General features: G+C 41.6%; 3 protein-coding genes across 5 annotated transcripts; 2 read left to right on the top strand and 1 right to left on the bottom strand.

The window, feature by feature from the left end:
• The first annotated feature begins 4,192 nt into the window (after positions 1–4,192).
• rtel1 (regulator of telomere elongation helicase 1) lies at positions 4,193–61,689 on the top strand. Of its 3 annotated transcripts, XM_023990951.2 has the most exons (33): positions 4,193–4,538; positions 4,910–5,108; positions 5,376–5,469; positions 5,567–5,648; positions 6,034–6,094; positions 6,403–6,478; positions 7,182–7,266; positions 10,254–10,319; positions 13,418–13,571; positions 13,792–13,830; positions 14,506–14,578; positions 16,927–17,024; positions 17,338–17,393; positions 17,761–17,832; positions 17,949–18,030; positions 23,244–23,376; positions 23,601–23,714; positions 25,342–25,382; positions 26,122–26,207; positions 27,917–27,994; positions 28,159–28,236; positions 32,783–32,929; positions 33,163–33,278; positions 35,131–35,254; positions 41,748–41,928; positions 45,880–46,043; positions 49,006–49,101; positions 53,426–53,639; positions 58,781–58,918; positions 59,862–60,020; positions 60,598–60,819; positions 60,985–61,104; positions 61,443–61,689. In XM_023990951.2, the coding sequence occupies exons 1-33, from the start codon at positions 4,437–4,439 to the stop codon at positions 61,505–61,507; spliced, it is 3,615 nt and encodes a 1,204-aa protein (XP_023846719.1). In that variant the 5' UTR covers positions 4,193–4,436; the 3' UTR covers positions 61,508–61,689. The 3 variants fall into 3 exon arrangements, with proteins under 3 accessions (XP_023846719.1, XP_070300522.1, XP_070300521.1); XM_070444421.1 differs by lacking the exon at positions 60,598–60,819; XM_070444420.1 differs by lacking the exons at positions 27,917–27,994; positions 28,159–28,236.
• A 497-nt stretch (positions 61,690–62,186) lies between these two features.
• On the top strand, positions 62,187–64,388 carry LOC111966075 (tumor necrosis factor receptor superfamily member 6B-like). The gene is made up of 4 exons (XM_023990505.2): positions 62,187–62,509; positions 62,707–63,106; positions 63,250–63,432; positions 63,647–64,388. The coding sequence occupies exons 1-4, from the start codon at positions 62,501–62,503 to the stop codon at positions 63,910–63,912; spliced, it is 858 nt and encodes a 285-aa protein (XP_023846273.1). The 5' UTR covers positions 62,187–62,500; the 3' UTR covers positions 63,913–64,388.
• A 43,904-nt stretch (positions 64,389–108,292) lies between these two features.
• chrna4b (cholinergic receptor, nicotinic, alpha 4b) lies at positions 108,293–118,004 on the bottom strand. Its single transcript, XM_023990504.2, is given in 6 exon segments — positions 108,293–108,439; positions 111,013–112,519; positions 113,984–114,093; positions 114,416–114,460; positions 117,859–117,983; positions 117,986–118,004. Coding segments are annotated over 6 exon segments (1,932 nt in total). The 3' UTR covers positions 108,293–108,313.
• Positions 118,005–122,551: the final 4,547 nt, after the last annotated feature.

Below are 122,551 nucleotides of genomic sequence, written 5' to 3'. Positions count from 1 at the left end.
TATCGATCCCGTTAGCGGGATTGCAGCCATAATAATTAACATCTGCTAACCATGTGCATGTGACAAATAACATTTGATTTGATTTGACTTTGTTGTCCTTATGCCATTTTTCCACAACTTTGGAAGTATGCTTGGGGTCATTGTCCATTTGGAAGACCCATTTGCGACCAAGCTTTAACTTCCTGACTGATGTCTTGAGATGTTGCTTCAATATATCCACATAATTTTCCTACCTCATGATGCCATCTATTTTGTGAAGTGCACCAGTCCCTTTTGCAGCAAAGCACCCCCACAACATGGTGCTGCCTCCCCCATGCTTCACGGTTGGGATGGTGTTCTTCGGCTTGCAAGCATCCCCCTTTTTCCTCCAAACATAACGATGGTCATCACGGCCAAATTGTTCTATTTTTGTTTCATCAAACCGGAGGACATTTCTCCAAAAAGTACTATGTCTGTCCTCATGTGTTGCAAACCCCAGTCTGGCTTTTTTATGGCGGTTTTGGGGCAGTGGCTTCTTCCTTGCTGAGCGGCCTTTCAGGTTATGTCGATATAGGACTCGTTTTGCTGTGGATATAGATACTTTTGTACCTGTTTCCTCCAGCATCTTCACAAGGTTCTTTGCGTTTGTTCTGGGATTGATTTGCACTTTTTGCACCAAAGTACGTTCATTTCTAAGGGACAGAACGCGTCTCCTTCCTGAGTGGTATGACGGCTGCGTGGTCCCATGGTGTTTATACTTGCGTACTATTGTTTGTACAGATGAACGTGGTACCTTCATGCGTTTGGAAATTGCTCCCAAGGATGAGCCAGACTGGTGGAGGTCTACAATTTCTTTTCTGAGGTCTTGGCTGATTTCTTTTGATTTTCCCATGATGTCAAGCAACGAGGCACTGAGTTTGAAGGAAGGCCATGAAATACATCAACAGGTACACCTCCAATTGACTAAAATTATGTGTCACGACTTCCACCAAAGGTGGTTCCTCTCCCTGTCCGGGCGGTGCTCGGCGGTCGGCGTAGCCGGCCTACTAGCCATCACCGATCCATTTTTCCTTTTCCGTTTGTTTTGTCTTTGGTTCTTTCACACCTGGTTTCATTTGCTTTATTTCTGTGTGTATAATTACCCCTGTTGCCTGCTTAGGTTTGTGAGGGATAATTTGTGTCATGTTGCTCCTTGAGGTTGTGCCTCAGTTATTTTCACGTATATACCAATTGTGTATAAGTTTAAGGAGCGTTGTTTTTCCTCCTTCCGTCAGTAACTGTGTTCCCTTTTGTCGTGGGCGTTTATTTGGTATTGTACCTGACCCTATTGTTGTGGACTTGCCTATTAAAAGACGCTACTTGGACATCTCTGCTCTCCTGCGCTTGACTCCTTCACCTACCTCTAAATACAAAATCGCAACATTATGTCAATTAGCACATCAGAAGCTTCTAAAGCCATTACATCATTTTCTGGAATGTTCCAAGCTGTTTAAAGGCACAGTTAGTGTATGTAAAATTCTGACCCACTGGAATTGTGATACAGTGAATTATAAGTGAAATAATCTGTATGTAAACAATTGTTGGACAAATTACCTGTGTCATGTGCAAAGTAGATGTCCTAACCGACTTGCCAAAACTATAGTTTGTTAACAAGAAATTTGTGGAGTGGTTGAAAAACAAGTTTTAATGACTCCAACCTAAGTGTATGTAAACTTCTGACTTCAACTGTATCTACAGTGCCTTCGGAAAGTATTCAGACCCCTTGACATTTTATTATGTGACAGCCTTATTCTAAAATGTTTTAATTGTTTTTTTCTCTTCAATCTACACACAATACCCCATAATGACAAAGCAAAAACAGGTTTTTAGAACTTTTTGTAAACTTATTACAAATAATAAACTGAAATATCACAAGTATTCAGACCCTTTACGCATCACATTGTTGAAGCACCTTTGGCAGCGATTACAGCATTGAGTCTTCTTGGGTATGCCCCTACAAGCTTGGCACACCTTTATTTTGTGAGTTTCTCCAATTCTTCTTTGAAGATTCTCAACATGATGCTTGGTATCCAAGCGGGCTGTCGTGATTGGTGGAGCGCTGCATAGATGGTTGTCCTTTTGGAAGGTTCTATCATCTCCACAGAGGAACCTTAGAGTTCTGTCAGAGTGACAATCAGGTTCTTGGTCAGCTCCATCACCAAGGCCCTTCCCCCCTGATTTTTCTTTTGGCCAGGCGTCAAGCTCTAGGAAGAGTCTTGGTGGTTCCAAACATCTTCCATTTAAGAATGATGTAGGTCACTGTGTTCTTGGGGACCTTCAATGCTGCAGACATTTTTTGGTAGGTCCCCTCCCCCAGATCTGTGCCTTTGGAATTTTTGTTTTAGAATCCGTCTCTCACAGTTGAAGTGTACCTATGATAAAAATTACAGACCTCTACATGTTTTGTAAGTAGGAAAACCTGCAAAATTGGCAGTGTATCAAATACTTGTTCTCCCCACTGTATATAGGAAAACTGTACATGTAAGGAGTCCTTAGCAATACATTGTTTCAGCTTACTGGTTCAGGTTTAGCTCTGGTCCAGGGCACTTGTGAGCATTCCTCCACTTGTAGTAGGGGATTGTGCGCCAGTCGTAGTGGCGGAATGTGCACTAACGTGGAAGAACTTTCACCAACGACTGGACCAGAGCTAGGTCAGTTTGGGCTCTTCTAGCTTGTTGCACCTTGGAGCTCCAAGATGTGCTTCGTCATTTTGGGATAAAAACACACACAACAGTGTTGAAGCAAGAATGTCTGGAGCAAGAATTGTTGATATGAGTTTTGTTGTTGTGGTCAATTAAATCTTGAACTGGCCTCTCCTTCTTGATACTGGCAGCAGAGCATGGCAAAGCTTCCTGTCTGTGAAAGAAAATATCCATGTTTTTATATTGCATTTATATTGGAAAAAAGCTATATCCACCAATTTTTCACATTTGTGTTTTTTCCTCAGAAATTATTGCTTATATGTACCTTCACATGTGTGTAAAATCTTACTGTTCTGAAATGTTCTATTAATAGGTTTTAGAAGTGTATTAAAATGGGTTTTGTTGCAAAAACGCTATTTATCAATTGTTTAGCTGGAATGGAATATTCAAGTCCTGTATTTTTGACTGTGATATGTGGTTGAACTGTAAGTCGCTCTGGATAAGAGCATCTGATTAAAATGTCAAATGTTTATATTTTACTTACAGATCTATATTGCTGTATTGATAATTCAATTATACCGTTCTTTATAAAAAATGTAGACTAGTTACTTTTCACAGTTCACTATGTAAAACTTAGCAGTACTACTTGTTTCTCTCAGTGAGGCGAATATATAGCGTTTGCAACAAAACATGATAATTTGTCTCTCTGAAATGAAATCACCAAGTGATAGATAAAAAAACAAATACATGTATGCCATTGAACAACCCAATGACTGTATATATGAACCCCATGTCAGATTTCATATTGAGGTGAACATCCAAGTGTCTTGTTTTCATTAAATAAGCATATTATTTTTCTTATTATCTACTTCTGTATGACTTTTTGAGATCAACTTCTACAACGAATACATTATGTCTAATTAAGCAATAAGGACCAAGGACTTGTGGTACTGTTAATGGCCATTATATCACTGTTTATGCATGACACAATGCAGAGCACCTGGATGCAGCCACAAACCCCCGAGGTGCCTCATTGCTATTATAAACTGTTTACCAAAGTAATTAGAACAATAAAAGTATTGTTTGTCATACCCGTGGTATAACACTGTTTCAGACAATCAGCATTCAGGGCTCGAACCACCCGGTTTATATGGCGCTTTTGATAATTTCTGGGTGCTCTGCTAATTTACGAGAGAAAGAGAGCATACCTCCTACCATGTTTGTCTGTCTATGAGTGTGGTTGTGTAGTCTGCACGTGTGTGTGTGTGTGTGTGTGTGTGTGTGTGTGTGTGTGTGTGTGTGTGCGCAAAATGTCTTTGATTTCATATCAATGACACTGCCGGACAACATCACAGACATTCTGTTGTGAATAAAGACTATAAGCATTGGCCACTATACAAATTCAATTCAAGCAAACGCATCAACAGTCAGAGCACATAATAATCTAATGTCCATCGAGTTAGTAGATGAGCCTATCATGAGGCAGCAAAGAGCCATGCCTTTGCTTGTAATCTTTGCGCAAGTGCGCATGTGTGAAAGCAGAGAGTTCGCGCCAAGCATGAAAGTTGAACCGCACTGACTGTCTTTAATTCCGGTGAATTGAATTCGGGGAGATACATCAGCCAAGCAACTCCATACATCCTTAGTTATGTTTCAGGTGCTGACCAGTTCTGTGGTTTGACAGCCTGTACTTGTTAGTTTGCTTTAGCTAAAGAGCTAGTTTACTAATCTGCTAATGTAGCCAGCTAGCAAGCTGCGCGAGCCTGCTGAAAAACGATGCCTCCACTGACTTTGAAAGGGATAACTGTGGATTTCCCTTTCACCCCATACGAATGTCAGAAGGATTATATGAGCAAGGTGATTGAGTGTCTACAAAACGTAAGTGTGCTTTATGGACCTTCAAACATGACCATCTTGCTATCAAAGTTAGCAAGCTATCCAGGAAGTGCATTTTTTTGTGTGAAATGTCATTGGCCGTCGGGTCAGATTGAGGTGGGTTTAAGATGGGTACAGTAACTTGTAGAGTCAACATGCTCAGATAAATAAATTGGCTAGCTATCAACCTGAATTAATAAATGCAGGAATTAATACAAAATAATAATTTTAAAAAGTAATGCAAACAACCTAGCGACAGTGGAAATGTAAACTCTTAATCCCCATGTATGGACAGTGGCCGCTACACAAACCAACAGATTCTCAGCAGTGCAAGGGGAACGCTGTTGAAACACATTTTAATAAGTGTATTTCAGAAGGTAAATGGGGTTCTGGAGAGTCCGACAGGCACGGGTAAAACCCTATGCCTGCTGTGTGCCACCCTTGCCTGGAGGGACTACTTCAAAGACACCATTTCTGCCAGGAAGATAGCAGAAAAGATGGGAGGAGCAGAGCTTTTCCCCAACACACCATTGGCATCGTGGGGGACCGCTGCAACAGATGGAGACACAACAAGTATGGGCACCACACACATAGCATCTGTTCTGCATGAAAAACGGCTAATCTATCATATAACTGCCATCGTGATGTTGCTGATTGCAATACTAGGCTAATTCAGCAAAATGTGCAGTCCAGTTCACATAATCTGATCAATACTGATACAAACTATGTTGTTTTTCTTAACACATTTTGTTTTCTTTAGTAGATCACCATGCTTTTATATTTACACCTGTATGTTAATACATTTTTGAATCCCTTTTATGATATCTTTGTCCCTTGTAGCTTATTATACTGATATTCCAAAGATCATCTATGCATCCAGGACACATTCTCAGCTGACCCAGGTTATTAATGAGTTAAAGAACACTTCCTACAGGTAAGGGCCTTCTTGTTAATCCTAGAAGACTCACACCCTTGTGTACGTTGCAATTATCGTCAGTGTTAAAATGGTGTTGTTGTTTTCTGACTTTCAGGCCCAAAGTGTGCGTGTTAGGATCCAGGGAGCAGCTTTGTATTAACCCGGAGGTGATGCGTCAGGAGAGCAACCACCTTAAGGTACAGAAAGGATAGGAATAAAGTCTGAGAGGTCAACACAGCTTGTGATGAATCAACCATATTAGGATGGACAGTAGAGGTGCAGTGAGCTTCTGTCAACGTGCAATTAGTAGATGTCAAGTCAGAATGTGTGAGGCATCAAATTAGTTTGTGTTCTGTCTTTACCAAATCAGTCTATACCCTGTTCTAATCACTTTACCAAATCCATATGTTTTGCTTCTACAATTCATGATTTACAGTTTTCAATCTTTATGGTTATAAATAACACATGCTGTCCTTTACAACTTATTTTTATCCATAAATATACACGTTAGACATTATTTTTGGATTTCAGAGCCTCAGTTGATATATCCTGAATCTGACTGACATGGTATTCTCTTCCCAGGTTCACATGTGTAGGCAAAAGATATCCACCAGGTCGTGCGTCTTCTACAACAATGTTGAAGGTATGCGTGTAAATAGATTGAGAGAGGATGGCTCATACCACAGAATTAAATAGAACACTACTATAAAATATTACACTAGTATTATGTGTATCTTTATGCCTGATACTGTCTTTAAGCACTGACTTTTATTATCCTCTGATTGAGGACATTGACAAAATCTAGTAAAAACAGAAGTTCATAAGCTATTGTGTACAGCTGTCTAATTCCCCCCCCCCCAAGATAGTAACTGTCATTGACCAATAGTTGAATTAATTTAAATGCCTGCAATTAATTGTGAAATCGGATATTTGATTTTCTCCCAACTCCAGAGAAGAGCATGGATAAAGACCTGGTGAACTCCATTCTGGATGTTGAAGATCTGGTGAAAGCTGGCAACAAGCAAAGGTATGAAATCTCCCATTCCACCCCTTCTTGTACTATTCCACCCCTTCTTCCAAACCCCTAGCTTTACCAGCTTGGCTACAAACCGTTATCATTAGTCTTGTTTGTGGAGGGCATATTGGAATATTAATGTCTCTGGAGCATTTAAGCTGCAAATGCTGTTTCATGGGATGCAGGTTGCCAGATATATAGGCTTTCAGTTATAGCTGGAGCCATCAGTTACAGTATGGCATCCCACTGGATTCCCTCTGAAGTGCCACCCACACTGGCAACTAATAGAAACCTGGGAAACAGGAGGATGTATTTTGAGGCATTGTGTTTTGTAATTAATTTGTCTTGCAATTCAGATAGGCAGGGGGTGTAAGGACTATAGGCAAACTTTTGGATGTAGCCATATGGGATTTGTAATTATTCACTCAACTACAGTTTTGCCAGGGAGGTTTAGTTTGAGACTATTGTGTTTTTACAAGGTCAATTCTTTTCATACTTATTAATGAAGATGGATTGAATTCAGTCTTTCACCTGTGCCTTTCATCTTCATTCCAAATCACACTGAACTCATCTGTTTTTTTCTCTTTGCCATACTCTTTCTTCATGCAATCATTGACTTATTTCTGGAGAGGTCTTTAATGGAAATGTTTTGGAAATGTATTGATTTACTGGAGCATCCCGTTTTCTTTGTCTCACAGTTGCCTTGTTTTCATAGGGTCTGCCCATACTACCTCTCACGCTCCTTGAAACAGCAGGCAGAAATCATATTCATGCCTTACAACTATCTACTGGACCCAAAGGTGAGCCAAGTGTTCCTCTGTGATTCTGAGAATGCGAGGCCACATGGGTCATATTTATTAGTGCACACCATAGCAAAATGTTTTGCACCGAGCACAAAAACAAAGGTTTCTTATTGGATAAGTTAAGGTAGTCTCTCCCTCTCCAAGTCTGTTGTCTTCTGTTTGGTGCCAAGTGAATACGACCCTGATGTGTGAGGAGGCACAATCATTTCTCCCTGAAAATGGTCTTGACCGTTCTTTAGCTTTATAGTAGTAGCAAGTAATTTACTTAATCAAACAAGAATTCACAGAGCATCATACAGTATATCCAATGCTACCAAGTAAGATTTATTGACCTGTCAGTTGACTGGCTTTGTTGAATCAAATTTAACTGCTCGTTATGATGTATTATTGTTGAATCACACTAAAGAAATGTGTGTCTCTTTTCTCTCTCTGCAAAGTTATAATGCAATATTTTAGATTTCAGTTTCAGCCAGTTGCTTAATAGTAGTACAAATTAGAGGTCGACCGATTATGATTTTTCAACACCGATACCGATTATTGGAGGACAAAAAAAGCCGGTGCCGATTTATAAAAAAAAAAAAAAAAAAAAATTGTTTTATATATATAAATATCATGCACACACACACATTTTTGTAATAATGACAATTGCAACAATACTGAATGAACAATGAACACTTTTATTTTAACTTAATATAATACATAAATACACACACACAGCTCTGAAGTGACAATGATACGGAAGAGTCTGCTTAGGAGACAAATACTCTCAATTGTTTGAATAAAAATAGAGTTTAAGTTACCTGTGATGAATGTTGAAAACAAAAACTGTCATTTCTATATGCAGGAAATCCTATTTTAATAATGGGCATGGTAAGAATTGACGACCAAAGTGCGAGTCATAATTCCCATGACACCTTCTAGCAAAATCTGAAAAGCGGTTCCTTCATTTATTCCATAGGATATTTTTTAGATTCACTTAAAATAAGGTCTGTGTTTCGTGTAGGCTTACACCACCTTGCCATTTTATAACTGTGTAGATATTGTTAGGATTTATGTTAATGCACTATAGCCTGCTACCATATTGTATGAAGATGAATATTGTTTTGTTACACACACACACACACAAACAATACAGATGTATGTGTGTAAAGACTGACCAACATAGAGTGACAGGCCATAAAAGCTGTGGTCAATCTGGAGAGGGGAGGGGTGCATATCTCTGGGCCAACCAGGGAGGGTAGGGCACTGGACAATACAATAAGGAACTGTTTGAGTGTAGAATCGGGGGGAGACACAAGACGATCTAATCTACGCCACGACCAGATGCGGACATCTGCGAGAAGGGACCAGTCTGAGTACCGGCGATGGCTGAGCAAAGTTTAAACCACGCTCAGCCTCTACTGTGATAGGCCAACAGACGCGTTGGAACTATGTCATCACGGTATAAGAACAGCTGTTTACGTACTTCCTGCAGTTCCCTGTTTTACCCTGCGCGGTGATACAGCAAACCCGTATATACGAAAATTGCATTTGCCATTTCATTTGCCATTTGCGTTAATTAAACATAATTCAAGAAAGTTAGCAGACCTTGCTTTTTATTTATCCTGATACCAGATTTGTTACACGCAGCGCTCAATATCCATAGGACAAGGTAACTCTGATCAATATTGCCTAAATATAAGCGAAGATCATTTTTTTGTTGAGTGGATTTATGAAAATATGTTGACAAACGTTACCTTATCCTAGTGAGATTTACACGGGTATCAAAACGTMGAGGCGGTTTAAGCCTGCACGAAACACAGACCTTATTTGAAGTAGATCAAGACATTCTCTATGGAAGACATGAACGGTAAAATAATGAAGGAACCCCTTTCAAGTTCAGCCACAAGTTATTACAAGATTTATAACGCGTCGACTATTTCTCTCTAAACCATATACCTTTGACTAATCCGGAAACTATCAACTCGAAAACAAAACGTTTATTCCGTTCCTTCCGTTCCATATTTTATCTAACGGGTGGCATCCATGAGTCTAAATATTCCTGTTACATTGCACAACCTTTAATGTTATGTCATAATTACGTAAAATTCTGGCAAATTAGTTCGCAAAGAGCCAGGCGGCCCAAACTGTTGCATATACCCTGACTCTGCGTGCAATGAACGCAAGAGAAATGACACAATTTCACCTGGTTAATATTGCCTGCTAACCTGGATTTCTTTTAGCTAAATATGCAGGTTTAAAAATCTATACTTGTGTATTGATTTTAAGAAAGGCATTGATGTTTATGGTTAAGTACACATTGGAGCAATGACAGTCGATTGATTGATTGTTTTTTATAAGATAAGTTTAATGCTAGCTAGCAACTTACCTTAGCTTACTGCATTCGCGGCACAGGCAGGCTCCTCGTGGAGTGCAATGTAATCAGTGTTAGAGTATTGGACTAGTTAACTGTAAGGTTGCAAGATTGAATCCCCCGAGCTGACAAGGTTAAAAATCTGTCTTTCTGCCCCTGAACGAGGCAGAACGTTCCTAGGCCGTCATTGAAAATAAGAATGTGTTCTTAACTGACTTGCCTAGTTAAATAAAGATTAAATAAAGGTGTAAAAAAATAAATAAATCGGCGCCCAAAAATACCGATTTCCGATTGTTATGAAAACTTGAAATCGGCCCCGATTAGTCGGCCATTCCGATTAATCGGTCGACCTCTAGTACAAATGTAAGCTTTGGAGAAACTGCTGTGTCATGCCTGCCTTGAAAGGGTCTGTACGTGCTGCTTTTAGGTACTTGGTCAATCTTACTTACAGCAGATGTTTCTCATGTGCTAGCCATTAAACCCCTGTCAGGCTTATTTTAGACTGCTATATTAGCATGCTTTAGTCATGACATGGATGCATATAGAATACATATTGGCTTTAAAAGTAGATTTTCACAAAATTGTGCTCTTTTCACAATTCATTTTACATTTCTTCCTCATTGCTTGACAGAGTCGCAGGGCGCACAACATCGAGTTGAAAGGGGCAGTGGTCATTTTCGACGAAGCGCATAACGTGGTAAGTTGGACTGCAGGTCTCCTTGGTTTATTCATGTGCAATGGGGGTCATTGATAATTGATGATCCCCTTCTTCACCCACCACCATTTTGAAACATCTAAGTTCCACGAAGATATAAAGCATTCAGCCTTTCTTAAAGGAAAATGTTAATACAATATTTAAGGTAGTCAATTATCCAAAGCACTTTTTTGGCTAAATGCCTTCATCGGGGCACAATAGGAAGATACATTTTTAATAAGAGGATGTTGATGGGGGTACATTGCAACGTGTGCACACAGTTCTGCAAAAAATATAAGTAAATCTGCAAGTTGCAAAAAATACCACCCACACATTTCATCAATATACACTCCCCTATGTATTTATTTGGAAAGTAAAGCTACATCTTTTAAATTGTCTCTTTACTCCAGCATTTTGGATTTGAGATCAAATGTTTCATGAGTCAACAGTACAGAATGTACCATTTTTTTATTTGAGGATATTTGAATACTTATCTGTTTTATCCCAGTTATTTTCTATCCTCTACCTTCAGGGTCGTGTTCACTAAAGCACACTGTAAAACATGAAAATCAAAACAATATTACTGGACAAATTCAGGTAGTACCTTGCCTTTTTACAACCTTTTCTCCCTACTGAACAACACTATCCTGGTGTGTCCTATTAAACCCACTCCAGCCAGAGCCAGTGTGGCAGCCTTCCGTGAGAGAGCCTGAGAACAACCTGCTCTCCTCTGGGTGTTACGCAATCTGCCTGATCACACACACCGCACTGCAGTCAGTGTACACCCTCCCTGCCTGCCTTTTTAGACCACAACCAGATCGGAGTGGGGGACGGAATAGAACATGGGGAGACGATGTGCAAGTCACGCAAGGCTGTTGGCGCCCAGCCTCCTGGCACTAATAGGAGCCCCTGACTTTGCAATAATAACCCGGCAGTCATATGCTCCAAAACCAACTACCAAGAACAAACGTCGCACAGCACTATAACATTGTGGTACATGGTCATGAATAGAGTCAGAGAGGCATATTTGTCATAAATAGTACATTTCTATCCACAATGTTTGCCTACTGAACGTGGCCCTGATTGGCTTCTCCCCCTGTGAGAAAAATGTCCATTATCTTTATAGCCATCTTCACACTGTTGGCTTTCCTTTACAACTATTGTTTTTGACTGTGTGGATAGAGAATTGAGCAATATTTATTTCAGTAAGGCATCATCGGCAGTAGCTGTAGTCTGCTTTTGTGAAACTAAAGAGCAGCCATTAAATGACTGCCAGACAAATAGAAACTGCAGAGCACGAGCATGACTAAGGCAAATAATCGAGATCTGCATCCATAGTGTGTCGACACTGCCACCCTTAGTCCCCCAAAGTCCCAACTTCAATCCATTTTATAGGTCGGAAGAAAAAACGAGAACCAGCCAAGTTGATTTATTTCTTATGTCTCCATTTTAATTTCAGGCAAAACTGGTTTGCTTGTCCAGGAGTTTGGAGTTATTACAACTTTGAGAACAATCTGGAAGGCTGCCAAGTGGCTGGCTGTTGTCTCTTCAGTCTCCCAACTCTGATTGCCCACTGCAGTACTATACAGTGCATTCGGAAAGTATTCAGACCCCTTCACTTTTTCCACATTTTGTTACGTTACAGCCTTATTCTAAAATGTATTAAATAAAACATTTTCCTCATCAATCAACACACAATAACCCATAATGACTAAGCGAAAACAGTTTTTTTTTAAAAAATTGTTGCCAATTTATAAAATACATTTAAAAAACGAATTTACATAAGTATTCAGACCCTTTTGCTTTGAGACTTTGATTGATCATCATTGAGATGTTTCTACAACTTGATTGGAGTCCACCTATGGTAAATTCAATTGATTGGACATGATTTGGAAAGGCCCAAACCTGTCTATATACCGTCCCAAAGTTGACAGTGCATGTCCGAGCAATAACCAAGCCATGAGGTCAAAGGAATTGTCTGTAGAGCTCCGAGACAGGATTGTGTATCAAAAAATGTCTGCAGCATTGAAGGTCCCCAGTAACAGTGGCCTCTATCATTCTTAAATGGAAGAAGTTTGGAACCACCAAGACTCTTCCTAGTGCTGACCACCCAGCCAAATTGAGCAATCGAGGGAGAACGGGCCTTGGTCAGGGAGGTAACCAAGAACCCGATGGTCAACCTGACAGAGCTCCAGAGTTCCTCTGTGAAGATGGGAGAACCTTCCAGAAGGACAACAATCTCTGCAGCTCTCCACCAATAAGGCCTTTATTGTGGAGTGGCCAGACGGAAGCCACTCCTCAGTAAAAGACACATGACAGCTTGCTTGGAGTTTGCCAAAAGGCACCTAAAGGACTCTCAGACCATGAGAAACAAGATTCTCTGTTCTGATGAAAACAAGATTGGTTTCTAAATGCCAAGCGTCATGTCTGGAGGACGACTGGCACCATGTTTTTTAACGACAGGGACTGGGCGACTAGTCAGGATCGAGAGAAAGATGAAGGGAGCAAAGTACAGAGAGGTCCTTGATGAAAACCTGCTCCAGAGCGCTCAGGACCTCAGACTGGGACGAAAGTCTTCCAACAGGACAACGACCGTTAGCACACAGCCAAGACGTGGCTTCGGCTGCAGGAGTGGCTTCGGGACCAATCTCTGAATGTCCTTGAGTGGCCCAGCCAGAGCCCGGACTTGAACCCGATCTAAAATCTCTGGAGAGACCTGAAAATAGCTGTGAAGCGACGTTCCCCATCCAACCTGACAGAGCTTGAGAGGATCTGCAGAAATGATTCACCAACATCCTAATATATTCCTCCATTAAGAAAGGTTTGAGCATGGCGGATTACGGTTCAACCATTACCAGGTATTACGAGACCATTTTTCAGGTATTTAGCACTTTGTGCAAAACTCATGAACAGGAAAATATCCATTAGGCACTAAACGGAAGAAAACTGACAAACGGGGATGGACTACCTGGATGTTTTGGAAAAAAAGTACTCCTTTTCGTTTGCAAAACAAAGGAAACTGTTTCCGTTGTTTACCCTTATGAACATGAACCACTGTAAATTTTGCCTTTGACTGCTCTGACCACTGAAAATGCCCACAGGAGAAGATGTGTGAGGAGTCCACATCCTTTGACCTCACGCCCTACGACCTGGCATCAGCCATCGATGCTGTGGACAAGCTGCTAGCGGAGCAGGCCAAAGAGGCCGGGCGAGGAGACGTCTCGGAGGACTTCAATATGGAATCCATAAACGGGGGTCAGAATAATTATTGTCTACACAATTTGGAAACTCATTGTAAGAACAAGCATTCATGATTCCAGAGATCTTTGAAGTAGTGTCCTCCTGGTTCCATTGATTGAGTAACGTGTGAATTGTATTGTTATGACAATTTTACTACATTGTTCAATTTGAAACGGAAACAGTTTTTTATATTTTTTATTTGAAAGTGCCACCTATAACAATTCTTTCATTCCAGGTTTGAAATTGGACATAACCACCATTGCTAAAATAAAACGTAAGTTATTTTATCCTAATGTTTGTCATGCAACCATCATACACTCCTATCTTTAAAAGGAGCAATCAGCAGTTGCTACATCCATTTTTGGACTTATAAATGAATTATATGTACCCAATGATTCATGAAGAATTTAACTTATAAATGCCTCATGAGCTTAGTCGTACCCCATCAGAACCCAAAATATAAGCTTGTTTTATGCCAATGTTTGTAAACAAAGAACATTTTAAACAAGAACTATATATATTTTTTAATTTAACCTTTATTTATCTAGGCAAGTCAGTTAAGAACAAATTCTTATTTACAATGACGGCCTACCGGGGAACAGTGGGTAAACTACCTTTGTTCAGGGGCAGAATGACAGATTTGTGCCTTGTCAGCTCGGGGAAGAACAAGCCGCCCCCTATATAGCTTCAACACATGGTTAAAACTACCATTTTGATATGGATGCCATCTTGCATCTATAGCCCTATGCATTTGAGAGCGGTTACATTTCTCCAGCCCCATCCCTTTTACCAAACCAGGGTGAGGGAGACTGCTTTGTTATTGTTTCTACTGCTGATTGCTGCTTTAAGAAGCATGGGATTTCACCAATGAATGTGTCCAATGGTTTAAATGTGTAATATCTGAGAGATTGCACTGCACAACTCCCTTCTTACATAAATTGTTTTGCAGAGATACTTCTGGATCTGGAGGCGGCCATTGATTCTTACGACGTGCCGGACAAGGGGATCACCAAACCTGGAAGGTGTGTGCTTCTGGGTTTTACAGAGGGTATACGTGATGTTTTTGCTTATGGCTGTCATCACCACCCAAAAGAGAATTAAGGATAAAGTCAGTGCATTTATTTTGGAACTCACCTCATAGCACCATTGCAAAAGCACTTGACAGGCTATGCATTTGGTTACTGCTGTCATCTCCAAAGATAATGAAGGGTAAAGCACATTTTACACTTCATGCACATTAGTGTATTTTTTTTGTAATGCCCTTCAAAGCATCGTGCTTGCATTTACAGTGCCGTCAGAAGATTTTCACAACCCTTCACTTTTTCCATATTTTGTTGTATTACAGGCTGAATTTAAAATTGATTAAATTGAGAGATTATGTAACTGGCCTACACCCCATAATGTCAAAGTGGAATTTTGTTAAAAATGAAAAGGTGAAATGTCTTGAGTCAATAAGTATTCAACCCTCCTTTTTTTGTAGCAAGCCTAAATACAGTGCATTGGGAAAGTATTCCAACCCCTTGACTTTTTCCACATTTTGATACGTTAGTCTTATTCTAAAACTGATGAGAGAATGTTTTTATTTAATCCATCTACACACACTACCGCATAATGGCAAAGCGAAAACAGGTTTTTAGAAATGTTTGCGAATATATTAAAAACAGAAGTAACTATTCCGACAGTGCCAAGACTGTGCAAAGCTGTCATCAAGGCAAAGGGTGGCTACATTGAAGAATCTCAAATATAGAATATATTTTGATTTAACACTTTTGGTTACTACATGATTCCATATGTGTTATTTCATAGTTTTAATGTCTTCAATATTATTATACAATGTAGAAAATAGTAAAAAAGAACAAAAACCCTTGCATGAGTAGGTGTGTCCAAACTTTTGACTGGCACTGAGAGATTATGTAGAGATTACAGTGCCTTCGGAAAGTATTCAGACCCATTGACTTTTTCACATTTTGTTACATTACAGCCTTATTCTATAATGGATTAAACAAATATAAATGTTTGCAAATGTATTAACATTAAAAAACAAATACCTTATTTACATAAGTATTCAGACCCATTGCTATGAGACTCGAAATTGACCTCACTTGCATCCTGTTTCCATTGATAATCCTTGAGATGTTTCTACAACTTGATTGGAGTCCACCTGTGGTAAATTCAATTGATTGGACATGATTTGGAAAGGCACACCTTTTAGAATAAGGTTGTAACGTAACAAAGTGGAAAAAGTCTAGGGGTCTGAACTTTCTGAATGCACTGAACAATTATCTGTGAGTTCCCTCAGTCGAGCAGTGAATGTTAAGCACAGATTCAACCACAAATGCCTCGCAAAGAAGGGCACCTATTGGTAGATGGGGGGGGGCAGACATTGAATAACCCTTTGAGCATGGCGAAGTTATTAATCACACTGGATGGTGTATCAATACACTGTCACTACAAAGATACAGGCGTCCTTCATAACTGCCGGAATGAAGGAAACTACCCAGTGATTTCACCATGAGCCAATGGTGACTTTAAAACAATTAGAGTTTAATGGCTGTGATAGAAAACTGAGGATGGATCAACATTGTAGTTACTCCACAAGCTAGCTAAATAACAGAGTGAAAATAACAACAGAATATGAACAGAATATTCTAAAACATGCATCCTGTTTGCAATAAGGCACTAAAGTAAAACTTCAAAAAATGTGGCAAAGAAATTAACATTATGTCTTGAATACAACGTGTAGACCTAAGCGCAGGCAAAATCCTGGAGGAAAACCTGGTTCAGTGTGCTTTCTAATAGACTCTGGGAGACAAAATCAGCTTTCAGTAGGACAAAAACCTAAAACACAAAGCCAAATATACACTGGAGTTGCTTACCAAGACGACATTGAATGTTCCTGAGTGGCCTAGTTACAGTTTTGACTTATGTTCAAGCAGAATTCTATGGCAAGACTTGGAAATGGGTGTCTAGCAATTCTCAACAACCAACTTGGCAGAGCTTGATGAATGTGCAAATATTGTACAATCCAGTTGTGCAAAGCTCTTAGAGACTTACCCAGAAAGACTCACAGCTGAAATCTCTGCCAAAGGGGATTCTATCATGTATTGACTCAGGGGTGTGAATACTTATGTAAATTAGATATTTCTCTATTTCTTTTTCAATAAATTTGCAAACATTTCAAAAAGCATGTTTTCACTTTGTCATTATGGGTTATTGGGTGTAGATTGAGGATTTTTATTTATTTAATCCATTTAGAATTCAGGCTGTAACACAACAAAATGTTGAATAAGTCAAGGGGTATGAATACTTTCTGAAGGCACTGTAGAAGCGCTCATCCACATTCTGTACACTTTTAAATCATCCCTCTCAGCTTCATCTACGAGTTGTTCCAGAAGGCTCACCTCACATTCGACACAAGGACACCCATCTTTGAAGCCCTGGAGCAGATCACTGGTTATCTGGCTGGAAGTGAGTCTCTCTGTTCATATGGCTTACCCTTTATTCAGCCATTCTGATGTGATATCAAGTTCAAATCTAAAATAACATTTTGAAAGCTAATTCAATGAAAATTCTAAAATGTTATTATTGGGCTGTTATATGTCCACTTGTCTGAAGTCCTGAGTCATTGTAGTCTTAGGATTTAAGTTACGCCTTCCATTATTTGCTTTCACTTTTCACTGCCCTTTTCTAGTACTGTACCTTACATTGTCATTCGAATGCTGAGTGTCTGAACATAGTTAGTGATGGCGGTGATACTATAAGTGTTTATTTCAATTAACAGAACCAGGCATATTCATGAACACAACTGGATTACAGAAATTGGCGGACATAATTCAGGTTTGGTGCACTTTTAAAGCGTTGTTTTTTTTTTTCTTCCTTTCATGTATTTATTTTTAATAACATTTTTACACTAAATGTGCAGATGTAAAAACAATGCATTGGAATTGAAAGATGTTGAGCACTTCTCAGACCTAATGATTTTCAGAGGCTTTCCTGTCCTACAGATGGGACAGAGGGAAGTACAGAAACAGGATCAGGGAAAGAAAGAAGAGGGGGATGATATAGAGGGATTAGAGAAGGGAGATGTGGTTGAAATAAAGCAAAATGCAAAGCATTGGAACAGGAACAATGTCCTTGTTTTAAGTCTATCAATGTATGTCGGATGTGAATACTGTATCATGTTCTTTCTCTTTTATCTCACTAGCTGGTGTTCTGCGTTGATACACAAGAGGGCAACAAAGGTGCAAACATGCAATCCAGCACCACTAAATTTAAGGTGTGTAATAGGCACTGCAGTCACTCACATCTGTATCTGGAAATACAAATGCCAATCAGAATTGTAAATTTGAACCATGGTTTTAATACTGTTTTGGCACATATCATCTGTCACAGGTCCATATCCATAAAGACACCAGCCATCATAAGAAAAAACAAAATACTGATGTGTGGTCTTCATCTTCCTCCAAAAAACAAGGTAACAGTATGTCAGTCTTTGTTGAACAAATACATTTCTTCAAAAATGGAGAAGAGAGATTTATTTTTTCACTTACTTAGCGAATGCAGCTAGCTAGTTTAGCCTACACAAACACCCGGCTCAGAGAGAGATGTTATGTTAGCTACCTGGCTATGGCTATCCAAAACTGAAATTCTTCTAAGTCAAGCTGAGCTTTTGGTTTTCTTAATTTATTGCCACAGGCCCACCGGTGTAAATGCTAAACTGTTTGCTGACTGTACACTCTACTGCATGAGTGTAGTGGGTTTACTAATGCGTCAGTTCTATTAGCTATGCTAACTATGACGTTAGCATGACGTTAGCAACAACAACCACCCAAGCCACTGCCTGTTCACCCCGCTATCATCCAGAAGGCGAGGTCAGTACAGGTGCATCAAAGCAGGGACCGAGAGACTGAAAAACAGCTTCTATCTCAAGGCCATCAGACTGTTAAACAGCCACCACTAACATTTAGCGGCCGCTGCCAACATACTGACTCAACTCCAGCCACTTTAAAAATGGGAATTGATGGAAATTATGTAAAAATGTACCACTAGCCACTTTAAACAATGCCACTTAATATAATGTTTACATACCCTACATTACCCATCTCATATGTATATACTGTACTCTATATCATCTACTGCATCTTGCCATCTTTATGTAATACATGTACCACTAGCCACTTTAAACTATGCCACTTTATGTTTACATACCCTACAGTACTCATCTCATATGTATATACCGTACTCTATACCATCTACTGCATCTGCCATGCCGTTCTGTACCACCACTCATTCATATATCTTTATGTACATATTCTTTATCCCTTTACACTTGTGTGTGTGTGTAAGGTAGTAGTTGTGGAATTGTTAGGTTAGATTACTTGTTGGTTATTACTGCATTGTCGGAACTAGAAGCACAAGCATTTCGCTACACTCGCATTAACATCTGCTAACCATGTGTATGTGACTAATAAAATTTGATTTGATTTGATTTAATATGGTGACAACGATGTAGGCTGTGTAGCAGTTATGATAGGAAGGTTTGACTTGGAATGTTTTTTTTTGCCTGGTCACAGACAGCTAATGTGTTGTGCACTGAAGTCCACAAGTGAAGGGAAAATGTGAGAGAGGAGGATAGCGTGTAGATGTGAGAAGGAATTGCAATGAGCAAAGTGATCATGCTGTTTGTATCTGGCTGCAATGAAAGTGAGCTGTGTTTGCATGTGATCAGGGGTGTATTCATTCCGCCGATTCTGTAGAAAAACATTTCTTAAACGGAAGAAAACAGAACGAAACGGCCATAAACATACCAGAATTTGTCCAATAGAAACTCTAATGATTGGACTAATGATTACAACCTAGATCAGCAAGAGTGTGCAAGGCAGTCACCTTGATTACTAAAATGTTTCTCTCAACCTGTGCACCTACATTGTAAACTTTCATTCATAGGCTAGGTTGTAGCAACCTCATGATGACTATAGGGAAAATTTGAGTCTCATGTAGTAGCCCAAACATATCGATGTTACATTGAGCTGGGTGAATGGAATATGAATGATATGCTGTACTAGAAATAAGGTCATGCTCATAAAAAAAAAATGATAATAATTGTCCTCCCTCATCTTAAACGGTACCGACCACCACAGGTAGATATTTCCTTCATTATAACAAAATATTCTTAAAACATAAAGATAAGTATTTTTATATACATATCCTTTTTTATTTTTCAAAATAATAAACATAGGCTTTTTCATGAACTGCTCTAACAGTAACACTATGAACACTGATCTCAAGTTGCCTAGACAAATGGGTTAATACTCCGTAGGACTACAGTGTATAGCACTAAGCAGTGCTGAATTAGAGATCCATCTCTGTGAGGTGGCCTCTTGAGGACTCCATTGTAACTTTTGATTGGTAGCCTCCAATCATGATTTACAGTGCATTCAGAAAGTATTCATACCCCTTGACTTATTCCACATTTCGTTACAGCCTGAATTCGAAATGGATAAAATAAAAAAAAACATCTACACATAACGACACAGTGAAAACATGTTAATTAGCTAATTTATTGAAAATGAAATGGAGAAATACTACATTTACATAGGTATTCACACCTTTTTGCAAATTGAGCTCAGGTGCATCCAATTTCCTTTGAACATCCTTGATGTCACTACAACTTGGGAGTCCACCTGTGGCAAATTCAATTATTTGGACATGATTTTGAAAGAAACACACATGTCTTTGTAAGGTCCCACAGTTGACAGTGCATGTCAGAGCAGAAACTATACCATGAACTCCAAGGAACTGTTCATAGGTCTCTGAGAGAGAATTGTGCTGAGTCATATATCTGGGGAAGGGAATAAATCATTTCTAGAGTGTTGAAAGTTTCCAAGCGTACAGTTCCATTGGGGAAATGGAAAAAAATATGGATCTACCCAGACTCTGCCTAGAGCTGGCCATCCAACCAAACTGACCAACCGGCAAAGAAGGACCTTGGTCAGGGAGGTGACCAAGAACCCAATGACAGAACTACAAAAGTTATTTGGCTGAGATGGGAGAACCTGCCAAAAGGACAAGTCTCTGATTAGAGAAATGTTACTATTTTGGCCTGAATGCAAAGCACTTTGTCTGGAGAAAACCAGGCACAGCTCAACACCCGTCTAATACCATCCCAACCGTGAAGCATGGTGTTGGCAGTATCATGCTATGGGGATGCTTTTTAGAGGCAGGGACTGGGAGACTGGTAAGGATAGAGGGAACAATGAATGGAATCAAATACAGGCAAATCCTTGATGAGAACCTGCTTCAGAGTGCAAACAACCTTAGACTGGAGCGAAGATTCAGAACAAGAATGTGAATCTCCTTGAGTGGCCCAGCCAAAGCCCAGACTTGAGTCCCATTGAAAATCTGTGGGAAGACTTGAAGATTGCTGTTCACCACCGCTCCCCATCTAATTTAACTGAGCTTGAGAAAATCTGCAAGAAAGATTGGGAGAAAGTCCCCCAATCCAGTTGTGCAAAGCTGATACAGACGTACACATACAAGATGACTTAAAGCTGTAATCGCCGCCAAAGGTGCTTCTACAAAGGATTTCATTTAAAATAAATGTTTCTAACATTTCTAAAAACATGTTTTCCCTTTGTCATTATGGGGTATTGTGTGTAGATGGGTGAGAATGTTTCTCTCTCCATTCAATCCATTTTGAAAGCAGGCTGTAACACAACAAAATGTTGAATAATTCAACGGGTATGAATACTTTCTGAAGGCACTGGCATTGGGCGATATTACGATATAATATCGCCCAACCCTTTGAGACACACCGTTGATGGTAACGACATTGTGATGTAACAGACGATAGTTTTTATATATTTATATTTTTTATCTACGATATTTTAACCTATTTGTACATGACTGGCACCGCTGGAGTCGAGCAGTGCACAATAGTGACCTCACAGCCGGGGACACGCCAATTCACCTTCCTATTCCCATTTGCCATTGCCTTTTTCAATGGCAAATGAAAGACTTAGCCTACTATTAACATAATGTAAGAGTAGGCCTACAATGTATGTAGATGGAGCAGAGAGTGCCAAAAGCTATGCAAAATGTCAGATGACATTTATCTCGCTCACCTCCAATGTCGGATGATCATGGGCCTTTTGTAGCAGACACTCCTTTTTAATCTGGCTTGTTTTTTTTCAAAGCTTAATTTCCCATTTTTGTCCCAATCGCCATTTTATTTAAATGTGACATGTTGGTCTTAGCATATTTTTCATGATTAACTTTAAAATGGATCTAGGAGGCCAGTAACAGAGTTTTATCTTAGAAAGTTATGTTTGTGAATAAAAACATGATATGGTAATGAGAGCGAGCGAGACAACCAACAATTGCAATATAGAATAATTGAATGGGAAGTTTAGACAAACCTTATAAGTTTCTGGCTTCCACCTGACCAAAGCTTTATGAAAAACAAGTTGTGTGCTGCAGGAAAATCCTTGCAAACCAACAGCCAATAATATAGCCCTACACTAAATACAAATTGTATTAAATAAAGTTTGCAGTAAACGTTACATGTACAAGTTAAACTTCTAAACAGATATTTATATGATTGTGGAAGTGTTTATTCATATCCCTGAATTGCGCAACAGGTGTTACATAAGTTCTCACAGCAGCACTTTCAATAACCGGGAAGAAAAAATGTATGTCGCCTATAAAAAGAATAACCCACATTTGGATAGGCTACAAATTACACTAATTAGCTCTCCCAAGAAGACTGGCCAGTGATGTCTTCTATGGTGAACATGTGCTCTCAGTTGAAATCGTCTGAAATCACCATTTGAAAGGGTCTCGTGTCACACTGTAGGCCTACAACGTTGGGTTCCAAATCACCATTCAAAGTTAGCGGTACCATATATCACAATATGATTTATGTTTATTAATTTGCACACAAGAAAATACAATATTGGTAAGATTTCCACATTGTAGTCTAATGATTAGACTTTCATCGGTGGTTTGTGCATGACACAGGCTGCATTACAGATTGTTTACTGCATTGCTAGGCAACACAACGACGCGCCCCAGGTAAAAATAAATAACTACATAGACGATACAATTGCGTATCAGTGATGTTTGGACAGGTTGATGGGACAATATCATGCCAGACATCGCCCTACCCTAGAAGGCACTGTATCTAATGGAAACAGGGTGTTTCATGTATGTATTTTGAACACTGAGATCTCAGTCTGTATTCACAAAGCGTGTCAGTGTAGGAGTGCTGATTTATGATCAGTTTGGCCTTTTAGATCATAATGAATAAGATTATATTGACGGGGAACCTGGGGCTTTATGTACCAAGCGTCTCAGTGATCAGCACTCCTACTCTGAGGCGATTTGAGAATAAAGGCCCTTGTACTACAGGTTGACATTGAGATCCCTGTACATTATAGAACAGAAGTCCACTGCTCTCCTCCTTGAAGAAAATCTGAATCAACCGGTCACTTTAGATCTAGCTAGAGGCAGTGTTGCTTGGCCATTCTCTATCCAAAATCTGTCTGCAGGCAACTGAGCTAGACAGAGTGTATTATGGACATCTGCGCTCATGTTTGGACCGAGTTCCCTGGTTGAATGATGTACCATGGTGTTTTACGATTTTAAGAAACCAGTGGTGATGTAATGTTTTCTGGTGGTGTATTCCAGGAAATGTTCTGAGTTACTGGTGCTTCTCGCCTGGGTTCAGCATGCAGGAGCTGGTGAGGCAGGGCGTGCGCAGCATTATCCTCACCAGCGGTACCCTCTCCCCTCTGTCCTCGTTCACCTCCGAAATGCAAATGTGAGTGTGTCATTTGTCAACCACACACATACATACAAACACACAGAGGAAAAAAGCTATAACAGGAAATTAGCCATCAACTTTGTTCATCACATACTTGTCTTGTCATTTAGCAGATGCTCTTGTCCATAACATAAGAGACAGTTCTGTTTTTAGTGTTTTCTACTGACCGTTGGTTTCCTTTTTTGGGTTTCACTTCTTCTCTTGACCCCTTGCCCCCACAGTCCCTTTCCAGTATGCCTGGAGAACCCCCATGTGATTCAGCATGATCAGATCTTTGTCAGCATAATTGACCGCGGTCCAGACAGCGTGCAGCTCAGCTCAGCATTTGACCGCAGGTGGGCACCTCCACCGCTGTGATTACCCTCTCTGGGGTGATTATACAGTGCCTTTGGAAACTATTCAGACGCCCTTGACTTTTCCCACATTTTGTTACATTACAGCCTTTTTCTAAAATATATTTAAAAATTCACTCAATCTACACACAATACCCCATAATGACAAAGCAAAAACAGGTTTTTAGAAATGTACGATCATTTATCAAAAATAAAAACGTAAATATCACATTCACATACGTATTCAGACCCTTTACTCAGTACTTTGTTGATGCACTTTTGGCGGCGATTACAGCATCAAGTCTTCTTGGGTATGACGCTACAAGCTTGGCACACCTGTATTTGGGAAGTTTCTCCCATTCTTCTCTGCAGATCTTCTCAAGCTCTGTCAGGTTGGATGGGGAGCGTTGCTGCACTGCTATTTTCAGGTCTCCAGAGATGTTCGATCAGGTTCAAGTCCAGGCTCTGGCTGGGCCAATCAAGGACTTTCAGAGACTTGTCCTGAAGCCACTCCTGCGTTGTCTTGGCTGTGTGCTTAGGGTTGTTGTCCTGTTGGAAGGTGAACCTTCGCCCCAGTCTGAGGTCCTAACCTGCTCCAGAGTGCTTTTCATCAAGGATCTCTGTACTTTGCTCCGTTCATCTTTGCCTCAATCCTGACTAGTCTCCCAGTCCCCGCCGCTGAAAAACATCCCCACAGCATGATGCTGTCAGGTTTTCTCTAGACGTGAAGCTTGGCATTCAGGCCAAAGAGTTCAATCTTAGTTTCATCAGACCAGAGAATCTTGTTTCTCATGGTCTGAGAGTCTTTAGGTGCCTGTTGGCAAACTCCAAGCGGACTGTCATGTGCCTTTTTACTGAGGAGTGACTTCCATCTGGCCACTCTACCAATAAGGCCTGATTCATGGAGTGCTGCAGAGATGTTTGTCCTTCTGGAAGGTTGTCCCATCTCCACAGAGGAACTCTAGAGCTCTGTCAGAGTGAGCATCGGGTTCTTGGTCACCTCCCTGACCAAGGCCTGTTCTCCCGATTGCTCAGTTTGGCCAGGCGGCCAGCTCTGGGAAGAGTCTTGGTGGTTCCAAACTTTTTCCATTTAAGAATGATAGAGACCACTGTGTTCTTGGGGACCTTCAATGCTACAGAAATATTTTGATACCCTTCCCCAGACAATTCCTTTGAACTCATGGCTTGATTTTTGCTCTAACATGCACTTTCAACTGTGGGACCATCTATAGACCCGTGTGTGCCTTTCCAAATCATGTCCAATCAATTGAATTTACTGCAGGTGGACTCCAAGTTGTAGAAACATCTCAAGGATGATCAATGGAAACAGGATGCACCTGAGCTCAATTTCAAGTCTCATAGCAAAGGGTCTGAATACTTAAGTAAATAACCTATTTCTGTTTTTGTTTTTTTATATAATTTTGCAACAATTTCCAAAAAAACAACTGTTTTCGCTTTGTCATTATGGATTATTGTGTGTAGACTATTTTATTTTTTATCCACTTTAGAATAAGGCTGTAACGTAACAAAATGTGGGAAAAGTCAAGGGGTCTGAATACTTTCCGAAGGCATTGTATGTATATATGATAATTTTAGCTTAATTAACACACATTCACTATTTGTTTCAAAGGTTTGTCCCTGAAAACATGGCATCTTTAGGGAACACTGTTGGTAAGATGAATATATCCTACAAATTAATATCTGTCCGTTGTTCTTGATTTGCGGTGGCATTTGTGTATCTTGCCTTTGCAACCATGAGAGAAACTAGTTACACATCATAACTGTTTTTGTATATATTGCAGTGTTCATCAATGTTAAAACATAATGCCAGTCCTTTTTATACTGCAAAATGTTATTTGTGCATTGTTTAAAGTACTTGGGGTAATCAAATTGACTTGTCTCAGTAGTGATGTGTAGAGTTGTCGTGAGATGTTTTGGGGATTTAGAGGTATCTTTAAAAAAAATGTCAATGGTCCAAAGTGAACAAAAGTATTTAATGTATTGATTAATAAAAACAAATGCTATTAAAATATATATTTTTTACTAGTGTAATGTGTATCCTTAAATGTTATGTCATTGGTGTAAACACCTTGAAAATCACTCATTACAGAGATATACAAGGACCTTGAGATTGACCTCCAGTGGCAAATTGTCATCGGGGGAGGGGTATATTAAAGGGATACTACTGAATTTTAGCAATGATGCCCGTTATCTACTTCACCTAAGTCAGATGAACTCGTGGATACCATTTGTTTCTCTGTGTCCAGTATGAAGGAAGTTAAAGGTAGTTTCACTAGACTTCCAGGCATTGCTCTAATGCTAGAGAGCATTGGCTCGAGAAACATACTGGAGACAACCCATTCTACTAAATTACCTAAATTCTCATTCTTTCTCTTTTTTCTTTCTGCAGTGAATCTGGGCCGCGTTGTCCCTCACGGTTTGCTGGTGTTCTTCCCCTCTTACCCTGTGATGGACAAGACTCTGGAGTTCTGGAGGGTGAGTGCAGCTCAGGGATCCCTCAGAAGAGAGGTTGTCACCATTTGAACACCCTCAATTCAGCAACTTTTTTGAAATTCCACCCATACGTTGATAACTTTTTCTATGAAAGTACTTTTTAGGTTAGGATCTGAATATCAATCCATTTCCTGCAGCGAATGAGTTTGTGTTGAATTGAACCAAGGCCTGATGTAGAGGTAGCCTTGTATGCGTACAGTATGTGCTGATGCAGACTTTACACTTCTATGGTTACCTACACATGGCAACAGTCGTTGCCATGTGTTGGTAACTGCGTGGATGCAAGGTCTGGAAAATGACGTCACCGTAATGCAGAAATTCAACGCTGGAGCAGGCATAGGACCAGATCCAAAGCAGTGTATGTTGCCTAGACGGCTGAGAACATGCGGTGTGATGAATCATAATTTAAAGACCTTATCCAGTGCCTTCGGAAAGTATTCAGACCCCTTGACTTGTTCCACAATTTGTTATGTTACAGCCTTATTCTAAAATTGATTAAATAAAAAAATCCTCAGCAATCTACACACAATACCCCATAATGACAATTGTTTTGCTAATTTATTAAAAATAAAACGGATACCTTATTTACATAAGTATTCAGACCCTTTGCTATGAGACTTGAAATTGAGCTCGGGTGCATCCTATTTCCATTGGTCATCCTTGAGATGTTTCTACAACTTGATTGAAATCCACCTGTGGTAAATTCAATTGATTGTACATGATTTGGGAAGGCGCGCACACACGTCTATATACTGTCCCACAGTTGAAAATACATTTCAGAGCAAAAACCAAGCCATGAGGTCGAAGGAATTGTCCATAGAGCTCCGAGTGTCGAGGCACAGATCTGGGGAAGGGTACCAAAAATTGTCTGCACCATTGAAGGACCTCAAGAACAGTGGCCTTCATCATTCATAAATGGAAGAAGTTTGGAACCACCAAGAGTCTTCCTAGAGCTGTCCTCCTGGCCAAACTGAGCAATCGGGTGAGAAGGGCCTTGGTCAGGGAGGTGACCAAGAACCCGATGGTCACTCTGACAGAGCTCTGGAGTTCCTCTGTGGAGATGGGAGAACTGTTGGAAGGCGAAGGTTCACCTTCCAACAGGACAACGACCCTAAGCACACAGCCAAGACAACGCAGGAGTGGCTTCTGGACAAGTATCTGAATGTCCTTGAATGGCCCAGCCAGAGCCCGGACATCTCTGGAGAGACCTGAAAATAGCTGTGCAGCAACGTTTCCCATCCAACCTGACACTGCTTGAGAGGATCTTCAGAGGAGAATGGGAGACACTCCCCAAATACAGATGTACCAAGCTTGTAAAGTCATACTCAAGAAGACTTGATGCTGTAATCGCTGCCAAAAGTGCTTCAACAAAGTACTGAGTAAAGGGTCTGAATACTTATGTGAATGTGATTTCATTTTTTCAAATAAATAAATTAGCAAACATTAATAAACCTGTTTTTGCTTTGTCATGGGCGATTGTGAGTAGATTGAGGGGGGGGGACAATTTACCAATTTTAGAATAAGGCTGTAACGTAACAAAATGTGGGAAAAGTAAAGGTCTGAATGCTTTCCGAAGGCACTGCGTGTGTAGGGGATCCTCCTGCTTCTTTATTGATGCTGAGCCTGTGATGAGAATCCTCTGGTCTTACTTAATATAATACCATGCTCTTCTATGCCTGCTTTTTTCCCAGGCAAACGGGCATGCCGACCGCATTGAAAACATAAAGCCCATGTTTGTAGAGCCCAGGGGAAAGGGGATGTTCACGGAGGTCAGTGCTGCAGACATTCCCATTTAAAATGCTGCATGTACTCTGTCACTACCTGCAGTTTCGTGACCGTAACAGTAAATGACAGTCATCATGGGAATGTTTCTCCTGCACTATCTTTAGTACAGCGAAGCTAACTTAACCCATACCATTTCCCTTTTGTCTAGATAATTGATGGTTATTATGACAAAGTCAATGACTCGAAATCTAAAGGGGGCAGCTTCTTTGCGGTCTGTCGGGGAAAGGTAAGACCTGTTTGTTTGTCATGGTCAGTCTGTCTTCCCCATATCCTTGCCTGAAGTACTTCCTCTGCTCTGATGGCTTTATAGCACTTACTGGTTAAGATAGTCGCCCACTCACATACTGTAAATCACTTCTACCAAAAGGTCACTGTTTACCCTCCATGACCTAACATCGTCATGTTAGGGAAACATAGCATGCTACCTCATTTTTAATGTCAACATAGCAGTTCCTGATTTTGGCAAAGCAGAATGTCACCAGGCCTCATTGGAAAAACAGCACACTATTATACGTGACCAAATTAACACATTCTACAGCACAACGACAGAGTCATTTTCTGGGAATGCTTTAAAGTCCAAAAGTTATGTGTAGAATTAGAAAGTTGACTGTCAGAAGTATTACAATCTAAATTTACTTTCAATCTTTGTCTGCATATTTCAAGACATTCCATATAAGGGTGCATCAGTGGCATGCATTCATGGATGTCAAGGGAAGCCAGGCTTCCTGAAACAATTCAAAGAAAAAAATAAACACATTATTTTATATCTTTCGTCTCTGTGTTTCATAATTTACCCTTTAATTCGCAAGAGGCTGAATGTATCTCGCAGGAGAAAGCATCCGAGCAAGCGAAACAGCGCCCCTCTGTCTCTTTATGTGTAGCCCATCTATCTGATTCTGTCTGGTCAAAAAGAGTGAAATTGTTGCCGCAATGGAAGCCAGCGAGCATTTGGCCTCCCTTGATAATAAAATTAAATAATAGCCAATCAGCGTTGAACTAAACGAGCTCAACTGTGAATGGTCCTGGCACACCCCAAAAAAAGTTTAGGGAAGCCAGTTTCGATTTGCCTTTTCCACACCAATCACAACAAAAACCAAACGTCATTGACAGAATTTTTATTATATTTTCACTTCTGAGCTCTGGTGGCTGGCTACCTAGCTAAAATTGTCCCTTTCCAAAATTAGTCCTGAATGGAGATAGGGGTTTGGACTTGTGGTTTTATTTAATTCTCCGTGCTGGCCAATCAATGATTATTACGCCGATTCTGATCTAACCATAAATTCATACATTGTGCCCCTTGCCGGAAGTTCAATATGTAGCTAAATGTAGTAGGCTATTGTTGCCTCTGAAAGGAAGTTAGGCTAGGTAGCAAGAATTTAAGCCAGGTAGCCTAGGACAACAAAAACTAAAAGAGTGTAGGCTACTTTATGACTGATTCATATACCATTTTGGCAACATGAAAGAAGAGGATGCCATTGGTGGTTCTCTACAGGTAGGGTGAGTCAACATGTTTTTTTCTACTTGCAAGCACCCAAACACACACAAATATTAATGCAATAATGTAAAGTGTTGGTCCCATGTTTTATGAGGTGAAATAAAATACCCCAAACATTTTCCATATGCACGAAAAGCTTCTTTCTCTAAAATGTGTTTATATTCCTGTTTATGAGCATTTCTGCTTTGCCAAGATAATCCAAACACCTCACAGGTGTTGCATTGCAATTGGCATGATGACTGCAGGAATGTCTACCAGAGCTCTTGTCAGAGAATTTAATGTTAATTTCTCTACCATAAGCCGCCACCAACATCGTTCAACCCTCCTCACAGCCGCAGACCACGTGTAATCATGCCAGCCCAGGATCTCCACATCCGGCTTCTTCACCAGCGGGATCGTCTGAGACCAGCCACCAGGACAGCTGATGAAACTGGGTTTGCACAACCAAAGAATTTCTGCACAAACTGTTATAAACCGTCTCAGGGCTTGTCGTTCTGACCAGGGTCTTGACCATACTGCAGTTCAGTGTCGTAACGGACTTCAGTGAGCAAATGCTCACCTTCAATGGCCACTGGCACGTTGGAGAAGTGTGCTCTTCATTGAAAGGAATAAGCTACGGTCAATGAACACAATTGCATTTTATCGATGGCAATTTGAATGCACAGAGATACCGTGATGAGATCCGGAGGCCTATTGTTGTGCCATTCATCCGCCGCCATCACATGTTTCAGCATGATAATGCACAGCCCCACGTCAGAAAGATCTGTAAACAATTCCTGGAAGCTGAAATGTCACAGTTCTTCCATGGCCTGCATACTCACCAGACATGTCACCCGTTGAGCATGTTTGGGATGCTCTGGATCGACGTGTACGACAGCGTGTTCCAGTTACCGCAAATATCCAGCAATTTCACATAGCCATTGAAGAGTGGGACGACATTCCACAGGTCACAATCAACAGCCTGATGACATCTAAGGAGATGTCGCACCGCATGAGGCAAATGGTGGTCACACCAGATACTGACTGGTTTTCTGTTCCACGCCCCTACCTTATTTTGAAGGTGTCTGTGACCAACACATGCATATCTGTATTCCCAGTCATGTAAAATCCATAGATTAGGGCCTAAGGAATTTATTTCAATTGACTGATTTCTTTATATGAACTGTAATTCGGTAAAATATTTAGAAATAGTTTTCAAGTTGCGTTTTATTCTTTTTCCAATGTATTTAGCTTATGTTGATTGGACTGGATTGTTTTTGGTATCTTTTAGTTGTCACTGTATTAGACTAAGCATAGGTGATTTTGATTATGTTGAAATGTTAAAGCTGGAACAGTATAGGCAGCTCCTGTTTTCTTTGCGACTTGTGGTAGCCTAACTCTGCATGGCTCTAAATCAATAGTAGTTTAGTAGTCCAAAAATTTCTGAAATACTAACTTGTTTGTTACATGCAATATGCTTTGTGGACTTAACCGGACAGATGTTGCTCTCCGGTTTTATAATGAAACACAGGTGTGGTTGAATTTATTCTGCCACTCTGTCTTCTTATTGTCTCTGCCTTAGGTCTATATGTCACGGTGGCAAAGCATATGAACTAACAGGTTATAGAGCAAACAACGCAATTATCACAATGCATAAGTTGTAATATGGCTATTTTTCTTCCTTGGCTTTGCTTTCCGAGTGATAAAAAAGAAAAGAAAAACGTTTTCTTCCCAAACACCGCTACTGGGGTGTAGTAAGATATCTGATGGGCTGGACGATACTGTTCTCGTCAATTATCTATAAAAAAAATATATACTTAAACTGGAAATCAACCAATCCTCCATCGTTAAGACAATGGAAAAAATCATATACTTCATTATGTCAATATTGAAAGAACGCGTGCGATGGAGAGGAACAAAGTAATGCAATTTGAGGATGTAGCAGAGACAATTGCAGTTACTGGAGATAGGGGTGAGAATTTGTCTGGGCGGGTATGATGTCGTTGTCTGTTTGTATTGTGTAAAAAAAAAAATAGGAAAAACCTGCACACATGCCTCCGAGTTCTAGGCATTGCTCATACCTGAAAAATACTGCATTGTTTGAGAACCATTTCGCAGTAGAGAGATATATTTGAAATGGTGTCTATACAACCAGAAACTGGTTGATACAGTATGACCTCATTATGACTTAATTTCAACCAGTTTTGCCCATTGCATCCTCTCAAGCACTGGCTGCTGTTTTGTTTTGAGTTTGAATTAAAACAAATAATGTACTTACATTTGTTCCTGGAGTGTTTCCCGTCGTAATCATTTCATTGGGTAATCTACTTCTTGTGAACAGAAACCTTATAAAAAATATTGTTTAAGCCTTTTGACATAAATATCTTGTAGCAAATTCGGGGGGTACCGCTGATCGGGACTTGAACCCGTGTCCAGTGACTATCAACCCAACACCTTAGCTGTTACGCCAAGAGATCCAAACCGCTTGACGAGGTCACACATCCACTACCCCTTCTTTCGGGGAAGCGTTCCCCGCGCCTCTCTATACCAAGTCCCTGAGTTTCACATGGCCCTCTGATGGCCTCACGGGTGCCATCCCACTTCTGATACCAATGTAGAAAATGAAAAAAGCAGACATAATGCAGTGCGACTCGTTTCACAATTAGTTGGAAGATGTTGTCCCCTTTTTGTTCAGTCTCAGTGGAGGGAGGGGGCTGCTCTCTACCTCCCTTCGTTGAGACTGACCATTAGATTCAAGCACTGTCAGACCAGTGGAGAATTTTTTTTGGGATAATATATTTTCAATCGTCAATTTTATGCTCACTCAGCTGTGCTTCACAAGTACTACAACAACTGATCTATTACTGGTGTGATCATACCTCAAGTTTTGAAATATTATTTTGAAATGGTCTGAGAAGAACAACATTGGCAGGTCAATTCAAGCATATCCAATATGCAGTAATCTATTGGGCCAACCCTACTGCACAAACCTCGTTGTTCTAGAACTGTAAAAGGTTAATGTTGTTAATGTTGCATAGGCTTCTGTTTTTTTAAGTCATGTTTAAAATACAAAAAAAATCTGAGCGGTAGATCTCGGATTGCATTTTGACTCAAAGTGAAATTGACCACTACCTCAGCTGTCACGGCAAGATATCCAAACCTCTTAACGAGGTCGCTAAGTATTAGGTTAAGGTTGCTACAATTTTGACAACGCATGGAGACATCACTCTGAATTGATCTTAAGCCCATACATGGTATTTTCTGTGTGCCTTGATTGGTTTCCTTGTACCTCTGCCAGGCCAGCGAGGGGCTGGATTTTGCTGACACGTATGGCCGAGGGGTCATAATCACTGGCCTCCCGTTCCCGCCCCGCATGGACCCCCGGGTCATTCTGAAGATGCAGTACCTGGACGAGATGTGCAGGAAGAAGACACCCGGGGTGCAGGTATGGAGGAAGCCCCTTCGCTGGTCGTCTGACTGATGATATATTACAGGATTTATTAGGGCTTCACTAATAGGTACCCTTACAGAAGTGAAGTTCATGTCAATTCACATTTTTTTTCACTAAAAACAAAACATATACTTTAAAACATATTTTTGGCAAAGATGTTCATGCACTAAGAAGTTGGACATCTAGTTAATATGTGTTTTTCTCTGCCTTTCCGTGTGTGTCTGTAGTACCTGTCGGGGCAGAACTGGTATCGACAGCAGGCGTCCAGGGCAGTGAACCAAGCTATTGGAAGAGTCATTCGCCACCGTGATGACTACGGGGCTATCTTCTTGTGCGACCACAGGTCAGTATTGTATGCTGGTCATTTCAGGTGATCATCGGGTACAGTTGAAGTCGGAAGTTTACATGCACTTAGGTTGGAGTCATTAAAACTTGTTTTTCAACCACTCAATACATTTCTTGTTAACAAACTATAGTTTTGGCAAGTCGGTTAGGACTTCTACTTTGTAATTTTTTCCAACAATTGTTTACAGACATTTCACTTATAATTCACTGTATCACAATTCCAGTGGGTCAGAAGTTTACATAAACTAAGTTGACTGTGCCTTTAAACAGCTCCAGAAAATGATATCATGGCTTTAGAAGCTTCTGATAGGCTAATTGACATCATTTGAGTCAATAGGAGGTGTACCTGTGGATGTATTTTAAAGGCTTACCTTCAAACTCACTGCCTCTTTGCATGTCTTCCGTTCTGTCTTCCTTATGGCTGCAATCCCGGTAACGGGATCGATATGACAACAGTGAAAGTGCAGGGCGGCAAATTCAAACAACAGAAATCTCATAATTCAAATTCCTCAAACATACATGTGTCTTATACCATTTTAAAGGTAATCTTGTAATCCCACCAAAGTGTCCGATTTCAAATAGGCTTTTCAGCGAAAGCACCACAAACGATTATGTTAGGTCACCACCAACTCAAAGAAAAATTCAGCCATATTTCCAGCCAAAGAGAGGAGCCACAAATAGCACAAATAGAGATAAAATTAATCGCTAACCTTTGATGATCTTCATCAGATGACACTCATAGGACTTCAAATTACACAATACATATATGTCTTGTTCGATTAAGTTCATATTTATATCCAAAAACCTCTGTTTACATTGGCGCCATGTTCAGAAATGCCTCCAAAATATCCGGAGAAATTGCAGAGAGCCACGTCAAATAACAGAAATGCTCATCATAAACTTTGATGAAGATACATGTTTTACATAGAATTAAAGATACACTTGTTCTTAAGCTGACCTGACCTCAACCCCCTTGATGTCTAATCCAAAGCTCTCCACCCGTATCCCCTATCGCACTCCCGTGACTTACTCCCGTCCACCCAGCACATTCCACAGCCACTGTCTCCTAAAGATGCCCTTTAACTTCTGATGTAAAAACTAGTCTCTTACACTCCTTTATGCCTTATCCTTCTGCTTCTGATCTATCATGTCTCTAGTATATCAATGTTCAAAGTTTACCCCGAATCCAACAGTAGTTATTTTTTCAATAGAGTCAACCATGTCTGTCTCTATTCAACATTGACACTGAATAGAACTTCTGTTTACGTTGTTCTGTTGTAAGGGTGGATTATTCGATCTAGTGTCTCTGTCAGTATCGTCAGACCGACCCTTACACAGTTTTGGTAACACTTTCTAATAACAGTCAGTAATAAACCAATTATAAGGCATTTAAAGTTTGCTCACCATTTCTCCCATTTGTAAATGTTAGTAAGCTAGTTATTCACAACTTTTATTCATAAATAATTCATAAGATGTTTAATATAGGTCCTTTTTTAAACTGTTTACTAATCATTAGTTAAGTGTTTTTGTGGTTCCTAATATAAAGTGAGGGCTATCTAGGCTATACTTTATAAATGTTTTGAGTGACCAGTGTAATTTCTCACAAAAGATGGACATTGGTAGACATTCCAGCAGTACCTGATACTCTTAAGGTGTCAAAATGGCTTAAATCATATGAATGATAAAGAATAAGCAGTAGCTTACCAACCTTTTCCAATGTGGTAGTAATGAGTTATAAATGGTGAACAAACTGTTTGTAAATGCCTTAAATTATTTATTACTGAACGTTATAGTGTTACGAGTTTTTCCTATCATGCAACTCTATAGTGTCCGTTGGCTATTTCCTCCAGGTTCAAAAGCACAGACGCACGTGCCCAGCTACCCTCATGGATAAGGCCCTACGTGCGCACTTACGACAACTTTGGAAATGTGGTCCGTGACGTGGCGCAGTTCTTCAGAGTTGCACAGAAACATGTAAGTGGGTCAAGCAGAAGAGTACATCTTGAGTGACTTTCTGACTGCTTGAGAGAACCATTAAATTATACATTTGGAATGTACTGTAATAATAACCCTTAAAGGAAAGGTTCACCCATTTTGAATGTTATTGTTTTTGTGCATCTGAGTAATGTTATATCAATGCCCTGGGTCATAAAAAATAAAAAAAGTATTTCACCTTTTATTTAATCAGGTAGGCTAGTTGAGAACAAGTTCTCATTTACAACTGCGACCTGGGCAAGATATAGCAAAGCAGTGCGACACAAACAACAACACAGGTTACACATGGAATAAACAAACATACAGTCAATAATACAATAGAGAAAGTCTATATACAGTGTGTGCAAATGAGGTAGGATAAGGGGGGTGAGGCAATAAATAGGCCATAGTGGCGAAATTATTACAGTATGGCAAATTAAACACTGGGGTGATAGATGTGCAGAAGATGATTGTGCAAGTAGCGGTACTGGGGTGCAAAGGAGCAAAATAAATAACAATATGGTGATGAGGTAGTTGGATGGGCTATGTACAGGTGCAGTGATCTGTGAGCTGCTCTGACAGCTGATGCTTAAAGCAAGTGAGGGAGATATGAGTTTCCAGCTTCAGTGATTTTTGCAGTTCGTTCCAGTCATTGGCAGCAGAGAACTGGAAGGAAAGGCACCCGAAGGAGGAATTGGCTTTAGGGGTGACCAGTGAAATATACCTGCTGGAGCGTGTGCTGCGGGGTGGGTGCTGCTATGGTGACCATTGAGCTGAGATAAGGCGGGGCTTTACCTAGCGAAGACTTATAGATGACCTGGAGCCAGTGGGTTTGGCGACGGATATGAAGTGAGGGCCAGTCAACGAGAGCATACAGGTCGCAGTGGTGGGTAGTATATGGGGCTTTGGTGACAAAATGGATGGCACTGTGATAGACTACATCCAGTTTGCTGAGTAGAGTGTTGGAGGCTATTTTGTAAATGACATCGCCGAAGTCAAGGATCGGTAGGATCGTCAGTTTTACTAGGGTATGTTTGGCAGCATGAGTGAAGGATGCTTTGTTGCGAAATAGGAAGCCGATTCTAGATTTCATTTTGGATTGGAGATGATTAATGTGAGTCTGGAAGGAGAGTTTACAGTCTAACCAGACACCTAGGTATTTTTAGTTGTCCACATATTCTAAGTCCGAACCGTCCAGAATAGCTGGACGGGTGGGTAGGTGTGGGCAGCGGTCGGTTGAAGAGCATGCATTTAGTTTTGCTTGCATTTAAGAGCAGTTGGAGGCCACGGAAGGAGAGTTGTATGGCATTGAAGCTCGTTTGGAGTTTAGTTAAGTGTCCAAAGAAGGGCCAGAAGTATACAGAATGGTGTCGTCTGCGTAGAGGTGGATCAGAGAATCACCAGCAGCGAGAGCGACATCATTGATGTATACAGAGAAGAGTTGACCCGAGGATTGAACCCTGTGGCACCCCCATAGAGACTGCCAGAGGTTCAGACAACAGGATTTGACACACTGAACTCTGTCAGAGAAGTAGTTTGTGAACCAGGCTAGGCATTCATTTGAGAAACCAAGGCTGTTGAGTCTGCCGATAAGAATATGGTGATTGACAGAGCCGAAAGCCTTGGCCAGCTCGATGAATTGTCTCTTATCGATGGCGGTTATGATATCGTTTAGGACCTTGAGCATGGCTGAGGAGTGCACCCGTGACCAGCTCGGAAACCAGATTGCATAGCGGAGAAGGTACGGTGGGATTCGAAATGGTCGGTGATCTGTTTGTTAACTTGGCTTTGGAAGACCTTATAAAGGCAGGGTAAGATAGATATAGGTCTGTAGCAGTTTGGGTCTAGAGTGTCTCCCCCTTTCGAAGATGGGGATGACCGCGGCAGCTTTCCAATCTTTGGGGATCTGACGATACGAAAGAGAGGTTGAACAAGCTAGTAATGGGGGTTGCAACAATTTCTGCGTATAATTTTAGGAAGAGAGGGTCCAGATTTTCTAGCCCAGCTGATTTGTAGGGGTCCAGATTTTGCAGCTCTTTCAGAACATCAGCTATCTGGATTTGGGTGAAGGAGAAATGGGGTTCTGGTTCTACATATTTTTGAATGGGGCATGCTTATTTAAGATGGTGAGGAAAGCACTTTTAAAGAACAACCAGGCATCCTCTACTGATGGAATGAGGTCAATATCCTTCCAGGATACCCGGGCCAGGTCGATTAGAAAGACCTGCTCGCTGAAGGGTTTTAGGGAGTGTTTGACAGTGATGAGGGGTTGTCACTTGACCGCAGACCCATTACGGACGCAGGCAATGATCCTGGTTGAAGACAGCAGAGGTGTATTTGGAGGGCAGGTTGGTTAGGATGATATTTATGATGGTGCCCGTGTTTACGGATTTGGGGTTGTACCTGGTGGGTTCATTGATAATTTGTGTGAGATTGAGAGCATCAATCTTAGATTGTAGGATGGCCGGGGTGTTAAGCATGTCCCATTTTAGGTCACCTAGCAGCACTAACTCTGAAGATAGATGGAGGGCAATCAATTCGCATATGGTGTCCAGGGCACATCTGGGGGCAGATGATGGTCTATAGCAAGCGGCAATGGTAAGAGACTTGTTTCTGGAGAGGTGGATTTTTAAAAGTAGAGGCTCAAATTGTTTGGGCACAGACCTGGATAGTAAAACAGAACTCTGCAGGCTATCCCTGCATTAGATTGCAACTCCACCCCCTTTGGCAGTTCTATCTTGTTGGAAAATGTTATAGTTAGGGATGGAAATTTCAGAGTTTTTGGTGGTCTTCCTAAGACAGGATTCAGACATGGCTAGGACATCCGGGTTGGCAGAGTGTGCTAGGGCAGTGAATAAAACAAACTTAGGGAGGAGGCTTCTAATGTTAACATGCATGAAACCAAGGCTTTTACAGTTACAGAACTCAACAAATGAGAGCGCCTGGGGAATGGGAGTGGAGCTAGGCACTGCAGGGCCTGGATAAACCTCGACATCACCAGAGGAGGAGTAGGATAAGGGTATGGCTAAAGGCTAAAAGAACTGGATGTCTAGTACGTTCAGAACAGAGAGTAAAAGGAGCAGATTTCTGGGCACAGTGGAATGGATTCAAGGTGTAATATACAGTCATGGGTATGGTAGGATGTGAATACAGTGGGGGTAAACCTGTGCATAGAGTGACGATGAAAGAGATTTTGTCTCTAGAAATATCATTTAAACCAGGTGATGTCACCGCATGTGTGGGAGGTGGAACTAAAGTGTTAACTAAGGCATATTGAGCAGAGCTAGAGGCTCTACAGTGAAATAAGGCAATATTTACTAACCAAAACAGCAATGGACAAGGCATATTGACATTAGGGAGAGGCATGCGTAGCAGAGTGATCATAGGAGTCCAGTGAGTGGCTCCTGGCAGCTAGCGGGCCGTGGCTAGTAAGCTAGCAGAAGGGCCTTTTAGGGACGTCGCGACAGAAGAAAGTCTTTTGTGGCCCCCTCGTGCTGTTACGTCGGAAGACGGAGGGCTCCGTGTGGCAAACCAGGCCAATTGGCAAAATAGATATAGTGGCCAAAGAATTTGTCCGATGGGCCTCTTAAGCTAACAGTCCAATGTGCTCTAGACAGCTAGCGGGCCGCGGCTAGCAGGCTTACGGATAGGCGGGACGTCAGGGGACGTTGCAACGGAGGAGCCAGTTGAGAGACACCCTCGGGCGAATCACGTCGGTAGTCCAGTCGTGATGGGTCGGTGGGGGTCCAGGCCAGTCGGCAAAATAGGTATTGAAGCCCAAGGAGTGGCTGATGGGCCTAGCAAGGCTAGCTCCAGGCTAATTGATTCTTGCTTCGGGACAGAGACGTTAGCCAGGAGTGGCCACTCGGATAGCAGCTTCCTAGCTGCGATGATCCAGGTGGGGGGGGGGAAAGGATTGGAAACATTTCATGTTTTCATGTGTATCTGAGTTATTGGCGTTCAAGCAGCAGCACTGTGATAGTCGCTCTCATTACACTGGAAATGAATAGGAATACGACTTTTAGATCGCGAAAACCTCTATCATACATGTTAGATTTCAGTACTGGCCGACGTTGTAACTCGGGAGGATGTCTTCTCTCTTTTTGCGATATTCCTTCCTCAAGAAATGTGTAATTTACCGGAGGGTCTAGCACATTGTTCCTATTTGTCTGCCTTTTTAGTCCAGGGTGCATTGCATGGTGCCGTTGCCAGATATATTATAGAAAGGAGATATGGATCCAATGAATGGAGGAACGTACAGTGCATTTGGAAAGTATTTAGACCCCTTGACTTTCTCCACATTTTGTCACTACAGGCTTATTCTAAAATTGATTAAATTATTTTTTCCCCTCATCAATCTGCACACAATATCCCATAATGACAGTTTTTTCTTTTGTGGAATTTTGCACATGTATTAACATTAAAAACCTGATATCACATTTACATAAGTATTCAGACCCTTTACTCAGTGCTTTGTTGAAGTACCTTTGGCAAAGATTATAGCCTCGAGCCTCGGTATGATTGATGGAGTGCTGCGGAGATGGTTGTCCTTCTGGAAGGTTCTCCTGTTCTCCACAGAGGAGGTCTGTCAGAGGGGTCATTGGGTTCTTGGTCTCCTCCCTGACCAAGGCCCTTCTCCCCCGATTGCCCCATTTGGCGGGGTGGCCAGCTCTAGGAAGAGTCTTGGTGGTTCCAAACCTCTTCCATTTAAGAATGGTGGAGGCCACTGTGTTCTTGGACTTTCAATGCTGCAGAAATGTGTTGGTACCCTTCCCCAGAAATAAACTATTTAATTCATTTTAGGATAAGGCTGTAACAAAATGTGGAATAAGTCAAGGGGTCTGAATACTTTCCGAATGCACTGTATAACCTCCCACCCAGCAGACTGTGGACCAATTGCGTTCACGCTGTCATACTGCGTCATGTGGTTGCTAAGCTAATCATCACACAATCCCTTTAAGTCCCGTGTATATTTCGAGAAACGTGCCTATTTCCCTTGTAAGTATGTAATGTCATGATTCCAAAGCTATAACATATTACAGATGACAAGTTAATTATCTCACATCTCGAGATAATTAACAAAGATTTGTAATGTACTTCTTGTTGACGAAATTCGTGCTAATGTTACGTTTTTGAGCTAGTGCCCAATAGACTCTTTGGAGGAGAGCGCTCCTTGTCCCAGAATCGTCCAGAATGCACTGCGCAACCCATTGACGTAGCATGGGCAACATTAAACTGCAGATACTTGTATGCAAAAAAAAATTGCGCTGTAAAGGAGGAGTTGTGTTCTGATATTATGAGGGGGTTCCTGATGAATTTGCCATCTCAAAAGGGGTCCCAGAAACAAACATGTTTGGGAACCCCTGGCCTACAGTTCTGGCCGAATGTATTGGCACCCTGCACTTTTCTTAAATAATTCCTTATTTCTTCTAAAATTTGTTGAAATTGAAAAATAACTTTTGGTCTCCACACACAATTTGAACCATTTTAGTTTTTGGTAACTGAAGTTTACAATAAAAGTTCTGAAAAGAAAAACAAATGGCATGGACAAAATGATTAGTACAGAAGAGCTTATACTTGGTTTGCATGGTCTTTTGCCAAGATAACTGCTGACATATGCTCTTCGTAGCCATCAGCTTGCTGCACCTTTCTACTGGTGGTTTTGCCCACTCTTCAGCTGCAAACTGCTCCAATTCTGCAATTTTTGAGGGGTGCATTTGACAAACTGCTGTTTTCAGATCTCACCATAGGTTTTCCATGGGATTCAGATCTGGGCTAAACGCTGGCCACTCCAGAACAGTCCAGTGTCTATTCTTGAACCATTCCTGTGTGCTTTTTGATGTGTTTGCGGTCGTTGTCCTGCTGGAAGACCCACCACCTTCAAGGGATGCCCCGCTTTTGGACACTGGGTTGAATAGTGAACTCAAACACCTTGATAATCTGCTGATTTCATGATGCCTTGCACATGTTCAAGGCCTCCGGTGTTGGCGGAAAAGCAACCCCACAGTATTATCAAACCTCCCCATGTTACTTGAATCTTCTTTTCTAAATTAAAATTGTAAACTTAAAGTTTCAAAAACAAAAATGTTTTTGCAATGTTGAGAATCCACTTAACAATGTTTATATATATATATATATATATATATATGAATTAGGGAATTATTTAAAAAATGTGCAAGGTTGCCAATACATTTGGCCGGAACTGTACATCTTTCCTCAGAACTGTAGCCTACAGCTCTCCTCAGAACTGTAACCAAGATTTTTCATCAGAACTGAAGCCTACATGTAGCCTTTCCTCAGAACAGGGAGTCTATCTCCCTCGATGACACTGTGGGTAGTGTCAATGGGTGATTCAGAGTTGCAGAACTGGGGATGAAACTGTTATATTCCTCCATTTGGTTATGTTGTTTCACTGCAGACGTGGGACACAATTTTTGTTGAATTCTGACCTTAATCTTGACCTCTGAACTCTTTGACTGTTCCAATGTCCCAGAGGCCTCCTCCAGAGAAGAAGCCTACAAAGGGGAGCTGTGGTGGGGCGGTACACTCGGCAGATGCCCAGTGTGTCAGCGCCGGACCCTGCCACTCCTCCGAAGGCTCCACCAAGGGAGGTTTCGCCCAGAAGGCCAAAGTACTGGACTCCCACGTGCCCAGTCTGAAGAGACGACGGCTGAGTGAGTATCTACACCGCACATGCAGTGGCACCAAGCATGGTTTGAGTGAACGTTTTAGTTGCATAACAATATGTCTCCTTAGGCTTTTGCTTCTCATCAGTTCTCTCATGTGCAGATCTGCGTTAAATACCTATTAAATACTATTTGAGATGCACTTGACTTATCGCTTCCTCCGGCGGGGGTACAGGTTAGTCGTGGTAATTTGTCCATGTAGTCACTTTATCCCTTCTTACATGTACAAATTACCACAACTAACCTGTACCCCTGCACGTTGACTCGGTACTGGTACCCCCTTTATATAGCCTCGTTATTATTTTGTGTTATTTTGATTTTTTTCTTTCGTTTATTTAGTAAATATTTTTTTCTTAACTCTATTTCTTGAACTGCATTGTTGGTTAATAGCTTGTAAGTAAGCATTTCACGCTAAGGTCTACATATAATATCCGGCGCTGACATAGATGGCCGCCTCGCTTCGCGTTCTCAGAAAACTATGCAGTATTTTGTTTCTTCTTCTTATTTCTTACATTGTTACCCCAGGAAATCTTAAGTTTTATTACATACAGCCGGGAGGAACTATTGGATATAAGAGCAACATCAACTTACCAACATTACGACTAGGAATACGACTTTCCCGAAGCGGATCCTCTGTTTGGTCCACCACCCAGGACAATGGATCGGATCCCAGCCGGCGACCCAAAACAACGGCGCCGCAGAAGAAGCGGTCTTCTGGTCAGGCTCCGTAGATGGGGACATCGCGCACCGCTCCCGAGTTTACTACTCGCCAACGTCCAGTCTCTTGACAACAAGGTAGACGAAATCCGAGCAAGGGTTGCCTTCCAGAGAGACATCAGAGATTGTAACGTTCTTTGTTTCACGGAAATGTGGCTCACTCAAGACACGCTATTGGAGTGGGTACAGCCACCTGGTTTCTTCAAGCATCGCACCAACAGAAACAAACATCTCTCTGGTAAGAAGAAGGGCGGGGGGGTATGCCTTATGATTAACGAGACGTGGTGTGATCATAACAACATACAGGAACTCAAGTCCTTTTGCTCACCTGACCTAGAATTCCTTACAATCAAATGTCGACCGCATTATCTACCAAGAGAATTCTCTTCGATTATAATCAAAGCCGTATATATCCCCCCCAAGCAGACACATCGATGGCCCTGAATGAACTTCATTGGACTCTATGTAAACTGGAAACCACATATCCTGAGGCTGCATTCATTGTAGCTGGGGATTTTAACAAGGCTAATCTGAAAACTAGACTCAAAATTATATCAGCATATCGAATGCACTACCCGGGCGGGAAAAATCCTGGACCCATGTTACTCTAACTTCTGCTATGCATACAAAGCCCTGCCCCACCCTCCTTTCGGAAAATCTGACCACTACTCCATTTTGTTGCTCCCAGCCTATAGACAGAAACTAAAACAGGAAACGCCCGTGCTCAGGTCTGTTCAACGCTGGTCCGGCCAATCTGATTCCATGCTTCAAGATTGCTTCGATCACGTGGACTGGGATATGTTCCGCATAGCGTCGGACAATAACATTGATGAATACGCTGATTCGGTGAGCGAGTTTATTACCAAGTGCATCGGTGATGTTGTACCCACAGCAACTATTAAAACCTTCCCCAACCAGAAACCGAGGATTGATGGCAGCATTCGTGCAGAACTGAAAGCACGAACCACTGCTTTTAATCAGGGCAAGTCGACCAGAAACATGACCAAATACAAACCGTGTAGCTATTCCCTCCGCAAGGCAATCAAACAAGCTAAGCGTCAGTATAGAGAGAAAGCAGAGTCACAATTCAACGGCTCAGACACGGAAGGTATGTGGCAGGGTCTACAGTCAATCACGGACTACACACAGAAAACCAGCCCCGTCGTGGACGACGATGTCCTGCTCCCAGACAAACTAAACAACTTCTTTGCTCGCTTTGAGGACAATACAGTGCCAACGACACGGCCCGCTACCAGAAACCTGCCGACTCTCCTTCACCGCAGCCAACTTAGAAAGCTAAGGTAACTGAGCTAAATGACTTTCGCCCCGTAGCACTCACCTCCGTCATCATGAAGTGCTTTGAGAGACTAGTCAAGGATCATATCACCTCCACCCTACCTGACACCCTAGACCCACTCCAATTTGCTTACCACCCCAATAGGTCCACAGACGACGCAATCACACTGCACACTGCCCTAACCCATCTGGAAAGGAGGAATACCATTGTAAGAATGCTGTTCATTGACTACAGCTCAGCATTTAACACCATAGTACCCTCCAAACTCGTCATTAAGCTTGAGACCCTGGGTCTCGACCCCGCCCTGTGCAACTGGGTCCTGGACTTCCTGACGGGCCGCCCCCAGGTGGTGAGGGTAGGAAACAACATCTCCACCCCGCTGATCCTCAACACTGGGGCCCCACAAGGTTGCGTTCTAAGCCTTCTCCTGTACTCCCTGTTCACCCATGACTGCGTGGCCATGCACGCCTCCAACTCAATCATCAAGTTTGCAGACGACACTACAGTGGTAGGCTTGATTACCGACAACGACGTGACGGCCTACAGGGAGGAGGTGAGGGCCCTCGGAGTGTGGTGTCAGGAAAATAACCTCACACTCAACGTCAACAAAACAAAGGAGATGATCGTGGACTTCAGGAAACAGCAGAGGGAGCACCCCCCTATCCACATCGGTGGGACAGCAGTGGAGAAGGTGGGAAGTTTTAAGTTCCTCGGCATACACATCACGGACAAACTGAAATGGTCCACCCACACAGACAGCGTGGTGAAGAACCAACCTCAGGAGGCTGAAGAAATTTGGCTTGTCACCAAAAACACACTCAAACTTTTACAGATGCACAATTGAGAGCATCCTGTCGGGCTGTATCGCCGCCTGGTACGGCAACTGCTCCGCCCACAACCGTAAGGCTCTCCAGAGGGTAGTGAGGTCTGCACAACACATCACCGGGGGCAAACTACCTGCTCTCCAGGACACCTACACCACCCGATGTCACAGGAAGGCCAAAAAAATCATCAAGGACAACAACCACCCGAGCCACTGCCTGTTCACCCCGCTATCATCCAGAAGGCGAGGTCAGTACAGGTGCATCAAAGCTGGGACCNCTGTTCACCCCGCTATCATCCAGAAGGCGAGGTCAGTACAGGTGCATCAAAGCTGGGACCGAGAGACTGAAAAACAGCTTCTATCTCAAGGCCATCAGACTGTTAAACAGCCATCACTAACATTGAGTGGCTGCTGCCAACATACTGACTTAATCTCTAGCCACTTTAATAATTAAAAATTGGATGTAATAAATGTATCACTAGTCACTTTAAATTATGCCACTTTATATCATGTTTACATACCATACACTACTCATCTCATATGTATATACTGTACTCTATACCATCTACTGCATCTTGCCTATGCCGTTCGGCCATTGCTCATCCATATATATTTGTATGTACATATTCTTATTCATTCCTTTACACTTGTGTGTGTGTAAGGTAGTTGTTGTGAAGTTGTTAGATTACTTGTTAGATTTTACTGCATGGTCGGAACGAGAAGAACAAGCATTTCGCTACTCTCGCATTAACATCTGCTAACCATGTGTATGTGACAAATAAAATTTGATTTGATTTTGATTTGACCTGTTGTATTCGGCGTATGTGAAAAATAAAATGTGATTTTAATTTGACGTTTGCACTGTTGTGACTATTCTATTGGTTCTATTGTACTGGGTGGGCAAACTAAATCAATCGCAGCTGTAATATATGAAAGTCTTTTTTTAACCAGGTTAGTCTTGTTGAGATGATACAAAATCTATTTTTCAGGAGAGACCTGAACCATTTGCCACAGGTCTGGTCATGTTTATGGGTCTGGAAGTGACTCGTCTCATCACCTCTTATCACTTGTCTCATCACCTGTCTCCTGTTTCTGTTCTCAGATGAGCATGGCGGCAGTGAGGGGAACGGCATGGCTAGGCTGTGCATCGAGTACGAAACTGAGATGGAGGCGAGCCGAAGGAGGCCGGCCGGCCTGCTGGACGCCCTGGAGCATAGCGACAGCCGCTATGGAGATGAAGACGAGGCCCTAGGGGGCGAGGAGAGGGTACACTTGGCTTTACTACAGAAACCTCTGTCTGAACAGATGAGTTGGAGGATGGTGGTCCTTCAAAATAATATCAACGAATGTTTTACTGAACATGTCTAGTTAAACTGATGCAGAAGGAGAAATGCATGTTTCACTGCTTTGATGCAACTGCCAATTTCGTTTTACCAGATCAAGCTGAGTCCTGTACTCACTTAGGGAAACGGTCCTTAAGTGATGAAATAAGGAGACTGATTGGTAAACGCTAGGAACCCACAGCATTGAGAAAAAAACGTGTTTTAGTTGACTAAATATGAGCTAGCATACAGTTGAAGTCAGAAGTTTACATACACTTAGGTTGGAGTCATTAACTTGTTTTTCAACCACTCCACAATGTTTTTGTTAACCAACTATAGTTTTGGCAAGTCGGTTAGGACCTCTACTTTGTGCATGACACAAGTCATTTTTCGAACAATTGTTTACAGACAGATTATTGTTTACAGACAGATTATTACAGACAGACTTGTTTTTCAACCACTCCACAATTTTTTTGTTCAACTATAGTTTTGGCAAGTCGGTTGGTACCTCTACTTTGTGCATGACACAAGTCATTTTTCGAACAATTGTTTACAGACAGATTATTTCACTTGTAATTCACTGTATCACAATTCCAGTGGGTCAGAAGTGTTTATACACTAAGTTGACTGTGCCTTTTAAACAGCTTGGAAAATTCCATAAAATGATGTCATAGCTTTAGAAGCTTCTGATAGGCTAATTTACATAATTTGAGTCAATTGGAGGTGTACCTGTGGATGTATTTCAAGGCCTACCTTCAAACTCCGTGCCTCTTTGCTTGACATCATGGCTAATTTCTTTTGATTTTCCCAAGACCTCAGAAAAAAAACCTCCACAAGTCTGGTTCATCCTTGGGAGCAATTTCCAAACGCCTGAAGGTACCACGTTCATCTGTACAAACAATAGTAGGCAAGTATAAACACCATGGGACCACGAGGCCGTCGTACCGCACAGGAAGGAGATGCATTCTGTCTCCTAGAGATGAATGTTCTCTGGTGCGAAAAGTGCAAATCATTCCAAGAACAACAGCAAAGGACCTTGTGAAGATGCTGGAGGAAACGGGTACAAAAGTATCTATATCCACAGTAAAACGAGTCCTATATCGACATAACCTGAAAGGCCGCTCAGCAAGGTAGAAGCCACTCCTCCAAAACCGCCATAAAACAGCCAGACTACGTTTTGCAACTGCACATGGGGACAAAGATCATACTTTTTGGAGAAATATCCTCTGGTCTGATGAAACAAAAATAGAACTGTTTGGCCATAATGACCATCGTTATGTTAGGAGGGAAAAGGGGGAGGCTTGGAAGCCGAAGAACAGCATCCCAACCGTGAAGCATGGGGGTGGAAGCATCATGTTGTGGTGATGCTTTGCTGCAGGAGGGACTGGTGCACTTCACAAATAGATAATTTTCCTACCTCATGATGCTATGTTGGTATATTGAAGCAACATCTCAAGACATCAGTCAAGAAGTTAAAGCTTGGTCGCAAATGGGTCTTCCAAATGGACAATGACCCCAAGCGTACTTCCACAGTTGTGGCAAAATGGCTTAAGGGCAACAAAGTCAAGGTATTGGAGTGGCCATCATAAAGCCCTGACCTCACTCCTGTAGAAAATCGGCAGAACTGAAAAAGTGTGTGCGAGCAAATTGCCCTACAACCTGACTCAGTAACACCAGCTCTGTCAGGAGGAATGGGCCAAAATTCACCCAACTTATTGTGGGAAGGTGGTGGAAGGCTACCGGAAATGTTTGACCCAAGTTAAACAATTTAAAGGCAATGCTACCAAATACTAATTGAGTGTATGTACATTTCTGACCTACTGGGAATGTGATGAAAGAAATCACACCTGAAATAAATAATTCTCTCTACTATTATTCTGACATTTCACATTCTTAAAATAAAGTGGTGATCCTAACTGACCCAAGACAGGTAACTTTTACTTGGATTAAATGTCAGGAATTGTGTACTTTATTAGATAATATTTCAATGGTAATATAAGCTCTATCTATTTCTGTTACCCCCCTCTACAAAATACTTATACTGTTTTTCATTGATTTATTAGTTAAAATTAACATTATTAAATCAAACTGATTTAATCAAATATCATTTCATACTTGTAATCAATGAAAATGAAACATAATGCTATTGTTTCCCTTATCGCTAGCAAGTACGTGGCGCTTGCTAAGCTCTACATACAGTTTCCAGTAATCCGCTCACTAAGATTTTGTAAAGCCATACAGTCATTTTGTGTCAGCACAATCAAAAGGTCACACATTTAACTACAGGGCTTATATTACCCTTCGGATGACAGATTCACCACCAGTGGTTGAGCACCTTTTATAATGGCCAATTGTTTACTCTTTTTTTCTAAATGCCATTTCCCACTTAACGCTGAGCAAACGAACAAAGGATGTGTGTTTATGTTCTGAACAAAACGCTCTCCGGTTCCAGTTCCCAAAAGCCATGTGGAGGCGGTGGTTGTCTCAATACACATGTTTAGTAAGTTAGGAAATAAAGATACCTATAATAGTAGATACCTGCAAGCTTAGGCTAGTTATTGGATGTGGTAACACTACTTTTGAAGTTAGTCAGTTATGCACTATAGACTTTGTTCCTTCAAATATCTTAGCATGCGACTTAGAATGAGCCAAAGTATGGGGCATGTATTCAAAGTGGTGTAGTATGGAGATTATAACGTAACCATATGATATCTTTGAGTTGAGGGGGGGGGGAACATATCCCGTCTGCTCTTTCACTCAATATGTTCCTGAAATATCAAATGTCCTAAAGTATTATTATTATTTTTTTAAGCAAAAGTGTTTGTTTTTTTAGTATAAATGTAGTACTGAATATAACTGCTGATGATGCTAACAACATTGTCTGATAATGGTTCCATTCTGTTTAGGCTAATCGCATATCCACGCTGTCTCTTCAGTACGACAAGCGCGTGGATGACGAATTGCGTGGTGGAAAACGAAAAATCAAAGTGGTCCAAAAACGGGTATGTGAAATGCTGCATGTCTAAACACAACTGCTGTTAAAAGCTCTATAGCGCACTAAGTTTGAGGCCTATGTGTAACTCATCCTCACGCTTCCCCCAACTCGTAGCGGCTTGGTCACAGAGGAATGATGGCACAAACAATTATTTTAGAAATACCCTATAAGGCTAATGCTAAGACCTACCCCCAGCTCCAACACACTGTCTTCATACCACAGTCACAAGAGCCTCTCACTCCATTGTTTATGTGTCACCCGAGTTGTTGATCCCTATCATCATTGGCACAAGGATGCGTTGGCTGGGGTTTGTGGAACAAAATACATTGAACGGGAGTTCCATTATTTATTCTGGCACGGAGGTTTCTGTGTGTGATACTGACTCATGGAAAATCGTGCTGTGCATACCTATTGTTGAGTCTTGTCTGTTTGGCCAACCGTGAACATCCTCATGGTTTGTATTAATATTACCTAGGTACAATGAAATGGCACTGTCATGTTGTAGAAATTAACTTGTGACGCAATATAAGTTTTGAATCTGTGAAGAAAACTCATTGAGACACATTCAAATTGATAAAATTGGCTAAATAGTAGGTTTTCAAGAGAAATTCAGGTCACAGTATGGACTATGAAAAATGTATAGTTTAATTTTGTCCAGATAGTTTTATCAAATATACTACCGTAAAACTTAAATTAATAGCCTGGGCGTTTATTTGCTTCAGTCACTGAACACAATCGGTGCTTATTAGCGTCAGGCTTCTATTTGAGCCAGGCGTCTCTTTCCAACAGTAGTGTGCCGTCTGACTGAGAACTCAATACACTTAAGGAATTTGTCAAGCCAGCCTGCACTAGCAGCGAAGTCAGAGGCCCCATTGTCACTCAGTGTCGTAGATCTCCTTTGCGTTCACCCTGATCATCTTACGCCACACCCGGAGTTTGATCACTGCTAGCTTCAATTTGATGTTTTCTTTTTGGTGGCGCAATGGCTAGCAACAATGACATAATAAAATAAATACATTATGACCAGAGCGGTGTCCATGGTAATCTTGTAAACAATTCATTTAGACCAAGCAGTTATTTGAAACTTACAGTTATTTGCTGAAATGTGTGCCGATGCCCAACTATTAAAAGTCTAAGCGTTTAATTTAAGTTTTACGTTAAGTTGTAGGTTTATTTAACACTATGGTGAATCAATTCTGTGTTATAGTATGGTGGTTCTTTGAATTGCGGTGGCATTGATTTGGGCAAAGCATTTGGGAAATAATTTACTTATTTTTCTGGATTTTTAAATGTAATTTGGTTAGATCTTACTATTCTAAATTATTTGTACCATTGTGATAACATTGTGCCACCAATAGGAGTAGTAACACCAATGACACATTTTAGGTCATTGAAGATTTTCTTAAATGGAGGCCACAGATGCATAAAATTAATGATTATTAACCCTTTAAAAGAACATTTACTAAAGTGATATGATTAATAATTTTGTTCACAATGTAATTAGCCTTCATTTAAATTAAGTAACACCAATGACACTTTGTATTTAGACACACTACATGAGCAATGGAATCCTCATATTTTACATACTAAAAGGATTATTCTTTAATATAGACCCCTTCTACTGTAATAGTTTGCTATTGGAGGGAATGCACAAGGCCCCTGTATATCTTAGTAATTAATTATTTAACACCAATGACACAACTATTGACATAAAACAAATTTGTCACAAATGCGCTGACGGAGGGGTAAGTTTGTCAACACAGGCTTGATTGAACTACACTGAAAAAAATATAAACGCAACATGTAAAGTGTTGATCCCATGCTTCATGAGCTGAAATATAAGATCCCTGTTTTTGTGAGCTACTTTGTTTGACAAGATAATACATCCACCTGACAGGTGTGGCATATCAAGAAGAATCATTACACATGTGCACCTTGTGCTGGGGACAATAAAAGGCCACTCTAAAATGTGCAGTTCTCACACAACACAATGCTACAGATGTCTGAGGGAGCATGCAATTGACATGCTGACTGCAGGAATGTTCACCCGAGCTGTTGCCAGAGAATGTTTTATGTTAATTTCTCTACCATAAAACGCCTGCAACATCGTTTTAGAGAATTTGACCGTAAGTCCAAACGGCCTTAAAACCTCACCATGTGTATGGCTTCGTGTGGGCGAGCAGTTTGCTGATGTCAACGTGAACAGAGTGCACCACGGTGGAGGGGGGGTTATGGTATGGGCAGGCATAAGCTACGGACAACAAACACAATTGTATTTTATCGATGGCTATTTGAATGCACAGAGATACCGTAACGAGATCGAGACCTGAGGCACATTGTCGTGCCATTCATCCGCCGCCATCACATCATGTTTCAGCATGATAATGCACAGCCCCATGCCGCAAGGATCTGTACACTATTCCTGGAAGCTGCTAGTTCTTCCATGGCCTGCATACTCACCAGACATGTCACCCATTGAGCATGGTTGCAATGCTCTGGATTGACTTGTACGACAGCATGTTCCAGTCTCCACAAATATCCAGCAACTTCGCACAGCCATTGAAGAGGAGTGGGACAACATTCCACAGACCACAATCAACAGCCTGATCAACTCTATGCCAAGGAGATGAGTCACGCTGAATGAGGCACGTGGTGGTCACACCAGATACTGACTGGTTTTCTGATCCACGCCCATACTTTTTTTTTGTTTTAAGGTGTCTGTGACTAACCGATGCATATTTGTATTCCCAGTCATGTGAAATCCATAGATTTCATTTATTTCAATGGGCGGATTTCCTTATCTGTAACTCAGTCAAATCTTTGAAATTGTGGCATGTTATGTTTTATTTTTGTTCAGTTTTCTTATGCAGTAAAGTAAGGTGATTGGTTAAAATTGTGTGACACCTGAATTTCTAAATCCTGGAGGGACTGCAAAGTATGGAGTAGATTTGGCGTTCTCTTTTGTCCCCTCGTTTTGAATGTTTTCCACAGTAAACTCCCCGGTGATGACCTCGTACAATTCCAAGCAATCTTCCTTCCACCTCGTTTAGGCCCCCTTAAACAGCTCTCACTCAAATGTCATGTATATGTTATGGAGTGGAACTGTACGAGTGGAGGGAGAGACAGAGGTACAGTGCCTTCGGAAAGTATTCAGACCCCTTGACTTTTTCCACATTTTGTTAGGTTACAGGATTATTCTAAAACATTTTTATTTATTATAATAATAAACAATCTACACGCATTGCCCCATAATGCAAAAACAGGTTGGCATTTCTGCTAATTTATACAACAACAAAAAAACAATCACATTTACATAAGTATTCAGACCCTTTACTCAGTACTTTGTTGAAGCAGCAATTACAGCCTCGAGTCACATTGGGCATGACATTACAAGCTTGGCACACTTGTATTTGTGGAGTTTCTCCCATTCTTCTCTGCAGATCCTCTCAAGCTCTGTCAGGTTGGATGGGGATTGTTGCTGCACAACTATTTTCAGGTCTCTCCAGAGATATTCAATCAGGTTCAAGTCCGGGCTCTGGCTTGGACACTCAAGGATATTCAGAGACTTGTCCCGAAGCCACTCCTGCATCGTCTTAGCTGTGTGCTTAGGTTCCCTGTCCTGTTGGAAGATGGACCTTTGCCCCAGTGTGAGGTCCTGAGTGCTCTGGAGCAGGGTTTCATCAAGGTTCTCTCTGTACTTTGCTCCGTTCATCTTTGCTTCAATCCTGACTAGCCTCCCAGTCCCTGCCGTTGAAAAACATCCCCACAGCATGATGCTGCCACCACCATTGTTCACTGTAGGGATGGTGCCAGGTTTCCTTAAGATGTGACGCTTGGCATTAAGGTCAAAGAGTTCAATCTTGGTTTCATCAGCCAGAGAATCTTGTTTCTCATGGTCTGAGAGTCTTTCGGTGCCTTTTGGCAAACTCCAAGCGGGCTGTCATGTGCCTTTTTACTGAGGAGTGGCTCCGCCTGGCCACTATACCATAAAGGCAATTTTATTTGAGAATAAAGCAATAACATAACAAAGTGGAAAAGTCAAGGTGTCTGAATACTTTCCGAAGGCACTGTATAGGGGCTTCTATAGTTTTTGGGGGGCATACAGTTATCACACGCTAACTCATAATTTCTTGTGACAGTTTTATATGTGCTTCAGCGTAAATGCCTTACAGGCACATCTCCCCACAGCGTTGTTCAAATAACTTAGAATAATAGGTATCATTCCATTCACCAACCAAATGAACACAGTGAAATACCCTTGCATCTCTCATGGCTAGACACACTAAGATGTATGACACACTAACACACCATATATCTCCCACGTCCCATAGAAAATCCCCCTGTCTCCTGATGTGTCAGAGGAGGGCAAAGCGGGAAAAGCCAAGTCGTTCCTGGCGGAAATGAAAAGGTCGCTGAGTCAGGTAAATTTCCAGCGAATAATGGCGGCCCTGCAGACGTACAAACGGATGGATGACCTTGACGAACTGCTGGCCGAGGCAGCCGACCTCTTCACCGGGGACACCAACACCCACAACCTGCTCCGAGGTGTGTGTATGTGTGCTTGTGGGTTCAGCTTGTATAGTAATGGATCTCGGCCTTGTGTGTTCGCTGCTGGGCTCATCTGAGTCATCAGGTCACTCTGACTCAGCTAGAGAAAATGGATCCTACTCAATGTTACATTCTAATGTTAAAGGAAAACATTTGCTGCATGTGCCGGACGTCCGTGTGCGTGCACAGCCTGTCCAGGAGTGGCGAAGGGCATGACTGAAGCATAGGGAAAAAATAACTAGCAATCAGAAGTCACATCGCTTGAAGTCGCACCCCTCTTGCATACATTGACCCCGAATGACAACAATAGCTGTCATTTAGGCTTGTCCAACCTAGAGTTCTCATCGGGTCTGAATATTTGAGGCCGGTTTTACCCATGCCCGGTGAGCTGAAGCCTGACATCCGACATCACAGAAATGTAATGAGTCCACCCCCCCCCCCCCCCCCCCCCCCCCCCCCCCCCCCCCCAAAAACTGTTTCCTAGAAAACAGTACATTGATTTAAAGGAGGGAGAGGAGTGAGGAGATGAGGAAACAGCCCTTGTCTTAGAAAAGAGAAGAGAACTGAAAACTCACCTTTTGTTATGATAAACTGGATGGCAAATATTGGGATAAAGTCAGCAAATGCAATTGAAGTGTGTTATTTTTCTCTTGACTCGCATATAGGCTATAGTAGCCTTATATAATCTATCGAGCTGTTAGTGCGTCCTGTTTTCTGTCTTAACTCTCTTAACTCTCTAGGATAGGTGGGACGGTGGCGTCCCACTTGGCCAAAATCCAGAAAAAATGTAGCGCCAAATTCAAATATATTACTATAAAAATCTATCTTTTATGAAATCACACATGAAAGACACAAAATTAAAGCTACACATGTGAATCCAGCCAACATGTCTGATTTCAAAAAGGATTTATGGGGAAAGCACACCAAACATTTATGCTAGCTCAGTACATAGCCACAGAAAAACACAGCCATTTTCCCAGCAAAAGATAGTAGTATCAAAAACCAGAAATAGAGATAAAATGAATCACTAACCTTTGAACATCTTCATCAGATGACACTCATATGACATCATGTTACACAATACATTTGTTTTGTTCGATAATGTGCATATTTATATCCACAAATCTCGGTTTACATTGGCGCCATGTTCAGAAATGCCTCCAAAATATCCAGAGTAATTACAGAGAGCTACGTCAAATAACAGAAATACTCATCATAAACTTTGATGAAAGATACATGTTTTACATTTAATTAAAGATACACTTGTTTCTAATGCAACCGCTTTGTCAGATTAAAAAAAAACTTTACGTAAAAAGCACACCATGCAATAATCTGAGACGGCGGTCAGATAGTAACAACATTTCTCCGCCATGTTGGAGTCAACAGAAATACGGAATTACATCATAAACATTCCCTTACCTTTGATTATCTTCATCAGAATGCAGTGCCAGGAATCCTAGTTCCACAATAAATCGTTGTTTTGTTCGATAATGTCCACTACTTATGTCCAATTAGCTAATTTTGCTAGCATGTGTAGTGCACGTGTCCAAACGCTCGCGCAGATGCAGGCAAACGTCGGACGAAAACTTCAAAAAGTTATATTCCAGGTCGAATAAACTGGTCAAACATCTTCAGGATGTTGTTATCATTTATATCCAATAAGGTTCCAACCGGAGAATTATTTTCATTCTCTATAAGTAATGGAACGCAAGACGATATAATGAGGAAAGCGCGTGACCAAGAACTGGCAATCTGCCAGACCACTGACTCATTCCCCTCCCATCCGGTCCCACAACACAGCATAAGCTTCATTCCACGTTCTACTGACTGTTGACATCTAGTGGAAGGCGTATGAAGTGCAAACAGATCCATATATTACAGGGAATTGAATAGGCGATGACTTTAACCTCTTATGGCTCAAAAATCAGCAGTAAGTATAAGCAGTGGAAAGAGGTGGCCATTTCAAACGGCCTCGTACTCAATTCTTGCTCGTACAATATGCATATTATTCTATTACCTTTGGATAGAAAACACCTTCTAGTTTCTAAAACAGGTTTAATTATTTCTCTAAGTGAAACATAACTCTTTTTACAGCCCATTTTCTGTAAAAAGTGACATTTCCAAGAAGCTATGTCTCTCTTCAAGATACTCTCTATAAAAGGCCTTGCACTTAGGACTGTACAAACACGTCACACATCTTCCCCTGGTTGTCATGCGGAAGTGAGAGAAAAAATGACTTGATTATCTCTGTCAGGGACTGAAAGGAACCTCTTTGAGTGATAAGTGCGCACTTTATATTTTTTTCTGGGCGCGAGGTAGGAACTGGACTGCGCTCCTGGAAAACTCGTATAGGTGAATATGACCTCCAGCTTCGATTTCTTTGATACATGTCACAAAATCATCCTAAAGTATGTTTTTTTCAATATACTTTAATTATATTATTGAAATTTAATCTGGACTTTAGAAGGAAATTCCGTGATTCTCAATATCGTATGCATGCGACGCAAGAATTTTTCAAGACGGAGGTTAGCATGGCATGGCAGTGTGTCATGCTAATTCAACAGGACATCGTTCGTTCTAGTCCAAATGAACACGGTTCTGAACAAAGGACCCTTTGGAGAACATTCTGATGGAAAATCAACAAGATAGGACCCAATTTGGGATGCTTTTTCATTATCTGTCGAACTGTGCTATCGCTAGCGTTTGACTAGAATCAATGCTGCTGTGTGTTAGCTTTGTAGTAGCTAATATAACGATATATGTGTTTTCGCTGTAAAACACTTCAGAAATCGGAATATTGTCTGTATTCACAAGATCTTTCTCTTTCATTAGCTATCCACCATATATTTTTCTGAATCTTTTTCTGATGTGAAATTAGTAGTTGACGTTGGTGTCTGTTTTCTCTGGCTTACTGCGTGCGATTTCTGACTGTAGCTATGATGGTGGCTAAGATGGTAGCAGTAATGTAAAACTGATTTATAGCTAAAATATTCAACTTTTTCGAACAAAACATAGATTTATTGTGTAACATGTTATAGGACTGTCATCTGAGGTAGTTTTTTCTAGGTTATTTAGGTTGGTTTTAGGTTAGTTAGGTTGGCTTGTGCATGCTACTTCATCCTACTTGTGCTGTGAAAAATGTCTGTCCTCTTTTTTATTTGGTGGTGAGCTAACATAAATATATGTGGTGTTTTCTCTGTAAAACATTTAAAAAATCGGACATGTTGGCTGGATTGACAAGATGTTTATCTTTCAAATGCTGTATTGGACTTGTTAATGTGTGAAAGTTAAATATTTTACAAAAATAGATTTTGAATTTCGCGCCCTGCACTTGCAGTGGCTGTTGTCATATTAATCCCGACGTCGGGATTGCAGCCTGAAGAAGTTAACAACGACCACTCTCAGATTTTTCACTTCCTGTTTGGATTTTTTCTCAGGTTTTTGCCTGCCATATGAGTGCTGTTATACTCACAGACATCATTCAAACAGTTTTAGAAACTTCCGAGTGTTTTCTATCCAATAGTAATAATAATATGCATATATTAGCATGTGGGACAGAGTAGGAGGCAGTTCACTATGGGCACAAAATTCACCCAAAAGTGAAAATGCTGCCCCCTATACCAAAGAAGTTAAGTATGTTAGCCTACTTAAATATACAGTATCTCAATCAAACATTCATTTCATTACACAGCATTCAAGTAATTATGCGTTTAAAGCTGAAATTCTTAATGGTGAAACTGCCACGTCCGTTTGCAATATTATAACAACGTACTGCAGACGACAGACACCGTCTTTTTCACTTGGACATCATTGCACGCGCAATTTGGAATATAATTTTTTTCTTTTAATTCAACCTTTTATTTAAGTCAGTTAAGAACAAATTCTTATTTAAAATGACGGCCTACTCCGGCCAAACCTGGAAGACACTGGGCCAATTGTGTGCCGCCCTATGGGATCACGGCCGGATGTGATACAGCCTGGATTCGAACCAGGGACTGTAGTGATGTCTCTTGCACTGAGATGCAGTGCCTTAGACCGCTGCGCCACTCGGGAGCCCAATATCTACTGCAATTTCACTTCCACTCTGTCAACAACAACAAAACAAAAATATTACGGCCTTGACGCTGTTTGCCCCTACTGTGTATTTAATCTTTAAATACAACAAGCATTTAATTTTTTTAATAAAATTCTTATTAAAATTCTTAAGAGCCTTTAAATATTTTCTGCCATACATCCATTTGAATAATCGCTCAAATCCCTGTTTTGAATGCATAGTTTATTCTGAAATAACTGCATTAAGCCTATGCCTGATTAGGAAAACATTTTGATAAATTATGGGTCTACTTTAGATAGTTTACCAGGTCCAGCATGGCACATTAGCAGGGCAGTCATAGACAGTATTTTGTTTGGATGTGTCGCGTTAACAGATGCCATTGGAATAATGTGGCTGCTGAGAGACTGCAGTAGTAAAAGCTGCTAAGACACATATACTTATTTTTCCTTCTCAAACACAGCGTGGCAAGGCCGCAACCCGCCTGGCCTGAATCAATTCTTGGAATTTGAGGTCGGCCTGGTATAAGACCATCGGGTTTGGGCTGAGAATGAGAACTGAAGTCCAAACATGAGCCACTCCTGTGTGACAGTCAAATTATTTTCCTGGTTCTGTAATGTCTACTGTTTTTGGTCATTACTGTCAGTTTTCAAATAACTTCAAGAGAATTACATTAATCAGCATTTTGACTGCAACAGGACTTTGAAATCATTGTTACAAGAGAATCTGTTAGAAGCCGGATGTTAAAAGTGGTCATGGACAGTCATAGCCAGCACATGAGTAATGCAGTTGATGATATATGTAAGTTATGCAGGAAAAAGGAAGTTAGTTACACAAGTTCTCTTTTGTGGTGAGTCATGAATTAGGTCACATGTACACAAACGTTACACACATTTTAGTGTAGCGCATATCTTCTCTCTGATACAAGATTCCAAGGAAATTGTGTAAACTATGAACTGGCAAACTGTAGTATTGTATTCCTGTTTTTAGGAAATGTAACAGTTTTCAAGATAGGCATGGCTCATATCATAGGTTTGTTCATACAGGTATGCACTGGGGTTTGACCTCAAACCTTACTGTATTTCAGGATTCTACCAGTTCATACGACCCCACCACAAGAAGAGATTTGATGAGAAGTGCGTGGAACTGACTGGCCAGGGCTGTGGCTACAAACCCGATCACTCGCTCTCCAAGGAGGAGAAAGAAACACTGATGCAGAACGGGGGTATGCAGTCAATTCTTAGTTTCTGACACTGACCACTAGGATGCATTTAGTAACACTGTATTTTCCAGACATGTCAAGAGACTGGATAGAGTGTGATTGTACATGTGATGCATGAGTCATTTCACATTTAAGCAAGGATACCTTTGTGCAGCAAGATGACACACACCCAGTGTCTTGGCTTAATCATACCAGTTCATGACTCCTGAATCATTACATTCTGACTAGCCCAATCAGGACCAGCCCAAGCCTTTTGGGGGCCCTAAGTGAGATTTGGTTGGGAGGCTCCACACCTCATGTACAAAACATTTTACTGGCCCCCTCTTCACGATGGCAAGAAAAACATTTTAAAGTGAATTTCCTGCAATTCTACACATTTTGCCATGGGGAGTGGAGAAAATGTTCCAGTTTTAAAGTAAGCTTTCTGCAATTTTAGACATTTTGCCATGGTGTGGGGGAGAAGTTTAGCAATTATATAAAAAATGTCATGCAATTCTACACATTTTGCCAAGACTTATGACATGTAAATGATAGCCCTATCTAAATGAGTGACTAACAAAATCAATGGGGGACCCCTGGAGGTCAGGGCCCCTGGGCATATGCCCTGCATGCCCGTCGGTGTTCGGCTATGATTTATATATCTGGCTAGACGTTACCAATCTAAGAATTGTTAGCTGACATAGCTAATTGAGTGACTGTCAGTGACTGACATAACAAGAGACACACAGCCAAATGTAGAAATTGCACCTTGTTTTTTCTACTATGCTAAATCTCTCCATGGGGCCCTAAGTCACCGCTTATGTCGCATATGCCTTTAGCTAGCCCTGAGCCTAATTGTCCGACAATAATGACCATTGTTGCAGCAAGGCTTCAAAAATGCAACTTAGTGTTTTTGTATTTCCCCCCCTGAACAACCCAGTAACCTGGATTTGCTTTTGTTTTAAAGCCAAGCCGGGAAAGCTGACGAGTGTTGCTGTCGCTTCTGATTCAAGCTCCTCCTGCAGTCAGCTCAACGCCAGTCTGCTGCTTAATAAAGGCGGCCATCACCTTGGAATCCACGGATTGACTACAGAGGAGCATTTGCCAAAGAATCAAGTGCTTACAGGTACTGCTGGATACCTGGAGTGTATTCCGTGAGATGGAATGTTCATAACGTTTCAGATAGAAATGTTACAAATAAAGCTGACACAATTCCCTACGTTTCATCTGCACGACATCTGTTCTACATAATCTATTTATATCTGAATGTTCCATAAAGTTGTGCCTTCCTGAACAGGCCTATTTTTTTGGGGGGGGCGGAGTCTTTAATTGAATCTTGAATCTTTGTTTTTGAACCAAGGATTCCCCTCTACATTCAGTTACAAACATGCAGTTACAAAGGAATTTCTATGCGCTTCAGCATAGATACCTTACAGGCAAATCTCCCCACAATGTTGTTCAACCGTTCGCCATGACAGATGTGGTGTTATTGTTCCAATCTTTCGCCAACCAAGTTTACACCATGAAATACCACCACATCTTTCATGGCTATGTATGAGCATGACACAAAGATCGAGCATGATAGAGATATGAGAGGCCACATTCACGCACATACTGTATAAAAGTTTACATGCTTTTTCTTTTACTGGTTTAGCCAAATCCTGAAAGGGTTGAACGTGTTTGTCTTGTTCTGTGCTCACCAGTTGATCCTAAATGCAAAGACCAAGCACCAGTCCAATCTGCTCAGAAGAGTCAAATCTACGCCAGTTTCATAGCGGATGTGAAAAAATCCATTGGACTTGAGAAGTCCAACCAACTGTTCTCAGCTATTCAGAGCTATAAGAAGACCGACAACTATGATAGCCTGGTGGGCACAGTAGTGAGTTTGTTAACTGAGAAAAACGAAGACTTTAACCTCCTTAGCAGTAAGTTCTTGACTATTAGAGTTGAGCGTCTTGGCAAGCACACTTCTTTGCATTCTCACTTAAATCTGAAATTAAATCAAATCGTAACAGTTGAACATCCATCGATGAACCATGAAATGCTACGGAATAGATGTATATTATTTTTGTCATCCTTTGTGTCCCTAGCATTTGCCCTGTTCATCCGGCCTCACCATAAGAAACAGTACAAAGAGATACTGGACGCCTTGATAGGTGACTCCACAGGCTCAAGTGCTTCCTCTGGGATTTCAGGCCAACTAATGCAAGGTGAATGGACAATTCGCAAGTGCCTTCAAGAGAGAATAACTTGTAGCAATTCAGTAGAAGTCCTTGTATTGTCAGCACTATTGTAACTACAGTGAGCATAAAGTCTATAGAAGTAATTATTGAACTCATTATTTTTGTTTAACAGGCGTTGTTAGTTAACACTTTGGTAGTGTTGAAAACAGCTGTTTTGCAATAATGACCATTTTAATTTAATAATGTGATTAAATGTAATTTAACAAAGTTAGAGTTGAAAAAGACATAAGCACGTAAAAGATATGAACACATTAACAGAATTTTACAGTGTCAACCATTTTTCAATGCACTTTTGGGTCTCTCAGTTTCAACGCCTGGGAAAGCACAAAGGAAGATCTCGTCTTTCTTTCCCAGCAGCCAAAGGAAATGAAAGCTGTTGGACGTGGAGCCTCTAAGAAGAATCCCACTACTCTGATGCTGCTAGTGTTTTATTGTATGGAAATTATGGTAACAAGTGAGGGTTTTGTGGTGTTGTAATAAATGTATGCAGATTATGGTAATATTTTCCCAACATATTTTATAACTTTTTTTATTAAACAAATGTTGATGTGATTGTTTCTTCTTTTATTATATCATGTAAGATATTGATCAAAATATTAGGTTGTTATTTACCACACACCCAGTTGTTTTCTTATCAGAAAGGCTTTGATGGGTGCTAAGAGCTGCTTTGTCATCAACTGAAATATGACAGTAGTGAACTGTTAAATTAACTGTTAGACCTAATACTCTAATTTCTCCTGAAGTTTACACTACTTGTTCACACGTGAGCACATCAGGATGGGAGAAATGATTGGTATGCCACCCTATGGTCTTGAACATATGTTGCATTTCGTATGGTATATATTAATTTGTGGATGTCCATCATCCATTATGTTACGAATTTGCAAAACGTACAATGTTACGAATTCGCGAAACATATGGCCCGATTTCCAATTTATTGTGGCTGAAGTTAGCTAGCTGGGGGTAGGGTTCGCTAACATGCTATGGAGTTGAAAAGTTGCTAAAAAGTAGTAAATGGTTGCAACGGTTGTCACTGATGAGATTCGAACTCAACTTTTGGGTTGCTAGACTTTCGCTGTATACACCCGACCAATCACCCTCCTTTCGTTTTTGCCTTAAGTAACTTGTCTTATTTAACGATACCAAACGTAACATATTAATTTGAGTGTCCCGGATTTATGTTTATGTTACGTCTAGTTTATGTAATACCAAAGGCAAAACTGAATTACCGCGGAAGCGGTAATTTTGCTCTTGTCATTGGAGAAGGGCTTCCCCGAGTATTAGTCATCAGATAATGTAGGCCCTATAAATTCAAAAGACGTTGAACATGTTAACATCAGTTGCTAGCTGACAAGAGAGAAAAATGCATCCGGTGAGTATTATTTTTCTGCTCAAATATAGCGGGCTCTTCAGTGCCTATGGGAAATAAATGGATATTAGGCTATTTAACTCTTGAAGCTGAACGCCTCAAATAGTAATTTGATGGATTTGGACAGTCATATTGAGAGACGTAGACTCACAAAAGTTATGATTGATTCTAAATGATAACATTACTCTTTCTTCCAATAGCTGACAAATTGTTTTCTGCCTCTCCTGGTATTTGCGCTCTGTGGTGGCAGCGTGCCAGAGTCAGGCGCTCACACACCGACTTATATCTGGAAAGATGACGCGACAGGGGATTCCCTTACTTGCGACCTATGCGCTCCTGGAACTTACTTACTGAAGCATTGCACAAAGGACCGCAAGAGCGACTGCGGACCTTGTCCAAGGTCCCACTACACAGAGATCTGGAACTACATCGAGCGGTGTCAATACTGCAATCGTTTTTGCGCGGCTGATGAGATTGAAAGCGTGCCGTGCACCCAACTGCACAACCGACAGTGCGAGTGCAAGGACGGGTTTTACATGAGACATGGGTCATGTTCCAGGCACAGAAGGTGTCCACCCGGGGAAGGGGTCATCTCCGATGGTAGGTTAAGTGATAATATGTTTGGCTACCCTTCATAATGAATACGCCTTTTCCACTGCTATGTTTCCAGTTGGCTCTGCAAACCACTGCAATCTGTTTACAGATTAAATACACTTTGTATGATCAATATTCTTATTTTCCAGGAACCGCACACACTGATGTGAAATGTGAACCTTGCCCAGTGGGCTTCTTCTCTGCAGAGTCCTCCAGTAGGAAAACATGTCAGAAGTTTTCTGTGTGTGCCCCAAGTCGCACCACTATACCTGGCAATGCCATGAATGATGTTTACTGCTCAGCATGTACGAATGGTTCAAGAACACATGAAGGTGAGAATATTTTGTCCATTCTGTTTAGTCTTTTTTGTAGGCATAGGGAAAAACATTTATTAATGATAATTGTATAATGCTTTCTTATCTACCAAAAATGAAAAGCCTTAATTGTGCGTCACAAAAGGTGGAATTATTTATTGTAATGCAGTCAATTAATATGGTCTTGGTTTCTCTCCTTTTCTCTTTCTCTCTCACTCTCTCAACCACTCAGATGAAGCTATATGTGATGGGGAGTTGATGGAATTCCTGGCACTACAGATCCTCACACCAAGAAAGGACAAAAGACTGGTGGCTGTGCTCAGGAGGAGTGCTGGTAAAGCCACAACCAAAAATGCAACTGTACTAGACCTCCTCAAAACTATTAAGAACAAACCTGGCAAACCTTTTGCTATTCAAATGCGTGATATCCTGAACACAGACAGGCTGCTCCATTTAAGAACTAAAGTCAACAAATGGTTTACTCATATGAATTTATAGGGCTAATATATATCACCACATATTGTAAACAGTTTATGTTCTTCACGTTTTTGTTTTGTATCCATTATCTTATTTTATTCTTATTTATTGTTGTTTATACACCTTGTGGGTGGGGGCAATGGTTAAAAAAATAGAAGACTAGTGTTTTGTTGTTGAATTCCTCATTGTGCAGTATATAAGAATACATCACTATGTTGCCAAAAAAGTTCAAGACTTATTGTTTCCCTTCAATAAAATGCATTCAAAAAGACTAACTATTTTTGCTACTTTCTTAGGCTAAAAAAATGTATGTTTACACCTATGCAGTACCTTTAGCAATAATAATAATAATAAACCTCTACTTTAGTGAAGAAAACAATTATGACAGGTGTGTTGTAATAAAAACGAGTGGTGTCCACTGATTAAATGCAGTCTTTATGCATTATAAAGAGGGAAAACCCAGATATTCACAAAGTTTGTGATGTTTCTTCATGCAAAATAGATTTGTGGTTTAAAATTAAATTAAGCTGCTTTATTTTAGGGGTTTAGTGAAGGCGGGTCATTCACAAAATCATTTCAGCATCCAAACCCCAACTGTGCACCAGCAATTTGATGAATGGAGAAACATCCCTTACAAAACACCTACGTGTATTTTCATTAGGCCTACACTTGTAGCCTGAATTGATTCATCCACTGTTGTCCACGCGCTCCTCGGTCTCAGCCACTCATCTCTGCCTTGTCCTCTAGCGTGCGTCTCAGCCACTCATCTCCGTCTTGACAAAATGTTAGTGTTCTCCTCATATCACAATTTGGAGCGTATACCACCCGGTTTCTAGTCAATTAGCTAATTTGTCATGCGGCTGACATGCAGTAATGTTAAATAATGGTGTAAAAGCTTATAGTTTTTTGGGCATGTTGTATTAATTGTGATAGGCTCACATTTTATCGGTACGGCTTACCACCACTATTTATTTTGCTTGGACCCCGTACTGGCCTGTACCGCCTTAGTTTCAAGTTTTTAATGTCACATGCACAATTACAGTGAAATTACTTTCTTGCAAACTCAAAACCCAACAATGCAATAACCACTAACAATGTATTACTAGAAAAACACACAAGAAATAACAATAGGAAATATGAAATACACAATAAAGTAAGTATGTAAAGCATACTATATACAGGAAATATTTAAAATGTCAGTTCCAATACCATATTAACATGTGCAGGGATACTGGAGTGATGGAGGTAGATATGTATAGGGGTAAAGTGACTAGGCAACAGGATATAAGATGAACATAGTAGCAGCAGCTTGCATGTAATTGAGTGTGCTGGTGTGTAGAGTCAAATCAAATCAATCAAATAAAAGTTCATTTGTCACGTGCACCGAATACAACAGGTGTAGACCTTACAGTGAAATGCTTACTTACAGGCTCTAACCAATAATGGAAAAAAGGTATTAGGTGAGTCAGTATGAATGTTTGTGCATATTCTGTGTGAGTGAGCAAATCATGGAGTGAGTGTGTGTGTTGGAGTGACAGTGTGTATGAGTGTGTAGGGCCCTGTGATCAATAAAGATACAAGGTAAACTCGGTCCATGTAGCTGTTTTGTTATCTATTCATCACTGGTATTGCTTGGGGGTAGAAACGGTTCAAGAGCCTGTTGGTGTCAGATTGAACTCTGTTGGTGTTACGTCTGAAGGTCATGCTGCACTTCAAATGACAACGCTTGTCACCTAATACTTTCAAAAATAACCCTTTATTAAAATCACTCTACAAATCTCCTAAAGCTAGGATTGCTACCAACGGGATTACTTCCTCCTCTTTCCCTCTCTATAGGGGGAACAGACAAGGTTGCCCAATTAGCCCCCACCTCTTTGCCCTCGCCATCGAACCGTTGGCTGAGGCTATTAGAACGTGCCCTGACATACATGGCTTTGAGGTGGGCCCCCATACCCATAAATTATCACTCTTTGCGGACGACCTTATCTTATTTCTAACAAACCCAGAACACTCCCTCTCTCACTTGCAGATCCTACTACAGTGTTATAGTTCTTTCTCTGGATATAAGGTCAATTTAGATAAAAGCGAAATCTTACCGTTGTCTGTCTTTGACCATCATACCATCAAGCACAAGTTTCCTTTTAGATGGTCGCCTATGGGCTTCACATATTTGGGCATAATGGTGGATGGTAACCTGAACAACCTCTATAAACTCAATCTGGCCAGTTTGTTACAAAAGGTGGAGGGTGACCTTTGTAAATGGATGGACTTACCTCTCACTCTACTGGGTAGAGTCAATGTAATTAAAATGAATGTCCTGCCCAGATGTCTATATCTGTTTCAATCTCTCCCTATCCCTGTCCCCGCAGCATTCTTTTCCTCTCTCGACAAGATGACCAGAMGGTTTATCTGGCACGGCAAAACCCCTAGGGTTGGCCTGGATAAACTGACCCTGGATTACAGTCAAGGAGGCTTAAACCTCCCCAATTTTAGAATGTACTACTGGGCAGCACAGTCTAGGTTTCTGGCTCAGAGGTTTGATAAGGCTCCCTCTCCCTCATGGTTGAACATTGAAAAGCTTGAGGTAAACGATRACACTGGGGCAGAATTGTTTTACAAATGGGACAGAAAATCTATAAAAACCATCACAGACAACCCTTTAATCATACATTCAGTCCTGACATGGTGCAAACTGCAAGAGCTGTTCGGACGAGGGGGATTCCTTTCCCCTAAAACCCCTTTATGGAACAATAGATTGATTCCTATGTTTTTCCAGAATAGTAACTTTRGACCATGGTCCGATAAGGGGATCACTCTTCTGGAACATTGTTACGAGGAGGGAGTTCTTATGTCTTTTGATCAGCTGAAACAGAAATACCACTTGCCTAACAGGGACTTCTTTAGCTACCTACAACTACGAAACTTTATTAGGGTGTCTCTCAAGGGACAATGGAWCCTACCTAAGATRTCACCTATTGAACAACTCTGCCAYGCAGACCAACCACTGTTCAAGACCATTTCCCGTGTTTACGATGCTCTTATGTCAGGACTAACAYTGCCTGGGCTAGATAAACCCCGACTTAGATGGGAAAAAGATCTGGGTATTGATCTTGAGGAGGGTCTATGGAGTGACCTATGCAGGAATGGTGTTACATCCACACTGAACTCCAGATACAGACTGATCCAGTTTAATTTCCTCCATCAGCTCTATATCACGCCATCTAGACTGCACAAGTTCAACCCTGATATCTCCTCCCTATGTTTTAGATGTGGCTCAGATGAAGGAACATTCCTCCATTCCACTTGGCAGTGTTCAAAACTACACGGTTTCTGGAGGGGTATGCGACACCACCTATCCTCAATTCATGGGGTTGCATTCCCTTTAGACCCGGAGGTCTGTCACTGGGCAACTTTACTAACACCAATCTTAGGCAAAGCCATACTATAAAGCTAACAGAAATATTGCTAGCGATTGCCAGAAATGTATTGCCTTGAAATGGAAATTGGATTCCCCCTGCCAGTTGCAATGTGCGTATCAGAAGTAATAGTTGTATCCCACTGGAGAAAATCACTTACCGCTTGAAGAATAAGTTAAACACATTCTACAGAATTTGGCAACCTTTATTGACATATGGAGAATCTTCCCCCACATCACATTGAATGAATCTCTATATTATCCTTATATAATGTTTCACACGTAATGTATAATATGTAGCCTACGGCAGGTGACCATATGATCCAATGTCTCATTATAATCTTTTTTATGTATGTTTGTTGTATATATATTATAATTTGTTTGATTTTTACTTCTTTGTTACGCTCATCTGTTACTGTCACTTTGTCCTATTGTTGTCTAATATCTTTCACGTTTGTCTTGAATGTTGTTAATTGGAAAATGCAAAAATAAAATATTCAAAAAAAAAAAAAAAAACCTTTATGGCAATCTATGGTAACTTTGGTAATTTACACTTGAATAACTTTTAGAATATGTATTCATATACAGTGCCTGCACACCATTTTTTCACATTTTGTTGTGTTACAGCCCGAATTTAAAATGGATTAACTTGAGATTTTCTGACACTGATCTACACACAATACACCACAATGTCAAAGTTGGACTTTGTTTTTCAACATTTTTACAAATGAATAAAAAATGAAAAGCTGAAATGTCTTGAGTCAATAAGTATTCAATCCCTTTCTTATGGCAAGCCTAAATATGTCCAGGAGTGAGATTCTGCTTAACAAGTCACATAATAAGTTGCATGTACTCACTCTGTGTGCAATAATAGTGTTTAACATGATTTTTTAATTACCCCATCTCTGTACCCCACACATACAATTATCTGAAAGGTCCCTCAGTCGAGTAGTGTATTTCAAGCACAGATTAAACCACAAAGATCAGGCATTCCAATGCCTCGCAAAGAAGGGAAACTATTGGTAGATGGGTAAAAAAAAAAAGCAGACACTGCATATCACTTTGAGCAAGTTAATATGTTTTGGATGGTGTGTCAATTACAGTTGAAGTCGGAAGTTTACATACACTTAGGTTGGAGTCATTAAAACTCGTTTTTCAACCACTCCACAAATTTCTTGTTAACAAACTATAGTTTTTGCAAGTTGGTTAGGACATCTACTTTGCATGACACAAGTCATTTTTCCAACAATTGTTTACAGACAGATTATTTAACTTATAATTCACTGTATCACAATTCCAGTGGGTCAGAAGTTTACATACAGTAAGTTGACTGTGCCTTTAAACAGCTTGGAAAATTCCAGAAAATGATGTCATGGCTTTAGAAGCTTCTGATAGGCTAATTGACATCATTTGAGTCAACTGGAGGTATACTTGTGGATATATTTCAAGGCCTACCTTCAAATTCAGTGCCTCTTTGCTTGACATCATGGGAAAATCAAAAGAAATTAGCCAAGACCTCAGAAAACAAATTGTAGACCTCCACAAGTCTGTTTCATCCTAGGGAGCAATTTCCAAACGCCTGAAGGTACCACGTTCGTCTGTATAAACAATAGTACGCAAGTACTGTTTAAACACCATGGGACCACACAGCCGTCATACCGCTCAGGAAGGAGACGCGTTCTGTCCCTTAGAGATGAACGCACTTTGGTGCGAAAAGTGCAAATCAATCCCGGAACAACAGCAAAGGACCTTGTGAAGATGCTGGAGGAAACGGTTACAAAAGTATCTATATCCACAGTATAACGAGTCCTATATCGACATAACCTGAAAGAATGCTCAGCAAGGAAGAAGCCACTGCTCCAAAACTGCCATAAAAAAGCCAGACTATGGTTTTGCAACTGCACATGGGGACAAAGATCGTACTTTTTGGAGAAATGTCCACTGGTCTGATGAAACAAAAATAGAACTGTTTGGCCATAATGACCATAGTTATGTTTGGAGGAAAAAGGGGGAGGCTTGCAAGCTCGAATAACACCATCCCAACCATGAAGCACGGGGGTGGCAGCATCATGTTGTGGGGGTGCTTTGCTGCAGGAGGGACTGGTGCACTTCACAAAATAGATGGCATTATGAGGTAGGGAAATTATGTGGATATATTGAAGCAACATCTCAAGACATCAGTCAAGAAGTTAAATCTTGGTCACAAATGGGTCTTCCAAATGAACAATGACCCCAAGCATACTTCCAAAGTTGTGGCAAAATGGCTTAAGGACAACAAAGTCAAGATATTGGAGTGGCCATCACAAAGCCCTGACCTCAATCCTATAGAAAATTTGTGGGCAGAACTGAAAAAGCGTGTGCGATCAAGGAGGCCTACAAACCTGATTCAGTTACACCAGCTCTGTCAGGAGGAATGGGCCAAAATTCACCCAACTTATTGTGGGAAGCTTGTGGAAGGCTACCGGAAACATTTGACCCAAGTTAAACAATTTAAAGGCAATGCTACCAAATACTAATGTGTATGTAAACTTCTGACCCATTGGGAATGTGATGAAAGAAATGAAAGCTGAAATAAATCATTCTCTCTGCTATTATTCTGACATTTCACATTCTTAAAATAAAGTGGTGATCCTAACTAACCTAAGACAGGGAATTTTGACTAGGATTAAATGTCAGGAATTGTAAAAAATAAAAATAAAAATAATAATAATAAAAATAAAAATAAAGACTAGGTGTAAGGTGTATGTAAACTTCCGACTTCAACTGTACATCCAGTCACTACAAAGATAGAGGTATCCTTCCTAACTCAGTTGCCGGAGAGGAAGGTAACTCAGGGATTTCACCATGAGGCCAATGGTGACATTAAATGTTTTAAAGTCACCATTGACTTTAAAGGCTGTGATAAGAGAAAACTGAGGATGGATCAATAACATTGTAGTTACTCCACAATACTAACCTAAATGACAGAATGAAAATAAGTCTGTACAGAATAAAAATATTCCAAAACATGCATCATCCTGTTTGCAATAAGGCACTAAAGTAATACTGCAAAAATGTGGCAAAGAAATTAACTGTTGTACTGAATACAAAGCACTATGTTTGGGATGAACACAACACCTCACTGAGTACCACTCTTCATATTTTCAAGCATGGTGGTGGCTGCATCATGCTATGGATATGCCTTCATTTGGATAAGAAGAAACGGAAAAGAGCTAAGCACAGGCAAAATCATAGAGGAAAACCTGTCTCAGTCTGCTTTCCAACAGAAGCTGGGAGACAAATTCACCTTTAAGGAGGACAGTAACCTAAAACTCAAGGCCAAAAATACACTGGAGTTGCTTACCAAGATGACATTGATGACATTGAATGGCCTAGTTAGCAATGATCAACAACCAACTTGACAGCACTTGAAGAGTTTAAAAAAAGACTCACAGCTGTAATCGCTGCCAAAGGTGATTCTAACATGCATTGACTCAGGGGGTTGAATACTTATCTAATCAAGATATATTAGTCTTTTATTTTTCATTAATCACATTTTTGGGGGGTAATTTTTATTAAACTTTGACATTACAGAGTATTTTGATCGTTAAAAACAAGAAAATATATTTGAATCCCAAATTATAACATAACAAAATGTGGAAAAAGTCAAGGGTTGTGAATACTTTCTGAATTAACTATATATATATATATTTTTTTTTTTTATCTGTCCATATTTTCCATGGGTTTCTAGTGGATAGGCCATATGGTTATAGAGAAAATGGTCTAATTAATGAAGAAATTATCTAATTAACAATTACTTTAAATTAACTCTTGTAACTATTAACTTTTTTTCACAACTGCCACCAGTTTGGCACCAAAATATTTACAACAAAGACATAGTAAAATAAAAGTGTGTAAAAAAACAAGTATATTTCATGCTGAAACCCTCATTTTAAACACCAATGGTATTCACTAAGTTTTTATGGTTTATTTTTGGGATTATGTTTTACAACTTCGTCATTACATTTTTTATATTTATTTTATATTTTATACTATTTTATATATTTTACATGTGATAAGGCCACACAGAAAGCCAGAGATAATTACAGACACCTGGGGTGGCTGGTAGCCTAGCGCTTGGGTAGGAGAGCCAGCACCCTGAGGTTTGCCCGTTTGAATTCTGGGTCCAACGGGAAAAATCTGGTGGGAAGTGAGCTGGCAACCGTAGGGTTGCTGGTATCAAATCTTAGATGCCATTGCCTGCTGTGTGCCTTTGAGCAAGGTAATTAACCCCCCACAACAACAGCTCTCTGGGCACCCAGTGTGGCAGCCCCCTGCACCTCTCCAAAACCTGTATATGTACAGTGGCAAGAAAAGTATGTGAACACTTTGGAATTACCTGGATTTCTTCATAAATTGGTCATAACATTTGATCTTCATCTAGGTCACAACAATAGACAAACACAGTGCCTAAATTAATAACACATAAATAATGATACGTTTTCATGTCTTTGTTGAACACACTGTGTAAACATTCACAGTGCAGGGTGGAAAAAGTATGTGAACCCTTGGATTTAATAACAGGTTGACCCTCCTTTGGCAGCAATAACCTCAACCAAACACTTTCTGTAGTTGCAGATCAGACCTGCACAACGGTCAGGAGGAATTTTGGACCATTCCTTTTTGACAAAACTGTTTCAGTTCAGCAATATTCTTGGGACGTCTGGTGTGCACTGCTCTCTTGAGGTCATGCCACAGCATCTCAATCAGGTTGAGGTCAGGTCTCTGACTGGGCCACTCCAGAAGGCGTATTTTCATCTGTTGAAGCCATTCTGTTGTTGATTTACTTCTGTATTTTGGGTCGTTGTCTTGTTGCATCACCCAACTTCTGTTGAGATTCAACTGGCGGACAGAGCCTTACATACTCCTGCAAAATGTCTTGATAAACTTGGGAATTCATTTTTCCGTTGATGATAGCAAGTTGTCCAGGCCCTGAGGCAGCAAAACAGCCAACACCATGATGCTCCCTCCACCATACTTTACAGCTGGGATGAGGTTTTGATGTTGGTCTACTGTGCCTTTTTTAACATAGTGTTGTGTGTTCCTTCCAAAGAACTCAACTTTAGTTTCATCTGTCCACGGAATATTTTGCCAGTAGCACTGTGGAACATCCAGGTGCTCTTTTGCAAACTTCAGATGTGCAGCAATGGTTTTTTTGGACAGCAGTGACTTCCTCCGTGGTGTCCTCCCACAAACACCATCATGTTTAGTGTTTTACTCATCGTAGACTCGTCAACAGAGATGTTAGAATGTTCTAGAGATTTCTGTATGTCTTTAGCTGACACTCTAGGATTCTTCTTAACCTCATTGAGCATTCTGCGCTGTGCTCTTGCAGTCATCTTTACAGGACGGCCACTCCTAGGGAGAGTAGCAACAGTGCTGAACTTTCTCCAGTTATAGACAATTTATCTTACTGTGGACTGATGAACATCAATACTTTTAGAGATACTTTTGTAACCCTTTCCAGCTTTATGCAAGTCAACAATTCTTAATCTTAGGTCTTCTGAGATCTCTTTTGTTTCGAGGCGTGGTTCACATCAGGCAAGGCAATGTGAATAGCAAACTCAAATATATATATATATATTTTTTATAGGGCAGAGCAGCTCTAACCAACATCTCCAATCTCGTCTCAATGATTGGACTCCAGGTTAGCTGACTCCTGACTCCAATGAGCTTTTGGAGAAGTGATTAGCCTAGGAGTTCACATACTTTTTCCAACCTACACTGTGAATGTTTAAATGCTGTATTCAATATAGACAAAAAATACAACAATTTCTGTGTTATTAGTTCAAGCACACTGTGTTTGTCTATTGCTGTGACTTAGATGAAGATTAGATAAAATGTTATAACCCATTTATGTAGAAATCCAGGTAATTCTAAAGGGTTCACATACTTTTTCTTGCCACTGTATGTGTGTCTTTCGGAAGGGTTAGGTTATAAGCAGATTAAACATTTCTGTTGGACCTTGTGTGTAATTGACCAATAAAGTTATCTTAATCTCTTAACCTCTTAACCTGTGATAATCTGAAGTTTCCACAAAGGCCACTAGAAAGCCAAAAATCTCAGTTCACATTAATATAGCCCCGCTTTAACAATAAACTATCAACATTTGATCAAATCTGTCAGCCTTTCCTCTCTTACCTGGACCATTCGGCGCTGTGAATTTGTACTTTTTAACGCACTTTCAATTGTAATATTTTAATCCACCTTTGGGCAGCATGTGCTGGCACCGCCACCCGAGCAGTCGGAAGGGGAACAAGGGGAAGGGATAAGGGGGGGGGGAAGAAGTGGGGGAGGGATAAAGGGGGGGAATAAGTGGGGGGTGACACCTACCCTCTTTCTTTCTACCTGTCCTTGTTCTGTATGTCTTGTTTTGTACCCAGAACTCTGGGTCTTTTTGTTTCTGTCTGCTCTTTTATGTTTAGATAAGAATTGTATACCTGTCTTTTATACCTATACACCATTCTTGTGTGTGTTCAATAAAAAATATTTGAACAGATATGCAACCCTATTTGTGACTAACACAACTTTATTCATGGATGAAGACATTCTATAAAGCAAAATTGAATGCTGAAATTTGATATAAGAATAGCATTTTATAAATGATGCCCCAGGTACTCCATCTAGGACCTTGCCACCTGGCATTGAAATTAACATTTAATTACAGCACTTTCATCAACATGGTCTCTATGCATTAGGTTAGCCACACAAGCCTATAAGTAGTAGGTCAAATGCATTGGTGCCTCCAACACAAATTTCTATCAATTTCAATCCACATGCTTGACTGCCAAACGTCTAAAAACGTGTTAAAATAACATCCAATAGCCACTGCTAAGAATCAACAGTAGACCTATAAGCAGTAGGACAAATGCACCGCAGCCTCCAACTCAAATTAATCAACTATTTCAATCCACATTATGGGTGCCTGCCAAATCTAGAGATAATCCTTTCCCAGTGGCATGCACTGACTGGTCTAGTAACTGTTGGTATTTACACAACTATGTTGAAACTGACTCACCTAGCAAAAACTTGGTCCCTATGGTATTTGTTACTCAATATTCATGCAGTGTGTTCTTAACAAGATTGGTATGCCCAACTCCTACGCTGGTTGCTCAGTGAATGGATGGCCTTTTCATGATCTTTCCATTATTATGTCATTATACTAAAGCAAGATTGTAATTTTCCAAGATTTTTTTTTTTTTTTTTTACACAAGATGGTAATGTTCCATACATGACTCAAAATTGTTGAAACCATAAGGAACATCCAAGGCAACAGCTACTATGAGTTTTTCCAGGGTTGTGGAAAATAGAAAGACCACTTATTGTATTCACAGAACCAGTATTATGATCCCACTGGGCAACAGCCCCCAAAAAATCAATGCGATGACTTGGAATCAACGTGGAAAACTGATTAGATTTGCAAAAAGTCGTGAATGTAAGGGAATTTCATCTTTTTTTCACCCAACTTTTAACCTGAATCCAATGACATGGTGAAATGTTTTGTTGATTTCACGTTGAATTCCCGTTAGTTGACAACTCAACCAAATGTAAATCAAAACTAGATGTTGAACTGACATCTGTGCCCAGTGGGATGACATTTTCAATAATTGATGGTGTTTTCTCAGCAGTGTCTTGCTATTCTGGTAAATGGTGTACATTCTTTCCCAGAAATCCAGCATGTTTCTTGCAATATTAAAGTGCTTTATTTGTAAGTTTATGGTTTATTACAGTGGGTACTAACCTTTTCTGAGTCAAGATCACTTTCTGAGTCAAAATGCATGCTGAGATCTACCGCTCTGTTTTTTTTTATTACCATGACTTAAAAAATGTAAGCCTATGCAACAATAACCAATTAAAAACAGTACTGTTGCAACGAGGTTTGTGCAGTAAGCTACAGGCTCAATACATTATCACCGCATACGGGCTTTGCTTGAATTGACCTGCCAATGCATTGTTGTTCGGGACATTTTTAAAAATTTTACCGGTTGGTGACCACTGGTTTGTTATGTTAATGGTGAATCTGGATAATAATGGAAGTTATTTTGAATGTGTACTCAGGGTCAGATTGTGTCACACCCTGGCCTTAGTTATCTTTGTTTTCTTTATTATTTTAGTTAGGTCAGGGTGTGACATGGGGAATGTTTGTGTTTTGTCTCGTTCGGGTGGTTATATGGAAAAGGGGGTGTTGGTTTTAGTGTATGGGTTTGTGTTGTGTGAATGTTTCTAGGTATGTCTATGGTTGAGTGAATGTTTCTAGGTATGTCTATGGTTGCCTGAGTGGTTCTCAATCAGAGACAGATGTCGTTCATTTGTCTCTGATTGGGAGCCATATTTTAGGCAGCCATAGGCATCATGTTTTTGTTGGGTCATTGTCTAGGTCTGTGTCTGTGTCTAGGTCGCATGTTTGCATTTGTTCGGTATAGCTTCACGGTCGTCTTATGTTGTTTTGCTTCGTTCGTTCATCTCCTAAATAAAGAGAAGATGTATTTTTTACACGCTGCGCTTGGTCCTCTCTCTCTCTCCATGGTCGATCGTGACAGAATGACCCAACCATTCAGGACCAAGCAGCGTGAAAGGAGGGAACCAGAGCCAGTTGTGCGGATATTGGAGGTGAGCAGAGGGAATGATCAAGAGACTGTTAAGGATTTATTGAGGAGTTTGGAGGAGAGTGAAATGAGGGAGCTGCTGTGTTGGTGCGTGAGGCACGACATCCACCCGACAGAGCGTGTGCGGGATGTGATGTTACCTGAGTCGTTCTCTCATGCTCGTCCTGAGTTGCGTGCTAACCGTCTGGGAATGACAGTTCCACGAACTAGGTCTCCTGTGTGCTCCCTAGTCCTGCTCCTCCTCTAGCACTTCCCGCTCCAGCCCGGTACCACAATTCCGGACCACACAACCAGGCTTTCCAGTGTGTCTCCAGAGCCCTGTTCTTCCTCCACGTACTCGCCCTATGGTGCGTGTCCTCAGCCCGGTACACCAGTGCCGGCACACACGCACTAGGCTAAGTGCGTCTCCAAGCCCTGTACGCACTGTTGGCTTTCTCCGCACTCGCCCTGAGGTGCGTGCCCTCAGCCGGTACCCCTGTGCCGGTACCTCATCGCACTAGCCTATAGTGCGCTTTGAGAGCCCAGTTGTGTCCTGTTGCTGCTCCCCGCACTAGCCCTGAGATGCGTGTCCCACAGCCCGGTACCACCAGTTCCGGCACCACGCACTAGGCCTGTGTGCGTATCCAGGGTCAGTATGCCCTGTTCCTTCTCCCGACACTAGCCGTTCAGGTCGTGTCCCAGCCGGTACACATTCCGGCACCACGCACAGGCCTATAGTGGCCTCAGCCGCCAGAGTGCCGTCTGCCCAGTGCCGTCTGAGTCATCGTCTGCCCAGTGCCGTCTGAGCATCCGTCTGCCCAGTGCCGTCTGAGTCATCCGTCTGCCAGTGCCGTCTGAGTCATCCGTCTGCCCAGTGCCGTCTGAGTCATCCGTCTGCTGGCCTGCAAATCGCCGTCTGCATGAGCCTGCAAAGCCCGTTCCTGCCATGAGCCTGCAAGCGCCCGTCTCGTCCATGAGCCTGCAAAGCCGCCCGTTGCCATGAGCCAAAGCCGCCCGTTCTGCCATGAGCCTGCCAAAGCGCCGTCGCGAGCCTGCAAGCCGCCTTGCATGAGCCTGCAAAAGCCGCCCGTCTGCCATGAGCCTGCAAAGCCGCCCGTCTGCCATGGAGCCTGCAAAGCCCCCGTCTGCCATGAGCCTGCAAAGCCGCCCGTCTGCCATGAGCCTGCAAAGGCCGCCCGTCGCTGCATGAGCTCTGCAATAGACCGCCCGTCTGCCATGAGCTGCAAAGCCTGCCGAGCTGCCATGGGCCTGCAAAGCCGCCGTCTGCCATGAGCCTGCAAAGCCGCCCGTGTTCTGCCATGAGCTCAAAGCCGCCCGTCTGCCATCAGCTACAGAGTCGTCCGCAGACAGGAGCCGTAGAGCTTCCGCCAGACAGGAGCCGCTAGAGCCTTCCGCCAGACAGGATCCCGCAGAGCCTTCGCGATGCGATCCGCCAAAGCTTCCGCACAGACCGGATCGCCAGAGCCGCCAGCAGACAGGACCCGCCAGAGCGCCAGAGACAGGATCTGCCAGAGAACGCCAGTGAGCACTGGCGTCCAGAACCGTCAGCCAGCCATGAGCGTCCAGAGCGTCAGCACAGCCATGAGCGTCAGAGCGTCCAGCCAGCATGAGCGTCAGTGCCGTCAGCCAGCATGAGCGTCCAGAGCGTAGCCAGCCATGAGCGTCCAGAGCCGTCAGCCAGCAATGAGCGTCCAGAGCCGTCAGCCAGCATGAGCGTCCAGAGCCGTCAGCCAGCCATGAGCGTCCAGAGCGTCAGCCAGCCATGAGCGTCCAGAGCCGTCACGCAGCATGAGCGTCCAGCTCGTAGCCAGCATGAGGCGTCCAGAGCCGTTCGCCATCCAGAACTGCCCTCAGTCAGAGCTGTCTCTCTGTCCGGAGCTGCCCTTCAGTCGGCAGTTGCCCCTCTATCCTGAGCTACCTCTCTATCCTGAGCTACCTCTCTGTCCTGAGCTATCTCTTGTCCCGGAGCTGTCCCTTAGCTTAGCGCTGCCCATTTATCCAGAACTGCCCCTCAGTCCAGAGCTGTCTTCTCGGTCGGAGCTGCCTTCAGTCCGGAGTTGCCCCTCTATCCTGAGCTACCTCTCTATCCTGAGCTACCTCTCTATCCTGAGCTACCTCTCTATCCTGCAAAGCAGGTACTCTGTGAGCTATCTCTTGTCCTGAGCTACCTCTTTGTCCTGAGCTACCTTGTCCCGGGGCTGCCCCTTAGTCGGTGCTGCCCTTAGTCTCCTGGCTGCTGCCCCTTTAGTCCGTGCTGCCCTTAGTCCGGTGGCTGCCCCTTAGTCCGGTGCTGTTGCCTTTTAGTCCGGTGCTGCCCCTTAATCCAGTGGGGTTAAGTTGGAGGGTGGTCATTTGGAGGAGGCTACGTAGCGGTGAGTGACTAATGGTGGGGGTGGGGACAACGACCTGTGCCAGAGCCGCCGCCGTGGATGGACGGCAACGCCCACCCAGACCTCCCCTAGACTTTAATGCTGGTGCGCCCGGAGTTCGCACCTTAAGGGGGGGGTTATGTCACATTGGCCTTAGTTATCTTTGTTTCTTTATTATTTTAGTTAGGTCAGGGTGTGTACATGGGGAATGTTTGTGTTTTGTCTCGTTTCGGGTGGTTTATATGGAAGGGGGTGTTGGGTTTAGTGTATGGGTTTGTGTTGTGTGAATGTTTCTAGGTATGTCTATGGTTGAGTGAATGTTTCTAGGTATGTCTATGGTTGCCTGATGGTTCTCAATCAGAGACAGATGTCGTCTCATTTCTCTTGATTAGGAGACCATATTTTGGCAGCCATAGGCATATGTTTTTTCGTTGGTCATTGTCTAGGTCTGTGTTGTGTTCTAGGTTGCATGTTTGCATTTTGTTCGGTTATAGCTTCATGGTCGTCTATTTGTTGTTTTGCTTCGTTCGTCTATTCTCCTCAAATAAAGAGAAGATGTATTTTTTACACGCTGCGCTTGGTCCTCTCTCCTCTCAGAGACATGCCCATTGCGTGACAGAATGACCAACCATTACAGGACAAGCATGACGTGAAGGAGGGAACCAGAGCCAGTTGTGCGGATATTGGAGGTGAGCAGCGGGAATGATACAGAGACTGTTAAGGATTTATTGAGGAGTTTGGAGGAAGGTAAATGAGGGAGCTGCTGTTTTGGTGCGTGAGGCACGACATCGCACCCGACAGAGCGTGTGCGGGATGTGATGTTACCTGAGTCAGTTCTCCATGATCGTCCTGAGTTGCGTGCTAACCATCTGGGAATGACAGTCCACGAACTAGGTCTCGCTGTGTGCCTCCCTAGTCGCTCCTCCTCTAGCACCTTCCCTCCAGCCCGGTACCACAATTCCGCACCACACCCAGGCTTCCAGTGTGTCTCAGAGCCTGTTCTTCCTCCACGTACTCGCCTATGGTGCGTGTCTCCAGCCGCGGTACCACAGTGCCGGCACCACGCACTAGGCCTAATGTGCGTCTCCAGAGCCCTGTACGCACTGTTTGTCTTCTCCCGCATCGCCCTGAGGTGCGTGCCCTCAGCCCGGTACCACTGTGCCGGTACCACGCACGCTAGCGCCTAGCTAGTGCGGCTTTGAGAGCCCAGTGTGTCCTGTTTGCTGCTCCCGCACTAGCCCTGAGATGCGTGTCCCAGCCGGTACACCAGTTCCGGCAGCCAGACCTAGGCCTGATGTGCGTATCCAGGGTCCAGTATGCCCTGTTCCTTCTCCCCGCACTAGCCTTCAGGTGCGTGTCCCCAGCCCGGTACCACCAGTTCCGGCACCACGCACCAGGCCTATAGTGCGCCTCAGCCGGCCAGAGCTGCCCGTCTACCCAGTGCCGTCTGAGTCATCCGTCTGCTCAGTGCCGTCTGAGTCATCCGTCTGCCCAGTGCCGTCTGAGTCATCCGTCTGCCCAGTGCCGTCTGAGTCATTGTATTGTCTAGGTCTATGGTTGCCTGAATGGTTCTCAATCAGAGACAGATGTCATTAATTGTCTCTGATTGGGAGCCATATTTAAGACAGCCATAGGCATTAGGTTAATGTGGGTAATTGTCTATGTTRTACGTTTGTAGCTTGTGTGTGCACTTACGTCTATAGCTTCACGATCGTTTGTTGTTTTGTTTCAGTTTGTTAAAGTGTTCGTTGCGTGTTTTTCCCTTCTCAAATAAAAGATCATGTATTTTGCACACGCTGCGCCTTGGTCCACTCTCTCTCAGCAAGACGATCGTGACAAGTAGTTTCCTATGCTATTCACATAGGCCTACGCTTCACCATTCTCCATGCTTTGTCTGCCCACACAAAAACTATTCTTACGTCACTGACAGCCGATACTGCTGCCCTTTCTGTGTTATGATATGCCTACCTGATTTCATAACACAAGATAATCCTCACAATAGTCTTAACCCACACAGTGACACCTACAGCGATTACGCTTTCAACAGACTCATTAAACCGTAAACCTCATAAAAGCACAAATTCTATTCATTCACACCTGAGAGTTCTCACAATATATATAATCTATTAATATACCAGAGTGATTGTAAGAGTGATTCACACACTGTAAATAACCAACTGTTAATAAGTATCTCGATTAATCATTGAAGATCATGTAAATAAATATATTGATGCATCCCTCATCAAGAGGGATTAATCCCTGCTCTCGTGCTCTGTGATGAATCATGAATGTATTCTAAGAGTGGCGCGAGAGAATACAGTAGACGCCATGTGTCTGAAAGTGATTGATGACCTATTTTATGTGTCACGTGGTTATGCCCATTTATGTACATCCTGTCCGGATGTCCTCACGCTATGTACCTCCTGTCTCGAATGTTCTCATACTATCAAGTGAGTGCTTATGTAACCTGATAGTGCAGCTGTTTTGGGTAAAGCATGTGTTTCCAATAAAGCTGTCCTGGTGATTGAACTGAAAGAAGATGTGAAACCGTTGGGAAATTTGGGAATTTATATAGTGAATTGGGGAGGCCTGAGTTTGACAATTTTAAACAGATGGGAATTTATGTAGTGAATGGGGAGGGCTGAGTTTGACAATTTTAAACAGATGGGAATNAATTGGGGAGGCCTGAGTTTGACAATTTTAAACAGATGGGAATTTATGTAGTGAATGGGGAGGGCTGAGTTTGACAATTTTAAACAGATGGGAATGTATATAGTGAATTGGGGAGGCCTGAGTTTGACAATTTTAAACAGATGGGAATTTATATAGTGAATTGGGGAGGCCTGAGTTTCAACATTTGAAACAGTTGGGAATTTCTGTAGTGAACTTAGGGAGCTACTGTTTAGGGAGCTGGTGAAATGAAAAACTGATTATGGATCCCCATTAGCTGCTGCCAAAGCAGCATCTTCTCTTCCTAGGGTCCAGCAAAATGAAGGCAGTTTATACAATTTTAAAACATTACAATACATTCACAGATTTCACAACGCACTGTGTGACCTCAGGCCCCTACCACATATCTGCAGTACTAAATCCATGTGTATGTATAGTGCGTATGTTATTGTGCGTGTGTGTGTGTATGCATGTGTCTGTGCCAATGTATGTGTTGTTTCACAGTCCCCGCTGTTCCATATGGTGTTTTCTTATTTGTTTCTTAAATCAAACTTTACTGCTTGCATCAGTTACTTGATGTGGAATAGAGTTCCATGTAGTCATGGCTCTATGTACTGTGTGCCTCCCATAGTCTGTTCTGGACTTGGAGACTGTGAAGAGACCTCTTGTGGCATGTCTTGTGGGGTATGCATGGGTGTCTGAGCTGTGTGCCAGTAGTTTAGATAGACAGCTCGGTGCATTCAACCTCTAATAAATAAAAGTAGTGATGAAGTCCATCTCTCCTCCACTTTCCTCCACACATAAAAATTTGATGTCATTGTCTTTCAGACCTGTTAGAACTGTTGGTATACATTGAGAGATGTCGTAGAGAGAGAGAGAGGGAGTAATATTACACAATTAAATAATAGATCATCACACACAGACATGGCTTCATAGTTGTTCATAGTTTGTCATAGTTTCTAATTATCGTTTCTAATCATAGTTTCTAGTCTGAGAGGTTTGATATAATAAGGTCAAATAGACCCTATGAGGGCAGAAGCTATTGTTTACAAACAGTATGAATAAAAACAATGGCTACTGTTCAATGGATAAATAGCCTTCATTTTTAAAAACATACATGTCAATTAAAACAATTAAGACATATCATTCTTAAATAATATATATCTATATACAAACATCACATTGAATATTCAACTCACCTTCAAAAAGATCCATGAGGAAGGAAGGATTCCCAGATGATCTTTAAATTGTTCTGTCTTCATGCTGTTCTGGGCTGATGGCTATTGGAGAGGGGAGGGGCAGTTGAGTGAGCTGGTGCCTTTTATGGCCCTGCCTCTGGGAGCCTGTTCGCCTGTGACATGATGAGAGACTGAAAGAGGGCCGACCTGTAAGATATTTTGTGCTATAAACATACTTCTATTTGAAGAGATTTTTGACCATTCAGGGAACTACTATCAAAGAGTCATGAAATCATTAAAAAATGTATGTCTACACTAAAGAATGTGAATTTGCTCATAAAAATACTTTTTGACAAGTTATATGCATGAAAATAAAGATGCTTAAAACATTTGACATTTTGGAGAGATTTTTGGACACTGTAGGGGCCTCCTAGGCCTTGTTAAGGACAAATGTCTATAAAGATAGATTGGTATACGATATCTGCTCCATTTTTGGGGCACATATTGACATGTGTACAGCTCAATAGGCATTTTGTTACATTTCAGTCTTCTGTGATGTATTTAAAGTGGTATATTGGGTTGCAAACTCAAAAATGAATACATTTAAACTAAATCTGACATGTTACTGGTGTCTTCTTTTTTAAGTCCATAACCATGTGTGTGAGGTGTACACTTTTGTTTCACAGTACATTTGTTTAAGACTACCAAGAAACATTCTGTGTTTCCCAGATTTAGCCCACTGCAGTAGAGAGAGAGAGNAGAGAGAGAGAGAGAGAGAGAGAGAGAGAGAGAGAGAGAGAGAGAGAGAGAGAGAGAGAGATTCAATTCATTGAAGGTAAATCACAATACACCTAGAATTGGTCTAGGAGACATGTTTTCTGTGGTTTATCGGTTTATCTGTTAGACTTGTCATAGGACACTCACTAAACCCTAAACCTCAACTAAATCGTGTAATAAATCATGTGGATATTGAGCAAGTTGTGATGACTAAACTGCTTGGAGTAACACTAGATTGTAAATTGTCAAAACCAGAGGTGTGTACTCGAGTCACAAATATGATGACGTGCAACTCAACTTTGACTTTAACACCAATGACTCGTGACTTGACTTTGACTTGAGCCTTATGACTCAGCCTGACTTGATACCCTCCCCAAGCCCAAATATATAAAAATTATGCTATTAAAAAAAGTGTGCAGCGCATCAACTCTTCATTTAACGGATTACAGTTTGAATCGGACAGCAACCAATCAAATTGTGCCAGCTGAGAAAAAGCTGTGCGTGGCAGTGCAGAGGAACGTCGGCGGCTGAATTCAGATGGAGCCCTTGGAAAGATGATACCCAAAATTATTATTTTTGGATATAAAGACGACGCTGTATCAACAAAAAACGGATTGCAACTTGCAAAACATGCGGGAAGAAAATTACAGACGGAGGTGCAACAATTTCCAACTTTGTTCGACATTTGAAGCTGCACAAAGAACGGTAAGTCGTGGCTAATATAGCCGACAGCTATATATTTTATTACTTTACTAGTGTATCATGTAGGCTAACGTAACGTTAAATCAATGAGCCTCCACACAGTCAGTCAGTGCGGGAACGTGATCATTGCACCCAAGATTGAGCTACAACTGGCTAGGCAGTTGGTAGCCTAAATCCTGCCTGATGTTACTGCTGTTCCTAAAACCATTGACATACGTTAGCCTACTGTAACCACACAGAGAGAGAGTGTGTGTGTGTGTGTTAAGGTTGGGCGATTGTGTACAAGGGTCTTTCTCATGGCTACCCATCTATATCCATGGAAATATAACGTTTATTTGGAAAGTAATAAATATATAGATATTTTTAAAAGCATTCATGATTTGCGTAAATGTAATATACTATTACTCTTGTTAAAAATATGAAATGGTATTACATTTGGTGAAGAGCACATTATGACTTGTTTAGGACTCGAAACTCAAAGTTTAGGACTTGAGACTCGACTTGATACTTGCCTGTCTTGACTTGGGACTTGAGTGCTAAGACTTACTTGTGACTTGTAAAACAATGACTTGGTCCCACCTCTGGTCAAAACATATTGATGCAGTAGTAGCTAAGATGGGGAGAAGTCTGTCTATAATAAAGTGATGCTCTGCCTTCTTAACAACATTATCAACAAGGCAGGTCCTACAGGCCCTAGATTTGTCGCATCTTGACTACTGTTCAGTTGTGTGGTCAGGTGCCCCAAAAAAGTACTTAGGAAAATTGCAATTGGCTCAGAACAGGGCAGCACGGCTGGCCCTTGGATGTACACAGAGAGCTAATATTAATAATAAGCATGTCAATCTCTCCTGGCTGAAAGTGGAGGAGAAATTTACTTCATCACTACTTTTATTTATGAGAGGTATTGACATGTTGAAGGCACTGAGCTGTCTGTCTAAACTACTGGCACACAGCTCGGACACCCATGTATACCCCACAAGACATGCCACAAGAGGTCTCTTCACAGTCCCCAAGTCCAGAACAGACTATGGGAGGCACACAGTACTACATAGAGCCATGACTACATGGAACTCTATTCCAAAACAAGTAACTGATGCAAGCAGTGAAATTTGATTTAAAAAACAGATTAAAAAACACCATATGGAACAGCAGGAACTGTGAAACAACACAAACATACACACACGCATGCATGCACGCACGCACGCACGCACGCACGCACGCACGCACGCACGCACTATACATACACATGGATTTAGTACTGTAGATATGTGGTAGGGGCCTGAGGCCATGCAGTGTGTTGTGAATGTATTGTAATGTTTTTACATTTTATAAACTGCCTTCATTTTGCTGGACCCCAGGAAGAGTAGCTGCTGCTTTGGCAACTGTTTCAAATGTTCAAACTCAGGCCTCCCCAATTCACTATATAAATTCCCATCTGTTTAAAATTGTCAAACTCAGGCCTCCCCAATTCACTATATAAATTCCCATCTGTTTAAAATTGTCAAACTCAGNTCACTATATAAATTCCCATCTGTTTAAAATTGTCAAACTCAGGCCTCCCCAATTCACTATATAAATTCCCATCTGTTTAAAATTGTCAAACTCAGCCCTCCCCATTCACTACATAAATTCCCATCTGTTTAAAATTGTCAAACTCAGGCCTCCCCAATTCACTATATAAATTCCCAAATTTCCCAACGGTTTCACATCTTCTTTCAGTTCAATCACCAGGACAGCTTTATTGGAAACACATGCTTTACCCAAAACAGCTGCACTATCAGGTTACATAAGCACTCACTTGATAGTATGAGAACATTCGAGACAGGAGGTACATAGCGTGAGGACATCCGGACAGGATGTACATAAATGGGCATAACCACGTGACACATAAAATAGGTCATTAATCACTTTTGGACACATGGCGTCTACTATAATTCTTCTGTGGCGGACCTTCATCCTTTTCATAAATGATGATGAGTAAATGCAGAATATGGGGATATGCTCATTGGCAAGCAGCCTTGACTTTGCAATTCCTATGGCTTATACTAGATGTCAACAGTCTTTGTTCAAGGTAACAGGCTTGTTTCTTACAAAATGAGGAAGAATTTTGAGTTTTGGTACAAAGAGTCACAGTGTAAAATCAGTCTGTCGGCGTGCAACGAAAAGGACCCGCCTGCTAATTTTAGTTTTCTATTGAACATACTTCTTTCCGTATGAAATATTATAGTTTATTTACATTTTAAGGTACCTGAGGATTAAATATAAACGTAGTTTGACTTAGTTGATCAAAGTCTAGCGGTAGCTTTTTGGATTCCTTTGTCTGCATGTTGAACGAGTGGATTACTGAAATCGATGGCGCCAACTAAACAGACTTTTTGCGATTATAAAGAAGGATTTTCTATAACAAAACGACCATTCATGTTATAGCTGGGACCCTTTCGATTGCAAACAGAGGAAGATTTTCAAAAGTAAGTGATTTATTTAATCACTATTTGTGATTTTATGAAGCTTGTGCTGTTTGAAACATATGTTGATGTGGGGCCCCGTCCTCAAACAATCGCATGGTATGCTTTCGCTGTAAAGCCTATTGTAAATCGGACAATCCAGTTAGATTAAAAATCATTTAAGATTTTAACCGATATAAGATACTTGTATGTTCATAAATATTTAATATTACGATTATTTATTTGAATTGCGCGCCCTCCAATTTCACCGGATGTTGTCGACAGGTGTCCCGCTAGCGGTATAATATTATAAAATAGTATTATTTTAGCTTATTTTCCCATGATAGCATGGAAAAGTCCTTTCTGTACTGATACAGATATTTGATTGTTGTCACACCCTGATCTGTTTCACCTGTCCTTGTGATTGTCTCCACCCCCTCCAGGTGTCGCTTATTTTCCCTGTGTTTCCTGTCTCTCTGTGCCAGTTCGTCTTGTATGTCTTTCAAGTCAACCAGCGTGTTTTCCCGTACTCCTGCTTCTATTCTCATTTTGCTAGTCCTCCCGGTTTTGACCCTTGCCTGTTTTTTGACTCCGTACCCGCCTGCCTGACCATTCTGCCTGCCCTGACCTCGAGCATGCCTGCCACTATGTACCTTCTGGACTATGAACTAGTTTTGACCTTTGGTCGTGGACAGGCAATTCTCTTGCCTACGCCTTTTGGATTGATTAATAAATATCAAAGACTCAAACCATCTGCCTCCTGTGTCTGCATCTGGGTCTTGCCTTGTGCCCTTATAATTGTCTTCATAATCTGCCTGCTAAACTCAGCAAAAAAAGAAACGTCCTCTCACTGTCAACTGCATTTATTTTCAGCAAACTTAACATGTGTAAATATTTGTATGAACATAAGATTCAACAACTGAGACATAAACTAAACAAGTTCCACAGACATGTGACTAACAGATATGGAATAATGTGTCCCTGAACAAAGGGGGGGTCAAAATAAAAAGTAACAGTCAATATCTGGTGTGGCCACCAGCCTCATTAAGTACTGCAGTGCATCTCCTCCTCATGAACTGCACCAGATTTGCCAGTTATTGCTGTGAGATGTTACCCAACTCTTCCACCATGGCACCTGCAAGTTCCCAGACATTTCTGGGGGGAATGGCCCTAGCCCTCACCCTCCGATCCAACAGGTCCCAGACGTGCTCAATGGGATTGAGATCCGGGCTCTTCGCTGGCCATGGCAGAGCACTGACATTCCTGTCTTGCAGGAAATCACGCACAGAACGAGCAGTGGCATTGTCATGCTGGAGGGTCATGTCAGGATGAGCCACATGAGGGAGGAGGATGTCTTCCCTGTAACGCACAGCATTGAGATTGCCTGCAATGACAACAAGCTCAGTACGATGATGCTGTGACACACCGCCCCAGACCATGAAGGACCCTCCACCTCCAAATCGATCCCGCTCCAGAGTACAGGCCTCGATGTAACGGTTATTCCTTCGACGATTAACGCGAATCCGACCATCACCCCCGGTGAGACAAAACCGCGACTCGTCAGAGAAGACCACTTTTTGCCAGTCCTGTCCGGTCCAGCGACGGTGGGTTTGTGCCCATAGGGGACATTGTTGCCGGTGATGTCTTACAACAGGCCCACAAGCCCTCAGTACCAGCCTCTCTCAGCCTATTGCGGACAGTCTGAGCACTGATGGAGGGATTGTGCGTTCCTGGTGTAACTCTGGCAGTTGTTGTTGCCATCCTGTACCTGTCCCGCAGGTGTGATGTTCGCATGGACCGATCCTGTGCAGGTGTTGTTACATGTGGTTTGCCACAGCGAGGACGATCAGCTGTCCATCCTGTCTCCCTGTATCGCTGTCTTAGGCATCTCACAGTACAGACATTGTAATTTATTTCCCTGGCCACATCTGCAGTCCTCATGCCTCCTTGCAGCATGCCTAAGGCATGTTCACGCAGATGAGCAGGGACGCAGGGCATCTTTCTTTTGATGTTTTTCAGAGTCAGTAGAAAGGCCTCTTTAGTGTCCTAAGTTTTCATAACTGTGACTTTAATTTCCTACCGTCTGTAAGCTGTTAGTGTCTTAACGACCGTTCCACAGGTGCATGTTCATTAATTGTTTATGGTTCATTGAACAAGCACAGGAAACAGTGTTTAACTTCTTATGGCTGGGGGCAGTATTGAGTAGCTTGGATGAATAAGGTGCCCAGAGTAAACTGCCTGCACTCAGTCCCAGAAGCTAAGATATGCATATTATTAGCATATTTGGATAGAAAACACTCTGAGGTTTCTAAAACTGTTTGAATGATGTCTGTGAGTATAACAGAACTCATATGGCAGGCAAAAACCTGATAAAAAAATCCAACCAGGAAGTGGGAAATCTAAGGTTTGTAGTTTTTCAACTCATCGCCTATCGAATATACAGTGGAATACTTTAGAACCTTGTTTGATGCTTCTACTGTGAAGGAGGGGGGAATGAGGGCTCTTTTAGTCAGGGGTCTGGCAGAGTGCCATGAGCTGACCACACGCGTTCACGTGAGAGTTAGCTTGCATTCCATTGCATTTCTGAAGACAAAGGAATTCTCCGGTTGGAACATTATTGAAGATTTATGATAAAAACATCCTAAAGATTGATTCTATACATCGTTTGACATGTTTCTACGGACTGTAACGGAAGTTTTTGACTTTTCGTCTGCACCTAGTGATCGCGCCTCATGAATTTTGATTACTGGGCTAAACGCGCAAACAAAAAGGAGGTATTTGGACATAAATGATGGACTTTATCGAACAAATCAAACATTTATTGTGGAACTGGGATTCCTGGGAGTGTATTCTGATGAAGATCATCAAAGGTAAGGGAATATTTATAATACTATTTCTGACTTTGTTGACTCCACAACATGGCGGATATCTGTATGGCTTGATTTGTTGTCTGAGCGCTGTACTCAGATTATTGCATGGTGTGCTTTTTCGGTAAAGCTTTTTTGAAATCTGACACAGCGGTTGCATTAAGGAGAAGTGTATCTATAATTCCATGCATAATAATTATATCTTTTATCAATGTTTATTATGAGTATTTCTGTAAATTGATGTGGCTCTCTGCAAAATCACCAGATGTTTTGGAACTACTGAACGTAACGCGCCAATGTAAACTCAGATTTTTGTATATAAATATGAACTTTATCGAACAAAACATACATGTATTGTGTAACATGAAGTCCTATGAGTGCCATCTGATGAAGATCATCAAAGGTTAGTGATTAATTTTATCTCTATTTCTGCTTTTTGTGACTCCTCTGTTTGGCTGGAAAAATGGCGGTGTTTTTCTGTGACTAGGTGCTGACCTAACATAATCATTTGGTGTGCTTTCGTCGTAAAGCCTTTTTGAAATTGGACACTGTGGCTGGATTAACAACAAGTTTATCTTTAAAATGGTGTAAAATACTTCTATGTTTGAGGAATTTTTATTATGAGATTTCTGTTGTTTTGAATTTGGCACCCTGCACTTTCACTGGCTGTTGTCATATCGATCCCATTAACGGGATCCCAGGCATAATAATTAAACCCTTTACAATGAAGATCTGAAGTTATTTGGATATTTATTTATCTTTGAAAGACAGGGTCCTGAAAAAGGGATGTTTCTTTTTTTGCTGAGGTTATGTTGATTTGTTTCACTGTTAGTCACAGTTTTGGTTCTCAAAGAGCAAAGTTATGAAAACAAATGCTTGTGCTCTCTTTACATAAGGACTTCAGCAGCTAATGGGGATCCTTAATAAATACAAATACTGTACAAATTACAATGTATTTTTAATGGCCTATAAGAAGGCTTATTGTACTCCTATTGAATGGAATTGATCCCTGGACCCTTTTTCTCCCCAATTCCGTGGTATCCAATTGGTAGTTACTGTCTTGTCCAATCGCTACGACACCCGTACAAATTCGGGAGAGGCGAAGGTCAAGAGCTGTGCGTCCTCTGAAACACAACCCAGCCAAGCCACACTGCTTCTTGACACAATGCCTGCTTAAGCCAGCCGCACCAATGTGTCGGAGAAAACACTGTACACCTGGCGACCGTGTCAGCATGCATTGAACCCGGCCCACCACAAGAGTCACTAGTGCGCAATGGGACAAGAACATCCCTGCCGGCCAAACCCTCCCCTTACCCGGACAACGCTGGGACAATTGTGCATCTCCCGGTCGCGTCCGGCTGCAACAGAGCCTGGACTCGAACCAGGATCTCTAGTGGCACAGCTAGCACTGCGATGCAGTGCCTTAGACCACTGCACCACTCGGGAGGCCTACTCTCATCTAATTTTAAGTCAAAAATACATAATACACATAGATGGGTTAGCTGACAACCTTACGAAAACAATACGCACACTTCAGTGGGGCAGAAGGCTGTGTGTTGTTGTGATTTTGGATGGCCATATCGCTAGCAACAATGACAAGAAGCTACCATCTGGAAAATCATTGTTCTTGATATCATGTCTTGTTTTGAGGCGTCTATGCTAATATGGCAAAAATCCGATAGCTAATTAACCAACAGTAGCAATATATTTGAGACAACAAGTGCTCATTTTGCAAATGTATTTGTTTTCAATAAACATTGGAAACTAAATAAAGTCAACAATCTAAGCCAACCCCATCCGTTTAGCCCCATACAGTTGAAGTCGGAAGTTTACATACACCTTAGCCACTCAGTTTTTCACAATTCCTGACATTTAATCCTAGTAAAAATTCCCTGTCTTAGGTCGGTTAGGATCACCACTTAATTTTAAGAATGTGAAATGTCAGAATTATTTATTTCAGTCTTTATTTCTTTCATCACATTCCCAGTGGGTCAGAAGTTTACATACACTCAATTAGTATTTGGTAGCATTGCCTTTAAATTGTTTAAATTGGGTCAAACGTTTCGGGTAGCCTTCCACAGCTTCCCACAATAAGTTGGGTGAATTTTGGCCCATTCCTCCTGACAGAGCTGGTGTAACTGAGTCAGGTTTGTAGGCCTCCTTGCTCGCACACGCTTTTTCAGTTCTGCCCACAAATTTCCTATAGGATTGAGGTCATGGCTTTGTGATGGCCACTCCAATACCTTGATTTTGTTGTCCTTAAGCCATTTTGCCACAACTTTGGAAGTATGCTTGGGGTCATTGTCCATTTGGAAGACCATTTGTGACCAAACTTATTGACTGATGTCTTGAGATGTTGCTTCAATATATCCACATAATTTCCCTACCTCATGATGCTATCTCTTTTGTGAAGTGCACCAGTCCCTCCTGCAGCAAAGCACCCCCACAACATGATGCTGCCACCCCCGTGATTCACGGTTGGGATGGTGTTCTTCGGCTTGCAAGCTTCCCCCTTTTTCCTCCAAACATAACGATGGTCATTATGGCCAAACAGTTCTATCTTTCTTTCATCAGACCAGAGGACATTTCATCAAAAAGTACGATCTTTGTCCCCATGTGCAGTTTCAAACCGTAGTCTGGCTTTTTTATGGCGGTTTTGGAGCAGTGACTTCTTCCTTCCTGAGCGCCTTTCAGGTTATGTCGATATAGGACTCGTTATACTGTGGATATAGATACCTTTGTACCGATTTCCTCCAGCATCTTCACAAGGTCCTTTGCTGTTGTTCTGGGATTGATTTGCACTTTTCGCACCAAAGTACGTTCATCTCTAAGAGACAGAACGCGTCTCCTTCCTGAGCGGTATGACGGCTGCGTGGTCCCATGGTGTTTATACTTGAGTATTATTGTTTATACAGATGAACCTTCAGGCGTTTGGAAATTGCTCCCAAGAATGAACCAGACTTGTGGAGGTCTACACATTTTTTTCTGAGGTCTTGGCTAATTTCTTTTGATTTTCCCATGATGTCAAGCAAAGAGGCACTGAGTTTGAATGTAGGCCTTGAAATACATCCACAGGTACACCTCCAATTGACTCAAATGATGTCAATTAGCCTATCAGAAGCTTCTAAATCCTTGACATCATTTTCTGGAATTTTCCAAGCTGCTTAAAGGCACAGTCAACTTAGTGTATGTAAACTTCTGACCTACTGTAATTGTGATACAGTGAATTATAAGTGAAATAATCTGTTTGTAAACAATTGTTGGAAAAATGACTTGTATCATGCACAAGTAGATGTCCTAACCGACTTGCCAAAACTATAGTTTGTGAACAAGGAATTTGTGAGTGGTTGAAAAACGAGTTTTAATGACTCCAACCTAAGTGTATGTAAACTTCCGAGTTCAACTGTAGTTGCGCACGCATCAGTGTTGTTGCTAAACAACCAACCTTTCTATAATCTTTATACAGTTATCTATGCTGGTTTATACAACGGGCGGGTCTAATCCTGAATGCTGATTGGTTAAAACCTCATTCCAGCCGGTGTCTATTCCATAAGTTACCACCGGCTAAAGCTTTGATGTTGAAATGCCTATTTACTCTGTTCCATCTGACTGTCTAATCAGCCCAGCCAGGCAATTTATGAACTTGATCTCCACTATAAAAAGCAATTAGACATCTCACATTTCTTTTAGACTAGCCTTTAGTTTTCAACAGTGGAGATTTGTATAAACCTTGCCTGTCTGTCTCTCCGACATTTGCAACATTGTTTCAATATTCAAATTCGTGTTGTGTTCTTAAATGTTCACTTACAACTGAATCTACTCCTTCCTCAACATCTCATACCCTCTCAGGCAACCCTAGCTCAATCACTGGCTGAAGGAGAAACCAAGGTGGGATAACAGGACGAACCACAGATGAGCTAAACTCCCCCCCAAACAACCCCATCTCTCTCGCAATGCCATTGCCTATCATAGGGATAGGGAATGTCAAGTCATTCTAGGGATAGGGAATGTCAACTTCCAAACTTCTTTATCATGTATTCTATTGTGGACAGACATTGACAAGTCTCTTCTAATTCCATAGGCAAAAATGTCCTGCACGGGGGGAAAACCATGAGCCTATTGATTAATGACAGCTAAGTAGTAGGTTACCTTTGGCGAAGACTCCTTTCCTAATGTTTTCATGAAGGCCAAAACTGAAACTATTTTTATTTGACATGATAAAGAATGTCATTTGTTTCTGTGTAATGGTACAACATAGTCTTGACACTAGAGGGCAGACACAGACAGGGAGCTAGAGATATCTATGCAGCCATTCTATAGACATTCCCTTTTACAGTGGTCCGTTTTCTTGTTTCATACACTGTATATTAAATATAGATATGATAAATAACAGTAATGTCCAACATGTGTGACTCTGTCCAATGTCCACCACACCTGCATCCTGTAATCAGATAATGCGTCCACATTCAGTGGCATAATATGTCTGGCCAGGTGTATTCAGCATCTGAAGCATATTAAGCATTTAGACCCGAGTTGAAGTTGGTGAAATATACTTCCCCATCATGTGAGCGACAGTTGGAAAGCCAATCTCTGACTGAACCATTTATTATTCAGACAAATCATAGAAACTCTACTCTATGTCTCCATCTAGTGAGACAAACAAAGCATCACACAGTCTGAGATGTACTACTTTTTAGTCCTTTTTCTTACAGTAAACCATTTTCTCATGGTTGATGATCACACACATTAGTTACACTTTTCCATTATGTTGGAAGAGGTCAAGACTGTTTAACATACAGCCTTCATCTTCATGAAAATGGATGAAAATGGACCATATGCTGACACATGCACATTTGTGGCCTGCTGGAGGTGATTTTGCAGGGCTCTGGCAGTGCTCCTCCTGCTCAAAGGCGGAGGTAGCGGTCCTGCTGCTGGGTTGTTGCCCTCCTACGGCCTCCTCCGCGTCTGCTGATGTACTGGCCTGTCTCCTGGTAGCGCCTCCATGCTCTGGACACTACGCTGACAGACACAGCAAACCTTCTTGCCACAGCTCGCATTGATGTGCCATCCTGGATGAGCTGTACTACCTGAGCCACTTGTGTGGGTTGTAGACTCCGTCTCATGCTACCACTAGAGTGAGAGCACCGCCAGCATTCAAAAGTGACCAAAACATCAGCCAGGAAGCATAGGAACTGAGAAGTGGTCTGTGGTCACCACCTGCAGAATCACTCCTTTATTGGGGGTGTCTTGCTAATTGCCTATTATTTCCACCTTTTGTCTATTCCATTTGCACAACAGCATGTGAAATGTATTGTCAATCAGTGTTGCTTCCTAAGTGGACAGTTTGATTTCACAGAAGGGTGATTGACTTGGAGTTACATTGTGTTGTTTAAGTGTTCCCTTTATTTTTTTGAGCAGTGTATAATAATAATCAATAATTTTGCTCTTTATTTAACCATCTTACATATAAAACCTTATTTGTTCATCGAAAATTGTGAATAACTCACCACAGGTTAATGAGAAGGGTATGCTTGAAAGGATGCACATAACTCTGCAATGTTGGGTTGTATTGGAGAGAGTCTCCGTCGTAAATCATTTCCCACACACAGTCTGTGCTTGTATTTAGTGTTCATGCTAGTGAGGGCTGAGAATCCACTTTCACGTACACTACCGTTCAAAAGTTTGGGGTCACTTAGAAATGTCCTTGTTTTTGAAAGAAAAGTCCATTAAAATAATGGACATTTGTCCATTAAAATAACATCAAATTGATCAGAAATACAGTGTAGACATTGTTAATGTTGTAAATGACTATTGTAGCTGGAAACGACAGATTTTTTGTGGAATATCTACATAGGCGTACAGAGGCCCATTATCAGCAAACATCCCTCCTGTGTTCCAATGGCACGTTATGTTAGCTAATCCAAGTTTATCATTTTAAAAGGCTAATTGATCATTAGAAAACCCTTCGCAATGATGTTAGCACAGCTGAAAACTGTTGTTCTGATTAAATAAGCAATAAAAGTGGCTTTCTTTAGACTAGTGTGTCACGACTTCCACCGAAGTCGTTTCCTCTCCTTGTTCGAGCGGTGTTCGGCGGTCGGCGTCACCGGTCTTCTAGCCATCGTCGATCCACTTTTCATTTTACATTTGTTTTGTCTTGTTTTCTTACACACCTGGTTTCCATTTCCATCATTAATCGTTGAGTATTTAAACCCTCTGTTCCCACCATGTCTTTGTGTGGAATTGTTTGTTTGTAAGTGCTTGTACGCTATGTTACCGGTGCGCGTCGGGTTTTGTACCCATATAGGTTATTTTTGTATTGCCGTGGGGTTTGTATTAAACTGCTCCGGCTATTACCTATCTCTGCTCTCCTGCGTCTGACTTCACTGCCACCAGTTCCGCAACCCTTACATAGTGCAGTATCTGGAGCATCAGCATTTGTGGGTTCGATTACAGGCTCAAAATGGCCAGAAACAAAGACCTTTTTTCTGAAACTCGTCAGTCTATTCCTGTTGTACAATCTAATGAAAAATTTAAGTTAGGATACTGCATGGTAACACAATCACAGATTCGTTAAGGCCATCTCCCATATGACTCATACACTGAGTTTAAAGCAATTTTACTGTGGTAATGTAAAGTTATGGCACCCTGAAGTCCACAGTAACACATTGCACAAATGGCCATTGTTGTAGGCTTTCAGTTTAACAGTTTTTCAAGATACAAGCTACAATTTGCTGTTCTTAGCAAGCTCATAGATGCCCAACAGGTGCCCAACAGGTCTGGGAAAAACATTGAAGGGTCGGGTGGAGCCAGTGCTGGCGGTGGTTCTGCCTAAAGGTAAATCCCTGGACCAGTGTGCCAAGCTCACCGGGAGGAAGACCCAAAAACAAACATGGGCAGCAGTCGTGCCACAAGAAGAGAACCAGAAATGCCCGATCATGCAACCCTGGGGGTGGCACACTGTCTTTGACTTTCTGAACCGCAAGCTGGGGAGTGGGGAAGTCAACCCTAAGGCAGGGGTTATTGGTGGCTTACAAGGAGGGAGGAGACCAAGAGGAGCCTAAGCGTAAAGCTGTTCTAGGCGTTGGAGATCCAGAGGCTCACTGAGTCCCTGAGCCGATGGACTAGGAGTTAAGGAAGGAAAATACTGTGGCACTCGCCTCGCTGACGTCATGTCTTAAGATGGATGCCCAACACCCATACTGAAGCACTTTACCAGCAATCAGATTTGAATGACGGTATTGTTTCTAAACAATTTAGCCTACACTTATGTCAATGCTAGATGGATCTTTGCTGGCTAGAGATGGGTTTAGAATTTGCAGCATGTCACATACAGTGCCTTCAGAAAGTATTCATACCCCTTGACTTATTTCACATTTTGTTTCAGCCTGAATTCAAAATGTATTAAATAGATTTTTTTCTCTCACCCATCTACACACAATACCCCATAATGACAAAGTGAAAACAGAAATATCTAATTTACATAAGTATTTACACCCCTATGTCAATACTTTGTAGATGCACCTTTGCAGCAATAACATCTGTGAGTCTCTTTTGGGGTAAGTCTCTAAGAGCTTTCCACACCTGGATTATCCTATATTTGCCCATTTTATTATTTTCAAAATTATTCAAGCTCTGTCAAATTGGTTGTTGATCATTGCTAGACAACCATTTTCAGGTCTTGCCATTGACTTTCAAGTAGATTTAAGTCAAAACTGGAACTCGGCAACTCAGGAACATTCACTGTCTTCTTGTTAAGCAAGTCCAGTGTAGATTTGGCTTTGTGTTTTAGGTTATTGTCCTGCTGAAAGGTGAATTCACCCCCCAGTGTCTGGTGGAAAGCAGACTGAAGCAGGTTTTAATCTAGGATTTTGCCTGTGTTTAGCTTTATTACATACATTTTTTATATTGAAAAACGACCTTGTCCTTAACGATTACAAGCATACCCATAACATGATGCAGCCACCACTATGCTTTAAAATATAGAGAGGTACTCCGTAATGTATTGGATTTTCCCTAAACTTAACACTTTGTATTCAGAACAAAAAGTGAATCGCTTTCCCACATTTTCTGCAGTATTACTTTATTGCCTTGTTGCTAACAGGGTGCATGTTTTGGAATATTTGTATTCTGGACAGGCTTCCTTTTCCCTCTGTCAATTAGGTTAGTATTGTGTAGTAACTACGATGTCCATCAGTTTTCTCCTATCACAGCAATTTTAAAAACTGTTTTAAAGTCACCATTGGCCTCATGGTGAAATCCCTGAGTGGTTTCCTTCCTATCCGGCAACTGAGTTAGGAAGGACGCCTGCAACTTTGTAGTGACTGGGTGTATTAATACACCATCCAAAGTGTAATTAATAACTTGAAAAATTATATTAAACACTATTATTGCACACAGAGTGAGTCCATACAACTTATTATGTGACTTGTTAAGCACATTTTTACTCTGGAACTTATTTAGGCTTGTCATAACAAAGGGGTTGAATACTTATTGACTCAAGACATTTCAGCTTTTAATTTTTTATTAATTTGTAAAAATGTCTTAACACAATTCCACTTTGACATTCAGAGATTGTGTGTAGTTCAGTGACAGACCATCAAAATTTCAAAGAACTTTTAACGTTTCTTCAAGTGCAGTAGCAAAAACCATCAAGCGCTATGATGAAACTCTCATGAGGACTGCCACAGGAAATTAAGACCCAGAGTTACCTCTGCTGCAGAGGATAAGTTCATTAGAGTTACCAGCCTCAGATTGCAGCCCAAATAAATGCTTTACAGAGTTCAAGCAACAGACACATCTCAACATCAACTGTTTCTTAGGAGACTGTGTGAATCAGGCTTTCGTGGTTGAATTGCTGCAAAGAAACCACTACTAAAGGACACCAATAATAAGAAGAGACTTGCTTGGGCCAAGAAAGACGATCAATATACATTAGACCGGTGGAAATCTGTCCTTTGGTCTGATGAGTCCAAATGTGAGATTTTGGTTCCATCCGCCGTGTCTTTGTGAGACGCAGAGTAGGTGAACGGATGATATCCACATGTGTGGTTCCCACTGTGAAGTATGGAGGAGGTGTGGCGGTGTGGCGGTGCTTTGCTGGTGACACTGTCAGTGATTTATTTAGAATTCAAGGCGCACTTAACCAGCATGGCTATCACAGCATTCTACAGTGATCCGCCATCCCATCTGGTTTGCGCTTAGTGGGACTATCATTTTTTTTCCAACAGGACAATGACCCAACACACCTCCAGGCTGTCTAAGGGCTATTTGACCACGAAGGAGCGTGATGGAGTGCTGCATCAGATAACCTGGCCTCCACAATCACCCGACCTCAACCCAATTGAGATGGTTTGGGATGAGTTGGACCCCAGAGTGAAGGAAAAGCAGCCAACACGTGCTCAGCATGTGTGGGCACTCCTTCAAGACTTTTGCAAAAGCATTCCAGGTGAAGCTGGTTGAGAGAATGCCAAGAGTGTGCAAAGCTGTCATCAAGGCAGGGTGGCTACTCTGAAGAATCTAAAATATAGAATATATTTTGATTTGTTTAACACTTTTGTTGGTTTCTACATGTTTCCATATGTGTTATTTCATAGTTTTGATGTATGAAATAGTAAAAATAAAGAAAAACCCTTGAATGAGTAGGTGTGTCCAAACTTTTGACTGATTTTGCCAATGTTTTTGCCAAGATTTTGCCAATGTTTTCAGAAATTATTGTACATTTTTCATTCTTTGTAAATATTAACCTCATGCACAACAAAAATTAAAGTGTACTGGAAATTCTTTTTTTTTGCTGAAGAAAGGCTTTGTTTTCATATTTGTTTTTCTTACAAAAACTTTGACAGATTTTGACAGAAGAAATTGGAATCGTTTTGACCAGATGTGGCTGCCAGCTTTAATGGGCTCTCGCCCACCTCAAATGTGATTTTTACTCACTTGGGGATTGAAACCTTGGGAGTTCAGAGACCTTTTGGGAGGTTTGAAGTGAAGCCCTTCCCTTCACCCCGCCTCCCGCCTTCCTCATACTCAGCCTCTTTGAAGCTACTGCTATTGTCTCTTTTTATAAAATAATGAAATTGGAGAATGAGTTCTTTCTCCCCATACACAGACATTGTCTGAAGCAGCCGCGGGATGGGGGTGTGGTGATTGAATCTACTGATCCAGACGGACATTTTTAGCAATCTCACTCTTGGTCTTTCAATTATTTTATTAAAAGGTTGAAATCGTGATTCAGAATATAAGGTGACTTCATGCTTTTGAGAAAGGAGTGTACTCATGGCTGCTTTGGTACAGATGCTTTTGCTATCGCCTATGAACACTTTCTATTTGAAGGTGACCTATGAATAAAAATGGATGCTAATGTTTAGAATAAAAACGGGTGGGGGGCTGGACAAGTCTCCGCTGTGCTGCAGACAGCTGTATTGGTCCACTAATACAGGACTATTAAAGTCCCAGTGAGCCACTTTTGTGAAATGATATTATATATATATATATATATATGGGTATATCATCTCTGTATACCCGTCGCAAGACCCACTGGTCGATGCTTATTTATAAAACCCTCTTAGGCCTCACTCCCCCCTATCTGAGATATCTACTGCAACCCTCATCCTCCACATACAACACCCATTCTGCCAGTCACATTCTGTTAAAGGTCCCCAAAGCACACACATCCCTGGGTCACTCCTCTTTTCAGTTCGCTGCAGCTAGCGACTGGAACGAGCTGCAACAAACACTCAAACTGGACAGTTTCATCTCAATCTCAATGATGGACACTTACTGACAGTTGTGGCTGCTTCGCATGATGTATTGTTGTCTCTAGCTTCTTGCCCTTTGTGCTGTTGTCTGTGCACAATAATGTTTGTACCATGTTTTGTGCTGCTACCATGTTGTGTTGCTTCCATGTTGTCATTTTGTGTTGCTACCATGCTATGTTGTCATGTGTTGCTTCCTAGCTATGTTGTTGTCTTAGGTCTCTCTTTATGTAGTGTTGTGTTGTCTCTCTTGCCGTGATGTGTGTTTTGTCCTATATTTATATATTTAATTTATTTTTAATTTTTATCGCACCCCCCATCCCCGCAGGAGGCCTTTTGCCTTTTGGTAGGCCGTCATTGTAAATAAGAATTTGGTCTTAACTGACTTGCCTAGTTAAATAAAGGTTAAATAAATAAATACATACTGTATATATTTTTTTATATATATTTTTTTTCTTCAGATTTTTCAGGGGGTCTCACAAAGACACATGCTAGTGTGGCGTTAAAATAGAGGTGGAGACAACCTCAATATCACAAGACAGCGATGTCAAATTATTAAAAGATTACAATACTATAAAGACAATGTATGTAAACATCGTAAAAATCAACCCTGTCCAGAGACTATTTGGATAAATGCGTTGCGCCTTTCGGAGATGCGCCACTCGTAGCCTACTCTGTAACTTAACCCTTTTCTGTTTCTACTGTCTGCATTAGGGCCTAAGTGTAATTTTATTTATACTGTACATGAATTGTATTTTGTACACACATCAAGATACTCAGCTCGTCCATCAGTGACCCAGAGAGAGAATGTGTTTGTGTGTGTGTGTATGTTGTGTGTGCGAGCATGCGTGAGTGTGTATCTGTTTCACACACATTTCTTGGGCCTCATGCTCTAGATTCATTAGCTGTGGGGTTTCCAATGTTGTTCGCTTGTATTTCGACTGATTAGCCTTTTAAGAGGTCTTCCCTGCTAAATGGCACTCATCCCAGCTAGGCTTATGTGATTAAGGAGATGTGATTGTAGAATTGATTGGGTGGTTCTTTGACAGATGTTTTACATAGGGATTGCATATAACCTTTCCACTACCAACAGGACAGCTAGGCTACAGGCTAATTGGAATGACTGAGCCTCTGCGTACTCTAGAACGTATCGTATCTTCCTTGTCCCCTTGTGTATCTGTTACTTCTGATTCATACACAATGATATCCAATGCCAATTTCGGCCATTAATTGTTGCAGCATTTTATTTTAGGGATCCGATAAATACTTTCCTACGGAATAGATTTTCCACCAATTCCATTAACCTTTAAGCTATATGCATTTCAAAGATTTATTGGCTAATCAATTGGAAAATGGGTATCAGAAACCAATGACTTTCATATCCCACTGCAGTGCATTATCATTTTAGGTGGACCTGTTGAAAGACAGGGAAAACGCATCCTTCCTTCTTTCCTTCCTCATTTCTGTCCTTCCTCATCCCTTCCTTCTTGCTGTCCTTGCTCATCACTTCCTTCTTTCTGTCCTTACTCGTCACTTTCTTCTGTTGGTCCTTCCTCAGCCCTTCTTTCTGTCCCTACTCATCCCTTCCTTATAAATGTGCTTCCTCATCCCTTCTGTCTTTCCTCATTCCTTCCATCTATCTGTCCTTTCTCATACCATATCTCTTCATTCTCACCCTGTTTTCCTCATCCCTCCCGGCCATAGCCCCATATAGAGATTGTCTATATATGAATCTGGTGACAACTGATTTAACTGGATGTAATAGGTTGAAGGTGATGCATGGGAACAGGGCTGTAAGAAACCAAGCAGATCATTGACTGCCACATAGCGCAATGGATGGATTTATTTTCAGATATTTGAAGGTTGACTGTTGCACTGGTTTCGCTCTTGTACCCAGTGTCTATTTGCAGTATCTGTTTGCCTAATCAGATTTGACTCATTAAACTCAAACTATACTGATATTCTCAATTTTTAATCGGTTATCAAAGGGTTTGAAAATCAAGCTGGGGAAAAAATCACTAAGATAATTAAAGGTCCTTTTCTCAAAGATGAATTGAATAACCTGATATTTTGTGCTTATTAAGTTAATTTAGTTCCATGGCCTTTTGTCTCCAACTATTTAAATATTGCAAATGGTGCAAACCAACGAAGAGAAGATTGATATTAGTATACTACAATATGTCATTAACTACTTGAGTTTGTACAGTATGTCCGTTTGCCATTGCAATAATGCAGACCATAGTCTTACTCAAAAGTCTTGTGTCTTATCCAGACCATCATTATTCCATCAAGAAATCAAATTTTCCACCCACTATTGTGTATCAACGGGAAACTAAAATGTTGTTTTTGTTTTCTTAATTTCCGTTTTGATTTGATTATTTCATTGAGCACAAGTACCCTGAAAGATTCGGACAATGTGGTGTTCTCGACTTACTCTAGAGTGTAACGCAAAGGGCATACTTTCGAATTCATACAATCCAAGTTAACTTTTATTTTGCATTTGCTGAAGTCAGTGAACACTGCAAGTATTTAACCTTTTTAAAAGTGCTGTGCTTCCATATCGTGCCTAATGGCAATTTCTTTTCTGTCTGTGTTTTTCTATACACAGATCAATGCTAGTTCCTGTGCTGAGGCAGTGGAAATACAATCATTGGACTTGAGGTCAGGACTGAGGACATCTGTCTGAGCCTTCATGTGTAACATTAGATACTTTCATTGAGGCTAAATAGCAGTGAGCATTGAGCTGTGAGACCGAAGAAAAAGAAAATATAACTTATTTGCCATTATTGTGTCTCAAGATTAATTTCAGTATTTAAACGTTGATCAGTGAGCTTATACCACTCAAAGGTTAGGAATGGAAGAGTGGTTTATCCAAAAGTCAAGATTCTGAAAGTTTCTATTAAGTTTTTCATATGTTTCTGCAAGTTTTTTCTTACTGATCTACAGTACCAGTCAAAAGTTTTTCTTTATTTTTACTATTTTCTACGTTGTATAATAATAGTGAAGACAACCAGACTGTGAAATAACACATGGAATCATGTAGTAACCAAAAAAGTGTTAAACAAACTCAAATATATGTTATATTTTAGATTCTTCAAAGTAGCCACCCTTTGCCTTGACTTGATGACAGCTTTGCACACTCTTTGCATTTTCTCAACCAGCTTCACCTGGAATGCTTTTCCAGCAGTATTGAAGGATTTACCACATATGCTGAGCACTTGTTGGCTGCTTTTCCTTCACTCTGCGGTCCAACTCATCCCAAACCATCTCAATTGAGTTGAGGTCGGTGGTGATTGTGGAGGCCAGGTCATCTGATGCAGCACTCCATCACTCTCCTTGTTCAAACAGCCCTTACACAGCCTGGAGGTGTGTTGGGTCATTGTCCTGTGGACTAAGAAATGCTAGTCCCACTGAGCGCAAACCAGATGGGATGGCGTTTAGCTGCAGAATGCTGTGGTAGTCATGCTGGTTAAGTGTGCCTTGAATTCTAAATAAATTACTGACAGTGTCACCAGCAAACACCCCCACACCATCACACCTCCTCCTCCATACTTCACAGTGGGAATCACACATGTGGATATCATCTGTTCACCTACTCTGCGTCTCACAAAGACACAGTGTTTGGAACCAAAAATCTCATATTTGGACTCATCAGACCAAAGGACAGATTTCCACTGGTCTAATGTCCATTGCTCGTATTTCTTGGCCCAAGCAAGTCTCTTCTTCTTATTGGTGTCCTTTAGTAGTGGTTTCTTTGCAGCAATTTGATCATGAAGGCCTGATTCTCCTCTGAACAGTTGACGTTGAGATGTGTCTGTTACTTGAACTCTTTAAAGCATTTATTTGGGCTGCAATCTGAGGCTGGTAACTCTAATGAACTTATCCTCTGCAGCAGAGGTAACTCTGGGTCTTCCTTTCCTGTGGCGGTCCTCATGAGAGCCAGTTTCATCATTTTTACGAATTATCTTTGAAAGACAGGGTCCTGAAAATGGGACGTTTCTTTTTTTGCTGAGTATGTTTTTAAAAATTCAGTAAATGAGTCTGAATGAACTGTTTCGCTGCCAGACAATGCTCCGCTTTTAGCCAGGTCAGTTTCTTTTTTTGCTGAGTTTACATGATTTCATATGTGTTATTTCATTGTTTTGATGTCTTCACTTTTATTCCACAATGTTGAAAATAGTAAAATAAAGAAAAATCCTTGAATGAGTAGGTGTTCTTAAACTTTTGACTGGTACTATCTATGGACTGCTTGGACTGAAATGAACATACATTGGGAACTTTCAAACAAATACTTTATTCTTTTGAAATAGAAGTCTAATAAATCCCGTTGGTTAAGGGTTGAATAGAAACTACATTCTGGAATGATAAGGAAGACAATATAATGTGACATATCAGCCATCAATGGAAACATCAAACAAGCATATGGATGAATAAAAATCTAAATGCTCTCCAGTTATGCAATTTGTTGTTTTGTGGATTAACATTTGAACTCCAAAATGAACTCTTTTGCATATGTCTTAAATTTCACACCATCTATATTACACGAACAGATGCAGTCACTGCACTGGCACACTGTATTACATTGACTTGTGTGTTTCAACATCATATAGTGCTTCTATCACTGTTGCTCTTTGTTTGACAGAAAACTATAAACCCACAGTCTTTGATAAGGCTACTGGTAACCAGTAATGTGTTAATCAAATCCATAGTGGTTTCAAATCCGAATGTAACAACTCAGAAGTTATTCAATAGAGATACATTTGAATAGAAGTGTTACAAGAGAGATACAAAATCATACAGTGAACAACATTTAACCAAGATTTGAACGATAAAACTATCGTCCATGTTTAAAAAAATAGACTTTGTGCTCTTTTCATTGACAAATTACCTTTGTTCCATCATCAAAATCAATATCTAACAGCTGAGACTGCAAATATGGTTAATTAAAATCGTGCTCCTGAAACAAATTGAGAATCAATTTCACTCATCACCCAAACACAGGTAATCAAGATTGTATCGATTCATCAGGTTGTAAAATACATTTGTGAACTTTATTATGATCTGTGAGTCCCTATTGCTGATTATTATAATTGTCTTAGAATGGTGAACATACTTTTGGTAATGTAGTGTATGTGGACACCTGCTCGTCAAACATTTCATTCCAAAATCATGGGCATTAATATGGAGTTGGTCCCCCCTTTGCTGCTATAAAAGCCTCCACTTTTCTGGGAAGGCTTTCCACTAGATGTTGGAGCATTGCTGCGGGAACTTGCTTCCATTCAGCCACAGCAGCATTAGTGAAGTCGGGCACTGATGTTGGGCGATTAAGCCTGGCTCGCAGTTGGCATTCCAATTCATCCCAAAGGTGTTCGATGTGGGTTGAGGTCAGGGCTTTGTTCAGGCCAGTCAAGTTCTTCCACACCAATCTTGACAAACCATTTCTGTATGGACCTCGCTTCATGCACGGAGGCATAGTCATGCTGAAACAGGAAAGGTCCTTCCCCAAATTGTTCCCAAAAAGTTGTAAGCACAGAATTGTCTAGAATGTCATTCGTTGTATGCTGTAGCATTAAGATTTCCCTTCACTGGAACTAAGGAGCCGAGCCCAAACCATGGAAAAGAGCCCCAGACCATTATTCTTCCTCCACCAAACTTTACAGTTGGCACTATACATACGGGCAGGTAGTGTTCTTCTGGCATCTGCCAAACCCAGATTCGTCTATTGGACTGCCAGATGGTGAAGCGTGATTCATCACTCCAGAGAGCGCATTTCCACTGCTCCAGAGTCCAATGGCGGCGAGTATTACTGTCCTGTGAAAATCCGAATGGGTCAGATCAGATCAGCTTGGCAATGGATGACAGTAACCAGACCCTCTCTCACCCACAGAAGGGACGAGGGGGCTGGTGGGGGGTTGACAGCTCACACCCTGTCGTAAATTAAAGGAGAGGAGATCCAGAGAACATCCCTCTCCAAATTAACACCTTTGTCTCCAGAGACTTTTCCCGCCGAAACTCTAACATGTTCTAAAGCGAATACTGGAAAAATATTCCTAACGTGAGGAGTGGTCTAGAGGCGAGCTAAAGAATAATAATTTCACATGGTTTGTTATTTTGTGATGTCATTAAGTGTTATAAAGGAAATATTGTAACTTTAAAAGTATATATACACTACATGTACAAAGTCTCCATCCTTTACGTTGTATATGAACTATGAAAAATGCTGACCGTATTTCTGTTAAGATAGGAATGTGAATTTAGGAGCCATGCGATAATTTGTCTCCTATAATCTTTGCACAGTAAGTATCCACACCCCGAGTGAGGTCAGAGAGCGTGTCAGCCTGATGGAACGTGTAAAGTGGTTTGAACCCTGAATACCAACACAAGGTGGAGAAGAGAACTCCCCTCAGACAATCACTGGTACAGCTGAATAGCTGTCCTAAGAAAGTATCTAGAAAAGCAAATTTAAGTGGGACCATTCTACTACTCTTCAAACCATCCTATTCTACTACTCTTCTCAAATCACCTTATTCTACTCATCATCACCAATGGGAACCGTCGACATGGCTGGCTAGCCCATCTTCCAAGGAGCATCTTCCGGAGTGAACAACAGTAGACGACAGGGGAGGGGAGACCCCTTTTGGACAATCAGAGCCTTACAAGTGTGCCGCTGAAAGGCCCAACACCCTTCCTAAGGAGGGCTGGTTCCGACAGAGATCCACAGCGTACGAAGGCATATAAAAATAAATACATTCATGATTTCTTACTCCAAACTGCCGGCGGTTCGTGTGCAACGTATATGGTTACTGTGAGAGTAGTTCCTAAAATGTATCAACGATAAGTGTCTCTTTCTCTCCCTCTCCATGTTGTTGTGTAAGAAGCAGCCATATGTTGTGTCAGTCTGCTAGGGACTTTTTCCTAATGTATTAAGTGTGTATGTTTATCCTGTGTTATCATTTAGTTAGCTAGTAAATAAATAATTAAACCAATTTGTGCAGTACTGAATCATAAGTAAGGCTGGGTTTTTTGCAGATGCAGGAAATTACGACTGTTCAGAATGATGATATGATACGAGGTTATGATTAATACGTTGACTGTTTTATGGATGTGATAGGTAAAGTTTAAATTGGGAGATGGTAACTCTTTCAACAACCACTCTCGTGGTGCCCCAAATTCCTAATGAGTTAATTGTTACATGATTCATTTAGTAGGGTAACAATTAAACATAGTTAGTTGATTAGATAAATAACAGTCATCAGATTAATGAAAGTAAAGTCACGACACACCACTCCAGCCAACGCTTGGCATTGCGCATGGTGATCTTAGGCTTGAGTGAGGCTGCTCGGCCATTGAAACCCATTTCATGAAGATCCCATTGCTTCCAGAGGCAGTTTGGAACTCGGTAATGAGTGTTGCAACCGAGGACAGATGATATTTATGTGCTTCAGCAGTTTCCACTTCATAATAACAGCACTTACAGTTGACCGGGGCAGCTCTAGCAGGGCAGAAATTTGACGAACTGACTTGTTGGAAAGGTGGCATCCTATGATGATGCCACGTTGAAAGTCACTGAGCTCTTCAGTAAGGCCATTCTACTGCCAATGTTTGTCAATGGAGATTGCATGGCTGTGTGCTCAATTGTATACACCTGTCTGCAACTGGAGTAGCTGAAATAGCTGAATCTACTAATTTGAAAGGGTGTCCACATACTTTTGAATATATAATTTATGTCATCAGGCAAAATTAAATATCAGATAAACAAACTGTGATAGGATGTGATTTTTCCTGATGAACCACACATTTCTGTTATTTTTTTACATTACCCTCCATTTAATTGAAACAGATTCATTTAAGTTTCAGCATTTCAAGCTAATGAATCAGAAACCTTCCATGTCACCTCTGACACTGGTGTGTGTGTGTGTGTGTGTGTGTGTGTGTGTGTGTGTGTGTGTGTGTGTGTGTGTGTGTGTGTGTGTGTGTGTGTGTGTGTGTGTGTGTGTGTGTGTGTGTGTGTGTGTGTGTGTGTGTGTGTGTGTGTGTGTGTGTGTGTGTGTGTGTGTGTGTGTGTGTGTGTGTGGGTGTGTGTGGTTTGTGTGTGTGTGTGTGTGTGGTGTGTGTGTGTGTGTGGTGTGTGTGGTGTGTGTGTGTGTGTGTGTGTGTGTGTGTGTGTGTGTGTGTGTGTGTACGCGCACGTAGGCCAGCCCATCCTTAGAGTAATTCGTTATACATTGGTGAGGACTTGGGCTACGCAGCTCAATGTCAAAATGGAATTTTGAAGGATGTTTTCACTGTCAGCCTTTTGGCCTCATAAAGAATTCATATGCTCTGTGGAATCAATGAAAGACACACCCCCCCATGTCTCAGTGAATAACCTCATGATAACCTGTGCAAAATGGCAACCGCAAATAAAGACAGTGGCTTACACGTTCAATCTAAAAAGCAACAAAAAAGGCATAAAATACAAATCAACCACTATTAGAAAACCTAGAAAGGTATTGGCCTAGAGAGACTCACAGGTAACTTTGCATTGTAACTCCGTGTCTCTTGTCTTTAATCTCGGAATCGGACTTCCACACGGTTTCATTGTGTCTGGAATCTAGGTTTCTAGATCATTCCAGCCAGCCAAGGAGGAAGGAATAGTCCCAGTGTTCCCAGTATACACACTAGTACAAACATCCAGAGAAATATCCTGTCAATGACCATGGCCACATACTTCCAGTCCTCCTTTACCTGATGGAGAAGAAGAAAAGAGATGAGATGGTCATTTCGAATATCCACACCACACCGCACATACATTTTACAGGCTGTCAATTTCTGCCCTTGATTGATTCCTCGCGAATGGATGATTTTTTTCATTACAAGGGGAAGCTATCCCTTCAATGTCAGTCATTCCCAGCTTGCTTATGAAATATTCAGGACAACATTGTTAAGCCTTATTTGTTTCAAAGAGAAGTATACACTGGCTAGAGCTCCTGGCCATATACTTTAGCTACATTGTGCTACTATCTTTTGCAGAGACCACCAATCTTTGCCTGAGAATTGCCCTGGCCTGTCTATTCAGCAGCTTCTCTTCACAGTAGAAACAATCCTCGATTGCTAATCAAAGGTTGTCTGTGTCACACCTGTTTGCCTATGACTCATCTATCGATATATCTTTACCAAGGACTTCAAAGTGATTTGCTGCCTATTGGTTTTCTGCTCGCAATACCACAACCCTGGTGTGCTTCAATAGAAAACACAGGAACTTTGTCTCAAGGACACCTGGAAAGGCTTGAATTGTCAAATTTAGGGGAGCGGCCATCCATTAAATATGAATGAATGGATTTGGCATGGTAGTGAGAAAAGTCTCAAATGTAATTTTTTCTGAATACCCCAGAGCTAAACCTTACTTTTACCTAAAGCCTTTTCATGTGGATCATGACTACAATATACAGTATATCAGGGGTCTCCAACCTTTTCTAGCATTACTTTAAAAAAATGAAACGTGTTGCGAGCTGTTTGTTTTTGCTAGCTTTCAAATAGGTACATTCTTCTCCTCGCCCCTGCAACTCTTCCCCGGGTCTTTGGTGTACAAGATAAAGTAGTGCACTATGTTTTCTGTCAATAGACCTGGTAAAATAATGGTTAATAAACAACTCTAAGGGGGGGGCCCATAAAATCTGTTTTATATTTTCCCAAATTAAATTATTATTTTTACTCTCAAAATTACAATTGTAAGAGAGAAACAACGAAATTGGATGTTCTGAGTCCTTGTCAATGCTTAAATCACAGACACATTTTTTTGAAAACGAACAAATAGATTTTTGAGTGTAATTTCCCTTAAATTGTGCATCTAACCCTATTACAGGGGCTGAGTCACTGGCTTACTGGTGCTCTTTCTTGCCGTCCCTAGGAGTGGGTTGAGTCACTGACGTGATATTCCTGTCCGGATTGGCGCCCCCCTTGGGTTGTGCCATGGAGGAGATCTTCGTGGGCTGTACTCGGCCTTGTCTCAGGATGGTAAGTTAGTGGTTGAAGATATCCCTCTTGTGGTGTGGGGGCTGTGCTTTGGCAAAGTGGGTGGGGTTATATCCTGCCTGTTATATCCTGCCACAGTGTCTCCCGACCCCTCCTGTCTCGTCTCAGCCTCGAATATTTACGCTGCAGTAATTTATGTGTCGGTGGGCTAGGGTCAGTCTGTTATATCTGGAGTATTTCTCCTGTCTTATCCGGTGTCCTGTGTGAATTTAAGGATGCTCCCTCTAATTCTCTCTCTTTTTCTCTTTTTCTCTCTCTCTTTCTTTCTTTCTCTCTTTCTTTCTTTTCTCTCTTTCTCTCTCAGAGGACCTGAGCCCTAGGACCATGCCTCAGGACTACCTGGCCTGATGACTACTTGCTGTCCCCAGTCCACCTGGTCATGCTGCTGCTCCAGTTTCAACTGATCTGCCTGCGGCTATGGAACCCTGACCTGTTCACCGGACGTGCTACCTGTCCCAGACATGCTGTTTTCAACTCTCTAGAGACAGCAGGAGCAGTAGAGATACTCTAATTGATCGGCTATGAAAAGCCAACTGACATTTACTCCTGAGGTGCTGACCTGTTGCACCCTCGACAACCACTGTGATTATTATTATTTGACCCTGCTGGTTTTAGGCTGGGTTTCTCTACAGCATTTTGTGATATCAGCTGATGTAAGAAGGGCTTCATAAATACATTTGATTGATTGATCAAGCGTGTGAGGAATGTGCCGGTCTAGCAATGGTTCTGTACTGCTGCTGCTCATTTCATGGCAAAGTTTGCAAATAACAAATAATAGATACAAATGATGTACTTACTCATGAAATACTTCTGCCAGGTAAGTGTACTTTGTAGTTAACATTTAATTGAGACAGTTTTGTGGAAAGTATGTCCTTCAACCCACAAGACGGTTATCAAATCAACTGGCTACACACGTAGTGATAGACAAACGCACGCACCACAATATTGCTGAAAATGTACTGGATGATATTGTGTTAGGTTTGGCTTTTTAAGCCAATAGTGGCAAACCAGGGGTGGGAGAATTTCAATGTTTTGTTGATTTGATAGTAGCTGGGAGCTTGTGGTGTCTGATACTTGTGAGATTTGTTTATGACAGTTTGCAATGGAAAGCGTGACAATTGCATGTATTTTCAGAATTGTTTGGCGAGCTACTCATATGTGGGCTGCAAGCTACAGTGCTAGTAGCTTGCGATCAACCTGTTGGAGACCCCTGCAGTATATCAAGTCATAGGGCAACCTTGCAAATTAAGGAACTCTGACAGAAAAGGTAATGTCAACAAACTCACTGAGAAGTCGGCGTCCTCTGCCCTGAGGTGGTCAGCGATGTACTGCACACCCTCTATGGCCCTTCTCATCGACGGGGATATTCTGGGGACCATGGTTTCCCGGATCACTAGATCAACAGTGGGCTCTGTGGAGGAGGCTCTAGCTAGTTGGTCTAGCAGAACCTGTCTCTTTAGCCTTCCTTCACCTACAGCCTCTCGGCCCTTGCCACCACCAGCAACCCCACCCCCTTCCTCGTGCAGGCAGCAGTACTGGAAGCTGTGGGAGCGGCAGCGGTGCCCGACCCTTTGGGGGGGCTCCCAGTTAGGCTCCCTCTGGTGGTCAAACACGTGCTCTACACTGTGGCTCCGCCCGTTGGGGGACAGTATTTGTGGCTCGTCCCGGGGAAGAGAGTGAACTGGACCCAGGGGACCCAGCGGCAGAGACGGGGGGGAGGATGACGGAGTGGAGGAGTGGGTTGAGCAGGACAAAGGGGAGGCAGTGTTCCCGAGTTTGCCAGGCTCCTCCAGGAGGATGGAGTACTGGCTGGAAGGGGAGCGGCAGAAGAGCTGGGGGGCCTTGAGGGGGTGCTCCTCCAAGGGCAGGCCCTGGGTAGGAGAGGGAGATGGTGAAGGGGAAAGGGCTAGGATGTTGGAGCTGTCAGAGGGGGTGGCAGGCAGTGTGTGTCCCAGCTGTCCTAGCTGTCCTAGCTGTCCTAGCCCCGTTTCCACCCCGGCCCAGAAAGACTGCGACTGACTGGCTGCTGTCGAGGAGCTGGTCCGGTGCATCATCTCAATCAGCTTCCGGCAGTTCTGCTTGGCTGTGGCCGGTGGCCGCTTCATGAAAAGCACACGAGGCACCAGGTCCAGGAAGACCCGGCGCACCCAGTGCGACATGCCGTGTGTGCGCGGCGAGCGGTGGTGCACGTTGAGCACAAAGACGGTGATGATAATCGAGAGGGTGACGAAGATCATTGTGAAGAGGAGGTACTCGCCGATGAGCGGGATGACCAGCGAGGTGGATGGGATGATCTCGGTAATGAGCAAGAGGAAGACGGTGAGAGACAGCAACACAGAGATACACAGGGTGATCTTCTCGCCACACTGGGAGGGCAGATAGAAGACCAAGACAGTCAGACAGGAGATCAACAGACATGGTATAATCAGGTTGATGGTGTAGAAGAGCGGCAGCCTGCGGATGATGAAGTAATAGGTGATGTCGGGGTAGATCTCGGTGCAGCACTCGTACTTCTTGGTGTTGTACTTGCCCACAGCGTTGATGATCACCCACTCGCCGCTCTCCCAGTAGTCCATCTGGTCCACATCACTGGCTATGCTGATCAAGTCGATCTTGGCACGGTCGTAAGTCCACGAGCCAAACTTCATCTTGCAGTTCTGCTGGTCGAAGGGGAAGAAGGTGACGTCAATGCTGCAGGAGGACTTGTAGATGGCCGGTGGCATCCATTTGATGCGTCCGTCGTAGAACAGGTGGGCCTTGGTCAGGTGGGTCACCGCGAAGTCACCATCAGCGCTACAGAGGAAATACATTAGAGAAGTAGCAACCCCTTGATTGTGTTATTCATGCAATATCATCATTGGAAATATGGCAGTTACTTTAAGGATTTAGTCTACAAATACTATATGGACCATTTACATTTTTTTTTTACTTTGCGTGCATTTCTTAAGTCAGCATTGGTTTCCAGACTTATATTAGCACTGAGCATTTGTGAAGAATTTAACAGATCAAAACCCAGTGTATATTCATGAACAATTTTACACAATACAAAACTATATTATCACTGACTGCATGTCAGGTACAATAAGGAACACACCAGCAAACACAATTTTTGAGGAACAACTGCCATTTAACTACAAAATGCATGTACTCATGTACTGAGTTTGCAAAATTCCCAAATGCATTTTGCCTGCCTGCTGCCAACAGTAAATGTAATTTGTGTACTACTAATAATTGACTGAGCTTTGAACTCATGCTTCCATGTTTGCATGGACTATTTTCACATTAGACCACACATGTTCATTTGTTGATTTCATGAAACTAAAAGTCTGGATGCAATGAACGGCGAAAGGTGATGATGTTTCTTTGTGATATCCAATCATTCACAAATGTCTGTATGGTTTACCTAGCCACCAGCCCAGTTATGAAAACCCAGCTGCAGGTTAGAAATCCAATCTAGCTATCCTTATCAGCTTACTGTCCTTTTACAGGATGTAAAACGTGTCCACCAGTGAGTATCAGTCAAAGGGATGCATGTTGTCTTTGACCTCCCAAAGCACATCCAATCACATTTTGTCTCCTATTCCCCTCCTAGTGTATTGCATTGTGCAATGTAATAAATCAAATACGTTTTGTTTATGACCAGGCCAATTTTGACTGCCTTCTCTCCGATCTATTTTAGCCAAATTAAGAAATGACATAGGACGAAAGATTTGGCTCGATGCTTAAACATATTTCCAGCTGTTCTTAAACTCATCCCATTTGTTGTGAAGGGATTTCCCCAAACCGCAATCGTTACTCATCAACACACGGTCTATATAAGACAATATACATAAGCCGGTTCTGGTTTTCCTTTTTCGTTCAGTCCACGCATTCAGTTCCACTCTATAACGGTGACAAATGGTAATGATCAGTCTACTCTGGAGAACACTTGAGGGGGCAAAAGCGAGGGGCTGAGGGCATAACTACTAAATCCACCCCATATGTTCACTATTGGAATGACCCTTGAGATGGGGAAGCTGACTCATGCAGGTCCCAATGGGGATTCCCCAGAGTGGAACTGAGGGACAGACTAAGCGAAAAAGGAGAATTGGAATTTCGAGTCGGAATTCGGAATCGAAAATCCGAATATGCATCAGTCAATATTGATGTCTTTCAAAACAAGTTGCTGTCCTGCTGTCAAACTATTAGACTGTTAGTTTCGGTACACCTTAGGCAACTTGTTTGAAGTGAAGGATTGCCCAAAAACAAGTACTTTACTTGTTATAAAGCACAATATCAGGCCTCCAGATGATTTCTGAGGGGATGCGGATGGAGGTGACATTCTCGTACTCCTCTGGGTTCCAGCGGAGTTTATAATCATTCCACTCCTGCGGGGAATAAAGATGAAATGTTCTATTCATGCAGGCACGTTACATTACAAATAATATATGTCAAAGGTAAATGTGCAATACTATCATGCCAATTGCTCTTGCCGTGACCGCACTCTCCGAGGGTGTGTTGGAATATGTAAAATATACATTTTCATTTCACACATGCATATAATACACACTTAGATAAGCACCCACCTAATTATAATTATTTTTTAATTATAGTTCATAGAGATCAATTATATTCTATTCTATTTGTGTACTATTTAATTCTATGGTACAGTTCATGTACAATGGAGCTCTGCATTTGATTCGAACGTACTTGTTTCACCCAGACGTTGGTCGTCATCATCTGGTTCTTCTCGTCCTGTTTGCACAAAAAGAAGGATGGAGTTGAAGGGTGTACCGTTAAAAATAAAAATATATATACTGTGCCTTCGGAAGGTATTCAGACCCTTTGACTTTTCCAAATGTTGTTACATTACAGCCTTATTCTAAAATGGATTAAGTAAAAAAAAATCATCAGCAATCTACACACAATACCCCAAAATGACAAAGCATAAACAGGTTTTTAGAAAAGTTGCACATTTATTAACAATTAAAAACTAAAATTTCCATTTACATTAGTAATCAGACCCTTTGCTATTAGACTCTAAATTGAGCTCAGGTGCATCCTGTTTCAATTGATCATCCTTGAGATGTTTCTACGACTTGATTGGAGTCCACCTGTGGTAAAATTTTATTGATTGGACATGATTTGGAAAGGCACACACTTGTCTATATAAGGTTCCATAGTTGACAGTGCGTGTCAGAGCAAAAACCAAACCATGAAGGAATTGTGCGTAGAGCTCCGAGACAGGATTGTGTCGAGGCACAGATCTGGGGAAGGGTACCAAAAAATGTCGGCAGCATTGAAGGTCCCCAAGAACATAGTGGCCTCCATCATTCTTAAATGGAAAAAGTTTGGAACCACCAAGACTCTTCCAAGAGCTGGCCGCCCAGCCAAACTGAGCAATCGGAGGAGAAGAGCCTTGGTCAGGGAGGTGACCAAAAACCCTATGGTAACTCTGACAAAGCTCTAGAGTTCCTCTGTGGAGATGGGAGAACCTTCCAGAAGGACAACTCTCTCTGCAGCACTCCACCAATCAGGCCTTTATGGTAGAGTGGCCAAACAGAAGCCACTCCTCAGTAAAAGGCACATAACAGCCCGCTTGAAGTTTGCCAAAAGGCACCTAAAGTCTCTCAGACCATGAGAAACAAGATTCTTTGGTCTGATGAAACCAAGATTGAACTCTATGGCCTGAATGCCAAGCGTCACGTCTGGAGGAAACCTGGCACCATCCCTACGGTGAAGCATGGTGGTGGCAGCATCATGTGTGGGGATGTTTTTCAGCAGTAAGGATTAGTCAGGATCGAAGGCAAAGATGAACGGAGCAAAGTATTGAGAGATCCTTGATGAAAATCTGCTCCAGAGCAATCAGGACCTCCGACTGGGTGGAAGGGTTACCTTCCAACAGGACAACGACCCTAAGCACAGAGCCAAGACAACGCAGGAGTGTCTTCGGGACAAGTCTCTGAATGTCCTTGAGTGGCCCAGCCAGAGCCCTGACATGAACCCGATCGAACATCTCTAGAGAGACTTGAAAATAGCTGTGCAGCAATGCTCCCCATCCAACCTGACAGAGCTTGAGAGGAACTGTAGAGAAGAATGGGAGAAACTCCCCAAATACAGGTGTGCCAAGCTTGTAGCGTCAGACCTATGAAGGCTCAATACTGTAATCGCTGCCAAAGGTGCTTCAAGAAAGTACTGAGTAAAAGGTCTGAATACTTATGTAAATGTGATATTTTTTATTTATTTTTTATAAATTGGCAAAAATGTCTAAAAACCTGTTGTTGCTTTGTCATATTAGGGGTATTGTGTGTACATTGATGAGGGAAAAAACTATTCAATCAATTTTAGAATAAGGCTAACGTAACAAAATGTGGAAAAAGTCAAGAGGTCTGAATACTTTACCAAGGCACTGTGTGTATTTGTATATATATATATCTATATCATTTTTTTCTTCCAAAAACATTCTTACTCTATAGACACATAAGGTCACACAAATATTCAGGGAGTTTGCGCTGCTTTGCCTCAAATGACCTACTAATGTCAACTTTGGTGTGTGAGGTAGCGTAGCGGTTAGTGCGTTGGGACAGTAACCAAAAGGTGGAAAAATCTGCTGTTCTGCCCTTGAGCAAGGCAGTTAGTCCTCACAACAACTGCTCCCTGGGAGTCAATGATGTGGACCTTGATTAAGGCAGCCCCCTGCACCTCTCTTTGTGTTAAAACTGCAATATGTCATTTAGTGGGCGTCCCGACCAAATTCATATTGAAATCTGCGTTATATATCTGTTATTTTCATTGAAAGCAAGTCTAAGAAGCGGTAGATCAGTTCTATGTGCGATATTTCAATTCTTGCCGTTCTTAAGTTTAATTTTTGCGTCTTTTACTTTAGGTTTTGTACATCGGCTTCAAATGAGCTGAAAACACATTATTGTGGGTTATTGAAAATATACTTCACAGCGGTTTAGATGGTACAATGATAAACTGAAATTAGGCAAACTATTAGAATTTTTGCAACCAGGAAATGGTGGAGCGATTTCTGCATATTGAACCTTTAAATGCGGAAGACACATTTCGGTTGAATGCATTCAGTTGTGCAACTGACAAGGTATCCCCTTTTCCTCCTTTCAAAAGTCTTATCAAGATGTTCCAAGATGAATATTCGGGTTAAAGTATGCATAGTGGTGAATAATGTATGATAATACAGTCCTGTAAAGCATTTTGAAAACCCAAACAATATGCTACCCACAAGTGCTTGTTGAATTTCTAATGAGCAGCTTTTTGGTCCCTAAACGCCTATGTCCTATTTGTCCCAAGAAAGCCATATGCTTCATGACTAAGTTACAAAATAAACATTAGACAAATGTGTGAATACAACACAACGTAACATTCCTTTTGGAGAAAAAAAATCTGCCTGTGTTCTCTGCTCACAAGTACCACACATGGTCTCCAGAGCTGAGCTGTCACTTCTTCTCACAGGTATCTTTTTCCCAATTCACTGTCCCCATATACCATCCTGCTGCCTGAGAGGACTGAGACAGGACTATGAGGATGCCCTTGGGTAATCTTTGGCCGGTAATTCTAGGCAGAAATGACTCGTTTAGAGGCAGCAAAGCAGGCAAGTGGAGAGAGTAAGCCTTTTAATTGTGTGTCAACATTGTGAGGACCATCCCCTTAGGAAACATGGTACACAAGTTTAATCTAAAGCTTTTAATTAATGAGTTAAAGGCTGTGAAGACCAATGATTGTATTTGCCTTTTAAAATCCAACTCGCGGTATAGGTTTATTAAAGTCTCTGGAGTCTCTGGAGGGGGGGGGGGGGGGGGGGGGCAAGCACTTTAAAATTCTTGAAATGAAGGGTCCTGGCATAGGTCTTGCCCTTGAGACATGGCTATAGACTGATATGGTTTCACAACCAGTCTTCAACCATGTTTCAGCCTATCAATAAGACTAAAAACAGATCAAGTCATGTTTGAAAAAAGTATATTGCACTACAGTGTGGCCAAACACAGTGAATCCTAACTTCTACCGAAATCACTAGTTTCCTTTTGACACGTGGAAATTTGACTGAATTTTAAGTTAAAGATTTCACCCCAGTGCATCTGTCAATCACAACAAAATGATGTGAATAACTATAGGAGTTGTTTGAGTTTGCTAACCACGTCGATGAGCTGGGCGATGGAGAGGCCAAAGTGGACCAGCACCACGTCGGAGGTGTTGGCCACAGGCCGGGACAGCTTGTTGTAGTGGGCAAACAGGTTCTTGAGAAGCCTCTCCTCAGCGGCATGGGCAGCATGGAAAGCATGGACCCGGGGTCCACCAAGAGGACACACTGGGGGGAGGAAGAAAGACAATAGTCAGGGTGTCCAGTTCCACACACAGCTTCGGAGAACAACAAGCTACTGCATTTTGGAACAGTATCAAATGAAAGTGTTTGAAAATAGATCCTAGGCCACTGCTTACTTGGGCTACATACAGTGGACAAGTGAATGTTTAGGCTGACCCTCTGTGATATTCATTTATTATTAACTCAATAACCTACTGTCGTCACTTTTCGAATGGTATTTTTTGTTTTAGGGTATTAATATTATGTAATGAAAAACATATACCCATGTGCAATCAGGAAGTAAATTGTTGTCTTTTCATACAAGTCAGACAACAATCGTCTAGTATCTCACTCCTGATGCTTGGCTAGTACCTACCAACTATTTTGCTACTTTGATTTGACATTACCATCACTAACTCCTTCTGGAGAGCTCATTCCCATCATTAACTCCTTCTGGAGCTCATACCCATCATTAACTCCTTCTGGAGAGCCCATTCCCATCATTAACTCCTTCTGGAGAGCTCATACCCATCATTAACTCCTTCTGGAGANGCTCATACCCATCATTAACTCCTTCTGGAGAGCTCATACCCATCATTAACTCCTTCTGGAGAGCCCATTCCCATCATTAACTCCTTCTGGAGAGCCCATTCCCATGTCTATTATCCTTTTTAGATTCTTGGATTCTTTTAACCTTTACACATACTTTTGCATTGGACCTTTAACTCCCCTACATTTAAACACAGAGTACAATCCTGTGTGTCATCTAAAAAGAGAGATCTATTAGACGCAGAAATTGAGAGGTCACACATATGCAACACTGCATACAAACTGTAGACCCCACCCCTCCCCCCGCCAAAAGCTCATATCTTATAATGAGTTTCTCTCAAGCAGACAGCCATCATAAAAACGGCTCTTTGCATTTGGATAGGAGGTGTAATCTGAAGAAGGGGGACCTCTGCTGAGTATTGGTGTCACGGCCGTCGTCGGAAGGAGACCAAGGTGCAGCGTGGTGAGCGTACATTTTATTTTCTTTTAGTAAATGTCGCCAACAAAACAAGAAACAAAGAAATAACCGTGAAGCTTACAGGGCATAGTGCCACTAACAAAGATAACTACTCACAATCCCAAAAGGAAAAAAGGCTGCCTAAGTATGATTCCGAATCAGAGACAACGATAGACAGCTGTCCCCGATTGAGAACCATACCCGGCCAAAACATAGAAATATAACACATAGAATACCCACCCTAATAACACCCTGGCCTAACCAAAATAGAGACTAAAAACACTCTATATGGCCAGGGCGTGACAGTTGGCATATGGTAACATAAGACAGTATCAGATCGAGAGAGAGAAGGAAGCAGAAGAGGATCAAAAAAAAGGAATGAAGGCTGAAGGCAGTTAGAGTACGTTGTTTCTCTCACGCTTATACATGCTGATGGCGCGATCAGACGAAACGCCTCTCATCCCTCGCTTTCTCTCTCTCTTTTCTTTCTTCCCCTCTCTTTTCTTTCTTCCCCTCTCTCTCTCTCTCGTCTCAGTCGCTCTCTCTCTCACCATCTCTTCCTCTCTCTCTTTCCCCCCTCTCTCTTTCCTCTAACTCTCTCTTTCTCTGTCCCTCCTCCTCTCTCTCCCTCCCATTCGGCTCAGATGAGTGAACTCAATTACATCCCTCCTTTTTAGAATCGGCTCACATAGCAGGGAGGATGACCTAACGATGTCTGAGAACAATTAGGAGAGGAGTGAGAGCAAAGTCTGGGGGATGTTTAAGCCCAGTCTTTTATTTATTCATTATTTCTCTGCCATTGCACATGTATTGAGTACTGTACATACACAGCCCTATATGATGTTAATTGCCAAGTCAAACAGACTTCTGCAAAGATACCTAAGTATGAACATTAACAATGGTGAGTCGGTGACACCGTGCATCTTAGTATGCTGCCCTTACACTCAGGTCCTCATCTCCACTCAATCAAAGTTGATGGGCCGTCCTTCAGTTGCCTGGAATCTGGCATCCTCTTCTATTTTTAAAGGCTCAGGATCAATAACGTATTAAATAGATATACTTCCTTTTTCTTCTCTCCGTTTTACACCTGGATCTGTTTGACATGTCCAGACACCGGACAACCTTGACACGATCCAGGGAAACCTTTCATTCCAATAACTGCTGGGAGGGACAGGTATGTTTGACCCTATCGTTGGATTTTGACTTACAAGCTTTGTCGCAGACAAAACAAGAGATATGCATCCTGCATGGCTTCTCAATAGATACAAGTTTATTTTCAACACTGAGGGTACGTGTCTATATCAGTCTTATTTTGGCTCTTGATAGACTGTCCTTTACAATGGGATCACACCCCCCCGAGGTGCCTTATTGCTATTATAAACTGGTTACCAACATAATTAGAGCAGTAAAAATAAATGTTGTCAAACCTGTGGTATACGGTCTGATATACCACGGCTGTCAGCCAATCAGCATTCAGGGCTTGAACCACCCAGTTTATAATTTCTCTTAAATGATTACCATCATCCTCACTGTGTAATTGTGAATGAAATCTGTTTACTGTAAAACAATTACTTCTTTTAACTGACACAACTAGATGAAAAGCTTCTGTATATCTGAATGTGACTGGTAAAGACTGGTATGGGTCTCTCCTGTAAAATACATTTGTGCTGTTCATGTGACATATAAGGTAAGTGGTTTCCTTTGGCTTGTATGAATATTAAGTGTACCTAAATCTGTCCTCCTTATGATGAATATGTTTTCATTAGTCAATAGTGTATGCACAGCACAGGAGGCCGCTGAGGGGAGGACGGCTCATAATAATGTCTGGAACGGCGCTAATGGAATGGTATCAAACACATGGAAACCAGCCGTTACCACAAGCCCATCCTCCCCAATTAAGGTGCCACCAACCTACTGTGATGCACACCATATTCCAGCTCCCTCACAACAACTCAATCCAAACAACAAGCACAACAGGGAATCCGTCTCTCAAAAGCAGGCTTCAAATCAACATGATCCATAATGAAAATGTGTCATTGCAAATCATTGTGATAAACAACTGATATTGTGTGGGGTGTATATATTTGAGAATATTTGATATTACATTTGTTATGGATCGCATTGCAAATATGCACATCTGTAACATACAATTCATGTTTTATCATTACATAATCTAAACCATTTACAATCTATAGGAAACTGTAAAGTCAAGTCCAACAAGCATGTCAATGATCAGCCTATAAACTGAAACTCACAGAGACAACATCAATTTAAGAAGGTCGAATTTCACAAGACTTTACCTTGAGAAGGATGCACGAAGAAAAGTGCGCTCAACACGCGTAAGCACCTGGAAAGATTCATAGTGCCTACGCCAATGGGCAGTTTCCAGTAGTCAACTCTCTCCTATATTTGGTGCGCTTCGGTCTTTTCAAATGGTGTCAAATCCCCTTTCATCAACTTGCATAAATGTTCTACCAGCTGGATGTGGGATGGCTTGTCCAACCCGTCAAGTCGCCAACAAAACAGAAAGGTAGTAGATAGATGGTTAAGATCTCCTACAGTCTTTGGTTGGAGACAGAGTAGAGCTCAAATCAGTCTTGGAGTCTTCGTGAAGGACATGCTGCTTCTCCATCTGCATGTTTCTCCTCTCAGTGACCAGCTGGCTAGTATACATGAATATGAATTACCACAAGCCCTTCTGTTCTGTCCCTTAACTCACCATCTCAAAGTCTCTCCTCGTTCCCATGGAATCCTCAAGCCAATGTGGCTCCCCACTCTCTCTTTCATTACCTCTCTCTCTATCCTCCTCCTCCCTGCCGCCTCTAATATCTCTCTCTCCTCTCTCTCCTTTCTCTCCTCTCTCTCTCTGCTCACACTCTCTTTCCCTCTCTGCTCACACTCACTCTCTCTCAGTTGATTTTGTTTTTTTAACCTGTGTGTCATGATCGCGTCTGGTGGGATAGACAAAATAAACATGTGGACGATGGTGCACGCACTCGCGTGTCTTGTGTAGTCAGCATGTTACCCTTGAGTTCTAACGTCCAAATTCTGTCCACAGTCCATCCGTTTGTTTTCACCTCCAGAAATACTATATCCTCTTTATCCTCTCTTACCTTCTATCCTGAATGATATATCTTCATCTTCCTCCCCCTTTCCTTCCTCCCTCTTTCTCACCTGACATGGTCCCCCCTCTAGCCCTAGCTGTCCCTATGCAGCATCTCAACTCCCCTCTTAGACAGATAAAGCCTCATATATTTTGGACCAAATGCTCCCCTATCACTCCATTCTACACATTCCATATGCTGGCATACTGTAGTTTCAGCTCATTGGCAAAGATGGGCATATATATATATATATATATATATATATATATATATATATATATATATATATATATATATATATATATAATCATAGGTACACTTCAACTTGAGAGACGGAATCTAAAACAAAAATCCAGAAAATCACATTGTATGATTTTTAAATAATTAATTTGCATTTTATGCATGACATAAGTATT

The sequence above is a fragment of the Salvelinus sp. IW2-2015 genome, linkage group LG7, assembly GCF_002910315.2.
Source record: "Salvelinus sp. IW2-2015 linkage group LG7, ASM291031v2, whole genome shotgun sequence".
Taxonomy (NCBI): domain Eukaryota; kingdom Metazoa; phylum Chordata; class Actinopteri; order Salmoniformes; family Salmonidae; genus Salvelinus; species Salvelinus sp. IW2-2015.
This window is presented reverse-complemented; position numbering and strand designations above follow the sequence as displayed.

What these genes read in the sequence shown, in the direction of transcription:
- rtel1 (XM_023990951.2), top strand. Translation starts at nt 4,437, where the DNA reads ATGCCTCCACTGACTTTGAAAGGGATAACTGTGGATTTCCCTTTCACC. An exon ending in CCAGCACCACTAAATTTAAG is followed by an intron (nt 17,833 to 17,948) that starts GTGTGTAATAGG and finishes CATCTGTCACAG; the next exon opens with GTCCATATCCATAAAGACAC. An exon ending in TTCACCTCCGAAATGCAAAT is followed by an intron (nt 23,377 to 23,600) that starts GTGAGTGTGTCA and finishes TTGCCCCCACAG; the next exon opens with TCCCTTTCCAGTATGCCTGG.
- LOC111966075 (XM_023990505.2), top strand. An exon ending in GGAAGGGGTCATCTCCGATG is followed by an intron (nt 63,107 to 63,249) that starts GTAGGTTAAGTG and finishes CTTATTTTCCAG; the next exon opens with GAACCGCACACACTGATGTG. An exon ending in TGGTTCAAGAACACATGAAG is followed by an intron (nt 63,433 to 63,646) that starts GTGAGAATATTT and finishes TCAACCACTCAG; the next exon opens with ATGAAGCTATATGTGATGGG.